This window comes from Brachyhypopomus gauderio, chromosome 13, assembly GCF_052324685.1.
Source record: "Brachyhypopomus gauderio isolate BG-103 chromosome 13, BGAUD_0.2, whole genome shotgun sequence".
NCBI classification, from domain to species: Eukaryota; Metazoa; Chordata; class Actinopteri; order Gymnotiformes; family Hypopomidae; genus Brachyhypopomus; species Brachyhypopomus gauderio.
Genome location: NC_135223.1, coordinates 10,203,266 through 10,333,265, shown reverse-complemented (window position 1 = coordinate 10,333,265; position 130,000 = coordinate 10,203,266). Strand labels below are relative to the sequence as shown.

At 44.9% G+C, this 130,000-nt stretch overlaps 8 protein-coding genes across 21 annotated transcripts in view; 2 read left to right on the top strand and 6 right to left on the bottom strand.

Moving 5' to 3' along the window:
• Positions 1–17,817, bottom strand: part of nbeal2 (neurobeachin-like 2) — a 45,863-nt gene extending 28,046 nt beyond the window's left edge. For 2 of the 5 annotated variants that reach the window (XR_013120606.1, XM_076970778.1), the window contains exons 1-15: positions 17,314–17,804; positions 7,582–7,670; positions 6,573–6,734; positions 6,415–6,496; positions 5,971–6,083; positions 5,503–5,585; positions 4,625–4,710; positions 4,050–4,362; positions 3,107–3,213; positions 2,689–2,769; positions 1,885–1,968; positions 1,237–1,335; positions 461–1,110; positions 139–271; positions 1–2 (exon numbers count right to left, since the gene is read on the bottom strand). The exon at positions 1–2 is cut by the window's left edge and continues 118 nt beyond it. Coding sequence is in view for 3 of the 5 variants with exons in the window: in XM_076970778.1 (XP_076826893.1) it covers positions 1–2; positions 139–271; positions 461–1,110; positions 1,237–1,335; positions 1,885–1,968; positions 2,689–2,769; positions 3,107–3,213; positions 4,050–4,362; positions 4,625–4,710; positions 5,503–5,585; positions 5,971–6,083; positions 6,415–6,496; positions 6,573–6,734; positions 7,582–7,670; positions 17,314–17,364 (2,135 nt within the window). In the remaining 2 variants the exon portion in view is untranslated. Of the gene's footprint in view, positions 3–138; positions 272–460; positions 1,111–1,236; positions 1,336–1,884; positions 1,969–2,688; positions 2,770–3,106; positions 3,214–4,049; positions 4,363–4,624; positions 4,711–5,502; positions 5,586–5,970; positions 6,084–6,414; positions 6,497–6,572; positions 6,735–7,581; positions 7,671–9,404; positions 9,665–17,313 lie in introns of those variants that run through there. The other 3 variants (XR_013120607.1, XM_076970779.1, XM_076970780.1) reach the window with 3 other exon arrangements.
• Positions 17,818–22,409: 4,592 nt separating this feature from the next.
• Positions 22,410–29,296, top strand: ccdc12 (coiled-coil domain containing 12). The gene is made up of 7 exons (XM_076970777.1): positions 22,410–22,565; positions 24,716–24,789; positions 27,744–27,823; positions 28,090–28,151; positions 28,299–28,333; positions 28,425–28,501; positions 28,980–29,296. The coding sequence occupies exons 1-7, from the start codon at positions 22,482–22,484 to the stop codon at positions 29,057–29,059; spliced, it is 492 nt and encodes a 163-aa protein (XP_076826892.1). The 5' UTR covers positions 22,410–22,481; the 3' UTR covers positions 29,060–29,296.
• A 332-nt stretch (positions 29,297–29,628) lies between these two features.
• On the bottom strand, positions 29,629–45,183 carry LOC143473678 (kinesin-like protein KIFC3). Its single transcript, XM_076970776.1, has 20 exons — positions 44,813–45,183; positions 44,394–44,557; positions 43,967–44,063; positions 43,676–43,845; positions 43,276–43,528; positions 37,832–37,986; positions 37,404–37,469; positions 37,082–37,219; positions 36,564–36,761; positions 34,281–34,454; positions 33,941–34,079; positions 33,707–33,837; positions 33,295–33,406; positions 33,007–33,188; positions 32,539–32,643; positions 32,283–32,413; positions 32,035–32,155; positions 31,831–31,960; positions 31,424–31,653; positions 29,629–31,203 (listed from the first exon to the last, which is right to left on the bottom strand). The coding sequence occupies exons 2-20, from the start codon at positions 44,490–44,492 to the stop codon at positions 31,072–31,074; spliced, it is 2,763 nt and encodes a 920-aa protein (XP_076826891.1). The 5' UTR covers positions 44,493–44,557; positions 44,813–45,183; the 3' UTR covers positions 29,629–31,071.
• Positions 45,184–48,324: 3,141 nt separating this feature from the next.
• On the bottom strand, positions 48,325–52,354 carry cyp21a2 (cytochrome P450, family 21, subfamily A, polypeptide 2). Its single transcript, XM_076970572.1, has 12 exons — positions 52,183–52,354; positions 51,248–51,436; positions 51,024–51,113; positions 50,765–50,919; positions 50,581–50,676; positions 50,353–50,463; positions 50,186–50,272; positions 49,994–50,077; positions 49,651–49,764; positions 49,138–49,304; positions 48,940–49,043; positions 48,325–48,837 (listed from the first exon to the last, which is right to left on the bottom strand). The coding sequence occupies exons 1-12, from the start codon at positions 52,310–52,312 to the stop codon at positions 48,593–48,595; spliced, it is 1,572 nt and encodes a 523-aa protein (XP_076826687.1). The 5' UTR covers positions 52,313–52,354; the 3' UTR covers positions 48,325–48,592.
• Positions 52,355–53,126: 772 nt separating this feature from the next.
• On the bottom strand, positions 53,127–62,499 carry tnxba (tenascin XBa). Its single transcript, XM_076971355.1, has 15 exons — positions 62,303–62,499; positions 60,796–61,446; positions 60,468–60,671; positions 58,307–60,379; positions 57,924–58,046; positions 57,669–57,812; positions 57,451–57,570; positions 57,220–57,375; positions 56,231–56,355; positions 55,633–55,765; positions 55,385–55,536; positions 55,152–55,248; positions 54,876–55,037; positions 54,604–54,767; positions 53,127–53,808 (listed from the first exon to the last, which is right to left on the bottom strand). The coding sequence occupies exons 2-15, from the start codon at positions 61,310–61,312 to the stop codon at positions 53,701–53,703; spliced, it is 4,278 nt and encodes a 1,425-aa protein (XP_076827470.1). The 5' UTR covers positions 61,313–61,446; positions 62,303–62,499; the 3' UTR covers positions 53,127–53,700.
• Positions 62,500–64,680: 2,181 nt separating this feature from the next.
• c4b (complement C4B (Chido/Rodgers blood group)) lies at positions 64,681–83,064 on the bottom strand. Its single transcript, XM_076971123.1, has 41 exons — positions 82,922–83,064; positions 82,344–82,533; positions 81,520–81,694; positions 81,354–81,424; positions 81,051–81,139; positions 80,884–80,966; positions 80,314–80,401; positions 79,941–80,043; positions 79,722–79,854; positions 79,049–79,161; positions 78,799–78,960; positions 78,370–78,543; positions 77,644–77,829; positions 77,350–77,511; positions 75,312–75,444; positions 75,133–75,204; positions 74,660–74,869; positions 74,191–74,302; positions 73,676–73,746; positions 73,360–73,499; positions 73,012–73,227; positions 72,858–72,909; positions 72,652–72,741; positions 72,335–72,541; positions 70,717–70,792; positions 70,434–70,608; positions 70,133–70,234; positions 69,735–69,897; positions 69,349–69,563; positions 68,726–68,884; positions 68,224–68,283; positions 68,033–68,123; positions 67,654–67,825; positions 67,435–67,525; positions 67,173–67,247; positions 66,985–67,087; positions 66,729–66,818; positions 66,390–66,482; positions 65,722–65,805; positions 65,481–65,613; positions 64,681–65,076 (listed from the first exon to the last, which is right to left on the bottom strand). Exons 1-41 carry the CDS (start codon positions 82,984–82,986, stop codon positions 64,935–64,937), a joined length of 5,121 nt encoding a protein of 1,706 aa, XP_076827238.1. The 5' UTR covers positions 82,987–83,064; the 3' UTR covers positions 64,681–64,934.
• Positions 83,065–93,125: 10,061 nt separating this feature from the next.
• rxrbb (retinoid x receptor, beta b) lies at positions 93,126–101,070 on the top strand. Of its 5 annotated transcripts, none has more exons than XM_076970772.1 (12): positions 93,145–93,163; positions 94,005–94,055; positions 94,440–94,638; positions 94,898–95,039; positions 95,328–95,507; positions 96,189–96,340; positions 96,722–96,851; positions 96,981–97,113; positions 98,025–98,066; positions 98,352–98,443; positions 98,671–98,776; positions 99,029–101,070. In XM_076970772.1, the coding sequence occupies exons 2-12, from the start codon at positions 94,027–94,029 to the stop codon at positions 99,165–99,167; spliced, it is 1,344 nt and encodes a 447-aa protein (XP_076826887.1). In that variant the 5' UTR covers positions 93,145–93,163; positions 94,005–94,026; the 3' UTR covers positions 99,168–101,070. The 5 variants fall into 5 exon arrangements, with proteins under 5 accessions (XP_076826890.1, XP_076826887.1, XP_076826888.1 ...); XM_076970771.1 differs by lacking the exon at positions 93,145–93,163 and adding an exon at positions 93,308–93,882; XM_076970775.1 differs by lacking the exon at positions 94,005–94,055 and having other exon boundaries at positions 93,126–93,163.
• Positions 100,025–130,000, bottom strand: part of fhod3b (formin homology 2 domain containing 3b) — a 98,872-nt gene continuing 68,896 nt past the window's right edge. Inside the window, exons 6-29 of one of the 6 annotated variants that reach the window (XM_076970765.1) lie at positions 127,834–127,928; positions 125,936–126,047; positions 125,357–125,451; positions 125,083–125,226; positions 124,521–124,762; positions 122,114–122,188; positions 121,559–121,969; positions 119,098–119,169; positions 118,212–118,331; positions 117,909–118,043; positions 117,179–117,229; positions 116,046–116,224; positions 113,650–114,195; positions 112,337–113,235; positions 110,728–110,886; positions 109,405–109,587; positions 109,087–109,206; positions 108,246–108,407; positions 107,214–107,404; positions 106,059–106,251; positions 105,117–105,140; positions 103,843–104,023; positions 103,554–103,715; positions 100,025–103,421 (exon numbers count right to left, since the gene is read on the bottom strand). In XM_076970765.1, the coding sequence (XP_076826880.1) occupies positions 103,339–103,421; positions 103,554–103,715; positions 103,843–104,023; positions 105,117–105,140; positions 106,059–106,251; positions 107,214–107,404; positions 108,246–108,407; positions 109,087–109,206; positions 109,405–109,587; positions 110,728–110,886; positions 112,337–113,235; positions 113,650–114,195; positions 116,046–116,224; positions 117,179–117,229; positions 117,909–118,043; positions 118,212–118,331; positions 119,098–119,169; positions 121,559–121,969; positions 122,114–122,188; positions 124,521–124,762; positions 125,083–125,226; positions 125,357–125,451; positions 125,936–126,047; positions 127,834–127,928 (4,634 nt within the window). In that variant the 3' untranslated portion in view covers positions 100,025–103,338. The remainder of the gene's footprint in view (positions 103,422–103,553; positions 103,716–103,842; positions 104,024–105,116; positions 105,141–106,058; positions 106,252–107,213; positions 107,405–108,245; positions 108,408–109,086; positions 109,207–109,404; positions 109,588–110,727; positions 110,887–112,336; positions 113,236–113,649; positions 114,196–116,045; positions 116,225–117,178; positions 117,230–117,908; positions 118,044–118,211; positions 118,332–119,097; positions 119,170–121,558; positions 121,970–122,113; positions 122,189–124,520; positions 124,763–125,082; positions 125,227–125,356; positions 125,452–125,935; positions 126,048–127,833; positions 127,929–130,000) is intronic. The other 5 variants (XM_076970767.1, XM_076970766.1, XM_076970768.1 and 2 more) reach the window with 5 other exon arrangements.

The window sequence follows — 130,000 nt, the reverse complement described above, 5'->3', positions numbered from 1 at the left end:
TGCTAGAAAGAGAGGGATGAGGGAAAAGGGAGGAGTAAGCAGCCCGCACTCTGGGTTCAGAACTCTGCGACTGCCTCGTTCTATGCGGGTGTGTGTGTGTGTGTGTGTGTGTGTGTGTGTGTGTGTGAGTGCTCTGACCCAGGCGCGGTCACTGAGTGGATTCTCAGGCAGGGAGATAGCCATGTACTCCTTCTTGGTGCACACGGCCACCACCAACACGCCCTGCGTGGTGAAGAAGGCCTCGAAGCCGGTGCCGCTCGCTGTGAAGAAGCTGCAAACACGTCACATTCCAGAAATAAGTCACCCGCCCGTCCCGGTGCGGCTACATCGCAGGCCTGCTGGTGCGGCACGCCGGTGGGAGTTAGCGCGGTGGGAGTTAGCGCGGTGGGAGTTAGCGCGGTGGGTGTTAGCGCGGTGGGTGTTAGCGCGGTGGGTGTTAGCGCGGTCGGTGCCTGCTTGCCTGTACAGCTGTTTGCGGCGCGGGCCCTTGACCAGGCACAGCGTGCTGTCCTGGCCGGCGGGGGCGGTTCCGTGGGTCTCGGAGTGGTGCTGGTGCTGTTGGGGAGGGGGGAACTCCGAGGCGCTGAGGCACAGCCAGGCGTGGAAGGCGAAGGCGCTGCCGGGCCAGCGCTGGATGGCGGGCACCATGATGCCGGCCATGGGCGGCGTGAGGTCGAAGTACTGCAGCGCGCTGCTCCCGCCGTGGCCCCTGGCCGCCATGGCGGAGAGGGCCCGTATGGCCCGGCCGCAGTAGGGATGCGGAGGCCCTCCGGGCTCGGTCCGGAGCAGCCGCAGGAAGCCACGGAGCTCGCGGGGCCGCAGGGACAGAGAGCCCAGGTCCTGTAGCAGGCCCAGGAGGGCGTCGGAGCACTGACGCTCCAGCCGCTCCGGAGGCTCGGCCAGAACGTCCAGCAGGCGGCCCACGAGGCCCGCCTCCACCGCCACGGTGCGGCAGGCCAGCGTGCCCCGGCACACGGTGGCCAGCCACTCGGAGACCAGCAGCTGCAGCGGGCGGGAGCCCAGCTCGGGGAGCCACTGCAGAAGGAGGAGCAGGGGCTGGTCGTTACTGATGCCCAGCTGGAGAGCCTGAGAGTGCTCGCCCTCCACCGCCTGCAGGGAGGGAGAAAACAACGATAAACTGATACAGTGTGAAAGAAGAGATAAGCTAAGGTCACATCACCATGAAGATCACGGTAAGAACTTGTGTCCGGCTGTGACTTCAAGCTCGTCTCTCACCATGTTCATCAGTTCCTGGAGGAGCCTCTTGGTGGGCTGACCTTGACTCTTCAGCACGTCAAAGAGCTGGGAGTAGCCTATGCGCTCCTTAAACACCTCCTGTACAAGACACACCCCAAGAGTGGAGCACGATCACACACTGATTCATCACCCGCTCACAGTTAACACGACTGCTCTGAATAGAGGGTGGCCTGCTCCGACTACCGCAGGGCTTTTACGAAAGCAAACATGAGTGATAGTTCCAGAGTGTAAGATCTATGAAAGCAAACATTAAATCCTATAAACTTTAAGAAAACACTTCATTTGGAATCAACAGGTCCTGCGTTCAGACCACGTGGTTTTGTGCCATTACTTCCAGAGGTGCAGATAAGATAAGGCACTTCCACTCTGTTACACACTTACTGAACTTTCAAGGCGTCTCAAACAGCAGCACATTAGCAGTGATGAATTGGGTCACAATATACATTCAGTTGTACAGAACTTCAAAGGTATGTTTGGATACAGAAAAGCACGGGGTGGGAGGAAGTAGTAAAGTTGTTATAAATACTAAACTTGTGGTGTGTGTGTCTGAGGGTGAGAGAGATAGATAGAGAGAGAGAGAGAGAGAGAGAGAGAGAGAGAGAGAGAGAGAGAGAGAGAGAGAGATACCTTAGCAGATGGTGAGTTACTCATAATGGCCGTGAGGACTCCAATGGCATGTACTGTGATGCAGTCAGAACCTTTTTCCCAGACCTATAGCCACAAACACATGCACACACAATCCATGACTCACTGACACTTACGGCTAGAGTCACTTATACATCAAAATTAGATGTATTAGTCCGCAAACTTCTGGTTTCTGAAAACCTGAGATCAAAATTAGAGTAAGATTTCAGGATAGAACAAGCACACCTTATTTTAATCACAGAGCCCAGCAAACATGCACAACCCACACCAGGACCAAGCACTCTAACCGAGCCTCAGATGAGGAAGGAAACCCACAACCATGACACAGATCAGACGGCACCAAAACCCCCGTACCCGGCGGCCTCACTGAGGACCGGCCCAAACCAGCGCCGGCGACCCGGCCCATGCAGCAGCCCCAGGAGCCGCTCACAGCACCCAGGAGCACATGCCAGACGACACAATCATACATGCATATCCACGGTGCACGGAAGACATTCACACCGAGCATAAACATGTGGACACGAAAACACACAAACACGGTTGAGCCCAACACCAGTCAACAGCAGACTCCCCCTCAGGACGTGAACAAAGGTACGAGATGAGTTGGATTCGGGTTTTTGGGGGTTTTAATTGCAAGTCCGTGTGCATTGCAGGCCTGCATGTACACATGTTCTCTGATGATGAATAATGTGGATCAAATGTGTGTGTGTGTGTGTGTGTGTGTGTGTGTGTGTGTGTGTGTAAAGAGGGGGAGTTTCCTGTGGCTGGGCCTACAGGGGAAAGTACCTGCTCCACTTCAGCCTCTGTGAGCATGGGGAGGTCACACTGAGTCTCGCATTCTGATCTAGCCCTGTTGCTCTGATAGAGCTTCAGTGCGCGCGCGCGCACACACATACACACACACACACACACACACACACACAAATACCCACACACACAAGAGGAGCACAATCAGTCAGAAACAAGCTGGACAGTAAGAATGTGTATTAGTCCTGACTATTAAACACTTTCAGTATCTCGCACACACACACACACACCCCACATGTTTGATCAGCGCCCATGCACAGTTCAAATGAAAAAGAAGCACTAAACGTCTGTGGATCAGTGTTCCCGCACTGCAAGGGCCCACGTTCCGGGCCGCTCTGTGGTGGTCCCGGAACATGAGCTGTGGCTACCGCAGCGTGCGGGTCAGGCCCCGGCTCACCTTGCTGTTCTGGATAAGGCGCAGGATGTGCTCGAAGCAGTTGTTGTTGAGGAAGACGGCCTGCAGAACGGGCCGGTCCTGGCACTGCAGGATCTCCGGGATGGCGTCTGTGGGGGTGGAGGGAAACGCACACGCTCACTTGTGCCATTCCAAACCTTAGCGTGCAAACCTAAACCTCGGTGGGGGGTGTCTCTTTACGACAGGTCATCAGTGCGTGAGCCGCGTAAAGCCACATTTCTTGCTTGGCTTGCATGAAAGTTGTGCCCTTTACCGTAATAAAAGGAGAAAACAGTGAGCAAACGCCAGTGGGGAAGTAATGCAAAGGCAGACAGAATGCCATCTGCTCAAGCAGACTTCTCCATTCGCTGAACGGCACTTCAAGGAACTGCCGTCTATTACCGCAAGCTACTGCTGCAGGTCCTGAGTCAGTAGTTAATGTCTCTACTGGTTTATAGGTCTGGGTAGTTCTGAAGTGACTAACATGGCATGTGAGCGTAAAGGGCAGGTTTGCCATTAGCTTAAAAAAAAAAGATTACACAGGAAAAAAAATGATGCCTGTAACTGGTTTCATTAGATTAGATATGAAAACCACTTACACCTCACTCAGGAGTAAAAGGCCAACCTGACCCAGGCTATTGAAGTACGCTGAACAGAAAAGTCTATTATCGGTCAAAAAACACACATGCATAACTATGTCTTCCAAGACAGGAGCCACCAGTGGCAAAATATGTGGCTGATTTGCCCCAGGAGAGGGAGGTATGACTTACCAGGCGGGTGCAAGTCAACGTTTCATTTTGCATTGTCTGAATTTTTCACATCTCAAACCACTTCTCAGGACAAAGAGTAGATAAATACACACAGACGAAACAGGGCGCAGTAATCAGCAGCAGCCTAAATGCTCCGTAGTTGAGCGCGTGGCCCAGGACGGGACGTAGACCCTTACTGAGCATGTGCGTTTGTAACACGATGATGCTGTCCTCCCAGCCCGGGCTGTCGTCCCGCTCTGCGGCGGGGGGCCGGTTCCAGTTCAGCAGCTCGAAGTAGCTTTTGAGAACGCTCCTGATGCCCAGCTGCCTCTCGGCGGGGCTGCTGCCGTGCAGAAGGTGGACGATGGCCGTCAGGCAGCGCAGGGTCAGCCGCACCAGCCGGGCCTCCTTGGGCTCCTTGGCGGTGGGTGCAGGGTGGAGGCACCAGGTGCGTAGCACGGACATGAGGTCGTCCACGGCGTGGGGTGTGATGGAGAGCAGGCCGTTCTTCTGTTGCGCGCGTGCGCGGACACACACACACACACACACACACACACACACACACACACACACACACGCACACACACACACGCACACACACGTGGAGAGGACATAACGCAACATCTAAATACACACGTGTGGAAAACAAGCACTTGTCCCAGACATGCCCGTGTGGGAAGGGGGATTAATTCCTGTGGTAAAGGAGGGTGTTGTGGAGAGGAGTTACGTGGCGTAACACAAGTGCACCATGGGAAAGGACAGGACAGGTTACCTTGCAGCCGCTGATGACGGCGCCCTGTAGATGCACCAGGCGGAGGAGAAGGGGCTCGGGGATCAGCTCGCTATCCTGCAGGCATTCTGGAGGCAGGGCCAGGCCCACATACAGTAGCAGGTGTCAGAAGAGCAGGAAGCCAAGGGTTCATCTAGGTGTCCTAATGCGCGAAGGCATACTGCAGCACAACCCAGCCATCACACAGATGGATGACTAACCCATTCCATCTTAATACACCAGGATCATTACTGAAGTCACATAAAGTCCTCTTTAACTTGGGGCAGCCTTTTTATTTTGTATTTCATCATACTTCCTTTGTCGACACAGATGGAGCTGGCGAAACTGGTCACAAACCCTTTTTCCACGAGCGCACACTCTCAAGCAGTGTGCAGACTGGAAGGCTGAGTGTCCGTAGACACTATATGCCCTTAATGACAGACTGATGGCTGAACTACTACCATTCTCCATCAGAGGGCAAAGAAAAGGCAGATTAAATTAAGTCTCACAGTAAAGTCAAACCTAGAGACGCGTCACAGAAGCAAGTGTAACGTGCCAGTAATTTTAGTGTGTCAGCAATTCATCTCGAACACACAACATCCTTTTCACTAGCGTGAGGTTTGGGTATTGCTGCAAAGCTTTGGGGAGTGTGCAAACTGCATGGCCAAACTGAGCAAGCACCCTCAGACTGGTTCACTGCAACATCTTTGAGAACGCAGGCAGGTGTTTAAACTAGCAGCTGGCTGTGCCCCCCGCTAATCACAGAGGAGACAGTGGCCCACCATGACAGACCCGACTCCCCTAGATCATGGCGCTGAGTAACAATGCGATGTCATAACATACTGTTTGTGTGTGTGTGTGTGTGTGTGTGTGTGGCGTACCGTGAAAGAAAGCAGGCAGCTCCTCTGGCAGAGTGAGAGGGCAGAACTTGTATTTGCTCCTTTCCAGCATGCTGACCTCCTCGCTGAGACACACACACACACACACACACACACACACACACACACACACACACACACACACACAGATTCAGGAATAATGTCAAATCACATTAGTTACATGCTTGAATGGTTAGGCTCATGGTGCCGTTTCAGACTGCTCATCACTGCAGTGTTCACAGTGTGCTGGAGGCAACATGCACGCACAACCACACACTTGCACACATGTAGCACGCGCATGCACGCGTTATCAGCAGGGGCGGAACCAGAACACGCCACACTCATGGGCCGACTCACCTCCCACACATTCCTGTTGTAGATCGACACCCCACCACCTCCCACACCCACCCACCAAACTCTCCCTCACACACACACACACACACTCGTACGCTCGCACGCTCACTCACTCACCCCGCCTGTCGCCTCCTCCATGTCTGATAAGGGTCAAAGAGGTTTTCACACAGCAGAAGGCCGTGCAGCACCACGGACTGCAGAGTGTTTTGGTCTTCTGGCTTCTTCTTCAGCTGTAACACACCCGGACACACACACACCCACATTCCACACCTTTCACCATCTACATCTACACGGGCTCAGCCATCATCTGTGCCTCTCCTGGCCTTCATAGTGAAACAGTGCAGACACATTCCTGCAGGCTAAACTCACACCTCTCATTCCACCTGTTCACCAGCCCACTGGTGCACTGCATTAGAACTGATACCAACTCAGCTCTAGCCTCTACGTTCATTTAAGGAATCACCTTACAAAACAACAGACAAACTAAAATGAAAAAACATTTTTTTAAATGGGGTTTTTTTTGCCTATCTGGGAAGGACTGATGTAGAAACACTTCCTTACCTGATTCACGCAATAGTTTAACAGCTTGATGGTCTCGAGCATGAAGCCAGGGGTCTTGTCAGGGTCAATGTTCTCCATATTCCTGCAAGGTCATTCACAGGCTTGAAGCTTTAGTCTTTGGTCTGACTATGAGTCTATGAGGCGTGCGGCCTCCTTACCTGCAGATGATGATGAAGAACTTGATGAGGAGGAGCGGGTGGGGGGCGGTGCTGCTCTGGTCCTGGCCCGACAGGTGGAGCACGCTGTGCCAGAGCTTCGTGCCCAGGGAGACGAGCACGTCCCGCGGGAGGCACGGCACCTCCCCGCTCCACTCCTCCAGCCTAGAGAGGAGCAGGGAGACACACCCGCTTCATGCTACCGTGAACTCAGAAGGGCTTCGGTGGGTCAGGTCGCCATACGACGGGATTGGTGTCGTTACGGACATGTTACGGCATTTAGAGAACACTATTAACAAAATACTGGGGCTGGGAGTGTAGAAGCGGTGTGCTAAGCCGAAGGACTGGTTATGAAATTGCATTTCAGTTAAACCAACTGCAAGCAATTGCAATTGCTTGGTGAAAGCAGTCGCCTGGTTTTGGGGTATGTAATTACTTTTACGGCTAGGCTGTAGGGTATAAAAGAACATTCTGAAACTTTTTCAGGGCCTGTAGATACATGCCCTGGCTGTTTTCGGAGTGAACAGAAGAGATACTGGTTGTTTGTCAATGCATGAGGCACATAAACCTCAAGAGTAAACTATTGCTCAGGGGTTCGAACATGAAACTATGCTTTCAAACTACATTTCCCTTCATTGTAAGAACATGTATATAAAATGCAATCCTTACTCACAGCAGACAGCCCTCATTTCATACTACCTCACACACTTATACTTAATACACTTAAGGCTGTATTAACATAAAACCCTTGATGTCAACTTCTTGATTGTCTCAAAACCTCAAAATCAAAATTTTAAATACACACAAAAGGTAAACGTTGGCTGAAACACTGAACACTTGAGGCTAGTGAGTAAGTTCAAACACTGCACTCAGATCTGGCTGCATATCCCCATTGTGGTGTGGACAACAGCGGCTCTGACGAGTTCCTTCTCCGAGGGTGGTGCACGTTCTCTCCAGGGCTGTCTGCACAGAGACGGCGGCATCTGGAGCGGCCAGAGTGGCAGTGACTCACCGACGTGGCTCCAGGGATTGCACATCGATGATCTTTTCAAAGCTGGCCACGAACGTCTCCAGCCACTGCTGCAGGTAAACCACATCTTTCTGCAGAATGGCATAAGGGAGAGGGAAAGAGAGAGGGAGAGAGAGGGAGCGTGAGACAGACAGACAGACAGTCAGTGTTAGTAAGGCAGAGGGGAGGTCAAATTTCAAACAGGATGTACTGATGGTTAGAAGCAGACACAAGCTCAGCAGGAACGCGTAAACGTGCGTACACTGGGAGGGAACAGTCCTGAACCGGGTCTCGGGAGAAGCACGCTGCTCGGCTGAGTTATGGGTTATGAGGCCATGGTGCGCGATGCCTTTTACACAAGTCTATCTCCACAATCAGCACAACAGGAAGTTGCAGTGGGTGCTCCTGTGTGATGTCACAGAGGATATTGCAAGCAAGAGTGCGATGTGATCAACAGGTTCTTTCTGTGCATGTGGTGGTAAAGTGCAAGCCTGGACCAAGTCTTGGTACACAATAACATTCACAATAAACGATACACAATAACGTTCTTGGCCACTGAGCCCCGTTTCAACATCACTGGGTTACATAACTCCAATGTATCTTGTGCAAAAACCTTTAAAAAAAAAGGAAGTGAAGTGTGATTGATGGATGGGAAGAAGATGTGAGGTAGTGAAGAAGTTCAGTAGTATCCTCACCATGTCATTAATGCAAGGAACTCGTAAATTCCTGTTTCAAAAGACCCAATGCTGTGTTCACTAACTCATTGCTCTGTTCACTATCCTTTGTCCACTATTTCTCATTGTACCACTTATCTGGGCTTAAGCACTAGGTAATTAGGAGTACAATTTTTGTCAGCAGTTACCACTCCCATGTCAGATGTGACATCACACATCTGGGGCTAAAGGCTAGACACCAGCAAGTAATCAGACTTGATGTTTCAGTTCAAACTGTGCATGACACAACTGTAACTGACTGCTTAGCTCATGGATAAACCACTTACATACCTGCACTCACCTTTTTCATGGCATGTCATAATCCTAGGTTATCCGAGGGCATTTCAGGTTGCTCAATGCCCTAGTTATGTTATGAATCTGAATGTATGAACTAAAAATTCATTTCTAGGGATCCGTGTTACCATTTTCAATTGTTTGGTTATATTTATACATGTTCTCTCTCTTATCCAAAGCCTTACATACATTTATCAATAGACAGACAGCATGTTCATTCCCTGGGAACTGACCCCTTGACCTTGGTGTTGTTAGCACCTTGCTCTACCTGTTCTAGCTGGAGATGGGTAATGGGATATTGCAGAAATGTCTGGGGCTTTCTGAGCACCAGACTAGGAAACATTGTTGTATATCAAATCGGACTCATAATTCACTGTGACACTGCACAATAACGTGGTGTCCATATAAGCCAGCAAGGTACTAACATCATTGCCTTGCCGTTTCAACTGGCTATTGTCAAACTTCAAAGCGCCGAGGGGGATTATTCATCAGTAGATTTGGTGAGATGTCAGCAGCCTACACAGCTGCTCCCAGACTCACTGCAGACGATGAGGCAAAAGGCACGGATTCAAAAGACCAGCACGTAGGCTGGACGCTCCGCTCCGACCACGACAGAGCCCGACTGGCCGGCACGTCTGCAGAGGAAGTTGATGCATCGCCACACACGAGTCGAACGCTTGAGATACGCGTTTCACTGGCAAAACAACACGAGTAGCAAAACACTCCCACCAGCACTGGCACAACCGCCACACACTTCTGCTACAAAACTCGGCTGTAGCCATTTCACACCCCTGGCAGAAACAGTGTAGTGAACGTTACCAGTTGCCGTTCGGTTGGGGACCAGTCCATGTCTCATGGCAGGGGAGGTCGCGGGGGGAGAACCCCGGTCTCTTCTGAGCCACAGTTGACTCGCTGGGTCTGCCAGTACACGTCCACGTGTGATGCTCTCAACCATTTACAGTCTCTTCCATTATGCACACGCTCTCTTACTTCCTATAAAAAACAGCCTATCTTACTCTTCTATTTGGCGTTCTATTAAACTCTATCTGTTTTGTTTTGTTCTCTCTCTCTCTCTCTCTCTCTCTCGTTCTGCTTCTGTCAAACAACAAGGAAATGCAGAGTCACTTTAAGCCAAGCACATTTCCTCTCATCATCACTACTTCCTTTCCTGCTACGGTCGCTGTCTTATTGGTGGACGTCTAGGGGCTTGTGGCAATCCTCTCCCAACCAGAGAAAAAACTTGAAGAATCAGCACACACAGCAGCACAGCCCACAGACAAACAGCAGAGCAGTGGGAATCTGGTGTAAATGGGCAGGCATGATAGCACCTACCCTCAGACATACTCACTCTTCCAGAATTGCAGGCATAAGCGGAAGAACATTAAAGCCTGACTGGGACGACAGCTGTATGGGTGTCCGTTAGTAATGGCCATTGGTGGATCAATTTCCCTAAGTGACAAAATACCAGAGCGGGGTAAAAGCCAACATTGTAGTCCCACAGGGTGTCCTCTGCCAGCCTCTTATAAGGTCAGCCATTTTAATAATGCTGCTATGAAGCTATGAGCGTGACTACTTGAAACAATCCTATCCATGCACAGATCATACACAGATGTACAGATCATACACTGAGAGATTTCCTATAGCACAATCACTACAAAATGCTTGTTATCATTCACACTGTTATCATTACTTGTTGGAGAGACTTGTAAGAAACACTTGCTTAACTTATGGTCTGATCAACAAATAGTTAACATTTAATTGCTACTGTACTTTACATTTATTTTTAGCAGGCGGGGTTAGTCATACAACACATAGAAGCACAATTCGTATAAAGTAACAGCAACAGCCACTGTGCGGCATTATCAGTTTCAATAATGCTAATTGGAAATAAAATAAGCCATACTGAGAATTCCAAAATGAAATCCAGAATACCGGTGCCTTCCAGTGGTAATATGATCATATACTTAATTATATACGCAGCTCATGTCCTCATATCGATACCTAGGGGAATATAACGGTTTTCCTAAGCTCCACAGTCATCAAAACCTCAAAAATCACAAGGGGCCCATCACTGTTCCGTTTTAAAAGAGCTGTACTATTTGAATTCATATAAACGCAAACATGCCCACATTCAGAAACTTTTGATCTGCTGCCTAAGCCAAATTTCAATTCAGCCTGAGGGAGGCCGCAGCTGGCAGTGGGTGTTTGAGATTCTGGGCGGCTCCGTGCCCAGCAGCAGCTGAGCTGGGACAAAGAGGTTCTCTGGGTTTCCTGGTTCAGTTCTGTGTCAGTAAACATGGACACGGGGCACATGGGAAGGAGTCCTAACCTCAAGAGTACATATACATTAGAGGTTATCATTCACAACAGAGAGACAGAGAGGACTTGAGTTTAGTTTAGGGTCACTTTAAATTTATGTATACGAGTAGAGCTTTGCTTAAATTTGGGGTTCAGTTTTTAATGAGAGATTCGTTGTGGTTAAGATTAAGGGTTAGGTCAAATTAGGACTAGTATTTGATTTATACTGTGACATGAGATTAAAGCGGTTTAGTTACACTAAGCTTTATGCCATCACGAGTAATATAAGTGCACATGTATACATGTCTTTCTGCCTGTAGACTGTAAGTGAGAGTACCAGTCAAAACATGCAGGTAGTACTGAACTGGATCAAACCTCCAGAAGGCTGCAAAGTATTTCCAGGAGGATATGGGTTGAGTAGCTGCAGACAGGGAGCTGCTATACCATTATGCAGATTATCCCAATTAGAGCCAATGATGAGGGTTAATTAGCCCTCCACTGCAGCCCCCCCTCCCACCCACTCACCACTACAACCCTGCTTTCTTTCACCATGACTGTTTCCAAGAAGCACAAACAGCAACGAAATCCACCACACATATAAAAAAATTTCAAAAGATGAACTGCTTGCTTGTTCTGTATAAAACCAAATAAATGAGGGCTAAAAAATGAAGATGTGGGTTTAAATAAGAAGAAAACACAGACTTCCTCTCAATTAGGTCACGGGCATTAATGTAGGCTAAGGATGCTTAAGGGAAAACTGGGGATAATTTCACGAAAATAGAGTTAAGGCTTTAGGGACAGCTGAGCACCCAAGCTCAGCAAACGGACAACAGACAAAACCGAGATCTGCAGAACAGCATTATAAACGCACCAGCTTAACAGTCCTTAAGAAGACTGAGACCAATGAGACTAAATTAGAAAAAAAGCAGGTTAAATATATCCACAAAAGTCTCATGGGAGGCTCTGGAAAGTACTGGAGCTGTTCACCAGCAGCAGGCCTGGACTGGTCTTTCTGAGGTAAATTTAACGGCCCTGAAAGTGCCCCTGGAGAACGGGTGGATTTCCCTGCCATTTCAAAAAAGATCTACAGTGCTAAAAAGCAACGGCCTGTCAGCTTCAGCTACAGTGGTGAACGCAGACAATAAAACCAGTTGGTGTAACGTTAAAGAATGACTTGTAGTCAGGGTGTCCACTTCTTATTGTCCAGAGTGGTCTTGCTTCATGTGGCGTTCGTAAGTGCTTGACATTCGACCCTGAAAGATTTTCAAAGTTGTATCTGGCATTGATAAACTCTTTGGCAGACATGTGTGGACATGTGAGGTGAATGCTACAATGTGTTACACAACTAGGAGCCTGCAGAAACACCTCAAAGCCATGTAATCCAGATGTATTCTTGTCAGGTGGAGGGGAGCTAGCCTGTGCATACTCTATAAACATAAAGCCAGGTTTTGCATTCAAATATAGCACATCACAATCAGAATCCATATTCACCAAGATATCAAAGTCAAACAGTACAGCACATGAAAGTAATGGTTCATTACTTATGTGAGGAGTCGGAAAAAGTCAGTCAGAATCACTGCATGTGTGTGTGTGAGTGTCTGTGTATCCAGACAAGATCACTGCGTGCATGTGTGTATCCAGAGAGGATCACTGCATGTGTGGGTGATGGATCATCTCTCATGAAAGCTGATTAAAAATTAAGACGCAACAATGTCCTTAAAAGCCCCATGAGGCTTTTACAAATCCTAAATGCTAGAAGAGCTAGAAGAATGTCTTTGACCTCATCACGTGATGTGAATTTTTTACCACTGCGAATTTCAAGCCGAGGGGTGTTACTCAGACTGAAAGGACCCCACTCGGCTTTTCAGCAGGGCAAACTGCTCAAATCGCATTTCTCAATGAAATAAAGAAACTCTTTATTGAGTGAGTGAATCTAAATAAAATTCCTTTGGGTTGAATTTACAACAACTGGTTGTTTAATCCGTAGTCTATGATCCTAGCTTTAGAGTATATTGCAGATTAGATATGAATGCCAGTTCTCAAGGAGAAAAAATAAAAAGAAAGAAGGAAAACAGATCTGCACGCCTGTTGAAACACAGTCTTCAATCCAAAGTCTTCAAGGAGTGCCAGGAACAGCTTGACACTAGCCTTGTTCAAGACAGTGTCAAATAATAACAGACTAATGACACTAACATTTAGGCTGTTTATCTATTTCTATACACAACAACACATCTTAACAGCAAAATAGCTTAACCAACAAAATTGTTGTTTTGTTAGTGATTAAAATCTTTGTAATAAGAATATAAAAAACATAAAATGGGACTACAAATAACAAATCAAATCAAATCAAATCAAATATATTTGTATATATTTTCCAGCTGGGTATGATATACCATAAGCCCCTCGCTGTTTTCTTGAAAGTTCTAGGGTTTAGGGTTAGGGTCATTCTTACCACAGTCCTAAACTATCTGACCTCAAAGCTGCACAATTTAAATCAGGCAATGTGTGATCTTTTTAAAAACAAGCAAAATAGTTTGCAAAAAAAAACATTCCTGCAGAAGCAGACTACTAATAAAGATGAAGTACAGATGAAGTGTTTCCTCTTCTGTATTTATGAAGGCAATCTAGTTTAACCTTTGAAATTATTATTTAGACAGGACAGTAAAGAGATTACCATACCATCATAGCCCAGTTAAAGAGTCAATAACTATAGTAACAATTAACTAGAGTCATTAACTATGAGCTCTTGGTATTAATTTACAAAAATGCAGCCTTTTTAGGTAAATACCAATATTTAAATGCTTCGATGGATTTTACCTTTATACATTTTAAAGCAAGTTCAAACTATAATCTGTTAAGGTGCACTTTACTTAATTGTAATTAATGAAAACATATGTTGCCACTAAAACAAAGGGGAACAAAAATAGTTTCATTACATTTTACATTCCAAGCTTCCTCAAATGCTAAGTGCCATTTTTGCCTTCACCTGGTGCAGGTGTAGTTAAGCTTATAACTGGAAAGCCCCCAGAATTTTCTTTTACAAAATTACACAGTCACCAACTTATATACCTTGCTCACCAACATATACCTTGTTGAATGAGTAAGCAGCAAAATAATAATAATAATAATAATAATAATAATAATAATAATAATAATAATGACACCATAACAATAACAATAATAATAAAGGTAATAACTGAAGGAATAAACAAATTAGACATATATTGACAAGGAAGAATTTGAAAATTAGTTGTAATTTTCCAAAATTTCAATACTGAACCAATAATGACAAGTCGAAAACTGTTCTTAGTCAATGAATATTATATGACATGATGCAGCAATATGATATCAATGTGTGGCTGAAAGCTCAGATTGAAATCTAGGACAATTACGCCTGAAAAGTCAGTCAGAACTTTATGAGATAGTTTACGTGGAATGGCACATGTGAGCAAACATCTTGCTCAGAGTGCCAGTAATCCTCAGAACCTGACCTTCTGGTACATGACAAAAGGCCCACAATAAGGCCGCCCACTGAAAACATTTCAGGTGCAATGGAATCCACTGAGGCAGTCAGGTGTATTGTGTGTACTGCCTGCAGAAAATATACAATGTACAAAATCAACTTGGCCAGAGCAGCACACGCTGTAACCTGTGTGGCTATGGTGTGCTGGACACAGCTGACCAAGGTACCCAGAAGATGGTTTTACATTAGCAAAACTGATAAATTCTCTTTTTCACATGAAACCTTTCATTTAATTTACTAAAACAGAAACTTGTTTGGGTGTGATCACTTAGCTGAAATGAAACTAAATCAGTGGAACCCTGCAGCTTACTCACATCCAAACCCAACCACTACACACTCACACACACACACTCACACACACAAAACCTGATGGAAAACTTGTAAAATGATGCTGCGAGAATGGAAGTGAGAACGGAGAGGACTGATGATCATACAAAAACAGGTTGTACTCAGAGGATATCAGTGATAGCAGCCATGACAGGAAGTGGTTTGATCACATCATTGTTGTCCTCCAAGCAACACAGTCAGGAGGAAGTGGGCTAACACAGAGGTGCCTCTAGTCTTAGGTGAATGAGAGCTTGTCACAGAGAGACAGCTTGGCCTATGTAACCATCACCTAGCCATTGCATTTACTTCAATAGTCTGCCATTATCTCAGGAGCCTGCTTTGATTGTAGGTGCATTATGTATGCTAATTAAAGTGTCAGGAGAGTATAAACCATTCCGCATGCTCTCCTCTTCTCTCTACAGCTTAAAAAATCCATGGTCGAAAACCTGATCAAGCAAGTGCCCTGATGCAATCTTTTATTATATATATATAAAAATATATATTAAAGAGAGAGGGGGGCTAGAGATTCTGCTCAGGAAGGGTGTAAGTGCTCCATTCTCCAGTCAAATTGTTAAATTGTGCTTTATGACACTGGGTGAACTAAAGACTCATTCCACGAGTGACTCCTGTTATGGGTGTGGAGGAAGGATGCCTAGCCCAATATGGACCTGAATTATACCAAAGCCAAAGAGTGTAGTGAAAGGTGCTTTGAAGATGAGTTTTCAAATAACAATGCGTGTTTGAAAAAGAATGTGTGGAATGCACTGTGCAGTCAGATGTGCAGTCAAAATAAGCAAATACTAACTCAAGAAATATTCAAATACTAACTCAAGTAAATATTCAAATAATAACTCAAGTAAATATTCAAATACTAACTCAAGTAAATATTCAAAACACACATGTTTGAACAGACAAAGTCATGACATCAAGTAAAATGTGAAAGGTAAGCAACAAATCCTATACTTCCAAAATATTTGTGGACAAAGCATGTAGAAATAAAAGCAGTTAATAGCTAAGTCAACAGAACAGTAGCACAGAGACAAGCTTTACTGTCTTAACTGGTGAAAATGGCAAAACAGGAAAATCAAGATTTTAAAAAATTATTATTATTAGAGTGTCCACTTGTGATGAAACAAGACAGGTCTCACACATAGAGCAACATCGACTGAAGAAAGCTAAACATGAAACTTCCAGTTATAAGAGGAGAATTTCCCAGGGGCAAGAGCAGATTGAAAGACTGATGCATAATTCAAATGATTGGTAATCACACAATCTGCTGCCCACAAAATCATTCCCACTGCACATATGCTGTGTCACTGCTGTTTAATCAGACGTGTGCTAGCACTAGCCTCCGATACTCCTTGCATCTCAGTGGTATGGGGCTAGTATCCTGCACCTGCTGTCTTGGTTTCCATGGTAGCCATTCATCAAGAACAGGCTGCAGGCTACTGGGATGACCCCGATAGCTGACCAGAAGTACATACACAAATGAGATATAACTAAACGAAAACACAAAAAGCTAAATTCAACCCATAATACTGAAAAATACATATGTTTCTAATAGAAATAAATGTTGCTATATTGGTAAATGTGAAGCCTTTTTCACTTGTCGTGTGGACCACTAGAGGGTGTGATATCAAGGAGAGAGAGGCCAGTCTTGTTCTTGTTGCAGAATTCAGTCTCTTTATTCTTTGCGCGTTATTTTTCTACTGATGGGAAAGGTGCTGAAATGGAGCCACGTATCAACTCATAATTAACTATCTCCCTCGAGTGCAGATAAGAAGACAAACACAAAGTTCGTTTTTACCCAGACACAAGACACTTTGGCGGAGATTTAAACCACTAATCGTCTGCTTCTGTGTATCTGTGACACGATGGTCGATGTCTATAGAATCACACATGCCTACACCTCAAAGCCACTGAAAGCTCACAGCTGGACAAATATTGCTAACAAATACGACTATTATTATAGTATTGTTCTTTCACTAGTAATAATACATTTGTTAATGTGTTAAGTTTAAAGATGTGCTCGAAGTTCATGAACACAGTCGTTGCTGTCAATACCACAGCGTATAAACAGAAGCCACAGCGTGACATATGAGGACTGTCGGTTAGTGAAGACAATAGAGAAATAATAAGGAAGTAGCCCAACACAACCTACCTGACTCTCAGGTACTACTAATAACACTTGAGATTTGGGAACTGCCGGTCACATGCACTAAAAATGACTAACCCCAACACAAAAACGCACCCGACATGGCAATATGAATAGTTTTTTATTTTGTCCGTTACATTTGGAGACTGAAGAAATGTTGAGTTTTCACAGTGACAGCTGCACCCCAACGATACTGTGTCCATTTAGCTACACTTCCTGAAACAGTTGTTTTGACCGAGACATGGAAAAGGATGAGGAATGGCAAATATGGTTGCCTGCTTAACTATTTGCATAATGCGACATTATCGCAGTGTACAGATTTGTGTCCTTAACTATATCTGCGGTACTTTAAAACCGAGCGGCAGCTACTGATTCGAGGTGAAGTCCGAGCCAACAGGTGTCGTGTGGGTCGCCGTGTGTCTCACCTTGGTGTAATATAACATCCACAGCTCGTACAGCCGCTCCTTCGAAGCCATTCTCTACCGCCTTGTGCTTCGCTCAAGAGTAGATTAAACCATTTAACTTCACGTCCACACGCGTAAAGTCGTTCGGATATAACTCCACGGAGGCGGTTATGCTGGCGAGGAAATACATGCTCCTCAACAGGTTTCTACCTGATTTCCATGATCTCCCAAAGTTGCATGAAGATGGTTTATCACTAAAATAAATGTGAAAACTCACAGTGAAATATCACGGAATGTAGTGAACAAACGAGTGAAAATAAGCTCTGATGCGGCGGGAGCATGAAGAGACATCCCTGGCTGGAAGATCCTCGCCAACTTCAGAAGCGCACTGTGCACGCGTGATAAAGGTTCACTTTCCGCCCCGCACATCCCAAACGTTTCACGTGTGGCAGTAGAGAGCACACGCAGCTCCAGCCTGACACTCAGGAAGACCCCCGCTCAGTCAAGGAAGCTTTCAAAAGGCACTGCTAACGTACAGCAGACATCCCCTGGAACAGCATTATATGAAAAGTTGAGCCTGTTTACAATATGTGATCGCTTCACTACAAGCACTTTTTGTGCTCTATACGAACGTGTGTTTGTGTGTATTTTCTTACGTACGCGGATGTACACATGCACACAGCTGTTATTGCCGTCATTCTTAAAATAAGCTTTACACAAGACACATGACACGTACTACCTTACAGTGGCGATGAATACCGGATGAATTTAATGACACAAAACATACTAAATAAATCAATCTTATTGGGTGGTTTACAGGATATTTAAAATACACATTTTACTTTCAAAACCTACATCTTTTGTACTATTAGACCCCTTTGGATCATGCAAACAAAATGCAAAAGTGAAGTGGCAGTGTTAAATCTGAATAGACTCACCTGCAAAGCAAAAGTGTTCTCCAATTTTAAACTAGGAAAGATTTTACGAAAACACTTTATTTTTAAGATTTAAGATTTTATCAAAACACTTTATTGGACTTTTTAGATATATGCAAAAGTAGATATACTATGTCATTATTTATAACACATTTGCTCTAAACATTAAAACAACTATTTACCCCAACAGCAAACAATATGTAGAGGATTATTCCTAATATTCCTAAACATTCTTAATGACATTCATAACCGAACATTTAACATTTCCCAAACTAGCAATACATACACACAAGGACTTCAGAGAAACAGGATATTTCAGATAGACGTGCTTCATCAGTTGTGCAAGCAAAGTGGTTCTGAAATGGATACAGTTTACATTATGAAACATTGATGTTTAAATCATGACATTAATTCCATGGGGTTTTAAATTTCCAAAAGTGTAATATTTTAAAGCATCTTCATTGCTTCATTTTGATTGTTCAAAAGGCCTTGTAGTGAAATATATTTTGATTATTTTGCTTTCTTTGTGATTTGAGCTTCTTTTTAAATAGTGAGTAACATGACGTTCTAGTTTGACACTGTGTCATTGGTTAAGACATTGGTCACATGATTGAAAGTGAATAAGACGCCACCCCTTGTAGGAAGCAAATAATGCTGAGGGTTACCTGCAGAGTATCACTCCGTACGAAATGCCATACTTCCCTCCTATAAGGCGTAGTATGTCCGAATAGTATGCATTAAACAGTAAGCGAAAAGTACCCTGGGCCATTTTGAAGTATGCGATTGCAGCACACTAACCCATGATTGAACACAACTATGGTTGTGTGATGTCATATGTAAAATGTTGGATGTAGTATGATTATTGTGATTTTTACTCCAAGAGAAATTAGTACTCCATCTGTGCGGTAAGAACACACATCCACACACACTAATGATCACTAGGGGGCTGTGGTGCACACATGTCCAGAGCAGTGGAACCTGGCACCCAGGGAGCAGTTGGGGTTTAAGGGCCTTGCTCAAGGGCACTTCAGTGCCTGGGACTTGAACCCACAACCCTCCAGTTACAAGACCGGTTCCTTTACTACCAGACCATGACTGTCCCATCATTGTATCATCACTGTGTCATCATTGTCCGTGACTGAGATTAATCTTCCGGACCTCAAGTGATGTTTTAGCCAAGTTAGACACAGTAGAAACAGACCAGTACCAGCCATCCACTTCATAGCTCTAGTCTTCACTAGATTTGATATAGTGTTTCAAGCCTGATTATCACTGTTTACCCTCTGAAGATAGATCCTGTTCAAGAGTACGAGGCTCAGGGCAGATGCCCCATCCAATATATATTGCCTCCAGTCATGAGGATTACGAACCAGAGTGAGCTGGTTATCATCACAGACAATGGCACAAAGAGGAGTAGACAATACAGGAGGGAATGACAACTGGTTGATGCTGCTTGACATCTCCAGTTTGGCCAAATTCCTCATCATAGCGTGTGACTGAAGTGAGACCTATGTGCTAGACAGCATGGAGCTGCTTCTAGCATCCAAAAGAGGCCATCCAAAACTAACTTCTACTGGAGCATCTGGACCAAGTGATGAATGATCTTCAAGCCTTCAAGGCGTACCTAAGCAAATAACAGACATATAGCATTCACAGCAAAGGCATCTACCACACAGCCTATGATGTGTCTCCCCAAAGGAAATGCCATGCCCAGATGACTCTTCTGTACCTACAGTAATAACTAATCCAATTTAGATCATTGTGATCCATCTTTAACAACAGTCAACAGTCCCACAACTCTCAGGCACCCCAAGATTGTAGCCACCTCCTCCCAGTTTGTCAATCAGCAACAACTACTCCATCACAGAGACATCTTACTACCTCGTTCCATATCCCTAGTTTCATAAGCTGAGATACAAGTGAGTTTGCTCCCTTGAAGATCACACTAAAGAACCTTTTAACGGTAGATGGGGTAAAGGTGTCTAAACACCAGATCTTAGTAGAACACCTGAAGCTGAAGAAAGCAAGCTTCAAACTAGGGTCAGAGAAAGAAGTAACTACCTGAACAGAGGTTTATCTAACTTTATCTGCAGCATCTTTTATCTCTCTGGTACCAACTACACCCTGACTGTCCTTACAGTATGGCTAAACTATGAAACCTGGTGCCAAGACTGTGATGGCCAGCAACCAGGTAAGGGGACTATGTAGAGACAGTGAGATAGGCTCGAGATTTGTGTTAGGTCAGATGACCTGCATGGCACCAGCTAAAACTACCCATGCGAAAGGGAAGGTTAAAGTATACTTCCCTTATAATGTAGAGCACCACATCAGGACATAGCTATCACTGACCTTATCACAGAGCAAGTATCAGATTGTATAAAGGCCAACAAGAGATGCTATGCTGGCCAATATGCATGCTCACAGCAGGTGGCACAGTGCAATCTGAAGAATACTTGCAGTCTGTGCCAAGGAAGACATCTAAATAAAAGTAAATGAAAGACCTTTCATGGGATCAGTCACGTCAGCCAGGATGGAGAAGTCCAATGAGAGTTCAGCCGCTGAAGTCTGGAAAGACCAACTGAAGGCAATCGAGTCCTGCTAAAGGTCATATGGTTTCTCCTCCATCATGGTGACCAGGCCCTTGATACCTTCACAGTACTGGATGATGGATCTGACAGTGCTATTGCACAGAATTAAGCTTGGCATTCAAGGCACTTCAGATGGTCTACCACTGTCTGTATCCTTCTCCATCTTCTCTCCTGCAAACCCAAAGGCCAAGTATCGTATCACGGGAGCTTTCACAGATCATACCAACCCCATGGAGCTGCTTCAGAACAAATACAAACATTTGGTCAGCCTGCTAATTCCACCCTTTAAGATATCTAGACTCCTGCTGCTTATTGAGGGAGCCCACCACACCTCATCACCCCTGTGGAACCTGTCTGGTTAGACTCTTCAGCAATCCAGACCAGGTTGGGTTGGATGCTGCAGGGGCCATCGAGTGAAGTTCATCAGATGGTTCATCCACAGCAGTGCCCTGCACTGTCGTTACCACTACAGGTGAGTGAGCTGATGTAACATGTTGAGAATTTATGGCAAGTTGATAATGTCCTATTTAAAAGTGAGAAGGTCGTGACCTATTCAAGACAGGATCATGAAGCCATAAACATTTTCAAGATGGCACATATGTGGACATGGACAGTGTTCTCTGATATGTTACATCGCTCTCTTGATCTTGAACTCTCTTGATGTTGGCTGGGTCTGAACTGCATCAGTGGGCCAGCAACAAGCCAGGTACCATCAGTGGCAATATGTAGATTTGGCCCGAAATCCAGCTTATGACATCATCCAGGAACTCTATAGATTACTGCACAGGATTTGCATAAATGCGACTGAACAGTGTGGCAGCCTTACTGCCGAACACTACTGCAGTGCACAGAGATCGATCTTGCGCAGAGTTCAACTATACAACTTTCCACAGGAAGTGCACCTCCTAAAAGCTGGTAAACCTGTTCTCACGACTAGTCGACCTATGACTTTGTGTCAGGTGGAGCTTATCTGTGTAAAGCTCATCTGTGTAGAATCAACAAAACAATCAGCAAGCCTTTTCTTTGTCTTCATTGTAAAGCTGCTGATATTTTTACAGTAGACAACTCCTACAGTAATGCATGTGGAGTGGGTGATAGTTCATCCTTTTGTGGTACTTATTTTGCAAGGTCAGTACACTTTGTGGATTTGCTGTGTCTGGAATCCAAGCAATGGTCGGAAGATAAACCCAGAAGCAGCTGATTTTACCATGGCAATGCTCTGCTCCACCCCCCCCCCCCACCCCCCCCCCCCCCCCCCCCCCCCGTGCCATACTCTGTAGACACTGCATGGCTGCTAGTCTGAGTTTTTAGCTTTTCACTGTGCTATGTTTGGTCATTTGATAAGCAACTAGCAATTTTAAAAGTTGAGTTTTATCGTATGTGTATAAAGGTCACAAACCAATGGGCTAAGAAAATTGCAATTACTATCTTAGATACACTGCCGCATAAACTATGCTATTGTAGATTGCCAACATTTCATAATGGCATTCCCATCCAAAACGTACTCATTAAGCTGACCTAGTTTTACGACGTCTGCTTTACGTTGCTCACCAGAGGTTTTAAATGAACTAAAAGCGCGTACAAATCGATGTTCTCTGTTCTCTTCTAAGTGACCTTGGCAGCCTTGACTGTCGATGTCAGATGCCTGTGTTGCGTGTATTTCACAATGGAACAGACTGTGGGCTCGTTACAAGAACAAGCTCTGAAAAGGAAAGAAAGACTAAAAGCACTCAGGGGACGTCAGCTTCAAGTGAGTCCCATATTCATTAAAATGAGATTTTTTAATTCACTGTACTCTACATTTTATACGATAGGCTAACTGGCAAACAAGAAGTCTGCAAGGTAACTAGTTAGCTAACTAGCTTAGCTTATTATATAAATGAACCTGTTGCTTTAATATTTGATTAATCGACATTTCAGTCATTCGGCGAGCAGTTATTATTGGTGTGGGCGAGGTGTTTTCAGAAGCGATCTTACCGATAAGTTACGTTTCATCTTGCACTTTACAAGTTGGGTATCAGTGAACTAGGCTAGCTAAGTGGCTATCTCGTTAGCCACTAGTTAAGGTCCTGCATCTCTTGGCTGGTGTAGTTACTTCACACTGGACCCCCAAATAATCCACCAGCACACCTTGAGGCTCCTAAATCGACCAATATAGCTAGTTAGCTGTATTAACATTGTATATATTAAGAGTATATATGTAGCTACTCAATGTTAACGGTCCAACTGTATAAACAGGGTTCATGTCCATTTTATGACATAAACTAACATGAGGCTGAATGGCCAGAAGGATTTAGAGCTAGGATCAACAAGAGGTGGACCTTTATAGCAGGTCACCTGCCAGGAAACACACCCCTCTTAACCCCACTTGGGTCCACCTGGGGTAGGTGCACCTCGGGGTGCTGAATTCAGAACCACACCTGCACCAGGTGTACATTACAGTCAGTTATTTACTCGGTAAACATCTCTTTGATATGTACACACGTAGCTGTCAAACAATAATCTCAAATTTCACTATTGAAAACTGCAGTGACTGCTTACATATATGATTATGGTCAGTGCATCCCTTAAACCACCAGCATGTGTTTGTAAATTAAAAGAGCTTTAATTTAGAATCTTTCAGGGGAATTTTCGAATAGTGTTAAGAAAATGTTGAGAACACAGTGGCTGAAACTGATTGCTGCGCACACTATTTGACAGCGTGATTTAGCCTACCTAAGCAGCCTTAAAATGTTTAAAATATTTAGCATATGCTTATTATGTTAATGGTCTAAGCATTGTAAAAGGCATACAAAACGTTTTGTTTGTACTTTTAAGCTTTTAATAATTTTTATTTAATAATCTGTAACTGTCCCAAAGTGATTCTCCATCTTGAAAATGTTTAGCATCATAAAATGGAATTTTTGCTGTTTATGGATGATCATTGCAAACTCTAGTCCCTTACCACCCATTTGGATAGAAAAGATTATAAATAAAATAATATTAATTAAGGTATTAATATTAATTAATAAAATGAATAAATTAGTTGATGAAGCTAAGGAGAGTTCATGTCCAAATAAGCATATTGAAATTCAAATATGTTTTTATATGATATTAACATGAAGGGGCATTTTGGAACTAGAATGTGATTAAAGATTTAACAGATGGTCTAATAATTTATCCAAGAGCTTCTGTTTCTTATATAATATATTATTTATATTTTCTGTTAATAATTATGTATTTATTTTAAATGTATTGATGCTATAGCCTAATTTGCAGAATGCACCACTGTATATGGTCGATTCACCATCGCAGAACTGTTCTTGCTTTCTGCTGATTTTGAAACTGCAATTGAATTTTACTCCCATTCTAATGGGAGTAAATTTTCTATACTCGATATTATATTTATCAAAAATGAAGGCACAACTTATCAAATCAAATATATTTGTATAGCGCTTTTCACAACACATGTTGTCACAAAGCGCTTTACAAGGTTAACAATACTATGGGTCCAAATCCCTAGTGAGCAAGCCAAAGGCGACAGTGGCAAGGAAAAACTCCCTATGATGGTGGGGAATAGGAAGAAACCTTGGGAGGACCAAGACTCAAAAGGGAACCCATCCTCCATTGGGCGGCCCGTTAACACACAAATTACACAAAAACAAATTATACAGATGAATACACAAGTTACAAACAAATCACACAATCAGACTAAGTATAAGGTAACTAGAATAAAAGTTCTGGGTGTTGATATTGTAATATTTGTTGATATTATAACGGCTGGTGCTTGTTCAAACTATAACCGTTATAACCATGATAATTGCTTCACCATTGAAGTGTTCCATGTGTTTGGTTTCTCTTATTGTTGTGTTATTGGAATGATAATAGCTAAGTGATGATCACATTCATTTTCTTTTATAGGGGAGGGGACCAGCAGATGGAGAGCCTGATAGCAAAAGGGCACTAGATGAGGATGAAGCTGCAGAGAGACACAGGTAAGAAACACACACACACACACACACACACACACACATACACAAACTTCTTCATTCCTTTTTCCAGCTATCTGTTAATGTAAAATAAAACCCGATGTGATCAACATGACCCCAATGTAGGCTTTCGGTTCAAAGTACCACTTCCACCTACGTACTATGCCACAAAAAAAAACAAAACACACGAATGGCCCATTACAAGGCTGTATTGGTTGTTTACGCAAGTTCTGCGAGTGCTGGGGGTGTTTTCTGGGCTCTATTTCAGGCCAAGGCCTCCATCCCCTCCACCGGACATTTTCCATTGTTTACACCCTTTGTTTATACTGGACAGAACCTCGGGACTCCCTACTCTGAGTTAAGGAAGCGTTTGGCATTTCAGATTTCTGACATTACTTGTATATAATGTGGGGTATAATGACCTAAGGCTTTTTGTTTTTGCATGAGAGTGTGCGGTAGTTTGTGTAGGCTGTTGGAGGTTCTAGCTGGAAAGCTCTTCCGAGGCCTCTACATTTGCTGGAGGAAGTACTGTGCGTTTATAGGTGTCGTCTGGGCTGGAAGGTTTAAAGGTTTTAAATTCTCCTGTGACTAAGCACGCATCATTAAAATTGCAGTGGAGCTCAGTTTGCACAACAATGGTGCCACAGACGGGAGAAACAACACCACCCAACCTAGAGGCCTGCTGCCTGGATTCTTCTCTTCTCGCTGTGCCATTATAAACATTGCAGTAGTTGAAAGCAGTCATAAATTGTGGTGTGTAAATTTGTTACCTTTACCTGAGTTGAAAAGGGCGAGGAGTGCCTGTTTACACAGCATTAGATCTACATAATGGACTACAACTGTGAAAAGCAAGAAGATGGTTAAACTGACTGTAGCACTTCTAGTAAGTCATTTGTTCACTGTTCTTGTAAAATTCATAAAAATTGAGAAATTAACATTTAGAAATGTATAGTAATCCTGGGTTTGATGGTGATATAATGTCTTTTGACCATTTGAGGACTTGGACATCTTGTGACCATTGAACATGGTGTGGCAGTAGCCTAGGGTATGTTTACATGAGCTCCTACCATAACAAAGCAGGCATGCATAGGGGAGCGTTATCCCTATTGTACCAACATCATCAACTCTGTGGTTCAGTGAATTTGTTGTTCCACAAAGGTTTTACGTGCCTACACTCTGTGGTATTGGTGTGTCATTGTTTTTTCATGCAGGCCCAGAAAGGCAGGGTGAGGTCAGATGGATGCGTTCGTGCTGAAGGCTACACTGACTCACGGTGCCCTCAGAGATAGTGGCTGTCCTTCGAAGGTGGATCACCCTCACCTTTTACAACTGCCCGCCTCTCATGGCCGTACCTTCACGGTCAAGGTTGGGAATTAGCTGGCTGTAATGTTTTAGAGGATTTTTTTTCCCCCCTCTGTGTTCTGCCCATTGACCAGTTACAGATGAGTCACTTTGCCTCGCAAGACAGTAAACAACAACCAGTGGCGTGAAACTGTGCACTTAAAACTGCATAGTAACAGGCAGCTGATTGGACGCTAGCCCCATTATGTCACTGCTTTCCCCCCCCAAACCTCTTCCTTCTTCATATGGCAGTGTTGTGTCCGGCGCCTTCCTTGCCTCTCTGTGTCCCAGTCTGGTGGGACCCGCGGTATGCCGTCAGCTGACTGGCCTCGAGTCTCGGATGTGGTGTCGAACACGGTGCTTGAAGTGGTCAGCAGACTGTTGACATTTCAGCAGTGTGGGGTTGTTTGCCTGCTGCACTGTACATGAAGAATGGCTCGGAGCTGTATTGTTCCCGCAGGTGGTCAGGAAGTCTCTCCAGGAAAGAGCGGGACGTGCTTCCAGGCCTTCTGTCTCACTTTCTCACTCGAGTATTTTCCCTTCGTGTTCTTGCTTGAGGTCAGCTGTTTCTGGACTCTTTTTGTGGGGGGTGGTTAGGGTCAGAGGTCATTTTGTACTATTTGCTACTTTCACACTTATTGTCATTCAGCTCGCCGTGGTCTCGTCGTCACTTGATGGCAGGACTTTGAGGACGAGGTCTGGTGCTTGTGAAGCGTGAGGAGTAAGGGGCGTGTCTCCACCCCCGCCCTGCAGACCTGTCTCCGCCCCTTCCTGGTGGCCATGGAATCGGCACACGCCTTGCGAGACCCGCCGCTGAGAGATCCATGCTGAAAAAGAACTTTTAATCCCCTACAGACACAGTCGAAACGAACCCCCGTGACTGACGTCTCTCGATCACCCCGCGCGAGGGCTTCTTCGTGGACCCTAGATGATGTACTGAGAGGATGTAATTAGAGAAGGCATTAGCAGAGCGGTGTCTAGAACAGCGGGTGAGGGATGACCTGATTGGGCATGTGTGATCCCCTCCCTGCTGGGTAGCAGGAGTCTCCTGGTGAAACTCATAGAACAGGTGCTACATGCTAATTAGCTGCTGTGAAGAGGATGAAGGCGGCCTTTGTGCCGGCGCCTGGGGAGTATAGTCCCCAGCCCTGTTCTGTCACCCAGGTCACACCAGCTGTGTGGCCTACACACCAAGGCGCATGCCTGCACTGTCACCTGCTGGCCATTGGCTATATTAAAAGTGCTTGTGTATGCTTAAGATGTTTCTAGAGCCAAGATATGTTAAAAAAATAAAATAAAAACTGAGCCTCTTTGGTGCTCATGTATAGGACCTGTCACTAAACTATTTATTTTAAACAATTAATAATATATTACTTCCCACTTACAGATGTATTGTTGCTGCACCACACTGGATATGATGAAATGTAACTTTAACTAAAAGGTTCTTTTTAGGCAATCATTTATTACAACAACTGCTTTGACTGCACTGTAGGGTTCAGTAGTTAAACGTGTACTGTGTGTGTGTGTGTGTGTGTGTGTGTGTGTGTGTGTGTGTGTGTGTGTGTGTGTGTGTGTGTGTGTGTGTGTGTGTGTGTGTGTGTGTGTGTGTGTGTGTGTAGAGATCTGAAGCTGAGAAACTACACTCCAGAAGATGAAGAGCTGAAAGAAAGGCAGGTGCCCAAAGCTAAGCCTGCTTCAGGTGAGCTGTGTGCAGACACCCACAGCACCCTACACACGACAACACCAGTCATTCCTAGTACAATTGGAAATGTAACAGCTACTTAACACTAGCAGTTTTTTAAGCGTTTAAGGGCTTATCCCTCCCCCCGTAATAGAATCTGCTTTCAGACTTTGGTGTGTGTTTCATGCTGAACACGAGCTGTCAGTGTTGGGCGTTTACGATTATGAGGTGCTGACAGGCTGGTATGTGCGTGGCCTAACCTGTCCTGCCTTGTGTCCCTGTAGTGGAGGATAAGGTCAAAGACCAGCTGGAGGCCGCAAACCCAGAACCCGTCATAGAGGAAGTGGTGAGTGGATTTACACTTCGGTTTCTCAGACGTCACACCTCAGCTGTCAATATGACGAGCCTATTTCAAGACAGAGTAGAGCACGAAAAGCTTGTCACTGTATGTAATCGGTAATTATTTTTTATGTTTTTTTTCTCTTTTATTAAGGATCTGGCTAATCTCGCTCCAAGGAAACCAGACTGGTAAAGAACATCAAACTCTTGTGATATTTATTAAGGACCCTTTTATCATGGTGTGATTTGTATTGATTTCTTATCCTTTGTTTACCAAAAGGGACTTGAAGAGGGACGTGGCAAAAAAACTGGAGAAACTCGAAAAACGAACTCAGAAAGCCATAGCAGAACTCATCCGTGAGTATGACCTCAAATCTGCCCATGTAAGCTGGGTTTCACACGAGTTTTAGTGTTTTTTTTTTAAACATCTGATAAAGCAGACGTGCGTTCAGGTGTGACTGCCATAGAGTTCACTAAGCAGTCTGATTATGATCTTCAGTGTTGCATTTGTAACCCACCCTAACCATTACCACTGGAGATAATGAGTAAATAACTGGTATGTTTTGAGGTTAATTGCTGTGTGGTTTCTGAAGGCCCTTGAGATTTGATGGCTCTTGATGACATCATGGATGCAGTTCCCCTCTGTCTGACCCCTGCTGGCCCAGAATAGAACTGTGATATATTCCAGCAGCCCTCCACTTTGGCCATTCAGCTACTCTAGTGGGCCTGCGGGGCACGTACTATCTTCTGCAGTGGGGGTGAGTGCTCCCCGCAGGAGCAGAGTGTGGGGCTAACGGGGTGTTCTTCTGTGGTGTGTCTTCATGTGTCGTTGCAGGTGACAGGCTGAAGGGAAGTGAGGAGGAACTAGCCGCAGCTGTCGGAGCAGTTGCCGTAGAAGAGGCGGATTCAGACTGAGCCTGCTCTGTAGTTACGCTCGCCTTGCAGGAGCTCAGAGACAGTAGCTCACACATTCAGTTTGTCAACTGAATTCTGATGCTGCGCATCAGGTTATGAATCTGGTATGTGTGTGTGTGTGTGTGTCATTGTCACTCTGTCAGAGAGGAACATAATAAAAAGATGTATGCAATCAATGTTCCCTTCTGATGTAGTTTCATACAATTAGATTAAATAAAAAGCTTTTTTATATAGTAAGTGTTCTGTTTTGCTGTTTATTTATCAAGTCTTCTGTTCTCTGAACGTAGATAACCTTGATTATTTCAGAATAGCAGGCGTGACATTTCCTTAAGAATGGTTCAGAAAATCAGACAAGCAGTTCGTGTTTCTTTTACACATATTTATATGTTGGTTTTATGGTGAATTCTTAATTGAACTCCATTTTAGGCAAATATTAGGCCAAGTCTCTGGAAAACGTAAGAGGTTGTTTTAAACGTTTGTCACATACCCACTAATTTTGATTCACATAGCAACAGTTGCAGTTTCCCCAATAACGGGTGTAATAGAAGAGAGTACAGAGTCACGTTTATCTGGTTTTATTTACTGTTGTCACTGATATACAAGCAGACTGGAAAGTTCCAAAGACAAACATTGTTGTGAATCTGCAAATCTGTAAGAATGTCAAGAATACTTGTATCTAAATTAGGAAACTGCATTGTATAGCTGTAGTGGCAATAATACCTTAATAACTTCTAGTTAATAAGTAATAATAACTTGCATTTTCTATTCCTAAACATGGAGTATAGAATAAACTGAATTAAAGATTAATTTCATTCATTTCATTTGTTCCCAACCCAATGCTGTGGTGGAGCAGAATATAATGGCATAATGAGGGCATGTTGTCAGTTTCCATTCAGAATCCCTTATTGGAATCAGGATAAAGAAATACTCATTATCCAAATAAATAAACATTTATAAATATTCATCAACAAGCATTGTCAAAAGAGCACAGGCACAGCTTAGTTCAGAAACACAACACATTTTTGGTTAAAATATTCACTAGTTCTATGAACAAAGCACCTAAAATTGCCTTAAAAGTAAAGTGCATTTCAAATTTCTTATACACTAATAAAAACAATAATACAAAATTCTGGGAGCCCCAAGGCCAAAATCTTAACCTTCCAAAGCCACATTTAACAGCCACAAATAGAATGGACTTTTTAACTATTTTAATTTACCTGATTATATACTATTAATTAGTTTGTGACACTTTCCCTGACAGTACATTAAATTTGTAAGTACAGTAAGTTAGAGTTATGATGTTTGTGGAATGTTTATTTACATCATATGAAGGTCAGTGCTCTTCCTCGGGCCCCTCAGAACTTTCTGGAAACATGTTGCATGTGCTGTGAATCCTAGAGCAGACTTGAGCTTTAGCCAAGCTGACTTGGGTTCAATGGAGCAACAGCTACCTGCAAAAGCTGGGCTGATGCCATTAGTGAAGAAGCTGCTACCTTTTATATCATGTTAGAGGGAAATGGCCACTGGTAAAAGAGAACAACAGACTTAAAAGGACATTTGGTTTTTATGAAAATGTGCAAATGTGTCAATGCTTTCCTAACTGATGTATAAATAATCCCCGGAATGGGAATGCTGTAATCTTCAGGATTTTTTTTTCTTTTGTGAAGTCAGAAGTAATGTGCATTTACTTGAGGTATTCAGGAGTACCCATACAACAAAACCTCCCAACAAAGCAGGAAGTTGAACTTTATCAGGACATTAATATAGTATTGCATCAAGGTAGAGGTAATCTGGCCATGTAAGTGAGTCAGGTGAGGACTCAGACATGCGGGTCAGCCTGTGGACTGCAGTTCATGGGGTCAGCAGACCGGGTCCTTGCTGTTCATCGCTAAAACACAGACGGTACTATTACGGCATTCCAGAACCACAGCCCTTGAAATGGCGAAATCCTTTGTTCTTGCCGTTGAAACGGTCCCGGGCAGTTGCCTCCAGTCGTGCGGGTTGGCCGGACCTTACGAGTAGTGTTCACTGTGGCTGCCACTCTCTAGCCTGCGTGTGGCGGGGCCCAGCTCCACTTTGCACACGCGCTGCGCAAACTTCAGCGAGCACAGAGTCTCTCCAACGTTCCTCTCCAGAGAGGACACCTGAAACGCAGAAGACATGGCGTCAGCAAGGCCAGCAGTGCCTTAAACCGTACACCATAGCTTGAATCAGCAACAGATGCCCTGATGCACATGCTTAATTAAGTAATATCCATTAACAATTGATCATTGTGATAGCCGTGGTCTAATAACGTCCAAAGGCTTTACTTGTCCCAGGCTTCTAGAAGACGTAGAATGCTGAGGCTCATGTGAGCGCACGTACCTGAACTACCATGGCTGTCTTGTTGCCCTTCCCCAGGGAGTCCTGCAGCAGGTAGGTGAGGCGCGAGTTCCTGAAGGGGATGTGAGTCTGACGGCCCCTCAGGGCCTGGATCACGTCTCCCAGTGCCAGCAATGAGCGGTTGATATTCTGGGCCTCCTTCAACCGCTCACCCTCTGCCCCCGACTTCCACACGCGCTCTGAGCCAGCCAGGTCCACCAGGTTCAGCTTACCTGGATCAGGGAGTCAGAGGATCATTAAAGATGACAGATGTGTGGGAACACATCTAAAGACTTGTAGTTTGTATGAGAGGACTAAAGATCTAAGAACCAAGACTAAAGATCTAAGGCCAGGACTAAAGACTTCATTGAAGGACCAGAAGAATAATGTCGTAAGACCATTCTGCTCACCGGAGGATGTGGCACCAGAGGCCAGATCTGTTCCCTGCACCGTCACGCTGAGCAGAGCGTGGGAGCGAGAGCTATGCTGGTTCATCTGCGTCCCAAATGTGATCCTGTTTCTGCGTGCTTTGGCCAAAATCTGCAGAGCCACACAGTCAGTCACCAGCATCGTCCACAGACTTCCGTTTGTCCTTATCAAACTGACAGACTTACTTTCTTGATATGATGGAAGCTCTTGACCTCCACGATCCTGAGTCCAGGGACGTGAAGCTGCCCTGTCCCGTCAGGGTTCATCTTAATGTCCAGCTTCTCCCCGTCTTTACTCAGCAGATCTCTGAGTACAGAAAATAATGACCCTTCAAAAACCTCAGTGAATATTTAACAAATAACTTTAAAGCAACTGGTGTAGAATTTGCATTGTGTGTAGCTTCTGTGTAAACAGTAAAGCTGAAGAGCATCACCTGAGAAGCTCATTGTAGATTTCCACTGAACTCACAGTGACCATGTAGGTCCACATGTCCTTCCGCTCCTCAATCTCATTGAATAGGTGCTTCAGGGCTCGTTGGTTGATGCCTGGATTCTCTACAGTACCCTGTGCAGAGAAAGAAGCTGTAGCATGACAACAGCTGTAGTGGCCAGACTGCCCAGAATAAAGGTTTTCATGAGTTAATGCAGGGTTAATCTCCTGGTCAGAGTTACTCCATTCAGGCATGGTACCTCCATGGTGTAGGTCTTCCCCGAGCCTGTCTGCCCATAAGCAAAGATGCAGACGTGATATCCATCTATGCAGGATGTGATCAGGGGCTCAATTTCCTGAAATACCTGAGAATATAAAAGCATACATTATTATTAATAACAAATGCTACTTACTATATTCATACAATAATATATATTTTTTGCACTCATGCTCCATAGACTAGTCTTGATGGTATGCTCAGAGTTATGACTAGGTCCTAATTTGAAATTTTCTGATGTGTGAAAAATATTCCATTTTATTCTCTGTTATGTCAGCCATTACAGCCATGTATAGGAAGCCTATTACCGCATATCTATACATGCAGTTGAACAAACACATGAACATTTTTAGGTGGAAGTTAATGCCTGATATATCAATAGCAATGCCAAACAGGATATGCCAAATTCAACACTTCCACTGCATTTGTCATTGGCTTTTGAAATATCTACCTCCTCCTGTGTGGCCTGAGGATGAAACACTTTGTCCAGCTCAAATCTCTTTGCTTTTCCCTTATTCAGAACTGAGAGGACAGAGTCATTGTGTACGTCTGTGGTCACGGCGACTGCCTGGCCTTCTTCGTCTTGGTCCTCTTTTAGGACTGGCTTGATGCGGCATAGTACACGAATATTGCCTAATGGAAGAATGCATTATATATGGATAAAAAAGAACTGGTGTTGTGTTCATCTTGTTCCACAAACTGCAGTGGTGTGGAATTATAAAAGCTATGGTCAGTGTACCTTTCAGTTCTACCAACTGCTCGTGGTACTTCCTGCGAAGGGTGACCTCTTTCCTGTATTTCTCCAGAAGGTCCTTGTTGGCCTCTGACATTTCAGTTATTGCTGCAGAAATCTGTGAAATTACATCACAACAAAGAGTTATGTAAATGAGGTACAAATACAATACAAATCTCTGAGGGTCAGGTTTTAGAGATTCGAACAGGCGACCCAAGGAATCTGCTCTTTACGGGTTTCTCCTCTGGGGTTTCTGCCCTTTGGGGTTTCTGGTCTTTGAGAGTTCTGCTCTTTGGGGAAAATTTAAATCTTTACTTCTAGCAAACCTGAGATATTGAGGACTGGATTTGCATTCTGTAATGGATGGTGATAAGACCAAGGATTAAAGGATTAAATTCCATTGGGTTCATGGACTTGCCTGCTTCCTGGCGTCTTTAATGGCTGCTCCATAGAACTCGGAGAAGCAGCGGACTTGACTCCTCAGGCTCGCGTAATCCGTCTTCATAGAGCGCAGGGTGGGAGGGAGAGCATTCAGACGCCTCTGGAAGCCTGGCAATCACACAGACTTTGTGAAAATATAATCCATCATATAGCATACCAGTAGAACCCATGTATATCTTCTTGGTATGGTGTAGCGTTGGACCAGACTCACTTGTGAACTGGTCCTGCAGGTGCTCCTGTGAGCAGCTGGAAGCTGCCCTCACAGCCTCGTCTTTCTTCTCCTCTAGATGGCCAATCTCCTTCAGCAGCTCTGCCTGCAGCGACGCAATCTCTCTCTCGTATGCGGCGATCTGTCAAAACACACCAGCGATCAATTGACCCTCGGCCCGGAGCCAGATAACAAGCAAGGAGAAACAAGTTTCCTCTCATTTGGAGATCACCGCGTTCACAGCAGAACGCTTTGACGCCAAGCCGATTGATCGCTGTGATCGCCGGTGTTCCCACACCGCTGCTCCTTTCCTTTCATTCGGAAGGACAAGCGGTGTGATCACCTTGTGCTGAAGATTACAGCTGACTTCGTCCGAGCGCCGGAGGTTCTCCTCCAGCTGCCTGCAGCGCTCGCTCTGACCGCTCAGCCTCTCGCTCAAGATCTCACTCGTGTGTCTGGCCTCCGTCAGCTGCCTGAGAGTTGACGGCGACTCCACTTCCACTGTCCGCGTGACATACTGCAACGGGACAAAAGAATGTGATGAAGTAACAGCTTTTTAATATTGCAGTATAACAGGTTTAATATTGCAGATTTATTCCATATCTACTTTGACATTCTACATGTATCAAAAGAGGGGAAAAAAGAGTTGTTCAACGTTCCATGTTTACTCTTTCATCATTCTTTTTGTGATGTGATTGTCGTGTTAACACTAGAATGACTAAAGCTACAAATAATTTTGTTAGGCAAACAAAGCAATTAGCTCATATTGTCATATAGTTCATATAATGACACAGGTTGGAAGCACTGATCCCCACATCCACAGAAAACTTCTACAATATTGGAAATACCTCATGATGTGGATGCAAGGAAGTCAAATTCACCTGATAATACATTTCATGCAGCTTCAAGACATACCTCAATAGTTACAAAACTATTATTGTTAGAATACTATTTTATATAAACCACAATTTAGTAGAAATGATAACAATAGAGCGCTATATTTAGAGAGATTGTGAGTTTTTGTGACCTTAATAACAATAACCAGATGACTGAACCACCTCAACTGGCTCCTCTCTACATAGAGGAGCAGCAATTCTATTTTAAGGTTCTCCTAGATGATCGTACTCTGCACCTTATCTCTAAGGGAGAGCCCAGACACCCTGCAAAGAAAACTAATTTCAGCCGCTTGTATTCATGATCTCATTCTTTCATTCACTACCCAGAGGTCGTGACCATAGGTGAGAGTTTTAGGTGAACGTAGATTGACCAGTAATTTGAGAGCTTTGCCTTTTGGCTCAGCTCTTTCTTCACCAAAACAGTCTGATACAAGTTCGCACCAATCTGCCTGTCAATCTCTTGTTCCATCCTTCCCTCACTCGTGAACAAGAACCCGAGATACTTTAACTCCTCCACTTGAGGCAAGGACTCACTCCCGACCAAGTTACCACCCTTGTCTGACAGAGTATCATGGTCTCAGTTTAGAGGTGCTGATTCTCATCCCGGCCACCTCACACTCAGCTGCTCCAGTGAGAGCTGTAGGTCCGGATCCAATTATGCCAACAGGACCACATCATCCACAAAAAGTAGACGAGGAATCCTGAGGCCACCAAACTGAACCCCCTCCGCCACTTGGCTATGCAGAGAAATTGTGTCCATAAAACAGAATTGGTGACAAAGGGCAGCTTTGACTGAGTACAACTCCCACCGGAAACCAGTCTGTATTACTGCTAGGCATGCGAACGACCTCCTGCTCTGTTTGTGCAGGGACTGGATAGCCCGTAGCAATGGACCCAGTACCCTATACTCCCGGAGCACCCCCCAGAGGAATCCCAGAGGGACATGGTCGAATGCCTTCTCCAAAACACATGTGGACTGGTTGAGCAAATTCCCATTCACCCTCTAGGACCCTTGCAAGGGTGAAAAGCTGGTCCAGTGTTCCATGACCAGGATGGAACCCACATTGTTCCTCTTGTAACCAAGGTTTGACTCTTGACCGGACTCTTCTCCAGCACCCCTGCACAGGCCTTACATGGGAGGATGAGGAGTGTGATCCCCAGATAGTTGTCTCACACCCTCCGGTCCCCTTTCTTAAAAAGCGGAACCACCACCCCGGTTTGCCAGTCCAGAAGCACTGCCCCCGATGTACACACGATGTTGCAAAGACGTGTCAACCAAGACAGTCCCACAACATCCAGAGCCTTAAGGAACTCGGGGCAGATCTCATCTACCCCTGAAGCCTTGCTGCCAAGGAGTTTCACAACTACCCTGGTCACCTCGGCCCAAGTGATGGACAAACTTTCGTCCAAAACCTCCAGTTCTGCTTCCTCTATGGGAGGCGTGATGGTGGGATTGAGAAGATCCTCAAAGCATTCCTTCCACCTCCTAATGACATCCCAAGTTGAGGTCAGCAGTTCTCCAGCCTGACTGTATACAGTGTAGGTTGGGAATAATAACTAATAACAATGTGTGATTTAAACATTGCAATAACTATGTAATAATGTTTCAATGCATCTCTGTCATGCATTTACATAATACAAGAAAGCTTTTGGCCTAGCAAGAAGGAGGACAATGTCCTCAGGATGGAGACACTGCAGTCACGCTGGTGTTCCGTGTGCTCAGCTCTCACCTTCACTGCAGGTTCCTTGCTGCGTTCCTTGTCCAGCTCCAATTGAAGCTCGCGCACTCTCTCGTCCCGCTTCCGCAACTCCTCGTCCCGCCGCCACTCGTCCTGTTCGCTCCGGCGTTCCAGCCGCTGGAGCTGCTCCGCCCGCTGCTGCAGGACACCCTCTAGCTGCAACACTCGGCTACGCAGGTTCTCGTTTTCCTGATATACGCAAGCGTGAGCAAAAAAAAAAAATCTCATTCTGACCAGTGGTGTCTTGCTCCGACAAATTTAACTGAACTCCAGTGGGTGCACTGTAACAAAGGAATCACTACATAGTCCTGGACTTCAACCCTCTAGGATCTGAGTTTGTATAATACACACATTATACAGCATGGAACATTAATATAATTTGACTACATATCATACAAGAGTGTAATAACATGAACGAATTTAATCAAAACAGGCCACGAATCATTGCTGAAGATGTCAAGGCCACTCTGGGGAGGAGCCATGCCACTGGGGAGGAGCCAGCGTCTCACCTTGATGAGCACTGAGCTGGACTGCGATGGAATAATGGACAGCTGCTGCAGGAGAGCCTGGGTTGCTGCCAGGCTGTGCTTCAGGCTCTCGTTCTCCGCGGAGAGGCCCAGCACACGCTTCTCGGAGTCCGTCACTCCCTGGGGACAAACCACGACACAAAGTCTAGACTGCCATGGTGAAATGAGAACGTCCACGCAAGAGAGCACTCGGAGCCCCAGATAAAACCTCGGCCATGAACAACGTTAAGAGCTTGTCTGACCTAATTTAAGTGTACTATTATTCTTCAGGTCGAATGGACTGAATAGAGCATAAAGTGCTTACAGATGCGGTGCGGAGCCTGGAGAGCTCCTCCTCTCTCTCCTCAATGCAGCTCTTTAGTTCATCAATCTGTGGTGGAAATGAATAGGTTCTGCCATTACTTTTAGAGCAGCAAGATGGGGATCGATGGATGGATAGATGTGTAAATGGAAAATGATAAATGTGGGTGGATAGATGAGTGGATAATTACATAGAGCGAGAGGCATTGAGATTGAGATTAATGAATGACTACAAAGAAAACCGAAGAGGAGAGATGATCAGATGTGTTGAATACCTGGTCTTTGAAAGTCTAATCTGAAAGAACCAGCAATGAGTGAAGCAGTTCTACAGGAGGGCTTGGGGGCTGGGGCATGGAGTGATGACCCGAAAACAGGATGGGCGAGAAAGAACAGTCAAAGTGATGAGAGAGAGGGTCAGTGGGTCAGTGGTACCTGCTGCTGGAAGGCTTGCACTTTGGAGTGGCGGTCATGCTCCCTCTGCTCCAGCTGGGCATGAAGGAGACGCAGTTCCCCCCGGAGCTGACTCCTCTCCCCCTGCAGGCCACATAGAGACTGCACCAGCTTGTGCAGCCCTGCCGGGGACCCTTCTGTATGCATGCATGTAAAAAAAAAAAACACATTTTTGAATTTCCTATTTGAGAGAGAAACTTGGAGCTTAGACATCAGAGTGAAGATACACTGACTCAAACACATACTTTCTTCGCAACTTTCTTCTTTTTTACAGACAGAATGTCAGTCTAGATTTAAACCCCACCACAGCACTGAAACTGTGCTGACTAAAGTAGTAAACAATATCTCTGATAAAGGACATGTTTCTTTTCTTATACTGTTAGACCTAAATGCTGCTTTTGACACCATTGATAACATTCTACTGGATAGGCTGGAGACACTCAGTGGCATTAGAGATCAAGCACTCTCCTGGTTCAAATCATACCTGACAGATCATTATCAATTTGTACTTGTAAATAATGAATTCTCAGAATGCACAAAAGTAAAATATGGTGTACCACAAGGATCTGTATTGGGTCCCATATTATTCTCATTATATATGCTACCTCTGGGTACAATCATTTGTAGGCATGGTATTAGCTTCCATTGCTATGCAGATGATACTCATTTGTATATATCTTCCAATCCAGATGATGTCAATACTACTCCCAAAATTGAGAACTGCATCAAGAAAATAAAAAACTAAATGGCGTCTACTTTTCTTCTTCTTAATTCAGATAAAACTGAGGTGTTGCTTCCCAAAGCTTCAATAAGCAATTGGTCTAATATTGCTCTTACCCAATATAGTTTTTCAGTAACACCTAAATATATATCTAAAGCTTAGGTATCACTATTGATTCTGATCTTTCATTTGACACACACATGCAATGTCACTAAAGCTGCCTTTTTCCATTTACGTAATATTGCCAAGCTGAGACATTTACTTTCATTATCAGATGCAGAGAAGCTGGTCCACGCTTTTGTCTCGTCAAGATTGAACTATTGTAACTTTTACCAAAAACCAATCTTTTAATTGGATGCTCTGAACTGTCCCTAAAGAAACTCCAACTTGTACAGAATGCTGCAGCCATAGTCCTAACTGGGCTAGAAATTTTGATCACATTAGACCTACTCTCTCTGCATTGCACTGGTTTCTGGTTAAATATCTTATAGATTTTCAAAATCATCTGTTGACCTATAAGGCGTTAAATGGTCTTGCTCCACAATATCTGAGTGAACTCACTACATACTATAACACTTCTCGCCTGCTGCGCTTTCATAATGCAGGACTTCTCTTAGTTCCACAAATTAACACCTCCAGGTCCCTCCCTTTAGTTATGCTGCTATAGATAAGCCTGCCTGGCTTGACAGTGTGCTAATGCCGTGTATGTCATTGCCGCCAGCAGACACATCGATGCCAACTCCTACCTGGGGCTCAACACCTACATTGAGGGACTGTGATTGCTCAGCCTGGAATTAGAACTAGAACTAGAACTATGGAACTATATTAGAACTATAAATATGGACATCTACTACCTGGGCCTCCCAATGGAGGATGAGTTCCCTTTTGAGTCTTGGCCTCCCAAGGTTTCTTCCTAATCCCTGCTTAGGGAGTTTTTCCTTGCCACTGTCACCGCTGGCTTGCTCATTAGGGATCTGAACCCATGAGCTTGTAAAGCTGCTTTGTGAGAACATGTTTTGTAAAAAGCACTATATAAATTAATGTACCTTGATTTTGACTTATAGATCCTCACCTTCCCAGCCTCACTTTTAATAGATGTAATGATGTTCATTACTGAAGTGCTAATTCAGAATTTGTTTTCTTCTAGCATATGCTAATTATTTGAAGCAGGCAGAGTCAGATCTGGACTGTCACCCTTCAGGGAGGATTAGTAGGGTAAGGGCTGGGGGTGGGGCTAAGCAGGAGTCCAGGGGAAAGAGATTGGGGTGGGGGGGGGCTTTCATGTGTTATTCACCTCAGGTGCTGAGTCACAGAAAAAGCTCCCCTCCCCCATGCACACAAACAGCCCGGCATGTCACAAGCCTGCTTAGGGTTTCTCACTCCGCACATGCACAGGTGCACGCACGCGCGCGCGCGCACACACACACACACATACACCTGTATACATCGTACACACAATATAGTCAAGGGTTGTCTAAGAAATCTCGTTCATTTCTGAAAAAGTTCCTAGTAATGCAGATCAATAAAATCTCAGCATTTGATACAAAGTACTGATAATGAATATGAATATGTCCTCTACATATCTGTAAATGTGCATGGAAAATTTTGAATGCGTGCAATTTAGAGTAATCGGTGAGTCACTGCACAGACAGAAGAGCCACAGCCCCACCGATTTCAACCAGGGTTCACCAGTAGAGCCTACACACAGCTACACACATGCTATTTTCAGCAACCTCCCTCTTCCCCCGCCGTTGTCCTGGAGAAGATCTTCGTGCTATCAATAAATATTCTATTTTTGCTTTTTAGCTAGAGCTGCATCTTAAAACTAAACTGGGATTTGATCCTTTTAAAATCATACACAGTGTTCTCCACAAAAATGCAGTGGCGAGTTTCAGAAGGACGTGATGTGTTGCCCTGTGCATCACACTCCATAATGTTTCCAACCATTATCCCTCTTGTGCCAACAAATGCCAGACACCTCCGTCAGCCACATCGAACTGCAGCGAGGGTGTCCGGCTCGAGCACTCAACACACACTGTGTTTGCTCTCACTTCTCCCAAAAGCAAAAAGTTTCGTGGCATTCTCTGATGGATGATGGTGTGCTGTGCTGGGTGTTATCTGATGGATTGTGTGTTGTGTGCACGGTATTCTCTGACGGGTGGTGTCTGTAGTGAAGAATATTCTCCGATGGAGTGTGTCTGTAGTGAAGGATATTCTCTGAAGGATGGTGTCTGTGGTGAAGGATATTCTCTGATGGAGGGTGTCTGTAGTGAAGGATATTCTCTGATGGAGGGTGTCTGTAGTGAAGGATATTCTTTGACAGATGGTGTCTGTAGTGAAGGATATTCTTTGACAGATGGTGTCTGTAGTGAAGGATATTCTATGACGGATGGTGTCTGTAGTGAAGGATATTCCCTGATGAATGGTGTCTGTAGTGAAGGATATTCTCTGACGGATGGTGTCTGTAGTGAAGGATATTCTCTGACGGATGGTGTCTGTAGTGAAGGATATTCCCTGATGAATGGTGTCTGTAGTGAAGGATATTCTCTGACGGATGGTGTCTGTAGTGAAGGATATTCCATGAAGGATGGTGTCAGTAGTGAACGACAATCCCTGATGGATGGTGTCAGTAGTGAAGGATATTCTCTGACGGATGGTGTCTGTAGTGAAGGATATTCTCTGATGGAGGGTGTCTGTAGTGAAGGATATTCTTTGACAGATGGTGTCTGTAGTGAAGGATATTCCATGACAGATGGTGTCTGTAGTGAAGGATATTCCCTGATGGATGGTGTCTGTAGTGAAGGATATTCTCTGACGGATGGTGTCTGTAGTGAAGGATATTCGCTGACGGATGGTGTCTGTAGTGAAGGATATTCTCTGACGGATGGTGTCTGTAGTGAAGGATATTCCCTGACGGATGGTGTCTGTAGTGAAGGATATTCCCTGATGAATGGTGTCTGTAGTGAAGGATATTCCCTGATGGATGGTGTCTGTAGTGAAGGATATTCCCTGATGGATGGTGTCAGTAGTGAAGGTTATTCCATGACGGATGGTGTCTGTAGTGAAGGATATTCCCTGATGAATGGTGTCTGTAGTGAAGGATATTCTCTGACGGATGGTGTCTGTAGTGAAGGATATTCTCTGACGGATGGTGTCTGTAGTGAAAGATATTCCCTGATGAATGGTGTCTGTAGTGAAGGATATTCTCTGACGGATGGTGTCTGTAGTGAAGGATATTCCATGAAGGATGGTGTCAGTAGTGAACGACAATCCCTGATGGATGGTGTCAGTAGTGAAGGATATTCTCTGACGGATGGTGTCTGTAGTGAAGGATATTCTCTGATGGAGGGTGTCTGTAGTGAAGGATATTCTTTGACAGATGGTGTCTGTAGTGAAGGATATTCCATGACGGATGGTGTCTGTAGTGAAGGATATTCCCTGATGAATGGTGTCTGTAGTGAAGGATATTCTCTGATGAATGGTGTCTGTAGTGAAGGATATTCTCTGACGGATGGTGTCTGTAGTGAAGGATATTCCATGACGGATGGTGTCTGTAGTGAAGGATATTCCCTGATGAATGGTGTCTGTAGTGAAGGATATTCTCTGACGGATGGTGTCTGTAGTGAAGGATATTCTCTGACGGATGGTGTCTGTAGTGAAGGATATTCTCTGACGGATGGTGTCTGTAGTGAAGGATATTCCCTGACGGATGGTGTCTGTAGTGAAGGATATTCCCTGATGAATGGTGTCTGTAGTGAAGGATATTCTCTGACGGATGGTGTCTGTAGTGAAAGATATTCCCTGATGAATGGTGTCTGTAGTGAAGGATATTCTCTGACGGATGGTGTCTGTAGTGAAGGATATTCCATGAAGGATGGTGTCAGTAGTGAACGACAATCCCTGATGGATGGTGTCAGTAGTGAAGGATATTCTCTGATGGATGGTGTCTGTAGTGAAGGATATTCTCTGATGGAGGGTGTCTGTAGTGAAGGATATTCTTTGACAGATGGTGTCTGTAGTGAAGGATATTCCATGACGGATGGTGTCTGTAGTGAAGGATATTCCCTGATGAATGGTGTCTGTAGTGAAGGATATTCTCTGACGGATGGTGTCTGTAGTGAAGGATATTCTCTGACGGATGGTGTCTGTAGTGAAGGATATTCTCTGACGGATGGTGTCTGTAGTGAAGGATATTCCCTGATGAATGGTGTCTGTAGAGAAGGATATTCTCTGACGGATGGTGTCTGTAGTGAAGGATATTCCCTGATGGATGGTGTCTGTAGTGAAGGATATTCCCTGATGGATGGTGTCAGTAGTGAAGGTTATTCCATGACGGATGGTGTCAGTAGTGAAGGATATTCTCTCAGGGACCGTGTGTGCATCGCAGCCTTTTTTTTTATTTGAACTCACCATCTGCCCAGACCTTCTCTACTGCTCACAATGCACCAATGGTGGTAGTCCGTGTGCACAAGCAGCAACTCCCCAAAGTTGCCCTCAAGACTCTTATTAGAATTAAGATTAAACTGGACAAAGTAACCAAGAGAGGCGATCACCTAAAACAGGGCTGGCAGCGTCCGCTCGCGAGAGGACCTCACCGCCCTACAGTTTAACGTCCGTCCAGTCCTAATGTGGCTATTGTAGCTGAGCAAGAGCTCGGCAGCTAGCTGACGGGTTTGATCGGGTGTTCCCGGTGAAATGCGCTCACCGTGGCCGTCGGGGGAGGGGCCCTGCTGCAGCGCCACGGCCTCCTCCAGGCTGCCGATCACGCCGGCCTTGTCCCGGAGGCGCTGGCGGTAGGAGGAGCGCAGGGCCTTCATCTTGCGGCGGTGGCGGGCGCGGTGGAGGTGCAGCTGCGCGCGGTAACGGGACGCCTGCTTCTGGAGGTGCTGGAGGTGCGAGTACTGCTCCAGGAAGCTGAGCAGGTGCGACATCACCGCCACCAGTGGAGACTCAGCCACCTGGGGGGGCAACAGTAAGGCTTTAACGGTCAGTGGCCGAGAGACGTTATGACCCCGACCGTCAGTAATCTGCACCTGCAGAGGTTTGGCTTTAAGGCAGGTTCAGTTGTGGGTCATGGAAGATGGTATTAAGTATGTATTGTTCACCTTCTCGCCTGCCTCGTGATGGCCGCCGGAGGCTCTCTTCCTCTCCGTTTCCTGCTTGAAGGAGAGGAATGCCCCCAGTGGGGTCACGGCAGGCATTGCGCGGGCATCATTAACATCATCATCATCCTCGTCGCTGAGAGACGGCCCATCGCTGTCGCTACTGCTGCTGGCTGAGGAAGAGGAGACCCATCATGACTGGGTGATGATGAATTACGTGATTCATTCTAATTCTGATGATAATTGGACACAGCTGTTCGCTCATAGTGAAGTCAGCAGTATTGGAGATCTTACATGTGTCGCTGACTACGTCACACTCCCTCTCCCCCAACCTGGAGGTGTGGCCACCTTCCCGCTCACTCCTTGTTTCCATGGAAACATGGCCAGGCTCCTAGGATATACCATGGGGGTACAGATGTGAAAGAATGTGATGTATGACACTACCATCGTTGCTGTTAACTACAGTCTGCTCAGGACATGCACAGCCTTCAGTAGCTGCTCAAATACAGGAAGCTGTCATTCCTTCTGCTGCCCATCTGAAGAAGAGCTAGCACAGATTAAACTGGTTGGCTTCTGAGCATGACGGAAGCAGTTAATGGATCATCACATGGGAAAATAGCCTTTACACCGAACACGTCTCTCATTCTAGGAGTCACTAATGCAAATCTAAACACAGAAGCAGTAGACGTGTGTGTGTGTGTGTTCTGATATGCAAACACACCTCGGGGGAGACCCCACACGCCTCCTCACGCACAGCCTCCTCCTCCTTCTTGAAGACGGTGTAGAAGATGTAGACCAGCAGCGAGTAGAAGGCGTACATCTCTACGCTCGTGCCCTTTACTCCAGGACAGTCGTGGAATCACACACACCCCTGCTCTGCTCACACTGTTCACACACACACACACACACACACGCGCGCGCACACACAGCCAGAACTAAGTATCCACCATTCCACTGCATCCACATTATTCAAGCTGAATGCTAACAAACCCCTAATCCTGTCCGGCACCACCAGCCTGCTAAGGTCATTCTGGAGTTCCTGCTCCAAAGGTCATTCATCGTTCCTCTTCATCCTTTCATTACAGGGAGAGCCAAGTGAAGGAGACATCTGCAGCCTGCAGGCGTTGCTCGTGGTCTTACCCTTACGGCTGGCTGTGTTTCCCGCCGCACTCCTCTCTCCTACATCCACCAGCGCTGTCGTCCCGCTCTACATGCCGTCGCTTCCCAGAACGCGTCCGGCTTCCGCGGACGGACTGCAGACCGCTCCGCTGGCTGACGCGCCTCCCGCCTCGCTCTGCTCCTCCCTCTCCTGCTCCCTCTCCTTCCGACGGCAGCTGCAGTGAGCGCGCTCCGTGCGCTGCCGCGGGGCTCTGCGGAGGGCTCGGCTGCCTGCTGGTTGGTGCTCCGCTCTCAGCAGGACGGGAGCGCAGAGGATGCATGCACAGCAGCGAGGACTGTGATTGGAGGAAAGGCTTTGAAATGAGTGCAAAAGGACTCACCTCTCCGCACTGTTTTTTTTTTTTTGTACAACAAGCGCTTTTACCACATTAGGGGAGTGTTCTGGCACAATAATGTACAGTGACTTATGACCAGACACAGCTGATGTCATGCTGTCTGTGCTGACATAATCCAGACTCTCATTAGTGTTTAACACGGTCACTCTTCCTCTGATATTCTCCTTTTAGTCTCTTGCTAATATCTCCTGCACAGAAGAAAATGTAACCCATCTGACCCTGTGTATGTCACAGCTGAATTCATAAATGTAATTGAATTCTGGTTCAGAGCATAGTGGATGATCAAAACAACGGCTAACCACCGTAGACGCACAGCTCGGATCCAGACTCCAGCAATCCAATGAAGACGAGCCTGTGTAATTAATCATGTCACCTCCATTGGATGTAAATGAAGCAATTGATTAACTTGAAGCCTTTGCCAGGCAGGACATTAATGAAAGTGTCTGCTGGGGTGATGATGTCAAAGACCTGAGGCTACAGGAGCAGTTGACAGCCCTCACAAGACCTGTACCTCCACACCATCCACTCATCTGTATGCAGAACTTACTTGATGAGAGAAGAAACAGAACCAATGTGTATGTGGGCAGTGACCAGGACAGTGCTGGAAGTCACTCACACTGGCAGCTCAGGCTCAAGAATGAAGAACGTGCACTGAGGAGTGTGATGTGGTGATGAAGGTTTATTGTCACAATGTTACTGGCAAAATGCAAGCCTTCAACAAGACCATTTTACTGGTTAGAATTTCTTATATTTAAACACCTTTTCATCAGCTAAATTTCCAGGTCTGTCAGGCAATAGTAATATTCTAATTAATTTGTTAAAATTAATCATAACAAACAATAATAAACATATTTAAGTTGCTTTCAGTTCCAGATTACAGCTCAAAGTCTAACGAACAAGATCACACAGAACCTGACAGACCCTCTGCACTGTGGTAGTATGATTTTCAGTAGTGACACTACCACGGTAAACCACCAGGAGGCTCCAAATGCAATCTCCCCACCCCACACGCCCCTTCCAAAAAACAAACAAACAAAAAATAAACCCTAAAGTGAATACACGTCACAATTAATGGACACACCATCCATACCAGTTGGATACTGAATTGAACTGCTGCACGTGCCATTTGTACACAGAAGTCACATCACCAGTGGGACGAGGGCAGGCTAACACTTATCCACGTGACACCTATACCAGTCAGTAAGGCACGGAGTGCTTTTGAAACTTTTCACAGTGCTGGGGTTGCGTGTTTGACAAGACACAGATGATGGCATCCAAAGCCTTGGAGGGTCCTTCTCTCTCAGGGCTGATGAGTCCTGGAGGCTATGACCATTATAGTAAAGCAGGATTTATAACCCTTCACGGGATACATCGACTGCCTTGTTTAGTCAGGAAGCATTTGTTGAATTGCATGCTTACATACAGTTTGTATGCTGTATGCACTCAGGTGCTCCCTATATTTCAGCAGTAACTAAACGTACCACACAAAATGCAGGATTTAGTAAACACTTCTAGTACTCTTGGTGGTAAAAAGCCCTTGCTCATGTAGGGTTTGCCCGTTTGAGGTAGACCATGCAGTTTAGTTCCAGCCTTTCAGGTCCTGGAGGAATTTATCAAGAGCCCTCCGTGTCATCCAACACCCGACAGACATGGTGGCCTTCAGGATCCAGTGCAGTATCCTCCCAGTAGCCTGTGTGGATATCACAGAGCCCATGGTGCCTCCTCTGTCCCTGGGGGCCAGAAGGGCAGGTAGGCTGAGGGCCACACTCCCCACCATCCCAGCTGTGTTACCTGCAAACAGGCACACCGTCAACGAACACGAGAGGGCTGACAGTGCCACGCAGCGGCACATGATCACCAGTCCATCCACTGAGAACCAATCGGCAAGCATCGGGATCAGGGTGGAGCCAATCAGAAGTATGTGGGCGGTGGAGAAGTCTTCACTGAGCCACAAGAAGTCGAAGGCGCACAGGACGGGGCACAGGACATCACCCACCCATTCCAGATCTCTCCGAGCTGGGCTGAGAGCCGGGCCGGGGAGGGGTAGGACTGCTAGAGCAGATGAGCAAGCAATGAGGAAGAAACCCACTGATGGAGCTCTGTGGTCCTGCAACAGAGAGGGAGGCGAGATGACCAGCATGACATTATTAAAGCTAATCACTGCAACGGCAAGCAAAACAGGCCCTGTATAACTTGTGTTTATCTTAGAGTAAGAGAAGCTACTACAACTAGAATTGAGTGCATTTTACCTTGAATAGGTGAACAGCAGCGTGCAGAGAAAAGAGTGACTGGAGTACGTTTGCAGACACCGTGACTAATTCTTGCAATATGTCCATCAGTGCCCTAAAAATGAAGTGGCGGTTGTGTCAATGATAAACCAAACACACCGACGTTACACTCGACACTAGATTCACCAATCAGTTTACTTAGGCACATTACTCTTTAATACAGTAAAAAATTCAGCAATTATGTAAGCAGGTTTAAAAGGTTTGATGACTGTGACATCGTATTATTATTATTATTACTTTATCTACAGGTATTTGAAGGATGATTTATTGAAGCGTAACAAAAACAAGTAGAAAGAATGGCAAATGGTCCTCTAACTAGCTAACGCTAACAATAAGCAGGCTAGCCAACTCGTCCTTGATATTAGACTAACGATAGCGGCATTCAAAAAATGCGTTACATTCGCTAAATTAAGATAAACACAAACACTCATATCCACAACAACGAATATTTAGTTAGCTAGCTAACTGTCTAAACTTGTTAACTGATGCACGAGAGTACCAAACAATTCTTACTAACGTGTTAAACTAAGTTTCAATTTTGGCTTGGAGTCTTATTTGACGTTTGCAATTCTTGAAAAAAATGGATTTCTGGATTTATTCCTACATAAATTACTGATATGTTATTGACTTTTAACTTACCATCAGTCTGTAACTACGACTATCATTCTACGCTCTACGTACCGCTAGAATATCAAATCGCGCAGTGCTTAAATGTACATTGACATCTTGTGGCTGGGAGCAGTATCACACGTTTATTTATTTTTTCTTTGTAGCAACTGTCTCGGTATTCTACGTTTATATGACTGAAAAATTAAGAAACATAACAAGAAATAGCGTGCATATTTTTAATATTTTATTTATTTTATACATACAACAAAATTCAACATCATTTCTCCTTTGTGGACACAATAGTAACCCTTTGACACAGTAAAATCTTAATAATTGCAAAACAAACAAACAAACAAACTTTGAAGCTTTGCTAAGTACCAAAACAACAATTTCCTGTAAAAGGAGACAAAGTTCAAGCATGGATATGTGTTCAATAGAGCAAATGCTGTCGTTCATTCTAACCTCTGACCAATACACCCTCTGGCAACATCCTATTGCCACTATTGCCTTCACTTGGCTCTAGGACGGGCTATGACTCTGTAAGGGCGGGCCTTTAACACCACGCTGGCCACCCCACGCAGGTCAGGGAGAGGCTCCTCTTGGCTGGCTGGCATGAACTGGAAGTCTCGTAGCAGGTAGGCTGTGAACAAGAAGATCTCCATTTTGGCCACAGATTCCCCGATACACAGCCGTGCACCCCCTCCAAAAGGCATCAGGGCCCGGAGAGAACCCCCACCTCCCTCCAAAAAGCGCTCTGAAAGAAAGCAGATGCCCCATCAACGATACTGAACACGGGGCAATATCTTTCTCAGGGAATTCCAACTGGCATGGGATGGGCGATTAACCACCTCACTACCTGGTTTGAAGCTGTATGGATCACTCCAAACCTGTGGATCGTGATGGGCTCCAAATAAATTAGGGATAATCACCGCGTTCTTCGGGATGAAATAACCTGCAATGCTGCGAAGAAAGTGACACCTCACATGATCACCATGAGCAATGACTCGCTTGGAAGGCCAAACGTTTCACATCCGTCCGTTCTACCACAGACTACCTGCTGTCCCGCTTGGCCTTGTGCGGCACGGCTAGCGGAGCAACTGGCCTCAACCTCAGCACCTCGTTGATCACGGCACACAGATAGGGCAGCCTGTGTCTGTCACTGTAACGTGGGTCTTGCCCTTGCAACACGGTCCCCAGCTCCTCGTACACCCCAGCCTGGACCTGCAGAGCGGGAGGGGGGGGGGGGGGGGTGGACCAATGAAAACAGAGAGAAAGAGAGGGAAGCAGAAACAAAGGAACCGGGCTGGCAGGAGCAGGATGGAACTTTCAGCGTGCGCTCCGTGCTCGGGCGTTCGTGGATGTTTGTGGTTGGCTGCACTGAAAAGGCTTCTGATTGGCAGGGGGGGGGGGGGGGGGCGTGGTTAGAAGGTTCAAATGGATAGTGGAGTGGCTTTGTTGGCAGAAATTTGAAGCCGGAGCTACTCTGTTAACATTGGATGTGCAGTTGCCCGAGCACAACGTGAGCCTGTAAACGGTCAGCGCAGCTCGAGTGAGTTCCTCTCAGCACCTCTGGCCTGTGCAGGAGGAAGGCGACGGCCCAGCTGAGCCAGGCGGCTGCAGTCTCTGTTCCTCCAATGAGCAGGTCCACCGTAGTCATGTGCATACGGACAGCTGTCGGGGTCTGGCATCCAGAACCAGGAAAGACAGAGCAGATATATCAAAATAAAACCTGTTAAGAATGTATGCCTTTTCCACTACACCAAAACAGTCCATACAAGATCAGTTATTTGTATGTCTGAACAGTATGGTGACTTTACAGGTACAGTCAGATAATCATCAGAGGTTATTGTTGTGACTCAATGGTCTGGCTAGTTAATTGCTGTAGTTTGTTTAATTTTATAGCCACAAACCATCTTCTGTGCTGGTCCTTCTGGCGATTCAAGACACTGTAGAAGTGAAGCTGTGAGGACTCCACCTTCTCTACTGCGTCCTTCCTGTTGGAACGGCAGAGACAGGGCGTCAGGGCTTCATTTCACAGGCTGATAGAACCACCTGCTGGTTGCTTTACCCACAACACCCTCATATATGCACGCAGTTTGCACCTTAAACTCCTCCAGGTGGCTTCTGATGATCTCATCCCGTCTAGCCACCTCTTTCATGAGACGGGAAAAGGGAGGATTTGGCAACCACTGCATGGACAAAGGTGTGGATGAGAGAGTAAAAGCAGATGAGCTAAGGGGGAAGGTTGAGTGATTCAGTGCTTGGTTACCCTGAGCAGGGGGAAAGAGTCGAGGGCCGAGATCCAGGGTGAGCCCCACAGAGCCACGATCTCGTTCAGACAGCCGTGTAGCTCCTGCAGCTCCGCCGAACTCTTGTCATACTAGCAGAGAAAGAGAGAGGCGGGTGGAGAAGTGTAAAACACCGTCACACGGGCCGTCACTCCCTCTGACGTAAAAGTGTCGATCGACATGCAGACGCGCAGACGAGCGCCACTAACGGATTTCCCGAAGGCCAGCGTGGTGATGACGTTGCTAGCCGCTACGGTGAAGTCTTCAGAAAGATCCACTGCTTTCTCATTGTAGTTCAGCAACACCTGTCAGAGACCGAAAAAAAAACAGTTTGGCTGTGTTTATACAGTCAAATCACATTAGTGGGTCCGAATCTGATTTGCGTGTGTTTACCTTCTTGAGATGTAGTGCTTGTTTTTCTATAACAGAATGAAGGGAATCTGCAGTACAGCGCTGCAAAGCACTATGGACCAGGCGCCGATGGGCCTTCCAGTCCTCACTGTAGTCACCTAGAGAGATAGACAGGCCTCCAGCCGACACCTTATCACCTGGTAGGGACAAGTTGGTGGTGTACACAATGGAAGGGAAGAATTCACTTAGCAGTAGTGACAGCATTAGCTGTCCATGTGACCAGTGACAGGAGCAACATTACCAGTGTATGAATGAGGTCTTCCTGCAAAATCTGACCATTTTTTGACCAGGGCTTCACGAATGATCTCACTGCTGCTCAGAATCACCATGGCTGTATGGTAGATAAATATAATGGTGTGTTGTGACTGGAACATTTTTACATTTCAGTTATTGATTCCTATGGTGAGATGCAAGTGTTTAAGGATTAGAATTTGATATGAAGTTGAGAAAATCTGAGGAGTTAACTGGTGTTGCCGCAGTAGAGGCGGTAGATGTTTCCATAGCGGCGTGCCAGTGCCGTCAGGTGCAGAGGGAGGTGATCTCGGGTCAGCTCGAACATGTTCCCCAGGAGGGGGAGAGATGGAGGTCCAGGGAGAGAGGGGGAGACACAGAACGGGAACAGCTGAGAGAGGGAAGGAGGTTTGGGAAGGAGAGCTACACAAATGGGAAGAGAGAAAGCTTATTTCACGGACATAAGAGGCAGTTGTGGTCAGACCTGTACAATTGACAAACTGACGCTAAGTGTGATCTAATGCAGAGCGTCTAAGGCCTGGTGTTTCAGTGTCTTCTGCCTCCTAACACCAACGTCCCTCGTCAGCTAATTAACATGTTTACACGGGGTGTATTAGATAATGAGGAGCAGTTGATCATGGAGGAGGAGCAGGGAGGTTCCTGAAGTGGGGAACAGTGGGTTCATGTACAACTCCCTGTAGCACTGATGGAAAAAATACTAATTAATAAAAAAAAAAAGTCAGAATTTTGGGGAATGACAATAGTCTTTATTTAATAGTCTCTGGATATTGCATTGTATAATTTCAATTTTTATTCATTTGATGAGTGCCTGGAATCATCGGCGCAGATGTAAATTCTGAAGTGAGGGGGACCAAGCTGTACAATATATACGTTTATGCTTGTAGATGCTAGATTTCGGATGGGGTCAATATAAATCTGGAGGGGACATGTCCCCCCCGTCCCCAGTGCCATCTGCGCCCCTGCCTGGAATCATACCACAATCACTAATAAAGAAACCTTGCCTATGTAAAAACTTAGACACAATAAGTTTGGAGACTCTTCACATTCATTACTGTGGGTACCATTATGTTCCTCCCAATAACTGATCCAAGTGGTCAGCAAAATATGAAGTAACGGCCTGCCAAAATTTAACCAAGAGATGTCCTTACCTTTGGATTGGCTGTTTGTCTTGCCGTCCGTACTGGTTTGTCTGTAACATTTCCCCAAAAGATGGATGACGAGCATCCACAGTAATAGTAGCAGTGCTGCTCCCACTACGCACAACACCGCTCCATCCATCGCCTCAGAGGGTGTGGTGTAGCGTCTACACCCTAATCCTGCCCTGCGCTTTTATCGTCTCCCCCTCTGCCTATCTTCCACTCTGTGTTTTCAATCCGTCCCTTCAATGTCACACCGAGGATGGGTAAATATTGATTTGACCTTCATCTCAATGCCAGACAAAACAAGAGGAACGAAGAGCTCACGGTGTTTTGATTGTGGATTGATTCAGAGAATGTAGAATTACTGCTGTACTACTTTAGGCCACAGTAGTAGCCTAAGGCTGTACACTGGGTTACTGTGCACATAATTTAACATTACATAACATAACTTTAATAGCTGAACTTCATCCTGACATATTACCCCTAGATTTGGCCAAAAATAAACTATTCATTTCTAATAATTCAGTGATTTACCATATATAATAAATACGGTAAAACATAGATTTAAGTCTGTAAAGTTAAACAAAGAGATACAGTGTAAATGTCAGTGGAGTCGTTTTCATTGCCAAACCAAAGTACAGACCACTATCCAGAAATGGATTAATTGTTGAACCAGGTCAAACTGGCATGCCCACAAAATTGCTATGGAAAAGCACTTGTTGAGTTACTGAATCTAATACATAGATCTTCTGTGGGAATTACAGCCCTGCCTTCAGTGCTGTTACATGCTGTAATCTTTATATACAGCCATCAACATTTTCAGTATTCTATGTGGAAATCGTGGCTACTATTATACAAGAATATATTGGTAGTAGAATTCTGATAGTAGCCCAGATATTCTAAAACAATGAAGCAAACAAACACCTTGTCATTTCTGGCCTTTATTAGGCATATCTGCAGACGTCACATGTAAAAACGAAACACATTCATAGAGCAACTCTGTCACGGTAAACACAAGAACAGAAGTTTAAAAGAGGCCTTTGGTCTGAAACCTTCACATCCCACAGAATGTAACAGTGCATTCATTTCAGTAGCGCTTAGATTCAGGAACAATTGGACAACAAGCCCTGCGAATGTTTAGCTAGCACAGAGACTTTGCCATACAGTTGAAAACATTTTAAAAGCCTTGAGGGAGACAAGCCCATTCATAAGCAAATATTTAATATTTTTGCAGATGTGATGACTTAAAAAGTGGTACACAGTATATCTTGAATACATAGCTGGTTGGGACAAAAAGATAATGTGAAAATTGAATATAAGAATGATATTTGTTATTCATCGGGGGTATAAATTTTAAGCAAATTTAACCTTGTACAACTGATATCAAATGGGACAGATGCATTGTTTGCCTTAGTCAAATGCTTGATATATGTGGGTGAGCTATGTACAGTGCTGGTGTGGGCGGTGGCTGAGCGTGGGTGTTGTACAGTGTACTGTCAGGGAGCAACCCCCTGCAGGCAGGCTGCTCTAGCCCTGGATTGGCGGCACGGTGGTTCTCAGTGAGGCAGGCCGCACTTTCATCTCAGCGAACGGTAGCGAGTTGTCTTTGCCCTTCCAATCGATCCACACCACCCCCTGACAAACAGAGTATGTAACAGAGATGAGGTCAATAATGTATGCTGAGAACACACACAATAAACAGAGTATGTAACAGAGATGAGGTCAATAATGTATGCTGAGAACACACACACAATAAACAGAGTATGTAACAGAGATGAGGTCAATAATGTATGCTGAGAACACACACAATAAACAGAGTATGTAACAGAGATGAGGTCAATAATGTATGCTGAGAACACACACACAATAAACAGAGTATGTAACAGAGATGAGGTCAATAATGTATGCTGAGAACACACACACAATAAACAGAGTATGTAACAGAGATGAGGTCAATAATGTATGCTGAGAACACACACACAATAAACAGAGTATGTAACAGAGATGAGGTCAATAATGTATGCTGAGAACACACACACAATAAACAGAGTATGTAACAGAGATGAGGTCAATAATGTATGCTGAGAACACACACACAATAAACAGAGTATGTAACAGAGATGAGGTCAATAATGTATGCTGAGAACACACACACAATAAACAGAGTATGTAACAGAGATGAGGTCAATAATGTATGCTGAGAGGACTTCGCGAATTCAGACACCTGCGGCCTTAAGGCCTTTGTCATAGTTTATCATAACTGTAAGGAGGTGATGAGATGTGAGGTTTAAAATGAGCATTGCCCTTTGTGTGTACATGTTTGTCCTTGCGTGTATATTGTTTGTTCAGCATTATATGAAATTAATATGAATGTAGGATAAGATACTCTTCTAAAAGTCACGGATACTGATCTAGTACTGGATCTCATACCTGGTTCTCAGAGAATGTGGCGTAACGGCCGTTGAGATTGGCTTTGTAACAGTTCTTATACCACCAGCCTCCCATATAGGCCTTGGCACAGTGGATACCGAGGGGACTGGGGTCTTTGTCCTTGGTAGAGAACGGACGACCGTTGTGGTACCTCATGGAGTCTCCTGCAAACAGACAGAGACAGATACAGAGAGACAAAGTGTTGTTGTTCATGTAGGGATTACATCGTGTGGCCTCTCTCTGAGGATGGCCATTGTCTGCCCGCTTCTCACCAGCAGTGCCAGAGTATCCCGATAGTTCAATGGCGTAATGATTTGCCTCAGATCCCACAGTGAAGCTGGAGTAGTGAGCGTAGACGGTGTCGTTTCCTGAATGCAGGTCAATGCGCAGGCTCATTGAGGCCAGCCTCGTTAGGGTGTGCAGGAGATCGTTCCCTGTAAGGGGAGGAGTACGGAGAGAAGGAGGAGAGATGATGCTGCGACATGGGCGTGGCACTGGATACCTTCAAAAACCCTGTGCACCTTGGCCGCTACTACAGAAAATCTTACCGAGCCAGAATTCGGCACTCAGTTGACCAAACCCTTTGCTGTAATCTTTCCAACCTCTAAAGAAGTCAGTGGATCCATCCTTTCTTCTCTGAAACACCTAGCAAAAACGCGTGGACATGGGCACGTGTGTGAAAAGGGCAGCCAATCACAGTGAGCTCAGTAAAGAAGACGAGACTATTCTTATGCAGTCTCTGAACTTGCGAAAATCATATTGGACCAAAGGTGGTGCCTACTGTCCAGCCTCCGCCGTCTGTCTCCATGTCACAGTAGACCCACACTGGCTCGCCGTCGGCCCCCTCTGGGTAGATCTCGGCCTCCCCGGATTCTCTCACCCCGTTCAGCCGCACCTGGGAGCAGTCTGTTGGGTGTGGGTATGACAGTCGGGCTAGGGAAAGGGAAGGCATGAACCCGGCTGAGTTAGACGGACCAGACATTCAAAAGTCAACATTCGTGAGAAGGATTGAAAGGATGATCCTCTAACCGGTGGTGAATGTGGTGGACAGCAGGCTGATATACTGCCCTTCACTCTCTCCATCTACTCTCACGGTGTAGTTAGAAAATGGTATCAGCCCGGTCAGCTGATATTGGGTCACGCTTGGATTCAGGATCACTTCCTGTTTATGCAAGAAGGAAGCACTGTAACTTGGTTGATTCCACTTGAGATTGTAAAAGTTCTCTAATTTCTAATAATTTTCTGTGAAGTTCGTAGGAATATAATAAGCACAGCCCAAGAAGTTCTCAGTTATGGCTAGGGGATGTTAAGATGTGCTGACTAGGCAAATTTAATAATTAAGTGTAGTATGTGTGCTGTAGTTAGGTAAGGTATATAAAAAAGAAACTTCACAAATGACATCTGATAACAATGGGTCTTTTGACAGTTCCTAGGGATAATTTGATTTGCATCATTTTGTTTTTGAGAACTATATAAAAATGTTAATTTACCTAGCACAGTGCTTAGCCTATGGTAAAGTCCCTTCAGGAGTATTAAGAATCAGAAAGGCAACAATGCTAACTTTGCCCCCAGTGTGCAAGCTAGGCAATGATAATGCTTCTACATGTAAAATCTATATTATATTCACCTTAATCTCCTCTCCTAGCTGGTATGTAAGCCTGTAGCTTCTGAAAACCAGATGAGGGGCCTTCCATGAAATCACAGCTGAACTGAATGTGACTTCACTGGGTGTCACTGTCTGAAGCGTTACTCCTGAGAAATAAGAAGAAACATGAAAAACTCATGGTACCATAAATGAACTGAAAGCTCCTCTCAGTTAAATCTTTATTCGTGTAACACCAAAACCAGGAATAGGATGTAATTATATTTTATTACAACAACAACAAATAAAAACAAGGAAAACCAGGAAACAGTACAAAAACAGTAAATTCAATAAACAACAGAAGTCCACGGTATGAAACAGAAACGCAGCTCAAGATCTCAGGGAGAACACAGCCCAGAATCGGTGAGGAGAAGCTAAGACCCTGCTGATTGAGAGAATATGAAACAGGTGTGTGGGAGTCTGCACGGAGAAGGTCAGGAAAACCCTGTGTGGATAAGTCCTTCCTGAAGGAGGGGGTATGGCCATGACAGCCCATTTATTTATATAGCTGTTCTCTCTTATGAGTCGGACACCTTAAAGTGCTTCACAAAGAAAAGAATAAAATAAACAGCACTGCTCACACCTTTGTTTGTGATTTGGCTTTGGTGGATATTTTTACATTTGAAGAGATCGAATATGAGTAAAATGTGGACAAAATATAAAATCATACATAATTTTTTTGGGAATGCTAAAAGTATACTATAGAAATATACCTGCAGCGTAGCTTCATTTGCTGCATTTCACTGCCCAACTGGATACTATTGGCAGGGCATTATTCAAAGCCGTGTCACAATACCGATAGATGATATGCAAATTGGCTAACAACATGAACGTCAGGACAAGAAGGTAGCAAAGAAGTGCATCAGATGCTCCATCATGTGACTCTTTAGTGAGTCGATGAGGAGTTTGTCTACATACACTCTTGTGTGCACAGTTAAAGTGGTAATCTATGCTCAGAGCTGCTCATCATTTACCACTCGCTGTCGTGAAGCTTGTGGAGACAGAGCTACTCTGGAGACTGTTGATTTGGCTCCTGATTTTCACGGTGTAGACAGTAGATCTGTGAAGGCCTCTGAGCTGGTGCTCCACTGAACTGCCAGACAGCATCACGGTCACCGTCACATTAGGAGCTACGGGAAAAGGACACGGAGTTAGACGAGGAACGCAAGGGTTAGAGACGAAGAGAGTGCCAATGGACTGCTTACATTTTGAAGACCCGTAAGTGAGAATGTAATGGTCAACTTTAGCTTGCGCAGGCTTCCATAACAGTAGTGCTTTAGTGTCAGTCACATTCACTGCCTGGACATCAGTGGGAGAGAAGGGTACTACAGAAGACAGACGTTGAAAGGTCAAGAGAATTGACTCACTTATATCACATTTAAACTGCTGTACATTGTCTGTTACTTTTTAATGTAACACAAACCTGTAGTAACGGAGGCAGTAATCGGCTCGCTCTCGGTTCTTTCCAGAATAGACCTCACGCTAATGTCATAGGTGGAGCCAGCAGACAGCTTGGAAATGAGAACGTGAGACAGCTGTGAATCAACAGACATGGAGCCAGTCTCTCCTGAAAGAAATACAAAGCAAACGTCATTTCTCTTTGTAATTTAGCAAGGTGACCAGTTAAATTTAGCAGGTAAAACAGGCTATAGATGCAGATCATAGCTCTTTATAGTACCATTTGCAGAGTTGGTGTATGTGACCATAAAGTCTGATACTTTGCTTTTAGGCTTGGTCCATGACACAGAGAGGGAGGTTTGTGTAATATTGCTGAACAGAAGATCTGTGGGTGGCTCAGGACCTGCATGAAGAAACATGAAGAAATACTTATATATCAGTCGAGAGATATGCAGTTATATTTGAGGGTGGTGATTTGAAAATGGTACGCCTTGTTCTAGTTTAAACAAGCAAGCAATCTAAATAAAAGTTTAGATTTCATTATTTTGTTTGTATTCTCTAATTTTGTTTAGACAATGATGCAGTGCTGAGTCAGACAAGAAATATTAACTACCCTGATGTAGGAAGGTTAAAAACAATACTTTAAAGTGAAAGTGTGCATACCTGTGGATACAAAGAGATAGTGAACTTTGGATCTTAAGCCTGGTCCAGAGCTGACCACAGAAACAGAGTATCGTGTCTGAGCTTGAAGGTTCCTGAACTGATAGGAGCGAGTAGAGCCTGCAAGAACCTTGGAGACCTTCTTCGAACTCCTGTCAGTTTTATGGACATTGTCTGAGGTTCTATTTGAACTATGTAACTCAACCTCAATTCCAGCAGTAGTTTCTTCACCATCAGCTTCCTCCACATCAACTTCATCCTTACTTCCCGAAGGAACTTCCCTTATTGTCACTGTGAATGTCTTGAACGCTCCTTGAGGGGCTTCCCATGTTATAACAAATCCAGTGGCAGTTATGTTATGAGCTTCAACTGGTCCGATGCTGATGAATTTTGTGGTTCTGTTGATGTGAGACTGAGTGCTTGTTAATTTTTCCTCACTGTACACATTTTTCTTTATGGACTCTCTCAGGTCGGTTGTCGTATTGCTGTGGACTAGCTTCTTATCTGTTTCAGTAGACACTGTTGTTTCTTTAACTGCATCTGTCGCGTCACCCTGGGCCAGACCTTTGTCTTTTTGTTCAGAAATTGTAATGGCATTTACATGGAGATTTATCTTTCTCTTTCCAGGTGCTTCTTCTTTAAGAACTGTAATGTTGCCCTGATGTGCTTTTTTACCTTTTTCAATTGAAGCAGTTACATTTACATGTTTTTCTACCTTTTTCTTTCCATCTGCTACTTCTTTAAGAAGCGTTGTCTCATCACCTGGTAATAGCTTCTTTTCTTTTGCACTGACAGCTGTTATATTGAGTCTCATGTCAACCTTCTTCTTCCCAGATTCTCCTCCTTTAAGAACCGTGGCTGTGCCATGAGGCAACTTCTTGATCTTTTCGGGAGAGGCAGTTATATTCACATTCTTTCCCACCGTTTTCTTTCCAGACGTGACTTCTTTTTCTTTCACAGACGTTGTCTCGGAGCTTGGCAGTAATGCCTTCTCATTGGAAGTTGTTATATTGTCCTTTCTTTTCCCAGATGTTCCTTCTTTAGGAAGTGTCACAGTTCCCTGTTGTTGTCTCTTTTCTTTTTCAGTGGATGCAGTTACATTTGTTTGTTTGTCTTTCTTCGTTCCAAACGCCACTTCCTTCAGAGCCTTCGTCTCATTGCTGTACAGGCGCTCCTTTGATTTGCTGTAAGACGTTGTAAAATTTGCACGACTCTCTATCTTCTTCTCAACTGCTCCACCTTTAGGTGCTGAGGTCACATTACCATGGAGCAGCTCTTTTTCAACAAGAGTCGTTGCATTTAAATGAAGGTCTACTTTCTTCTTTCTGGTTGATCCGTCTTTAGCCAATGTGATGTTACCCTGGAAATGTTGTTTCTTATCCTTTTCACTGGAAGTTGTAACATTTACGAATTTCTCTGTCTTTTGCTTTCCGGATGCTCCTCCTTTAATTGCTATTGTACCATTAGCTTGGAGCTTTCTCTTGTCGTTTACTGCAGAGGTCACATTGACGTGAGATTGTTTTCCCTTCCCAGTGCTGGTTTGAACAGTTGCATTTGATGATTCTTTGGTGCCCTTTGACAGACTGACTAAAACTTTTGAAGTTGCATTAGATTTTTTACTGGTGCTTTGAGTTACTTTCTGGATCACGGACTCTTGTTTCACAAGTTTTTCCATGGGTTCAGCTTTAGAACTTCCTTTTGACTTGATATGAGTTTGTAATGGTTTCTCTGACCCCAGTGCTTGTGTTGTTTTGCCTCTTGTTACTTGCTCTTGAAGCCCGGCCCCTTCGTGGTTCAGCAGAACTGGGCTCAATGGCGTCTCCTTCTTGGTCCGCGTATCGTTGCTTTGGTCTTTAGTGATGCTGGTTTTAACTGCTGGCTTGCTTGCACTGGGCTTTCCTGCTGTCTTGTCTTTTTTATCTTTCGTTGGCTCTTTCTCATCCACTTTCTTCAGAAATATTGTCTGTTCTGCTTTGGTCTTTTTCCCAGAAGGCATGTCTTGCTTGGCAGTGCTGCTCACAGAAGAGACCTTCACAGGGAGAGTTCCTACAGTCACCTTGGTTTTCTTGTCAGCCTCTGTTTAAAAAATGGGAAAATATATGAAGCATGAGGAATGTATTATGACCTACATGACATAGTCCTGCTAGTCCATTGTGTATCTCACCTTTGCTGCAGTCCAGGCCTGTGAAACCAGTCTGACACACACATTTCCCATTCACACACATTCCTTTCTTGCTGCAGTTAGAGGGACATGATGTTCCACTGCAGTCTGGACCACTGAATCCATGGTGGCACACACACTTTCCCCCCTCACACTTGCCCCGGTTGCTACATTCATTTGGGCAGCGTTCGTCCGAGCAGAGAATGCCTGTGGACATAGGTAGGCAATGTGTGATTTGAATTCTTACCAGTTCAGGCCTTCAGTGCCAGGTGGCTGTCTGCTACTCTTTAACTGTCTGTTAAGATATGTTGGATAATGAACGTGTACTTACATTTCTTCTTCAGGGAGGACACTTCCTTCTCGAGGAGCTCTACTCGCCCCTTCAGTGCGGTCATCTCTGACTCGCAGCCCCCTGTGCAAGCACCGGGCAGCACACTGATGTGGTGCGTCATCACCAGCGGCGAGCCGGGCTTCACGCTCAGCTCCGTCTCCCGCACTCTGGTCGCGTTGACCGGGTCTTTCTTCGGCACCTTCTGGGAGCAGCCCTCACTGATGATGACCGTGATGGGTGAAGCTGAGGGAGGCTCGTCTTTGGAGGCCTTCGTAGCGGTAGCGCTAACGGCAGACTTGGCGGTAGAGGACAGTGTTTGGCTGACATTGCTGACTTTAGAGACGCCTGGAGACTTCTGGGGCTTCGTTTTGACGCTCAGTAGCGAGGTCAGCGGCTTTGGGACGTTGAGGTTGGTAGCATGAGGTGTCGGCTTAGTGGAGTTTTTCCTCTCACTAATGGAGGCTTGAAGAGAAGGAAGAGGGGTGAGCAGGAAGAGGAAGGCCAGGGAGATGAGCATGGCGAGCTGCTTCCAGAAGAGCCCTGACTGATTTCACACGGGAGAGGATTCACTCCAACGTTAAAGATTTAGGCAGACGCAGAGACAAATTTGCCAGTACTGTTTGTAGTCGCTGACGGCAAAACATGGATTTCCTGAAATCGAGAACAAGAATGAACTGGATGAGGTTCCTTAAAACACATGTCAAGGCACACAGCACTTGTGTTGAATGTGTTGACTTGCATGTACTCGTCATCCCATATAGCTGGGATACTATAAGGCAAGACATTCGAGTGCTTGTGTAGTGCTAATGAATTTGAACTTTCAAATTTCAAATCATGTAGAATACACAGACCAAGCTAAGAAAGAAGTCTATCATACCAGACGTGGAATGTGTACAGAAGACAAGAAATCCCCTAAAACTCTATAGCTCTTTATCAGCAGAGGGACTCTACTACACTAACAGAGCTGTACTGTGCACTGAAGCTAGGAAGCACTGTAATGTCTTTGACTTGACTCTTACATAATCTTTGCTTAGCTAAACGACATGCTGCCAAACCAACTTTTAGTTGAAAATACATAACTTCCAAAATTTAAACAAATAAAAGAAAGAGAGAGAGAAAGAGAGAGAGAGAGAGAGAGAGAGAGAGAGGGAGGGAGAGCGAGAGCGCACTGGCAAGCTACAAAAAAATCTACTTGGATAATAACCCCAACTCTCCATGCTGACCACTTAAACTCTTCCCATGAAGGAGGCAGTGTGTGTTTAATGTTTTGGACAGAGAGACTGAATTCTGTAAATGTCTGAAATGAATGACATTTACTCCAACAACTGCACGGATTAATGAATCAATCTGTTAATTCATTCATAAACTTACATTTTAATTTTAATGTATTAAGAAAACAATATTATTTAACAATCCTAGGCGTATGTATTCAACAAAAACTATGACACTTAATGACCTGAAACCTAAAAAGCTTTGTAATGAGAAGAATGTTAAAATGGGGACTTACTTGGACCTGGGCTTGGACCTTGTTCTGTTCTCCACGTCTGTCCGGCTCCCTCCACAGGTTATGAGACCTTCCAGCGGACTGAGAGTGTGAGATGGGGCAGAGGGGCACCTCTAGGGAGGAGGGGGGCAAACCAGGCTACTTGGGCTTAAATGTGGGTCCAGGCTCCCCGCCTCTCTGATTTACAGTAAGCGCATAAATCGTTCTTGACGAACAACTTTAAGGTTTTGTTTTACCTGAAGTGAGGCAGCTGTGTTTAAACACTCCTATTTATGGGCTATGTGTCATGAGTCAAGTCACATATCAAGTCACACGTCTGTTTATTTAACACAACTTTTTTGGAGTGGACTTTTACAAAAAACACGTTTAATAAAAACATGCTTATGGTGAACACGTGTTATATGTCATTCTCAGTGCAAGCATGTCATGCATTCATTACTAAAGCTATAAAGCACATTAAAACACTTCCCTATCCAGCCATTTGTTGATAACATCCCTAATGTAAAGAGGTTAAACTGATTCTCTGGTGTTTTTTATGAGAATATTTTTCACACTTATGAAGTGGGAGAATCATGGGTCAAGCATGCACCAAGCATGCAAACGTACATGCAAATACACCCATAGCCATTTATGCAGGAGATGCACACTCCTGTGTGGACAACAACAGCTATTATTATTTTATTATTATTTACACAAACTACAGCCTTTAAAAATCCAGTCTTATAAAAATGTATTACCAATGAATGTCTCTTGGGGGTAATATGTATGACATATCCAGTAGTTTTCCTCTCCATAGGGATAGAGTATGAACATCCTCTCCCACTGAATATAAAGAAGGCCTGTCACTGGCTACCTATGATGGGTGGTCTGATCTCAGTGCCACTCCCACCTGGGCTTACTTCACAGGACGCTACATCAGGGCCCACACGGCTCCCTGAGACCACCCTCCTGCATCTGACCTGACCTTGGCCTTCTGCAGTTGGGCTCGTGCCAGAATCTGAGCAGACATGGTTGCGTGCAAATCTGGTTGTAGAATGACAGGATTTCTAGATCAATTTCTAGACCAATGTCAGGAAAAAGTCTGAATTTGACTGACGAGACTGGGTCTATTTTACATACAATGCAAAAGTGTATCAGTAAAGCCTTGTAATAATAAGAACTTGACATCTATAGATGACTAGTCATTAATGCCTTATATGGACTCATTCATTCTGAAGCTATTCTGAACCATAAAAGAAGCTTTGAGTCCCAACTACAGTAATGGCTTCATTAACTTCCCTAATTTCCTCTGCTACAAAACAAAACAATTGACAAAAAGGTCCATTGTTTTAAAAATGTTTATTCAGTTTTAGTCATTTTAATTTCTAAAAATACCAAATAGGTTAATAAAAAAATGCAATCAGAAGTGAAATACTTTAATGAAAGTTGTAGAACTAGAGTTCACGTATGACCATCTTCTAACCAGCTACAAACGCAGTGTAGGCACACAGAGTCTGAGATATGCTGATGGTGACATTTTTCAGGGCTCATTTGTAGGATATGGAGCTGTAAAAAAAAAAATCCTCTCTTCTCTGCAAATGAAAATATATGCGTCAAAACATTCATATATATTTGTTCAGCTTCAACCTTTATTGGTGCAAACGTAAGGAGAAGTGTAACAGCGATGGGACGGACAAGGCCGCCATTGACGCGGCCCTGACAGAAGTGACGGCTGGTGCTTACACTGCGGCAGCCTTCGGGGATTAAAATAATATCGGCGTATAAAGCTTGGGCTTGTTCCCGTGCCCTTCTCCTCTCTGCCTCCTCTCTCCACCCCCCGCGACTCCACCCGTGGCCTCCTTCTCCCTGCTCGTCCGGTCCCCGCCACTCCGATCGCCGTCTGGCTCCACGCCGGAGTGAGATGCTCCTCGGAGCTCACCGACGCCATCGGGGCCCCGCGAAGCCACAAGGCCCTTTCAGTTTCGCGCGTGAGCCTACGTGCTGTGTTTGAGGGGCAGCTCGCCCCCCGCCCTGCGTGACTACAGATGTTTCTAAAGCTGTTGGGAGCACAGAGGATGCTCTCATGGTTCATGCTCTCAGAGGGGCGAGAGGGCGGGAGACTTCAATAAAATAAACAGAAGCCCACGCCAGGAAACTGAATCGGCCCACTCTGACCTGCGGAGGCTCAATCACTGGACGGGCATGAAACAGAAGAGCACGCAGAGGTGGAAGGCACCGTCCATCAGTGTGTGGATGTACTCATGCAAGCACAAGACCAGTGAGTGAGTACCTGTGTGTGGTCAGTAGACGTCCTGAGCTGACACTGAATCATATTGGTGAAAAATTCAATGAAATGCTCTTAAAACTTTACTAGAAGGAAATAAAGAATCATTTCAGAGATGTAAGATTATTTTCGTGAGTTTATTTGCATGTTTTGTTTCAAAAAGATTTTAAGGATTAAACATTTAGGTAAATGATTTTACCAAGATGAAAGTTAAATTCCCAGCAACACTGTTTGACTCTTCACTACAAACAGTGCCTCTGTGAGCTGGTCAGGAGCCCCATATCCAATATGTCTTTTTACAATGAATATGTATTTGTAAAGGAAAATTCCACTTATTGTATCAATAACTGTGTTCTGCTGTCAACGTCTAGACTATTGTGAGCAGCCATTAATTTGGTATTCTCTTAGAAAAATTTTCAGTTGCTTGCAAGCATCCTGGTTAACTGATGCTCTGCATACCGTAACATCATATTTCTGCTCAACCCATGTATTTGCATCTAAAAGGTACTGCATTCTGAGAGAAAGAAAGAGAGAGAGAGAGAGAGAGAGAGAGAGAGAGAGAGAGAGAGAGAGAGAGAGAGAGAGAGAACAAGAGAAATTCAAATAAAATATCAATATTGTTTTTATATAATGTTAAGTAATTGTAACATTCCCTATTTAGGAACATTATAAAGTGTTTTAATTTAGTTACAGCATTAGCTAGAATGGTAATCTATCTTAAATAAAATAAAAGTTAACAGTCCTTTTCAAAAATGTTACAACCTTTTGGCTAAACAGACCAACAGACCAACTGTATTACAGTAGTTATAGAGAATTTTCTACGCACCAATTTGTATCCACAAAACATTTCACGCTGACCCCATCTAGCAGACATCTTGTAAAACACAGAATATGACTCTGGTGTCTAATCACACTTACTGTCCTCTGGAGTCAGTGGTGGAGCCATCGTTGCCCATGATAAGGTAGGTTTTCCCAGTCTCCAGGTTACCTTTGCAATGTTTTCTCTTGGCAAACACTCGGATATCCCCCACATCCACCAGCATATCTCCATCTGTGGGGCAGAATCATATGTATAGTCATCATATTTCATACAATCATATTTATCATATTTATATACGGTGCCACAGCGCTTTATTCTAATGTAATCATGAATACTCACTGTGTTTGAGAACCTCAGTCACATTGGTGGAGTACAGCTGAAAGTTACTTGCTTCTTCCACTGAGACCACGTGGACCACGAAGCCTACAATACAACCCCATGACATTAACGTGGAGGACGCAGAACCTTTGCTGACTGGGCTGAAAACTCCAGAGCCTGACTTTATGTCAGTTATGTTAAGATTGTTAAATATGTATGCATGTTAAATATGTTAAATATGTAAACATGTTAACAATGTTAGTGTTAGTGATATACCACGCCCTCAGAAAACTGTTATCATCACAATACTGCTCCAGATTCCTCCCTCCGAGCGTGTCTGCATGTGTATGTTTGTCTGTGTACGTTTACTTCCATGTGTGAGCCTTAGTGTGTGTGTTTGCCGGTGTTATTCTGTCTCTTGTCTCGTCATCATGATGTTTCTGCACTTGTGTTGTTATTATTTGGTGTATTTAGGTGTGCGTTTTGTCTGAACACTTGTCTACCCAGTCCCGTAAGTGTTTATCTTTGCGTCAAGAATGAATAAACGTCGCGCGTTAACCTGTTCTTGCCTCGGCATCCTGCCTCAAACGTCACACATTTATGCTGAAATGCTGAGGTAGAATCTTAACAGATCTCAACAAACCAGGTGTCAGTTTATTGTACTGGCTGATTTTAAATGAAATACACACCGTAATCCACGACAGGATGGTAACAAGCATACTTGAAACGATCATCCTTTGTGATTATCGACTCAAGCGGTTTCTTCTCTTTGAAGCAGGGCCCTGTAATCACAGATGATGTCATGCACACAGAGGAGAAGTGAGGGGAAAGGACATGAAGAACATGACGGAATTCTCCTCTCTATAATTGTGTGTTTGGATTTGTAAAAGGCACTACAGAAGTCAAACATTATTATTATTATGAAATAGATTAAGCTATTGATGTTTAAGAATGATCCATGAGAAGAAAAAGAAGAAGGTGTAGGAGAAAAAGAAAAAAATAAAGAAATGGAGAGTTTCGTGGCCTACTCTCAGCACACTGGCACACGTCTTCAGAGCACAGCACTGATACCATCTTGCTCCTTTTGGGGGCAGCGTAGAACACGGAGCATCTTCTATCTGTCATACAGGACGTTGAAAGTTGGTGAGGCAAGTCACAATTCAATAGAACAAAAATAAAACAAAAACCCTTGTGCTTATGTTTATGGTACAACTGCATCAAAGTTACCAAATTAGGTTCATCATCCAAAAGAGTAGAAAACAGAAGAAGAGTTTGTTTTCTTACCTGGTTCGTAATAGTCATAAAAGGTTGCAGGTGCTGGCTGCACTAACCCTATTGGCACAGTTTGTACAGCTTCAAATGTAATACATTCTCTACCATCAAGGATCTGTAAAGAAATGCCATCATTTTATTAAGCTACAATTCTGGTGTGTGTTTGTTAGTCTGTCTGCCTGCTAACTTGGATGTCTTACCTCATTGAAATATAACAGAAGTCTTCCTTGGGATACCTCAAAGTGAGAGATGTATTTGTCAGACAGGTCCTTTAGCTGTTAAACACAAGACGTGAGGTCATATTAATATTATGTGAACCAACACTAAACTGATGATCTACTCACAGTTAATGGCAGATAGTCATGGCAAGACCAAAATGATAATGAACAATTCAAGAAATGATGCAGAGACACATGAATCCTGATGCATATACAGTGTGCTTCATCATTAGCTTCCACTGACCTTGTCCAGATCCTCTGTCCTGGGTTCAAAGCCACTGAGCATGGTGATATCGGCTATAGCCATGCCTGAGATGTTCCTCTCTAGAGAGTGACTGCGTTCAAGAATAAATGATGTCAGTGTGAATCCAAACATTCACCCCCCCCCCCCCCCCCCCCCCCCCCCTTCCCCAACATCCTTTGCAGAATCGGGTCATATTGGGAAGAACAGTGTAAAACTGACCCGACACACACTTCGTACACCACTGCGTTCCCAGCACTCTGTTGCGTGTCCCGCTTGCGTCTGCTGCGGGCGTCAAACCACTCGATGGCGGAGCGTGGGAAGCCCTCCTCTTCCGTCTCCGCGTTTTCCCCGTCACCGTAATCGTAGTAGTTGTAGCTCGCCATTACTTGAGCTGGGTGAAGGACCGCACATTTGATGTGGCGTTAAAAAACACAGAGGCATGCATACAAGCACAGGTTTTTTGTAGCTAATTTGTTGTCTTCAGACACAATGTACAATGATATATGATGTAAGCCTTCAGCCTTAAGACGTAACAGTCACAAAAATATCTGTTATTTATTTTCAGGAGACTTGTTGAGTGTTTTTGTTGTTTCCTCACCTGTGTAACCCACTTTGCCCTTCACTGTCACATCGATGGACATGTGGTCACAAGATTCGTAAGGGTCCAGGGCATAGTAAGCTTTTACCACCTATCAACAGAGATCAGGAGATTGCCCATGGAAAATCACTTCAGATGTGACACCTGTCAGACTGTGATAGAGGTGTGTGCTAACGTCTTGGCTCTTTTACCTTTAATTTGGCTTCCCCTTTCCCTGAACATTTTACAGTGATGTCACCACCCAGTAGTCTCTGTAAACAAACAAATCAGCAAACCAAAAAATGCTTTGTTTGCTAGTTTCATTAACACTGCACCAGATCTGTCAGGGACAGGAGAATATAAAAAAAAACAATAATTATTTTATTTTTCATCTCAAAACACCAGTGCGGTTCATATTGACTGAGTAATTTACACCACATCTATGTGCACCTGATAATGATCTGCATGAAGAGTCAGCAGACCAAACACTACAACTCAATAACTGACTCCACAGCATCTTGCTGTAATGCAGTCTTGTGATATGAGCGATAACAGTGCCTATAGTGACCTCTAGAGGAAATATGACAAATTACTCACTCAGATTGCCTTTACTTTCAGCCTGTACTTTTCATATGAACATTTCACATTACTCATTACAGATAAAGAAACCATTCTCACAACCACTTTAACCACTGTAAGGAAAACTGAATTTACCTTTAACTCTGCCTCCACTTTTTCGTCTTTTTTGTCCAATACAACCTTCTCCATGGTATTCCTCACTGGACTGCTGAATTGCACGCTGAGACGACTGAAGGGAGACGCGGATTTATGCGCTGCATACGCTGAGAGAGCCTCCAGAGCTATAATCGTATCCTAGAACCACGTAATTGAACAAGTATGATGGCAGCGATAGTCTGAACTGTTGAGCGTCAGTGCTGTGGTTCACGCTAAAAGAATTTCATGCAGTAGCGCAGGCTGACGCTTCAAAAAGGCATCCAAACTTAAGAACACCGCATGCATGTCAGTGAAGGATGAGAATCGATCGATTAATTAATCCTTGTAAGTCAAAACTGAGGTAAAACTATACAGCAATCATAATTCATTGAAATATAAGCATCTTTTAAGCATCTTTCTGATAATGGAAGTGCCTACAATACATTTGAACTGTGGTCTGGGTACAAGCTGGAATCTGTCCCCCAAACATGCTCTGGACACTGAGGTGACTATGTGGTAATTTCCCTCTGTTCATTCTAACATGTGAAGATGGCTTTCAAACTGGAATATTTAAGCAGCATTCCCTCAATTCAGCGAAAAAGGTATTGAGCTAGCTGGCTCACCTGGGTGGATTTGAACCCGCCTTCGTAGTTCTCCTGGGTGGAAAGGAAGCAGGTAGCAGCTCCGGCCTCTGCGAGGTCTCCCTGTGCCACTGCGGTGAGGAGAGCGTATGCCGTCGTCTCTACGGTCAGGGCCACGCTCGTGGGCACCCGATGGACATTCCTCTCCTCTACAAGGCGGCTCTCCTCTATGTCCCTCCACACCTTACACTCACCCTCTGAACCAGCGAGGAAGAGGAGTAGAACGAAGAACAGCGCTCAGATCTAAAGTGCTCTTCGTGACAGCTTTATGACAGCTTCATAACAAGTCAGTGTTTCACTTGTACATCAGTCAGTGTGATCTGCGCGAGTGTGTATGCTTAATGTTTTGGTAGCATGTGGTTCGTTACCTTGTACTGCAAGATGCTTAAGTTTCATCCAAGCCGACAGAGCCAGTGCACGGTTTTTAAGGCAGGTAGATAAACAGTAGGCGGTGATGGCCACAGCGTAAGGCCTCTTTAGGTCACCAACACGGGAGAGGAGATAAGCTGTGGCACGAGAGATGCTGCTCTCCTGAACATTAAGATCAAAACGTATTTGTACGTATAATTACTGTACATTATTAATTATTTATCAATTCTGTCTATCTTAGGGGGAATAAATGGTCTGGAAACCAATGCCAGCAGTCATGTCAAAAACGTTATGTGAAATTTTATGCATATGGATACATTTTTTTGTCCTCTTAGTCAAACGAGGATCTAGGAGTAATGCAATGCTGTATGTGAATTGCTTGCAATCTGGGGTTTACCACAGCCTGAGTTTCCAGGCCTAAGAAAGGGAGGGAGTGGTTCAGGGCGATGGTGATGAAGGCAGTGAGAGAGGCGTCCTGCTCAATCCCCCCGATTCCTCCCTGCGACAGGAACAGTGCGACGACATGATAAGGTTCAGAACACATGGGGCAGCAGCGTCAGACCGACATGCAGCGGGCAAGTTAAGACAGCTCGTGACGTTACAAGAATGAACTTGACAAAGCCTGCATGATTCTCTTTAATGCAGACTGTATCTTTGCTCTGTATCTTTGCGTCACCGAAGGCAGAAAAGGTCCTGACCTGCATTTCTCTGTGAATGACTGGATTAGGGTCGTGAAAAGACCCGTCTTCGCGTTGCTGCTTGATTAGATGCATCACTGCGTCCTTGATGTCTAGTTGGGAGATGATGTTTTGATGTCCAGTAGTTACCAAGTCAGACACAAGGGATAACACCTTCACCACCAGTGCAGTCAGCCTAGAGGAACAGGAGCAGGAAGCAGCCTCAGTGTTTGGGAATTAAAGCCTAGTCTGAAGACCAACACCAGTACCCTGGACACCAGTCAGAGGAGGGAGAGGGAGTTACCAGTTACTGGTGGGATGTCCTTGCCAGGCTCCGTATGATCCATTAGGTTTTTTGAATGTCAGTATTCTGTCATAGCCTAAAATAAATAAATAAAAAACAAACAAAAATGGTGGTAGGTCACAACAAGTGAAACTAAAGGTAAAACAGTCATAGCTGAAGCTGAAAACATGGCCATAGCACAAAACCAAATTCACCTAATCAGTTGGCTGATCCATGAAATCCATCAAATCAAATCGATCATTTGAAACCGATGCCTTTTCAATATTTCTGCACTGAACTTTCAGGATACATTTTCTTTCTAGAATGAGCATTTTAGAGGACTGCAGCTTAAAAACTATATTTTGCATATTTTCTTTGACTCTGTGGATGTTCTTTGCTTCAGTAGGTTGACAGACACTGCAGGGTGGCTTCTTTGCATTTGCATTTTCATATGGGAGACATCATATTACATGTTTTATATTATGTAATATTTAGTGCAATTCTGCCTTGGAGTAATGCAATCTGTGCCAGATTCTGGACTGCAATAAACAGTGTGGGGCATTAAGAGTGACTGCATTAAACAGTGTGGGGCATTAAGAGTGACTGCATTAAACAGTGTGGGGCATTAAGAGTGACTGCATTAAACAGTGTGGGGCATTAAGAGTGTCTGCATTAAACAGTGTGGGGCATTAAGAGTGTCTGCAATAAACAGTGTGGGGCATTAAGAGTGACTGCATTAAACAGTGTGGGGCATTAAGAGTGTCTGCATTAAACAGTGTGGGGCATTAAGAGTGTCTGCATTAAACAGTGTGGGGCATTAAGAGTGACTGCATTAAACAGTGTGGGGCATTAAGAGTGACTGCATTAAACAGTGTGGGGCATTAAGAGTGACTGCATTAAACAGTGTGGGGCATTAAGAGTGTCTGCATTAAACAGTGTGGGGCATTAAGAGTGTCTGCATTAAACAGTGTGGGGCATTAAGAGTGACTGCATTAAACAGTGTGGGGCATTAAGAGTGTCTGAATTAAACAGTGTGGGGCATTAAGAATGTCTGCATTAAACAGTGTGGGGCATTAAGAGTGACTGCATTAAACAGTGTGGGGCATTAAGAGTGACTGCATTAAACAGTGTGGGGCATTAAGAGTGTCTGCATTAAACAGTGTGGGGCATTAAGAGTGTCTGCATTAAACAGTATGGGGCATTAAGAGTGTCTGAATGCATAAAATCAAAGCTGTGGGGTATCATCAGGTGTCTGCACATCTCATTCATTTTCCCATGTCACCTTCTCTGTGGGATTCTGCCCCTGTGAGCGTCTGACTCTAAACATTTCTTATTGAGTGGGACATAATAATTGTGCCCATGGATTAAGTCACAGTCCTCTCACTCATGCCCATTCAGCCAGGCAGCAGCCAGATGTCATCCAGTTTGAAGATGACTGGTGCTGATCAGGAGGAAGGCGGCTATTGTTTTATTCTGGAAGCTTTATAGTCTCATGAGAAAAAAGGCACTGACATCCATGACTAACATCGATTAAAGTCTCTGCAGGAATTCTCAAATAAATACACAGAGAGATTTCCATAAACACACAGATAGCTAATTTTTGCATTCATCAAACCCAGAAGCAAAATAGGAAGCAAACCCTTCTGTATCCGGTCCAGGGCTGTGTCTCTGGTCCCAGCTGCCAGCTCTAGCCAGCGGTTGCTGGTGTCCAGGTAGCGGATGGAGAGCGCGGTGGGAGACATCATGATCATGGTTTGCTCTGCACAGCCAAATGGAGCCCTGATCAGCTTCTCCACGGAGGACGGAGAGAGCAGCGGCAGAGCCGACGACAAGCCGAACGATTCACCTGGTCCGTGCAGTGGAAAGGGAGGTCACAGGAAAGAAACAGCTGTCCACTTGTTATCATGAGCCTCTGTTCTCGGCCGGGTACGTAAACTGGGACTATACCATCCGCACCTTCTACTTTGACAAATATGTTGGTAGCCGTTTCAGGAACTGTGTTGTTCGGAAACAGTCCATCGATACGAATGGACTTGTCACTTCTGCCTGTTCATGCATAATTCAAGACAAATTTTATGATTCTGTGCATACGTATATGTGCCATGTTACGTTAAACAATTATGGACCAGAACACACAAACACAAAACAGCAACATGACTCACCTTCCAAATTGATCATATAACTTTTCTCCTCTCGCATCTGCACCCCTTCAGTCTGCAAAGTGAATACCAAACCACGTGAAATGTATCTCATGTATCTCACGTGATCGTCACATTGGTTGTTCAATCAGTATCAACCAGTTCCACTTCCACTTACCTTGACGAGCAGTGTTTTCTGAATGGCATCCACACCCATCTCATGTTCTCTGTCATAAAGCACTATAGTGATTGGGATTTCATCGTCGATCAAAGGAACCGCTGAGAAGGTCACTGTTTCAGAAGACTGAGGGCCCAAGGTCACGTTGGTATAGGAGACAGTTGATGAAGACCCAGGTGAACATAGTCCATCTACTTGCTTCATATGAACAGCTAGCTGTACATGAGGAAACGACAACACAATAATCAAAGCTGGAAGGTTTCTCTTATAGATCTGAATTGTTCAACCAAAAATGTCTTCTTAATGTTCCACTCCATACATACATGCCCTAGTGTCACTATCACTCACCTCTCTCTCATCTTTTCCATAATTGTAGATGACCACAACCAGGGCTAGTTGTTCATTCCGTTTGACAGAGTAGGGAAGTCTCAAAGACACAAAAAGCTCCTTAAACACACGTATGTCGACAGGCTTGGCCACACAAAAACCTGGAAGTAAACGTTAATGTAACACGTGTAAAACGTTAATATTTTAAAAAATGTTAAACATCGAAAGAGCTTTCAAGTAAAAGTCAAGCGTTTATGTAGAATATCTGAATGTACCCATAGCATATTCTACTGGCTCAGATTATGTGTATGATGGTGGGACCACGGAGGATTCCTACCATGGGAGGAAGATAAACTGGCAGCCTGGACTTCCCAGGTAGTGATAGAGTCAGGGACAAAGAGAGTATGTCTGAAACAAGCACCAAAACACAGATTCAGCCAAACTACTGTGCAGGAAAACAGACTAATCTAAACACTAACCAGACTATATACAATAACTTTTAAAGGTTCATTAAAACATAAACAGTACAATAATATTTTAAACAGAGTGCAATAATAATGTGCAATACCGCTTCTGCTGGATACTTTGGCTTTGTGCATTTTGTATTGTTTCTTATTATTTATTATTAGCTTTTTAAATCTCCTTAAACTGTATATATCCATTCTTTTACTGTAATGATGCTGCTAGAATCTTAATTTCCCTGAGGGAAGCCACCCAAAGGAATCAATAAAGATCTATCTATCCATCCATCCATCCATCCATCCATCCATCCATAAAAGCACTGTGTCCTGCAGAGGTAGAGATTAGTAGTGGGAGATGAATGAGAGGGGGGTTAGGTGACTCTGTGCTTACGTGGTTTTGCCGTGGACCTGGAGCTCCTTAAACCCAAAGCTGGGTGGAAAACTATGGCGAATGGATTGCATCTCATTCGCAAAGAAGTCCTCGATGGCACTGAAGCTAGCAGCTGTGGAGGTGCAAACACTAATGTTAAATGATCTTCTAATCAACAGGTATGCCTATGACCCAACTACTGCTGTATCCAGGGGAAATACTAATGCTTGCATTAATTGTGTGGTGTTTTCAAGGCTTGGGAACCTTTAAGACAGAGCCATGATATTTATTTTAAATACACACATGCCATATCTCATGCATCAGCGTAAAGGATCGGTATAGTTGGAATGAGATTACACAGTGGACGAGTCCAAAAGGTATTTTTGAGTGAATTGATGATGACCCTTCGTAATGAATTACGAAGTGGATGGCTGGTCTGGACAACACCGTTCAGCACTAACTGGACGTCAGACGTCTCCGTAACACTCACTTCTGCCGTGACTACTACGCATTTCCTCCTGCCTTTTCTTTGCCCTCAGCTGGTTGGCAAAGTCGCAGCATTTCATGAAGGCTTCCACGCACGCCTCACTTTCCGTTCTGAATATCCGTTTCTTGCGCTGCTGGCATGTCAGCTGCATGGGGATGAGCGTGAGCCCATGGCGACAGCACTTCTGCAGCGTCGTGTTCTTATACGTAGATTCTTCGGGACACAAAGCAAAAAAGCGAGCAGGGAAGACAACGGATACAACCAGTTTGGTCAAAGGTGTTGACTGACGGACTTTCTTAATCAATGGATACTGACAGCTAAACATTCGAAAGATGCTAAAAAAAAAAAAAAAAAACAAACCTGACAGAGTATATTTATAAAGGAATTAGAGACAGAATTGGGGGTTCATCAAAGTGAATCGTCTACCCACGTGGAAGGATTTGAACCGTGACCAGGTGTTCTGGACAATGCTTTACCTTTTTCTGCCATCTGCTTCTGGAGATCTATAGAGCGTCTTTGCCGCCTGAAACCTGTTTCGCAGCCAAATCCTAGAGACAAAATGGAGAAATAAACCTCTCAAACTACTAAGTTTCTAAAACTACAAGTTTCTAAAATCAAACTTGTCTTTTTAATGTAGCTCTGCTCCTTCGTATACCTATTCTCATCTGCGATTTGACTGTCTGAGAGTGAGAAATGAATGCCAGGCCGGCATCATTAAACACGGCAGCTGTATTCACTCCTCCTCCATATGAACACCCCAGATCATAGGACTGCATAGCGGAGAAGACCTGTGAAAGAAAATGTGGTTTAGCCCTGCATGCTAGAAACTTCATATATACCGCATCCACACAGCAATCAGAAAATTAGTCATTACATTTGAATGGATGGAAATGATGATGATGATTAACACCCAATTCCCTGGCTTCTTTCTCCACTCTCTCCTCAGGCAAAATAAACTTCTGACATCCAGCAATCTCGTTACATGGCCGCCGTATCCAATTCCTTCCACTCTGATCTCCAGAAAATGTTAATAGATCTTTTTCCATCATCATTCCATCTTGACCATCATCAACAGCTCTTTAGTTTCAGGACATGTACCTACTGTGTTCAAGACTGCCAGGGTGGTACCAATCTTGAAGAAAACAACTCTCGACAACTCCAACATAAGCAACTACAGATCCGTATCACTTCTGTCTATTCAATCAAAAACTCTGGAACAATCAATCTATGATCAATTATCTCTTTTCCACATCCAAAACCAGCTCCATGATTCCAATCAATGTAGCTTCAAAGAGGCACACACAACAGACACAGCCCTCAAAGCAGTGACTGAGAAGCTCCATGTTGCGAAGGCTATAATCTGTGTCATTTTTCTAGATCTTTCTGCAGCCTTTGACACAGTCAACCATAACTGCCAGTCCTGTCAGGTAACATGCAGAGGATCTACATCCAATCCATGTAAACTCTCTACCAGTGTCCCCCAAGGCTCAGTCTTAGGCTCTCTTTTCTTTGTATACTCGCTCCCTTGGTGACATTATTTCTTGTGGATTCTACTATCATTGCTATGCTGATGACACTATTACTATCCTGCCCACCTTCTGACACTCAGGTTTCTGGGCATATTTTAGCGTGCTTGGCAGATATTGTTTCATGGATGACAGCTCACCACACCTGAAGTTCAACCATAGCTAACCCAAGTTTCTATAGATTCAAGGAACCCCCAATCCATAAAAGGACCTCACCATTTCTTTCAAGAATACCCTATTATCACCATCTGAAACTACTCGAAACCTGGGCGTAACTGGGACAAGTTGTCATCTCCCTCTTGTTTCAAACCTGACCAGATCCTGCAACACTTTCTTTGACAGGACGCTACCCAGGTGCTTGTGCAGTCTCTCATCATCTCAAAACTAGACTACCTGTCATCAGACCTCTACAGCTGATCCAGAATGCAACAGCATAATTGGTCTTCAAGTTCACATATCACTTCACTGCTGCATTGTCTTCACTGGCTTCTATTAGCTGCCGTCATCAGATATAAAACTTTTTTACTTGCCTACAAAGCCAAAAATGGGCCAGGCCCTTCCGACATGATGAGCATGGTCAAAGCCTGATCTGTACCCGGAGTACTTTGAACCTCAAGTATGGCTCAGCTTGAAATGCCATGCTTAAAGTCTCACAAAAGCCAACCTTCAAGACTATTTTCTGTCCTGGATCCGCAATGGTGGAATGATCTTCCACTGGCTGTCTGAATAGTGTAGACTAATGACTCATCTGTTTGTAAAGTACTTAAATGATCATTATTTGAGATAAATGATCAAATCATTGCTTTTTTGTTGTGTAATATTGAGCCAATGTTTATTTGCACTTCTAGATATTGGCATTGATTTCTGCAGTTTAATAATATTCTGGTTCAATGGTATCTACTGTACTATTTAGAATGCATTCTGTGAGCAGATGGCAAAGGACTTTGTAAGTCACTCTGGACTCTCAATGTACATTTTAGACCATTTATCATTAAACAATAGACATGATAATGAAGACAGTTCAAGTAATTGTTCAGGAAAACAAAATACACAAACACAGTGAATTTTAGACTATTTCCACAAATATATAGTTCAAAGCGTAGATAATTTCATATCTATGTCTGCTCAGACACCAGAGTGTTCATTAACTCTCAGTGTCCTGCTTACCTGTTGCAAGGTGAGTTTGTTCTGGATGTTTAGGGCATAAATGGCTTTGTCTACAGCTACTAAGGCCACTGTTGCACTTTTTTGCTTTCCCACATTGATGTTAAGCTCAATATTGCTTCCCGGACTGTAGTAATTTCTTCGTTCATTTTCTGTTACTTCAACCTAGAACAAAGATGTGAAAAAAAAAGCTTTTGCAAAAAAAGCATTTGCAGAACTAAAGAAATTTCTAACTAAAGGTTTGTTAGAGAATAATAAATCTAAAGATTAGGCATTTAGGCCAAATCTTTACTTTACCTTTTCCTCACACATATCCTTGACATCTACCCAAACAGAGTCAGCTATGATCTCACCATTTGTGTCATAATAATATCCAATAAGACGGAAGGATGGTGTTAGGTGAGGGTCGACAGTAAAACTTATTTTGGGCAAAACTGTTGCTTTCACAGAGCTTGATTTTCTGATTATTCCTTTATTGAGAACCTTAGGAGAACACACACATTTGGTATTCACAGAAATGCAATACTTATCAAAGTTAAAGGTCAATGTTTTCATGAAACATCATTATGAGCTACCGTAAATTGTAAGGCCATGCTTTTTTCAGTGTTTACAGAGCATGTATTGTTGTTTAGAGGGATATTTGCTTATATATTGATTTCTGAAATGAAACACCCAAAATAACCTTACTATAAGCATCATATTAATTTACTAGGTAAAATTAAATCATCATGCTGCAACTAATACCAAAGTAAAATAAACAGCACATTGTTTGTACTAATTAAAACACATGATTTTCACTGATTCAAACAATATTTTAAGTGCTTGAAATAGTTTCCGAACACATAATGCATTTTGGAATGGCTGCATCAAATGTATGTATTCAAAAGGTTTATAATCATTACTGGGAGCTTCCCATAGTCTGCAATTTACCCAAGTATGTGTGTTACCATTGGTGGGGTGTATATTTATACTGAAATATATATTGGGGCATTTTCACCGTATGACACAATGCATCATTCATACCATGTAGTAAATGCGACCATCTTCTGGTTTGCCATTGAGAATTTCGAAAGTCACACTCAGAGTACCTCCAGGTAATATGACATTATTGTTGAGCAAACTTATATACAAGAAGCTGTTTCTGGGGGATGTGAGAAGGGACACTTCTTTAGTTAACTTAAATCCATCGACTGTTACCTGCCGGGTATGAGGACACAAAAAGATTTTCATCAGCATACAGAAGAGAAAGGCAATTCAGGAACAGCTATACTGTACAAATCTATCTGATTTATGCTCAGAAAAATTATTTAAATGATAGTACAAATGTAAGAGACATGAAGCTAATATATATTAATATATATTTAAAAAGTTCTCAATTCAACAAAGGAAATCAGATCAGGGGAGATGGTCATAGTGCTGGGACACAGGGTCTAGTCCTAGTCCTAGTCTAACCTCAACAGATATCCTTGGAGGCGATGTTTCTAGATTGGCGTTGAACATGGCAACTCCTTCCTCATTTGTGTCTTGGATTATAGATTTGACTGCGGCGACTGGTACAGCAATGGTCACAGGGACGTTTGCAGCTGGAAGACCATTGGGAGTACTCACCACTACCTAATAAAGAAGGTAAACAGAGGACTCAACTTCATTATTGAAAGTAAACCAACTAATAAAGTTGGGGGATCAGCCAGAGGGGATTTACCTCCACATGAAAAGGCACACTAGGGGTGTAGTGTGGTCTTGTCCGGGACAGGTCTACTCTGTAACGCTGAGATACGATGGGAAGCAATATTTCTGACTCCTGTACCTCACCACCTAGCAAGCACAGTACGTAATTACAGACAGTTCACTGTATTGCAATGATTAATTAATGATTTGCCATTCATGATTAACCATTCATGGTTTGAAAACATTATACCATACTATTTATATAAACGAGTTAAACAATATTTAAATGAACTACTTATATAAACGAGTTAAAAAATACTTTTTTGAACAAGCTACCATCCTCCATCTGCTCACTGGTCAGATTCTTCTGGATTTCATGACAATGTTTACATTTATTGTGTCCAATAGTAAATAGGCTATGTTTTGCTAGGTATATAGATTCAGTGTCACATTTTGTGAAATCTCTCAGCTCAAACTGAAAGATGGACACTTTTGAAACAAGAACATTCCGACTTGACTTAACAGTGTTTTTAACTGTGCAAAGAACAGTGTTCTTTTTTCACTTCACTGGACAATATTCTTTGTATCATGTTTGTTATGGACCAACACTGCAATGATACCGAAGAATCAGTGCTATCAGACATGCTGCACAGAACAGAGGAAGCTTTTGAGATGAGATGCTGCGAACATCATCCATGTGTGTTTACTTGTTGTGTCAGTGACAGTAGCAGCAGCATAGAACCAAGCTCCATCTTGGGCAAAGCTCTCCAGCTCCACAGGCAGGAGTTTGTGCTTGAGGTCTGAGATTTGAATGGTGATCTCAGCTCTTCCATTTCTTATCTGAAGTACAGAAATAGGTCACTGGGGAATATTCCCTGCTACTACAAGATAATTTGACATGTTATCACATGTATATTTACACTTACAGGTCCAGTAATCTCTAATCCCTTTATGAAATTGATGTTGTTCTCATCTTTCACCCCAAATCGGCAGTGGAATCCACCACTGATTGTCTTTCCATAGGAATATCTTCATTGATGTCAGTTCATGTAAAATGTATGTAACATTTGCATCTTAGTTATTAGTACACATTAAGCATTGTTTTTGTTTATGCATATTACATTGCCAATTGAGAATCTCCATTTGTAAGGTATTATGGTTTTATAGATAGTTTTAGGCTTAAAAGTATATGGAATGTGTTTGTTTTACAACAGTACACTGAATGTAATATTTTGTGATCCACTGAAGAATATGCAAATGTTAAACACAAATTCACAGTCTGAAAGGCTGAGAACTTACAAAGCACCAATAGTGAATTTGAAGCTTTCTGTGCTCACAAGAAGATAGCCAGCTTGTGGCTCAATGGACACGATGAAGCTGGGAAGGACTGGTAAAATAGGTTAGCTGAGAATCTTGGTTTATTTGAGCAAATATTTGAGTTAGAAAAACCTTAAATTAAATGTATTATGTGGTCTCTACAGAAAACATGATCTAAATTCTTTGAAATCCTAAAATGTTAATTTGGCTATAATAATTGTTTCTATGGCACAATTTCGGTCATGAAGTCATAACAATGTTTCAAAGTGTTTTTCTTCATGAAGCAAGAGTGCTTTATTTAAAATTATAACAATTTTACACAATATTTTTTGACCACAGAAAGAAATTCATGCTCCCAACAAATTCACATTTTAACACTTCTAGGGTTGGTTACATATGCAAAGAGAGCTGCCCGGACATTTACATCATGGCTAATAAAATCCAAATGAGTTTGTTATAGCAAACTCCTATAGAAGTAACATTGTGAACATTTTTCTTATACAAACAATTGTAATTTCAGGAAAGTAAATCAGCAAATATAAATTTGCTTACCAAACTTCTGAACCTTGAATTCCCGGATGGTGGCATTTTTGTCATCGCCTGCGATGTGAGCTTTGATCTTCCATACACCCGGTCTAAAGAGAGGGATTCATTGCTTGAATCCTGAAGCTTCTTAATCAAGAGAAGCAGTATGAAGTAATAGGTGGTAAGAACCATACTGTGAAACGTCAGGAATATGGAAATTCCGAGAGAAAATGCCATCATTGACGTGGTAAAAGGTCTTCTTGAGGATGCTACCCTCTGCATTCTAGTAAGGATGCCATGGTCAAGAAAGAGACAAGGCAGAGGACACTTTAGTTTTTTTTTTTTTGGTGATTATAATATAGTCATACATTGTAGATTGAAATGCCTAGAAAACAAGAAGTGGAATATGAATATTTATAAAGTAGCAATCCCTCCTTGTATGTCACTAGGATGCAGAACACGGGTGGAATGTGAGACTCTTGGAAGAAGAAACTTACTATAATATACACATATATATCATCTGATTTAGGTCGCATGGCATGGTCCAGTGTGAATATTCTGTACTGAACTGAAATTGAAATCAATGGAGCATCAGTGGAGCAGTGTGTATATATATTGTATATATTCTCAGAAGGATTAAGGCAAAGGAAGAGTTCTCTTTACCTTTCTGAGTGGGATTATACACTGGCTGGTCTGTCTGAATGAAGATGTAGCCTCTGTGTTGGGAGATCAGAACTCGAGTTTGTTGTCTCTTACTCTCACCAATATTACAAACCAGATTCAGATAAGGTGGCTCCCCATTGGCCGAGATCAAGTCTGCAACTTTGTCTGCATACACCTGTCATAGGAGTTGAATTAACACAATCTGATGAACATGAGCAAATTTGGTGCCTCCTGTTTGGTTGTATTTATGTTAAAGTATTTGAACATTTTTAAATTTGGTGGTTTAAAAATTTATAACGAATTTTATGAAGAACATTTTGATAGAACAGTGGTGGAAAGGGTACTAAAATCATTTAATAGATGTAACATCCGGTGTAGCTCTGTTAAGCAATGTGTTTAATTTTAAGATACCCATTATTTCCTTTGCTCAGTGATTGTAATAATGTAATAATAGTAATAGTAATAGTAATCAGTAATACACATTCACTGATTTTATCTTCTTGCTTTTTGTGAAACCAGTAATGCTGTACTTCTGGAATTATAACAATATATAGAATATGCGTTATGTATTTTGGACATTCAAATGTAAATAGAACTGTAACTGAACTCAGTTTAAAGAGAAATAACAAATTTAAGAACTATACACAATTTAACTTGTTATTTAACTAACGTTAAGTAAACACAAATGCACTATTATTTAAAACACATAGAACATGACAAATCAGGGAAGAACACAATCAAATAAAACATGTGTAATCAACTAATTTGCAGCATATATTAATGAACCTTTATATGTTTAATAATGCTAATTGAACTTCATTTACCTCAATCTCTAATATTCCGACTTGTTCTTCATGAGTGACGCTTATAGTCTCACGATTTGACATGGGAGTGCTTCCCACTTCCTGCTCGAGGAAACAGGTCACAGGCCCGTTCAGCAGAGCCGCACCAACCTGGACTGACACCTGCTCCTTCACTCCGACATGAAACACGCTGGGAGCCGTCACCAGGAACCTAACATAGCCATGGATGCCAGACTGGAGCCCCTCAAATGCATTTAAATTATTGCCACCCCAAAAAGGAAATGAAGGCTCAACAGAGCTTGGCTTGCACATTACCTCTGCAAGCAACCAAGCATCTTTCAAAAAGGTAAAGGTAACCACACTATTCCTTATGACCAAATACAGAATATGACCAAATACAGCATGTAAATGCCAACATTGAATAAAGTCCATATTGTAACCCATTCTACTTTAATCTCAGCATGGTGTTTGCATTGCTGTCGCATGTCACCATTTGGACGATTGAACCTCGGCAGGATAGTTGACTGCAGTTCAAAGCTTCCACACAGAAAACAAATCCCCGGGCTAGTGGAACCAGGCAGTGTGTGCTGCGTACTTACCTCTGTGCACTGACCAGCTCTGCAAAACAACCAAAACACAGGAGCAAACACACTAGAAATCCCATGCTCAGCTCTGAGGTGTGAAGGAAGGACTGAAAGACCTGGTGGGCTTTTTGCCTCTTCTGTGGAGGGTTTGCTTGTCAGATGAAAGTTCTGGTGTTCCCATTGCACAAGATGTCTGTGTTCCTATTGGATAGGCAATTCATGTATTTTACCTAAAGTCATGTGATTTCACAGAAATGGTTCAACAAGTATTGCCAAATGACTTGATCTGTCTAGTTTTTCTCAGCATAAATGCATTTGCAGTGTAGGAGGAACGTACTATTTGTTACAAAATTCTTATCTCACCTCTCTCCCTCATTTTCTATCCTGCCTGTCAAATTCAATACAAATTACTTCTCATAGCCTTCAGGCTTTCATGTTCTCACCCCACAAAATCCAGCCGAGTGCCTCCATCTACACAACTCTGCCTATATGGTCAGGAGGGTGTGATTTAGATTGCACAACTGACTAGAACAATAGAAAACTTTGCTTTGTTCCAATCAAATCAGATATGCACATGCAGAACTGACATGGAGAAATGAAGAAAAAACACAATTTTGTACTATAATCTGTTTTATTAATTACGAGAAAAGCATTTACATTCTAAAGAGCACTGAAATATAAAGAGGAAGAGAATGGGCAAAAATATATTTTCTTACTTCAGTCAGTCCTGGCATGAGCTGGATTATTGATTGTGTGTGTGTGTGTGTGTGTGTGTGTGTGTGTGTGTGTGTGTGTGTGTGTGTGTGTGTGTGTGTGTGTGTGTGTGTGTGTGTGTGTGTTGAGTAACTGATATTAGTTTGGTTATTTCGCCTGCTGTACTTTGTCCTGTGCTATTACTCTTCTTTATTTATCTCCAATGGCAAATCCCCCCCCCCCCCCCCCCCCCACACACACACACTACTGGCTTAAATTGCTCTCTCAAAATAAATATTACTTTCATTTATAATACATTATTATTTTCCAGGTTCCATATCCGAGATACCAAACTTTCATAAATGTTTTACAAATATCACTCATCCTCTAAAACGTTCCTTGGAAAACTTTTCTGTCCCTCATGTTCTTTGCTGATTTGTTCTGATTTGCTGCTGAAGGTAGTGGCAAGCCAGAAGTATGATGTCCATCCACAACTCCTGCTCTGGGATCAGGTGGATGCAAGAATTGCGTTTGGACAATCAACCCCTGACAGGCAAGCAGAAGAGACAGGGACCTCCGGTTCCCACACACGCCCAGAAGCTCCCTCCTCAGCTGGACGCACGATGAAGACATGCTGATATGTGCTGATGGTGACAACAGACAGATGCAACCTCACAATGATTACATACACCAAGGCGTTAACAACTTTCTGTTACATGAACAGTACACCTGTGTTGCATGTTACATGATGCAGGCCAAATTTTGTGACTATTCGTATGTTTCAGTTTGAATTCATCTCATATGGGCAAAACTCAGTAGCTTACAATCCAGTTTGAAATACTTAGAAGTGATCTTCCCCCAGTGTTTAGTCATAGCTCAGTAATTCAATAATCCCTCCTGCGGTTTGTATGCTGAATGGTTCTTCTTGGCACCTTTATGTCAGAAGCATGAGGAATGTAAGAACAAATGGTGTCCTAATGCACATCAAACTACATTTTTAATCAAAATCATTTCATTTGAACTCTCATCAACACCCAATCGATTTTCAAACTTCCCATGTAGCTGTATGGCTACTTGCTAAACAGGACAATTTTACAGGTTTATATTTGGACGTTTATTTTAAAATTACACCAACAAACTACAAGCATCTCTCAACATACTCAATTACCTTTACGGTTGTTCCTCAGCTTTGGTTCCTGTAAACTTGCACTGTTGCAAATAATTCCATGGCAGAGTTTTCAGGTCTGTGACCGACCATGTCCTGCTCCATCGCTCTCTGTCGGTATCTTTGTGTGCGACACTACATCTCTCTCTCTCTCCCTCTCATTCCATCCATCTCATTACATGCAGCACTGGGGTTACCTAAGAGACTGGGCCTCAAAAGAGAAAATCTCCCCAGCCACAATAAATGGTGAAAGTGACAGAGGGCAGGGGGTGGAAGGAGAGGGGGGAGAGAGAGAGAGAAAGAGAGAGAGCTAGAAAGGGAGAGAAACAGAGAGAGCTAGAGAGGGAGAGAAAGAGAGAGAGTTGCCAGATGACAGGTGGATAGAGAAGAAGTGTGGTCTGTATGACTATGCTTCGTCTCAAACGGATGAGCCGGTCTGACAAAAGTGTTTTTGCAGGATGTAGAAAGCAAACATGATTTCCTCAAACCCATCTAGCAGTTTCTGACTGTTGCTTGCTAAAACCAATACACAGAAGAACTAATCTAATTATCAAACACAATGTGACCTTTGACACTACATATGGAAAATATTAACATATTCCAATATTTCTTTCTTAATGTATTTCTTAAGGTAAGCAGCACATTGAACAAGTTTGTCAGATTATGATGATGATTATATAATGAAGGCTTCCAGAGAACCACAGAAAAGGTCCTTCGTCAAGTTTGCAAGAAAAGTGCAGGAAAAGCAGGTGAGTTAAATAAATACATTTCCAGGTTCAATTAGAATCTGTATTTAAATTCCTCCTCATGCTGTTCACATTTGGACATCATGAGACCAAGACAATTAATCCACAACACCAACACCATCGCGAGGCTTCAAACAGGATGTTCTCAGATAGAAGTGGCCACTGGGCTTAGAGTGTCACAGAGTGTCACCAGCAGGTTGCAACAGAGATACAGAGAGACTGGAAGAGTCACAGAAAAGCATAGATGTGGACGTCCTTTGGCCACATCCCACACTTCATTGTGAACAGTACCCCGAAGAACCGGATGATGAATGCCACACGACTCCAGGCACATTTAAAGTGAGAGGCAAGTGTCATGTCAGACCAGTCGAAACATCAAAGTGGTCTGCATGCTAGACAACCTGCAAGGGTTCCTGACCACACCAGCAGGAACAGGCATCATCGTCTAGAATGGGCCAGGAAACATTTACACTGGAGGTGGGACCAGTGAACCTCAGTGCTGTTCACTGATGAAACATTCATGCTGAGCAAAAATGATGGGTGCCTATGCAGCACTATGCATCAGCCATTGTTGGCACCTTTGGTGGTGGTGGAGTTGGTGTTACAATGTGGGCAGGTGTGTCTAGTCAATACAGAACTGCACAACACTTTGTGACCAGCCCTTATAATAACATTAATAACATCATTAATCCAGTCATTGTACCTCTGCATGAACAACACGGGCCTGGACTAGATGGGCCACGATGCTCCAGCTTATCCAGGTCGCATCGTTAGGAAACGGTTGTGAGACTGGGGAACCTCAAATGGAGCCACCTGCACTCTCCAGACCAGAGTCCCATAGGAACGCTATGGGATCACCTCAATGACCTGAGGGTCGCCACTCAAGAAGAGCAGGACGCCATGCATGAGACGTCGTTGTTTAAATTTTCTATTGGGGTAAACCCACCACTGCTGTTGACTTCTGTTTCAATAAATTGGTTGAGATGAGGAAATCACCACTGTATGCTTCTACTTAAATGCCCTACTTTCATGATCTAATATCACAGTGGTGTGAACTTTTTACATTTTCCAATATATATGTGAATTTTTATTTATATGTGAATTTTTATTAATTTATATATATATATATATATATATATATATATATATATATATATATATATATATATATATATATATATACACACACACACACACACACACACACACACACACCCAAGCACAACATATGTCCCCTCTATGCTGGCTTTTCTTTTGCTGGTCTGTGTGGCCACAGCAGCTTGGCGGCAGAATAAATTAGATGACTTCCTTTATGCCATTTCCTAAGAGAGCATATATTACCACTGACCACTGTGTTGCCATGGCGAGGTCCACACAAAAGGGCGTGGCGTGGGAAAGGCTCCTCGGGGTCAGGAGTGAGGGTCAGAAGGGCAAGGGTCGCCAGCAGCTGGACAGTGCACAAGAGGAGCGGAGGCTGAGAAAGGAGGCGTTCGTGGTGGGGGGTGGGGGCGAGGTGTTTAGGACAGACACTGAGTTAGTGCCCTCCACAGGACTTTAACATTGAACTGCACAGGACAAAGACTATTGATGAGTGCCCTCCTACAGCCCACTGATCAGGGCCTTTAGCTGACAAGCTCAGATCCCTTGAAGACCTGCTAGTGTCTAATGGTCCATGCAGAAGGACATGAGAGATAGAGCTATTCTTACTATTCTTCCCAAATGGCACTATACATACCCACGTTGCATATCAAGGACAAATTGTGTATTTAACATTGATCCAGGACTATTGATACAATCAATGCTATGTAATAACTGTCAAACGTCATAAAAGGTAGATGTGGTAAAATTGTATATCAAGCAGGAAAAGTCTCAGTGTTTTCAGTGTTCAAGTGGGTTTGTTCAAGTGGGCAAAAAAAAAAAAGCCCCAAAAATCCCACTCCACCATAAAGTGCAGTTTCTCAGCCTTTGAACGTTTTCTCAGTTTGAGATATTCTTTTGAGATTGATGTTTTGCCTGAGATTTGCTGGAGATTCCATCATTTTGAGTATGTGAGTGGTGGGTGGTCCCACAAAATACACACTGATCTTTCTTTGTTAAATGGAAGTACTAGTATGTCCATAATCCGTGGGTAAAAGGGTGGGGTATCCCATCTGGGTGTCCTGAAGTACTTAAATGCTAAGACAATTTCAACGATCTACCAAAAAATTATCGTTGATGCATCTCAGATGATGATGTTGGCAACAAAAGGTTATTATATCGTTTTTTTTACATTTGTCATCACTTTTTCAAGGATGCAAAAATACTTTGATAAAGAGCTTCACACAGGCAAAACAATGATGCAATGTGTACTAGTCCATCTGAGTCTATAAGTCCATTGTTTACGGGTTGTGTATGTTGGGACCCCTATGTTGACGATATGGTAGCAGAAGGGTACTTAAAATGATTCTAGCTGACTCTCGTCACCGTTTGTTGTCACGGCTATGAGAATCAATGAGGCTGATAATAGAACAAGAATTAAACACTCACAACCAACTCAAAATTAAACTTTCCTATACATACAAAAGTCTGTGTTACTGTGACTCTGCCCGTTCTGAACAGGGACGCTACAGGCAAGCGTCTCACGCTCACGGAGAAGTAGCGGTGATCTCCGGCAGCATGGGGATGGGTGCCTGGTGTGTGGACGACTCCCAGGAGGTCAAGGGGGAGACAAGAGAGCAAACGGGTGGAGGGGCGGGTTGGAAATGGGGGGGGCACAATGTCAATATGCAAATGATGTTAGAGCAACAGCCCATTTGGCAGCTAATTTACATTCCCATATGTCTCCCATGAGTGCCTGCATTGTCCAACAGCAATCACATTTCTATAAGAATGTCCATATGCACTCTTGACCATGTGGTTCAGCTAGAGTGATTTTAAAAGACTGAAGAAACACCTGTAGCTATCAGTTGGCATCGTGAGTGGTCTGGTCATCTTTGTTTCACAATCAGCACAAACCACAAATTAACATTTCTTTTGAATACTCAAGTTCATTCATTTTATTTTTAACAGCAGACAAACTGAAACCCCATCCTCTCACATCCCCATATAGATACACAATCCTCTTCTCACATCCCCAAACTGAAACACCAACCTCTCACATTCCTAAACTGAAACACCAACCTCTCACATCCCTAAACTGAAACACCAACCTCTCACATCCCTAAACTGAAACACCAACCTCTCACATCCCCAAACTGAAACACCAACCTCTCACATTCCTAAACTGAAACACCAACCACTCACATCCTTAAACTGAAACAACAACCTCTCACATTCCTAAACTGAAACACCAACCTCTCACATTCCTAAACTGAAACACCAACCTCTCACATCCCCAAACTAAAACACCAACCTCTCACATCCCCAAACTGAAACACCATCCTCTTCTCACATCCCCAAACTGAAACACCAACCTCTCACATCCCAACTGCTTAGTGGAGGACATTGATGCCATCTTTTATTAACAAAGCTCCTTCACAGTGATATCTACAACAATACAATTGTGTAAAATATATATCGAATAAGTGATAAATATCTTAGTAAAATGACATGAAGGTTTTTGGAGAAAACCAATTCCGTTACCAATACATTGTGACAGATGGATGATTTTAGGTCAATTAAATTAGGTTTCCATAGCATGGGCAAAACCAGGCAGGAATAAGATAAATTCTACCTTATTAGAATTCTGACTTTTTTCAACTGGATGAAATTTTCTGATCCCTGATAACAGCACATGATCCGAGTGGCAAGTAAACCTGAACCTGTCACTCTGGTCTTCTACCTCCCTGGTGCCTCCGGGCAGACCGCAGAGCTCCCACAAGGCCTGCCACTCAGTTGTTCCGTGACCTGGGCCCGGTTCTGCTATTACCTAAGGCCACACAGAATTATTAAAAAGTCAGGCGATACACATACTGACTTTGGGTAAGCCATACACAAAGTTTCTGGCAAAATGACATTTCGAACAAAAGTCCTTCATCAGCTATGCAAGAGGGAGTTTACGCTGCCATTGTTTGAAAGGTGACAAACACACGGTGCACTATGCCGCATTTTCCTCGCCTGTGTATTCACACAGGGCGGTTTTTGAAGGCTGGGTCTTGGTTCCCAACCTAGTGTTAGACCACCATACTTTTACGCTCTAATATTACCCTACAGAATGTATCAAAATGATGAACCAAATCTGACTTACCACATGTCACACTAATACAACTCTGTCTTATAGTTTTTTTGTTTTTTTTTTATCTAGTTCAGGATAATCAATCATGATGACCCACTTCTACCTACACGTTTAATGGTCACTGAATGACCTTCCCATCCATTTGACAGTCCCATGCCCATATCCCCAAACACAACACAAGCTACTCGGTCATTTCAAGTTGACCCCGTTTTTACATTTAGGACTCAGGGAGTGCTGGCAGGTACAGCACGTGCGGCATGCAAAACCCATTGTTACCATTGAATGCAATTAGAAAATGGCACCTCAGTTGGTAAAAATCCTGCCAAAGTTTGTCCGAAGCAGTTGGAAGTGATTGATATTCACATTTCAAGACTTTCAAAGCATTACATTTATGACATTCCTTCCAAAGATTTCTGGAGTTCAACGTTGATTATTTCTGCTTAGATTTTCCTTGCTTCATGGATACCTTAGCAACAACAGTGTTAATGATGTTATTAGAAGAGGCTGTGGTAATAAATGAGTATATGTCTTGGTTTCATGGAACAGTATCCAGTGTTATTCATTGCCTTGTTATTTGGGTTGCATTGTTGAAGTCTGCAGTGTTTTTGTTACGTCTTGGAAATATTAGTGAAGATTTCCTAAAGATGGAAAGCATGTTCACAGAGGAATTCTGGCTTAGGCATGTGTTATTAGTAGTGTGTTATTAGTAGTGTGTTATTAGTCATGTGTTATTAGTAGTGTGTTATTAGTCATGTGTTATTAGTAGTGTGTTATTAGTAGTGTGTTATTAGTAGTGTGTTATTAGTCGTGTGTTATTAGCAGTGTGTTATTAGTCATGTGTTATTAGTAGTGTGTTATTAGTCGTGTGTTATTAGTAGTGTGTTATTAGTCATGTGTTATTAGTAGTGTGTTATTAGTAGTGTGTTAGTAGTGTGTTATTAGTCATGTGTTATTAGTAGTGTGTTATTAGTCATGTGTTATTAGTAGTGTGTTATTAGTAGTGTGTTATTAGTCATGTGTTATTAGTAGTGTTATTCGTCATGTTATTAGTAGTGTGTTATTAGTAGTGTGTTATTAGTAGTGTGTTATTAGTAGTGTGTTATTAGTAGTGTGTTATTAGTCATGTGTTATTAGTAGTGTGTTATTAGTAGTGTGTTATTAGTAGTGTGTTATTAGTAGTGTGTTATTAGTAGTGTGTTATTAGTAGTGTGTTATTAGTAGTGTGTTATTAGTAGTGTGTTATTAGTCATGTGTTATTAGTAGTGTGTTATTAGTAGTGTGTTATTAGTCATGTGTTATTGATATAGAGCAGCCCTTCTCTAAAAAGCGGCAACAGGTCAGGAAGTTTGTGAACTACTTAATTGTGAAAACTCAAAAGTACATGAAATGATATGCACCTCCCTACCCAAAATAGGCAGGCATATTCAGAAAAGTTGGGAAACATATCCAAAAACTACTATGCAAACTGGTAATGAATACTGAAAAACTTGCAAGCAATATATGTATGCAAAATCACTAAGCATGCAAAAAATATGAATGCATTTAGTACAAAATTAGTATGTACCCTCAGTATTTAAATGAAAAAGTAGTATAAAACTAAGAAAGCACACTCAAAGCAAAATAGGTAGGTTAGTATATTAGTTTACTTAACATAACCATACAAAACAGTTTCTATGAAAAACATCATCCCCCCATCATGAGTAGGGTATGATTGCAATGGTTTTCAAATAAACTCAAAGAGTTTTATTAAAGAAAGTCAGGGAGGATTCAGAAGTGGAGACATGGTAGGGGACAGATACAGTGTGGGAAAAGAGATTAAACCATCACAGATGGTAAATCAGAAAGATGAAACTTTGCTTATAATGACCAAACATCAAACTGGAAAGGCCTTCGTGAGCTCAGAGACAAAAGTAAGACCACCCAGAAATGACCCAACAACCCGAATAGGTTCTGCTCACATTTGAAAGAGCAAAGAACATGTCCAGCTTATCTTTTGACCTTTGGGATGGTTTTTCTAAGGTACTACTCAGTGCCTGGTTTCCTTCATACACACTACTGGGTATTGTGGCCAAACAGTTCAAACTTTGTTTGATCTGGCCAGAGGTTATTGCTTCTCATAATCCGAGAGCTGTTTTGGTACATTTGAACAATCTCTAGCGTGCGTTTGAGGTAGGAATGGCTTCCATCTGGCCACCACAAAGACCTCATTGGTGGAGTTCTACAGCAATGCTTGCCTTTCTTCCATCTCCATAAAGGAACTGTGGATTTCATTTAGTCACCATTTGATGACCAAGGGCCTTGTTCCCTGATTGCTCAGTTTGCCTCAGCAGCCAGATCTAGAAAGACAATTGGTAAGCCCAGATTTCTTCCATTTAAGAATGATGGAGGCTAGCTCTTATGCACTATCAATGCTACAAACCTTTCTTGTATCCCTTCCCTTCCCAGAGCAGATAATCCTTACAGACCTTGGCATAGTTCTCTCAATCTAATGACTTGGCATTCACTCCAACATAATCGATCAACTACAAGAAATTATAGACATGTGGGTGTCTTTCTCCGTTATGCTCAATCAATTCAATAAGGCACGTGCAGACAACATTTAAGGTGTAGAAGCATTTCAAAGCCTGTTGATAGTATAATGCGCCATAGCTAAATTGTATCACAATAAAGAATCTGAAATCTTATCTACATGTGATATTAGTGTCAATGTTAATTGTTTAATTATTTTTGCTTTGTCATTGTGGAGTATCACTGTAGACTGATAAAAAAATGTAAGATTTTTTGAAGAAAAAAATGTGAAATTTGAAGATGAGTGAAATATATTTAAATTTGTTTCAGTGCTGACGGGACTCAATCATAATCAATTTTAATGCATACAGAATGTTTTCAGATATATTTCAATTTTTCACATTTTGGCAATAAAACCTGAAAAGTGAATGATTCTGACCACAATGTGGCAAACCTAATGGTTTTACAACAAACACATTTACAACTGAACTTGAGTCACAACTCAAAGTTTAAGAAACATGATTTAATTCTGCAGATGTTTGTTCGTGGAGATTTGGCTTTGGTTTTTTTACAATGTGGTATGTGAAGAATTTGGTCCAAGAGGACAAAAGCATTGAACATTAATTAGAAACTAAATAAATAATATTAGCATGGGTGAAACCTACCCCAAAATCATTGAAACAGGTAAACAAAATCTACGTTTGTGGGGAATAAAACACCTTTATAAAGCATGTAGCCATATTTTCATAATCACAGCAGTGACACTGAAAAGGAAACAGAAGAGGACTGGAAGGGTGCTGTTGCTTTTCTGCGGAGCAATTTCAGCAAATCCATCCATCCACTTATTTATTTACAGCGTGAACATGCGCACACTCTCCACTAGGAGGCGGACTAACAAGGTATTTGGCTGGATGCAAAACATGCACTTCAAAGTGCGTGTTTGGTAAAATATATATGAAAATTACTTGCAGATTTCTTAACATTTATCGCGAATCGGTCGCAGTTAGTTCTAATATTCCTGTCTACTTTGTAGCTGCGAGTGTGCCCTTGCGAGCTGAATAGGTAAAAATAATAGTTGTGCTACTTGGGGAGCTAGCTAGCTGGCTAATCATGTCGGGTAGCTAACTTGTTTATATGCATAGCTCAGTTGGGTTTTTAACTTGTTGCTAGGGAGAGTTGAGCCTATCGATGGTTTCTCTCGTCTAGCCATAGGCAGGAATCGTGAGTTTCGTGTTTTGTTTTGTGTATTTTTTTTAATCGTACGCAAGTTTGGTTTGAGACCGCAGCTATCTGCGCGGTTGGTCCTCGGATGGAGGCGCGTTCCGTTGTAGGTTGTGTGGCGAGCGCGTCTCGCGACTGCGGGCTCGCGACAAGCGGGGCTCGCGCTGCTGCTGCTAACGGCTGAGCCGCGTTCGTTCTGAGCTGCGTTAGCCGACGCTAGCCGGTTGTCCCGACCGCGCAGCTAGCCAAACGGCGCACGTTAGCTAACCCAACTCGCTTCGTTTCTGTTCAGTGGTCGTAGTCGGCGATGAATTTCTTCATCTCGTAGTGTTTTTTGTGAAGTATGGCCGGGCCTGCGGCGCCTGAAGGACTGCTGATGTTCAGATAGGCTGCTAGCTCCGCCACATTCCTCACAGGCCTTTCTTGTTTGGTAGCTATACGTTTGTTTTTTATCACTCTAACGCAAGTTGGTTATATTATAAACTATAAACGCTAGCTATAATGAATATGTTTCGTCAAACAATAATTAAGACGTTTTTTCTCCCAACACAGAGCCTGCTAGGTAGACAAGCATATGTGTGAATACCTGACCACAGCGTTGAGGTAATGAAGTAACTGTTAGCTTGGTCGTTTAGCTGTTCTCTTTAGCCAGAAACACTTCATACAAGAGTTTATCATGAGAAATGTCTCCGTTCTTCTTGTATGGCTAAAGAGGTGTAGCCAAGTGTGTGTGTGTGTTTCGTGGTGATATAACGTGCTCCAACCACCTCGACCAGAGATTATTACCTCAAACGCGGGCTGTAAGGTGTGTGACCGTAGACGCAGGTAGCTGCGTTAGCTGTGGAGCTAACCACGCTACAAGGACGTGATCCCAGCCTAAAGTTCAGTTTAGCGGACAAATTAGCGCAGGTGTTTATAACCCGGTCTGACATGAGGTGATTTGTTTCTCAAGTGCAGTCATCATTCTTTTCTTTATCTCTTCCCAAGTTGTGCGTCAAAGACCAATAGACTCTTGAGTTGGCCACTCTGGTTCGCATCTATGAACTCCATCCCGCCTACCACGTCGGCCGTCAGTAGCCCCGCTAGCTCGCTGGACTCACCCTTGTCCGTCATCAGCTCGTCCGTGGGCTCTCCCGGCGGACCCGTGACTCCGTCCGTGGGCTATGGACCCGTCAGCAACTCACAGGTTTGTATAGTCGTAATACGTGAGCAACATGCCCGTGTTGACTTCATTTTTTAATGCTTTGCTGAAACTGAGGAGATAACGGTGCTCGCCACGGAACCGAGAATGAATTCAGCGCTTGGGATCGTCATGAGTCAGCACTGGAGTTGTGAAGTGCTGTTTAATTCTCCCTTACTTTATGGGTGTCGTGTTCCCATCCTCTCTGCATAAGCCCAATTTTTTTCTCTCTGTTCTGCTATTTTTGTCTTCTTGCCACTGTTAGATTAATTCCTCGATGTCTGGGCTGCACGCCGTGAGCAGTTCTGACGATGTGAAGCCATCCTTTTGCCTGAAGTCTGCAGGCGGCACCGGGCCGATGCTGTCCCAGAAACGCTTGTGTGCCATCTGTGGAGACCGCTCCTCAGGTGAGTGCTACCTTGCCCTGTTAGGGGGAACCTCACATAGTCTTGATTCAACTGTGGGGCTTTCAAACTTCAAGTGAAATTCAGGCAGATGCTTTGTACTGCACAACCACCAGCTTGCTCCCCCATTATGATGTTATGCCTTTTCATTAAGCACCTCAACTTTCCATTGCTAAACCGGCACCAGGCTACCACAGCCCACACTGACCTCAATCATTACATGTTAAAGCTTCAGAACCGGTCCTGAGCATTCCCTGCCTGCCTAACTACCCCCCTTGTCTCTGGGTCTAGGCAAGCACTACGGCGTGTACAGCTGCGAGGGCTGCAAGGGCTTTTTCAAGCGCACGGTACGCAAGGACCTGAGCTACACGTGCCGGGACAGCAGGGAGTGCCCCGTGGACAAGCGCCAGCGCAACCGCTGCCAACACTGCCGCTACCAGAAGTGCCTGGCCATGGGCATGAAGAGAGAGGGTGTGTATGTCCGCCCCGCTCCCTTCAGCCAGAACCGGGGAGGTCCGTAGGGGCCTCCCGAGCTGAACGGGGGTGTTTGTAGCGCGGCCCAGAGGCTGGCGCGCGCGGGGAACCGGCGTGTGCTTTCGGAGCCGTGTTTGTTCGGAAGTGTCGCCGAGGCTTCGTCGCGGTTGGCACGTGAGTCTGGATTCATCGGCGCTGGCCCGGTGTGCGCGCGGTGTTTGGTTATGAGAGGGAGCCATTCTGTATTATGCGGTCGTGCTGTGTTAAATATGACGGACAGATAAAGAACTCTGGGGTGAAGGCACCGGTTGTGGTCTCTGTTATCGTGCTGAAACAGACGAGTGTGGAATAGCGGAAGTCCTGCCCTATGTGGCTGTGGGAGGAACCTGATTCAAGCACAGTGATTGGTGACATGATAAAGTTTTCAAAAATTAAGCAGAATCTCCGTTTATAATGAAATATAGCAGTGCGTGGGCTTGTTTGGCCGTAATTAGAAATGCTCTTCAGTTAAGTAATATTTTTGGACACCTTTTACTGTAGGCACCACTGTAAAGCAGCTTCCCAGGAATCCAGACCTGAAACCCTCATGAGAAAGAGGAGGGGGTTGTGCTCTTTTGTACACACCGAGCGTGCTTCAGGTCTGACTTGTGAAAATCCCGTCTCCCCACTCTCCCCCAGCGGTCCAGGACGAGCGTCAGAGGAATAAGGAGCGGGACGGTGATTACGAGTTCAGCACCTCTGCCAACGAGGAGATGCCTGTGGAGAAGATTCTGGAAGCTGAGAGCGCTGTGGAACACAAGATGGAGCTGCGCTCTGAGGGGACTGGCTCTGTAAGTGAGGGCTCGCTGTGCTATCAACCTCCAGTCCAGACTTGGCTGACCAGACCGTTACATTTACATTTTGGGCATTTAGCAGACGCTCTTATCCAGAGAGACTTCCAAAGTGCTTTGCCATCTGTTCGCAGAATGCATCCGAGATAGTACTGTAGATAGATCAGAATTCAAGATGGCTGGTCGAACCAGACTGCTACTAAACTACAGGAATTCATGCCATTACCTGCAAATAAACATGTACATAAATAAGCATACAATGTAAAGTGCAAGGACAACGAGCTATCTGCGTCCCTGAGAAAGGGCTCCGCAGTGTGACGACGTGATAACCCCGCCCCCCTGATGTGATAACCCCACCGCACTCTGTGTGTCGCCCTCCAGCCCGGCGACCCGGTGACTAACATCTGCCAGGCAGCCGACAAGCAGCTGTACAGCCTGGTGGAGTGGGCCAAACGCATCCCGCACTTCTCCCAGCTGCCCCTGGACGACCAGGTCATTCTGCTCCGAGCAGGTAGCGGCCTTCGTCATTGACCACAACCTACGGTGTAGATCTAAGCACAACGTTTGAGCCTTGTCGGTTGTTTAAAGACGTTTTGCAGCACGAGCTGCATCATGGTGCGTTTGTCCCGCTGTGTGCCAGGCTGGAACGAGCTCCTTATCGCCTCCTTCTCTCACCGCTCGATCGGGGTGGAGGACAGTCTCCTGCTGGCCACGGGCCTGCACGTCCCCAGAGACAGTGTCCATGACCACGGAGTGGAGACAGTCTTCGACAGGTAACGCCTTACTTACAAATGTGATTGTTTTTGGTTTCAGTGACCGTATTGCATTATGTAGGGACTTGGACATTTTTTTCAAAATTACTTAATCACATTTAACATAGTTTGAATAGATGCAGCACAATATAACAAAAAAAAAGATGCCTCAATTGTCAAATTTGATCAAGCCAGTCCAAAGATAAAATATTTAATCGGCCCTATTTTTTTAATGCAATTAACCTAAATCTTGTGATCAAGAAATGTGCGCTAGTTTTAGCATGTGGCTAGTCCGTGCCCGCCGTTATCATGGTTCATCGGACCAACACTTTGTCTTGGGAGCCTTAAAAAACTACCTTAAACTGTACAGACTGAGATAAAACTTAAGGAAACAATAAACAAGAATATAATGTAACGGTCCACGTATCTATTAATATCTTTTGAACAGTCCCACAATGTTTTTGAACGGTCCAAACACGAAGTTAAAATTCAACCAGGCTCAAAAAGAAACAGGAGCGCGAAATGCGAATTCTTCTAACGGGATGAGAGAAAGCGAACATTCAATTATGTCATATTACGAAAACTCTGGGAAGAAACCTCCTACAAACTAATGAAAACAGCGATTATTTTTTTACTGCACGCTTGCGATGACTGATTTCGCTTAGACAGCGCGACCGGAGAAAAATGGCCACGGCTCAATCATTATCATGCGGAAATATCCAAGTCCCTGCATTATGGTCATCTTTCGTACAAGGACACCAGTTGTAATTAGGGATGTGAGTGTTAACCATTTAACAGAGGTTAGGAGATGTTTACTTAAACAGAGTGAAATGGGTGTGGAATGGCCTGATGGTTTAGGGCAATAGTCTGTGTAAATATTTCATACCGTACCTTTTATTCCTGTTTACCATTCTGTGTTCATACCTCCACAGAGAAAGTTCACACAGTGCTGAGGTGGGCGCCATATTTGACAGGTAAACCCAACGCTCCCCAATATGCACTACAGTTCATTTGTGAATTTATAGTACTAGAGTTCTGACCTGTCGATCTTCCAGCGTATGTCACCCACGCTGACGTACGACTAGGGGTATGTTGTGTATCATCTCCATTCCTTTATCTTCCTCAGAGCCTGAAACTAACTTCGGAGATCTGGTCTTTTAAAATCAATGAATTCTTTAAACTTGACACACCCCTTAAAACCCGGTGAAATTGAGACCCGTGTGAATAGACCCTGTTCTCCTCCCCACTGTCCCCTGTAGGGTGCTCACCGAGTTGGTCAATAAGATGCGAGACATGCAAATGGACAAGACCGAGCTTGGCTGTCTGCGAGCCATCGTCCTCTTCAACCCAGGTGTGTGTGTGTGTGTGTGTGCGCGCGTGCGGTGGGAGGGCCCTGCTCTCAAGCCTTTTCTCCTACCTGCACAAGCTAATAAAAGACTACTGTACATGTCAGCATCTTTTTGTGTACTGTAGCCGTCTAGTTTTTAGTGCTGCGGTTGTATCTAAACGGATGGAAGTGCTGGTAGCGTGATGCCCAGTGTCTGCCTGCTTCACCGTAAACCCTCTGTGTCTGCCTAGATGCCAAAGGTCTAAGTAAAAGCGGCGAGGTGGAGCTGTTGCGTGAGCGAGTGTACGCGTCCCTGGAGTCCTACTGCAGACAGAAATACCCCGAACAGCAGGGCAGGTACCACAACCAGCTCTCATGCCATTATATTGATGCCACCCATCATATTATTCTGCCACATGTAAGCAGTAAGATCTCAAAAGGAAAACGCCGATCAAACACCAGTGTGTGTGCGTCTGGGTCATCGTAGTGAACTGGAACATGCACGATTTGAAACTTCACTCTGCAGAGGCGTTACATGTTGGTGTTCCAGCAGCTTGATCAGCACGTCTTGTGCTCGGTTTGCTCACGTGCTTCTGCCCCCCCCCCCAGGTTTGCCAAGCTCCTCCTGAGGCTGCCTGCATTGCGCTCCATCGGCCTCAAGTGTCTGGAGCACCTGTTCTTTTTTAAGCTGATCGGAGACACGCCCCTTGACACGTTCCTGATGGAGATGCTGGAGGCTCGCCACTAGCTGACTCACGGTCAGCCTGGGAGGCGGGGCCCCAGGGAGGCGGGGCCCCAGGGAGGCGGGGAGCCGGGGCGCCTGCCGCCCCACATCACTGTGACTGCACTTTTCGATCTCAGGGGAACTTGAGCATATTGGCCAGCCTCCAGTCTGGGGTACACGTTTTGTTATGGGTTTCTCTTTTCTAAGTGCACCACAGTGTCTACAGACCCAACACTTGCCATGAACTTAGAATGAGGTGGTGCTATGTTTTAGTTTGTAAGTCTTGAATTCTTGAGGATATTTTGTTAAATTGTTTTAAAGATTGGAACCTTCAAGTTCCCTTACTAGCTTACGTAAGTGGGGTTTACATTTTGATAGATCGATCTAAAGCTTTTAAACACATGAATGATGGCTTTAATTGTTGGTATGAGTGCATGTGCATATACCCCCCCCCTCCCCATCCCACCCCAGGACCTAATTTATTGAGCCCAGACCTTAAAGGACTGGTAAACAATCCAATGAACAGTTTTTAACAAGCTGTTTTAAATCTTTTTTTAAACTGGCATCATTCTCCCACTTTAGGTAGTTTGGCCAAACATATATGCAATGAAACTTAATCATGCACAAAATTATGGAAAATAGCTCTCATGTCCATAAGTATGTACAATACAATGTGTGATTTGCAGAGTGTTCGAACTGTATATTGGGATATATTCCAGGGAAGTGAGATCTTACCATGTAATCATGTAGAGTGAGTGCCTGACTGATCCATTACATGCTTGATACATTGTACTGTGTTTGTTTTTGTTTTGTTGTTGTTTGTCTTTTTATGTTTTTTTTCTTTCTTTTTTTTTTTTTCTTTTTTTTTTTTTTTTTAAACATTGTTTGGTGAAAAATGGAAAATAACCAGGATGATTAGTTCATTACATTAGCCATGCATTGCATTTGACTGCAGTGTTACAGGCTGAAAGACCGACCTGTGACACTGCTGTTTGTCTCCAGTTATTCAGTTTGTAATGCACGCTTGTTTTATAACATATCAGATAACCTATAACTTGAGTTATGATTCCTTACGTAAATTGCACTATATAAATTCAAATGTCATCAAATGTTTGACCAAAAAAAAGGGTCATATTTTTATATACTTTGGTGCTTTGAAAGTAGATGTTTAATGTTACATCCCTGAAAACTGCACATGTAAACAAGAAAACGCATCTTTTAACAAAGCTAAATCTGAGCAATACTAAATTAGACCTGAAAATGTGTGCAAGCCCTTTTTAGAGGGCCCTGATGAATTGACTGTTGTCTGTATTTGGAGAAACTTCCAACATGTAATTTATATAAGTAACTTCTAGAGCTGTGCAAACCTTATCGTTCAGGGACATTGGAAACCAATTGCTTAGTTAAAAATAGGACATAAATATATATTCGCATGCTTTTTTCTTTTGCTTTTAGCTTTTAGTTAATGTGTACATCTAAAAGTAAAAGGGCCTTGGTTTGCACTGGATTCCCTATGAATCCCAGTCTCCTCTCTTTTGCTCTTCTGTGTGATAATGGTTATAACTTTCTCAGATTTCATTCGTCATCCTAATGGTTTTTTGTAAATTCTTTGCTTTACATTTTTCTGTCCTTACCAACAGCTTTAGGGGGACAAAGACCACAGACATTTAAAATGTAAATTCCCTTTTGGCGGACGTCTGTTTACCAAACTTTAAGGTTATTTCTTAATGGTCCTGTGCAACCATCATCTTTTCTGCATTAGACATGTTTGTGTCTGTCATTGCACTAAAATTGTCATACAATAATGATTGTAATGATCCTCCATCAGGTTCTCCATTGGTATAGCTCATTTTTTGAAGGAGCTTGATGGCACTGCAAGAGACCCGTTTGGTGTACACGACCCTAAATAAAAGCTGGTGACACGTCACCTCGTCTGCCGCGCCGTTTCTCCTTGAAGTTAGGACAGGGCTTCAGACGCGTCGTGGTGGAGTTATTTTCCAGCGGCTGGAGTTTCACATCATTGCGCGCTCGCCCCTGATTCAGCAGGTTCGCTCTGCTAAAACGGCTTGTCGAGCCTTTCGGTTTGAGTCATCCTTTAGCCACACTGCAGCACCCCAGCCTCCCAGCACAACGGCTTCTGTGCACCAGGCTTGCGTTACACTTCAGTCTTCATTTCAAGGAATACCACAAGATCAAGTCTATCTAGTCCGCGCTATGCTGCCAGCACAGACCCTTTCACCCAGTACGTGTGAAGGACGTTAAGGCATACTTTTACATTTTAACACGCATTGTTACTTGCCAGAAGTTTTCCAGTAAATGTCTCATTAACACGTGGTATGCATTTCTCTGGATGCTTCCTAAAAGCTTTTTATTGCAAGGTTTTACAGTATATACTTTTTTGCTGTGGGTATTAAGATAAATTCACATTCTAGGTACTCATTCAATACCCACATTTTATGGCACTTGCAGCAATGGGTTGAAGTCTGTTCATTTTTGTGGACTTTAAGTGCAATGAATTTGAAGGCTTCTGAGCAGATGTGGAGGGTGGGTGAACTGTGTTGACCAAACACGCTTCAAGTTTGTACAGCGTAAAAACAAACAAAAAGATGAAAGCAAAATTCACTGAGCACTGAATCTGATATCACAGAGCCTCCCTTTATGTCACACGCCTACCGAAAGTTATCATCGAACCATGCATGGCTTGCTTAATTTTCTCTTAAATTACAATTTTCACAGAATAACACTGCTTCTGATCTATAATACACTAACCTATACAAAATACAAATGAAACAAAGACAAAAATAAAAACTAAAGTGTCATTTACACAATTTTACAGCATTTGTTTTCTTGCGTTGCCTCTAGTTTCTGTTTCTCGTTCATTTTCATATTACAGTACTCAGATATCTGAGAAGGCGTCAGATGAAAACAATGCATACTTTTTGTTAATACTCAAAATTCCTCTGCATGTCCACATTACACACATTAAGGTGCAGGGAGATACCACTGGCCTGTTTAGTGGACACGTCGAGTGGTACCACTGTGTGGATTGTCGGAATAAGCCTGCTGTGTTGCGTTTTTATGATGCTCTGGATTCGTTAGGAATGGCTGACGTGATCTCTCTTGAGTTACCCCCTCCCCTCACCAAGCTTCCCAATCCAGTGTGTTGTTTTGCTGCAGGGCCCATCCCCTCTGACGCAGACAAGCACACTGCACTAACCAACCATCACTGAACTCCACTTCACTCTTACAACTGTCAGGCATCATAGAATATTAGATGAAAGTGTAGTTATGAATGATTAATATTTAGGCAGGGTTGAAAGTTAAAATTCTCAAAACCAAGGCAGCTGTTCAAGAAATCTGTTGCATCTTGCTTTGGGAGTGCGTCGAGCTGTCGTTGTGGATCCTGTATTAAGAAGTCTTATTTTAGGACTGCTGAAGCTGCGTGTGGAAATGTCGCCAGGAACACGACCGAACCGCCCTCACCAAGCTGCACAGCACAAATGGCAGAAGGACCTGCAGCCCTGAGCTACACTAAGCCAGTGTAGACTCCACTTTTGTGGACTCCTTCCTGTTTATCAAATTTAAAAACATGCATGACAAGTAATAGAAAACAAACAAACAAACAAAACAAAACATTTTTACCACAGCAGTGCAGAGAGGAGAATCATGAATCATGTCTTGATATCTACCTCAGTGGTTTATCATTATCTGTGCTCCACATTTTCCATTGGACGTGAATGCTGAAGGTGCTACTGACCGCTGCGGTTTGGATTTGACCATGGTCATGGTAGAGGGTGAGAGTCCCCCCCCAGTCTGAAGCACAGTCTTTGGGCTCACTCTCAAGGCCACAGTGGTAAGAAAACACTAGTTTGTCTCTTAGAGGAGAACTAAGTCCTTCAGTTATAGGGCTAGGAGAGTGTGAGTATGTGTGTGTGTGTGTGTGTGTGTGTGTGTGTGCGTGTGCGCGCTAAACAGCAACAAACCCCCACTGTGCTTGTCTTCTACAAATGAAGTAAAAGTGGTAAAAGTGTTAGGAAAAGTCAAGTTTAAAATTTGTATATTAATTCAGTCAGCGGTCGCTGTAGGGTCCAGGTTGGGGTTTTGTGTGTGGTGGGGAAGGTGATCTTCCGTCCTCTCTCAGGGGGCGAGTGTTGGTGTGTAGGGGGACGCCAAGCTGCTCCAGTCTCATCACATTTCACACTTGCATCTCAGAGCCGTTGGCCAGACCCAGCGCCTGGGCCTCGTCTGGGGTTAACCCGTTCTTCAGTGTTCTTCTTACTGCGGTATCAGAAAGACAGGCGTCCGTCATGTATTTACACGAGTCCATATTGTAGTGTTCATACGGACTAGCCTCAATGTAGCCGTGTTAGCTGCGATAGGCTGAGCCTGGTCTGCTGGGGTGGGACTCACGAGACTTGCGGTTGGCCCGGGAGCGTCTCCTCTCACGAGGCTGGCTGCGCTGGCTGGGCCCCTGCGTCGCTGACTTCACTATGCGCTCCATGATCTCGTCAGCCGTGTCCTCTATGCAGTTAGATGCGTCTTCGCTGACGGAGGACCACAGCCCCAGACGACCTGGAGGAACGAAGAAACGTTTGGTTTTATGTTTAAGGTTTTAACCGTTTAATCCAGGTCAAGTGTGTTTTATGTGCAATAGAAGAATAGAAATCGGGATCGTTTGGCAAGCCCGAAGTGACGGCACCTCGGTTGGCTCTGGTCCGCGTACGCAGGCCAGGCAGGAGGGAGCTGGTGCTGTCGCCGCCCTGCAGGCTGTTGCGCAGTACTGCCGTCATCTGCTCGTGCTCTGCTATGTCCTCGGCGTAACCCAGCCCCTGGGGCGGAGACTCACGGCCCTCCGCTGACGTGCACGCAAACTTTCCACTCTGTGGAGCAGAGACGGCACCTTAAAGCCCATCAGCCCGTTCCCCTGGAGGGACTTCAGAAACACAGCCCCGCCCTCCAGACACTCTGAAACAGCAGGTTAGTTTTCAGCTGGAAGTTGTTTGGTCAGTCACATAGAAAAAAACTTCATGCAGGAACTTGTCAACGACCATTCAGTTCCCAGCATGCACTGTGAATCGCCAAACTGCACAGGAAGCTTTGTTAGACACATAATCATTAGTGACGACATGAAATTTCATCAGATCTTTCAGTGAATGTACAATGTGTAATGAATTCACAGGGAGTTAAAAAATGGTCCCTTTAGACATTTAACAAAGACTTATATATGGTTCCTGTTTTCTGCCATCATTTAATTGTATAATTACAATAAACATATTCAATACCATTCTCTGTAATTTAATTAATATAATTCCATCCATCCATCCATCCATCCATCCAAGTTTTGGACTGAAGGTGACTACATGCTATTATTATTAGTCTACTGTTTGTGCACTTTGACCTACAGTACACTAATAACTTGGTGTGTTTTTAATGACCATCCCACCGATAATATCAACAGCAATATCCGCTTTTGCTTCGTAACTTATAGCTTCCACATGGCCATCCTGCTGTGAACCACGACTGTGGACGAGGGAAGAATAACAACCGGCTTTTGAGACAAAGAAGCTCATCTCTCCTCTCTCAGCTCACAGAAGGGGATTACAAACACCTGGATCTGCCCACACATCCCCTCTGATCTGATGAAGGTGTGTGTGTGTGTGTGGGTGAACGGGCGTGAGGTATGTTTGTGATCGGGACCCTCTTAGGACTGCCGAAGTCCTTGAGCGCCTCCATTACGGTCAGTGCGGCGTTAGCTCCCTAGTGAGGGGCGTGTCTCTAGACGACTATTAAAGGGGCGGGCCGGATCGCGTGACAAAGGCCAGCCGCGTTTATGGAGTGTGCAAACAAGGGACGGAGACGAACGTCCACATGCGCAAAGGGTGCAGGGACAAAAATGCGTAGACGGACGCAGATGGACGTAGTCGGACAGAGGCGCACGTGGACGGCAGGAGACGCACGCAGACGCACGCATACCTCGCCTTCTTCTTCATCCTCACTCTACGGAGAAGAAATGGAGACATGAAATATGACAGAAGACAAAAAACGCCGGGTGAGCTGCAGACATCCACAGAGGACAAACGAGGAACTAAAGCATGAAAAACGGTTACAAAGTACATGTGAACTATGCAGAAAAGAGGTTCCGAAGGACCTCTAGGGTGAACGCTGTCCTAACGGAGATCCAGTCGATCATACTTTTACAACAGCTGCGTGTGACGTGCTGGTTTGCACTGAGCGTGCACTGTAAGGCGACGCGGCTCTCCGATCTCCCCTCTAATCACGGCTCCGCGCCGGTTCCTCCGGGGACGTGCAGGGGTTTGGGTTTTCACACCGAGATTGAATTAGGGCCCCTCTTACATGCAGGAGTCCCCTGCCAAGCCAAACAGAGCATGGAGCTCCTTCCTGACCCTTCACTCTCCCAAGGAGAGAGACTTCAGCGGGCCTGCTTGACGAGTCTGTCGGAGAGGGGGATCAGCTCCGGCAGTAGGCTTATGACTTACACAGGCCTCCGTAGTATGTTCTGCTGCTGACAGCAGTGAGCCATTCTTTCACATTGAAGAATAGATCAGATATACTGAGTTTTGCTGGGAATCAAAGATTCACTGCTGATGGTTATTATTGAGGAAACACAGGGGGCTCACTGTTACCATAAACCGTGATATGCAGAACACTCGTGAGTCTGAAGTTATGCATGTCTGTTTGACACAAACGCAACCATATGTCTTAGATGGTGCCACGCTCATATCCTGTAAAGAAGATGAATTCACAGTGGGGTTTATAAGTGACTAACTGATCCACCTAGTGGTAGAGTCGTAGAACTTCAACCAGGACACTGCATGGGACACGCACACAAGGGCATCTCACTGTCGGCCAATGAAAGCAAAGTGAACAGGGCCAACCAGCAGAGGGCGCACTCACATCAGTGATCATTTTGCCCCGGGTTTTGTTCCTCTCCCGGTGGTTGGCTCTCTTCTGTTTCTGCTGCAGTACTCTCTCGCGGGTGGTGCGGTACTCCAGTGCGAACTCGCTGACGATCTTGCAGAAACGGTGGATGCTCACTTCCCGCACGGCGTAAGGAGGGTGACCCAGGAACAGCAGGAATGCATGGAACCTGCAGGCCAAGAGGATCTCTCAGAGAAGGACCTCACCCCCCCACATACACACACCTCACCCCCCCCCACATACACACACACCTTACCCCCCCCCACATACACACACCTCACCCCCCCACATACACACACACACCTCACCCCCCCACATACACACACACACACCTCACCCCCCCACATACACACACACACACACACCTCACCCCCCCCACATACACACACACACACCTCACCCCCCCACATACACACACACACACCTCACCCCCCCACATACACACACACACACACACCTCACGCCCCCCACATACACACACACACACACACACCTCACGCCCCCCACATACACACACACACCTCACCCCCCCACATACACACACACACACACACACCTCACCCCCCCACATACACACACCTCACCCTCCTCCACATACACCCCCCCCCCCCACATACACACACCTCACCCCCCCACATACACACACCTCACCCCCCCCACATACACACACACCTTACCCCCCCCCCCACATACACACACACCTCACCCCCCCACATACACACACACACCTCACCCCCCCACATACACATACACACACACACACACACACCTCACCCCCCCACATACACACACCTCACCCCCCCACATACACACACCTCACCCCCCTCCACATACACCCCCCCACATACACACACACCTCACCCCCCCACATACACACACACCTCACCCCCTCCACATACACACACACCTCACCCCCTCCTCATACACACACCTCACCCCCTCCACATACACACACCTCACCCCCTCCTCATACACCCCCCCCCCCCCCACACATACACACACCTCACCCCCCCCCCCCCCCACATACACACACACCCAGAACAGCATCGGAGCTGCTGCACACGGCTTCCTTAGGACCTGTGTGTGAGGGATGGGGCTGGGGGCGGGGAAATGAGGATGGGGGCGGGGCACCTGTTGATGATGCGCCTGTGGACGACCTTCAGGATGATGATCCTCTCGGCACAGTCCTTCAGGAAGTCGGACATGCGCTGCTTCAGGGCCGGCTTCATCTCGTGCTTGGCGATGACCTTCAGGTGGTCCCACGAGGCCCTGCAACGTCGCTCCATCTGACACAGGTTGTCCTGCAGCTGGTCGAAGTCCACCTGAGGGGCAGCAGGCCAGGAGCATGATACATACTATACCTACAAACAACTGCATATTGTACCTACAAACACAACTACATACTGTACCTACAAACACAACTGCATACTACATACTATACCTACAAACAACTGCATATTGTACCTACAAACACAACTACATACTGTACCTACAAACACAACTGCATACTACATACTATACCTACAAACAACTGCATATTGTACCTACAAACACAACTACATACTGTACCTACAAACACAACTGCATACTACATACTATACCTACAAACACAACTGCATACTGTACCTACAAACACAATTACATACTGTACCTACAAACACAGCTGCATACTGTACCTACAAACACAGCTGCATACTGTACCTACAAACAACTGCACACTGTACCTACAAACACAATTACATACTGTACCTACAAACACAACTGCATACTGTACCTACAAACACAATTACATACTACATACTGTACCTACAAACACAACTGCATACTACATACTGTACCTACAAACACAACTGCACACTATACCTACAAACACAACTGCACACTATACCTACAAACCCAACTGCATGTCACCACTTGGTACGAGTTTTAAAAACTTGGGTTTTGTTCAGGCCAGTTCTTGACGCCCCAGGTTGCCTTGGTTAATTGAGCCTTTTACACCTAAATCACTTTTAGCCCACTAACAGTGCTTGAAAGTACTACTGTTGTTCCAGCTATAGCATTTTGCGACACATAAAATTCATATATTCTGTAGAGCTCTGACTCATAGTCTCTAATTTCATAATTTCCTTTTAAAATATAGAATTCTGAATATCTGTGCAGTACCTTGGCAGAGCGGGTAATGGCTCCGATCTCTGAGTAGAGGTCTGAACTCTCTGGAAACTTCTCCACTACGATAGAGCAGACATGGTGCAGTAGAGACTGCTTATGGACAGTGTCCTTAACTTCTGGAACTTTCTCCAGGTAACTCAGCTCAAAGCCCTTAGCCTGGACACATATACACACACACACACACACACACACACACACACACACACACACACACACACACACATCAGTGAAACATTTTTGTAAAAAGTAAAGGATGGTGAAAAATACATCCACCTTGGACAACTGAATCATGCTGGACTTCATCCATCAGGCCATTTCTATAAAAGGGGATTCTAATGAAAGGCCATTTCAGCTATTTACGGGCACTATTCTGATACAGCTCAACAGATTACCATCAGCTCCATTAAGCAATAATACAGAGCGCTTTGAAATATAATAGAGTCGGTAGACTTCTCCCATGCTGATTCAGACGGATGCTTCATTAGCCTGCAATTAGCAGAGCCTCAATCAAGTGTGGTGGAGTACAGTAAGACGCTGGACGGCACCCAGCCCTGCCTTGTACCCTCAGTGTGGGGAATGGGACGAATCCCAAATGACATGACAAGACTTGAACGTTCTTTGTTCTCTTGCCCGTGCTTGATGGCTGACCGTAACCAACCGATTTCACGCGTCCGTCGCTTTTTTCTTTAGCCTTGCTTGTTCCTTTTTTTTTGCTTTGTGATATTTTCACAAAGCCGGCGAGAAAGACGGGGAAGAGAAGGTGGGCTTGAGCGAGGGGGCCGGCTGAGCCGTGCCCAGGGCCGCCAACATGGCCGCCAACATGGCCGACACTCACGTTGGAGCCGTTGAGGAAATTGCCGATGGCCAGCAGTGTGGACAGGATGAAACGCAGGGTCTTGTTGGTCTCCAGCTGGTTCATGCCCTCCTTAAGGTCCTGTAGAGGCTCCGCCACTTCCTGAAAGAGAAAGAAAGATGGAGAGAGAAAGAGAAAGAGAGAGAGAGGGAGAATCAGCCCACACCCTTCAGTGTCAGCTTCAGACATGGGCTGCAGGTGTCCTGACCACTGTCCTCCTCCATCTGTGCTTTTCACGAGCTAATAGCTGAGCTGTGGGAGGGTCATGAAGGAGACAAAAGCCATGTAGGCTGGCCTGACCTTCTCCACGGTATCGTAGTCCATCTTGAAGGCCCAAAGCTGCAGGCGGGCGGACAGTTCGCTGATGGAGGAGAGCGTGAGGAGGAACTGCTCGGCACTGCCCAGAGGAGTGTCCGGGGTGGCCAGTTGCGCCTCCTGGATCTTCTGCTTCTCCTCCTCCGTAGGAATCATCGTCAGGATTTTCTAGAGGGAAGATATATATGTATATGTATGAGAGAGAGTCACCCTGCATGACGGAGTGGTCCTAAGGGGAGTGTTTGAATTATGATCCTATGTCATGGCATACGCTGATCCAGTTACAGAAGGAGTTCATCAGCACTTTACTAAATCTCCGATGATAAATGACGACATCTGGGGAAGTCCATCAATACATTAAAGCTAATCACATCTCCAATGAAAAACAACAATTGTGTCCATCCCACAGCTGTCAGGCTTTTGCATAATACAATTATTATGAAAAATGTCACAAATGTGTCCATATGAAAGTTGAAAGATCATTATGGATCTTGGTGGGAATCTAAAGCTCTTCACAAACACAGAGTGAACAATACGGTCGTGTGCACGTTCCTCGTGGATGAGAAATAGCAGCTCTTGTGAGACTTTCATTATTCATGTACAAACATAATGATTTTCATCAGATTCATTTTTTGGTCTGAAACGATTTTATACTATGCACATGTTTCTAACCTTTATTCTTACTGATTAATAATATAGGTCAATATTGCACTAGTTCTGGTGGGAAAGTGCAGTTATCTATAGCCAAGCCCTGCTCAATAAATGTTATTTTGGAGGATAAATTCACTTTGTTTTGTGGAAAACCAGAGGAAGGGTGTATGTTTTCTTGGCATGAGTGACAGGTCATTTCTGAGTAAATGTCTTTCACTGCCAACCCGTATTGCGAGTCACAGAGAGCCGTGGACCTGGGGGAAACCCAGAACTGCACTTTTATGAAGCCGTCTGCACATGCTCATAAATCAGTGAATGATTGATATAATGATAGTGGGGAGAAAGAAGGAGAGTTTGGCTCGTTTGAGAAAAAACACGAGTCAGTGTTTGGAAAAACGTAATATTGAGCGCAGATGTTTTTTCTGCTTGATTTTTGCATTTTCAGCCTTACAAACTAATAAACCAGTAACCCAACACTGAGGTTTTGTTTTTAAACATAAGGCACATGTCCAGTGTTACCATACTATATTACTGCAGCATGTCCAGTGTTACCATACTATATTACTGCAGCATGTCCAGTGTTACCATACTATATTACTGCAGCATGTCCAACGGAGAGTGCAAAGTGTCACGATGTGGAAGTGATCCTGGGGTTACCTCGATGCCCTCCTTGTTAAGGGCGTACTCGTCGAAGTTGAGGATGGCTGTCTTGATGGTGCGGGGTGGGGGGAGCACCGTGAGGCCGATGTTGATGGCGTTGCTCCTTTTAGAGTCGAGAACTATGACCTCCTGCCGTTTACCATCTGCTGCCGTTTTCTGAGGTGAGTGAAACGTACAGTGTGGATCGGTGCACTTTACAAGACCTGCGTTCAGTTGACCTCAGACCTTCAGGCCTGGATTACACGTGACATCTCTAGACGTGACATTAGACGACTGTCCCTCATTTCATGTTCCATGCCCTGCTCGTGTCTACAGTCCAAGTGTGCAAGATGCGGCTTCGATTGGGTTCATTTATATTACACTCCTGACCATCGTCTTCATCCAAACCTTACGTCAGGCACCACTCACACTCACGCTCAATACTTGGTTCCCATAACGAGTTTGCACGCCCGTTCTGTCCGCTGCTCGGGTTTTCAGCTAACTGGTGTGATATTCATCTAAAGTCCCACACCCAAGATTATAAAAAGGTTCCAGTTGGTCCTCACCAACATAAAATGAACAGGAATGGAATTTCTTTAATGTGGGTAATTAGTAAGAAGTGGCTTCCTGAGATAATAGCAAATCGAGCTACTCTCAGAGCGGCACGCTTAAAACGCATGCACCCGCACCTGAGGGCTATTTTTGGGACTTTGATGGGGAATATTCCTGGAGCGAGAGAGAGAGAGAGAGGCACGACGGTACTCTTTCATTGCCAAACAGAGGGAGGAGAGGGGGGGGGGGGAGGGGAGCTCGGAATGGCCCGAAAATCAGAAGCAGCTGCAGAGGCTGGTTCTGAGCAGTCGAGAGAACCTCTGACCAGGCCACCGCGCACACATCTCTAACGTGCCGAGAGGAGCATACATCATCGGCCAATCCTCTAAAATACACCAGAGAACACTGGCCATGTTTTCCCGCACCTCCTCCCGATATCGCTATTTCAATATATCTTCTAACAAAGGGAGCACTCGACGCCTTCGTATGTCATCCGGGCGTTCATCACGGCGTGCCAAAGGTCTGTTCCGACAAGAATCACGTGAGCACTCGGGAAAGGGGGCGGGGCTTATGGCCTGCGACGGAGCGCACACACTGCCCAGAAGGGCTGGCACAAAGGGTGGCGAGGTGGACCGCAGGGTAGCTCCGGGGAGCACGAGGGAGTGGCGGCTGGGGGGGTGAGGGCCGGGGTTGGGGCCCAGGTTTGGGTGGGGGCGGGGTTGGGGGATTTATGCGATCCAGACCAACCCTCTGATGGGCCTTTTAGATAATGTGGGAGAGTCCATCAGAGACGATCAGGTGCCGCACACTAGGCTGACCTAGATTCCGGCCTGCTTTGAATCTGGCGTGCTCATGGGACGGGGAAAGGAGTGCGCTGACACAACCAAGGCAAAAGACACGCGGTAATCTACACCACGTGTCTCACTGAGGAGTCCTAAAAGCTAACCTGACATGTGTCTTAGCTAGAAAAGATAAGATGTTTGTGCAAGTCTGGGACAAGATCTTAAATCTTAATCGACATCAACAAAGCAAAACATTACTGAGTGTACACTGAGAGTTACATGACCTTGCTTACCTTTGTAACAAGAAGCTCCTTCGACTTGATTTCAAAGAGGTGCTCTAGCTTGGCTGTGTCTACTTTGACCGGGTCCAGTTTGGACCACAGCGACTCCTTGCAGTGCTTCTGGCTTCCGTACTGCCAGTCTGTGGGCCTCACCTCACTCCAGAACAGCCGGATGGTCTTCCTCTTCTTCTGGAAGAGTGGCGGCTCACCCCGGCCATGCTGAAGGGAGCTGACGTGCGATGGCGAGACCGAGGCCACCGAGGGTGGGGGAGGGGGAATCATCACGCCCGGGATGGGGGGAGGCGGCGGGCAGCCAAACAGGGGAGGAGGGGGAGGGAGGTGGGGTATGCAAGGTGGCGGGGGTGGGGGTGCCGTGTGGTCCACAGTGCCGCCCACATCGCCCGTGTCCAAAATGTCCGCGTCGTCCTCCTCCTTCAGGTCCGTGAAGTCCAGCTCTTTGATGCGGAGCTCGCGGGGCACGGCCATCAGCTGCTCCCAGATGTGGTCCGACTCCTTCTTGGGGGGCGCGGGGTCAGGGAGCGGCTTCTCCTGGGGCTGCCTCTCCTTCCCCGCGTGCTCCGCCTCCTGGGGAGGGACCAGGCCCTTCACCAAGTCCCCAAACTTCTCAGCTACGGAGCGCACGTTGCCCTGGTTGTCCAGGTGTTGCGCCTCCATCTTCTTGGCGGTCTCCTCACCCGCCTGCCGTCGCGCCTCCAGTGTGGTGATGCGGCAGGCTAGGCTGCCCACCTGCGAGTCCTGGGCCGAGCCCTCTCGCCCTTCCTCCTCCTCCTCCTCGGCGGCGGGCTTCTTGTTCTGGGCATACAGCATGTCCAGCATGAAGCGCTTGCTGTGGAGGACTTTGCCGCATTGCTCGTTGACGTCCGCCACCTTGACGCACTTCGCCCACTGGCCTGATGGGAGGAGAGAGGCCAACCATGAGTCATGCAAATGGAGCTTCTAAACGTGATGAGCTTGAAAATCGAGCAACTCGAGTGATTAAGAAGACATAACAATAGCATTTCCAGGGCTCCTGCCCATTCCTTGTGAAGAAAGTCCAGACCTTTTGCAATCCTGACTATCTATGTTTTATTGCTATTTGTAAGGCCATTAACTGTACTGTATTATGGAAAAAGAAAAACGTGAAATATAATGTGCATTTAGAGGACCTTGAAACTATATTTCTTTGACCACATAACGCCCAGAATACCACATTTTCCAAAACACTTTCTGAACCTCTATTATTTTCCAAGCTTGCAATTAAATGCTTTAAATTGCATCGTTTTGCAGACATTCCCGAGCCTTCCAAGGGTGCAGCTGTCACTTACCTGAGTCGTTGTCACTCGAGTGCTTCTCCTCTCGCTCCTCACGTTCCAGAGTACTGCTGGCTGAGGAGATGCTGGACGCCGAGCAGTTGTCCTTTTCGTTCAGCTCCTCGTTCTTCCTCTCCTTCTCGCTAAGGGCCTCCTCATCCCTCTCCCTCTCCTCTACCTCCCTCTCCGACATCTGCTCTTTCTCACGCTCCTCCTCCGCCCCGGCCTCCTCCGCCGTCTCCGTGTCTGTGGGTTCCTCCGTCTCGTCTTCGTCCCCCTTGTCCCCTTTCCTCCTCACTCCTTCATGTCTGCCCGCGTCCTGCACCTCTCCCTTCTGCTCCTCCTCCTCTCCTCCTCTCCGCCTCCCTCTTCTGCCCAATCTGTCCGTCTCTGCCCGTCTTGCAGGCTCTGTGCGGGGGACGGACTGAGGGACGTCCCTCTCCTCCACGGGCCTGGACTCCTCCGCCAGCTCCAGGCTCCGCTGTGGCCCAGACGCACCAGGAGATGCAGGGAGAAGCAGAGCAGCTGTCTGCCCGGACCGGCCCGGCTCTGGCTTTGCTTCTGAGGAAAAGAAAAAAGGATGGAAAGGATGTAAGGTTAGCACCCTTTACTGAGGCTCCGGCCAAGTCCCATGGAACGGCTTTCAGACACGAGGAACATTTGCAATCACCCCGACAGCCAAAATAAATATTTAAATAATCATGGCTTTGAAGCCGTGTAAACCCAGGGAGTAATATCCTGATTGTCTATATCAATATTCAGCAAAAATAAATGAATTAAATGCATATAGCAACAATAAATAAATAAAAGGAAATAAAAGGGGATGTTTGGGGGTTGATCTCAGTATCCAGGACAATCAAACTTGGCCTTTATTATGAATCCTATAAGGTGCTTGAGTGCCTGTGTGCCTGCTCTGTGGCTGGTCTGCGTGTCTGCGTGACTGCTCTGTGTGACTGCTCTGCGTGACTGCTACATGGAACTACTCTGTAGGGCTCCTCTCTGCATTCATTTGTCCTTGCTAACCGCGCAGGCCTGAGCGCCCTGCCCCCACACGGTCACGGCCAGCTCCCTCTTACCGTAAACCGCGCTGCACCTTCTGCTCCATATTTGGAAACATAAACAAACGAAGGAAATGCAAACCTGCCGGAGCATGGGGGATGACAAAGCAAACCAACTGACAGAGCGCCTAAGAAACTTCACACTGCGTCTGGGGTCATGGAGCCTGTCGCTCTAGTTGCAATCGAGGCGCATTGTGCATGATTCATCGCACGGTTGAACCAGCGCAGGTCAACATCCATGGGCTTCCCAGCACCGCTGACCAGCGCTGAACAAATGCCTTGCTTCCGTGCTCTTAGACATTTGCATAAGAGCTGCATGGGAACTCGGACTTTGAGGGCACTCATTTCCTCTGCGGGTTGGATGCCTCCCGAAAACAGCCACATATCTGTTTGTAAGGAAGCTTCTGTCCATCATGCTTATTTGGAAACTATATATTAAGAGCTAGGCCATATTTTTAGACGATATTTTAGTCATCCAACTATGTTTCTAATTGGAAACCAAGCAGGGTAAGAGGGTTTACATTTTACAAATACAGGATATGAAATTAAGCCATGGTTGGCTGAATACAGCCAGGCCTTGTGAAATTTACAACCGAATGAGTTGATTCAGTTGATCTCTTGAAAAACGTACTGACCCCATTTACTCTAGATGCAGTTTAGAACAAACACCAGCTTATTCAGCTAGTTCCCAGCAGTCCTGGCCGCCCAAGCCTCTCGTGCTGAACCGAGATGGAGCAGTGGCTTCGGTATAAGGAGACGACCATTCTCTTTAACTGCAGCACGGACCACACCACTATCCCATTACACATGCCTGACCAGAAGCTCTTCCCCAAGGCTCCGTGGGCTGTAAATGAAGCAGCCTCAGGTCAGAGCCCTCATCTCCGCCATCATTAAAATAAACGCCATGGATTTCGTCCCTCGTTCTTCTCATGGTGCAATACCAGTCCACCCCCCCCCCCCCCCCCCCCCCCTCCCAAATCTACCTTCTCATCCAGTCTGGCAGAGGGAGCCCGCCAGACCCGGTCCAGCCGATTCTTATCTCAAACGTGTGAAACTAAATCCCAGCGCTAACAGCGTGGCGGCCATATGGTCACAGATGTAGTCGAGATGGCTGCCAGCACTGCAGCCTCTAGTCGTTGTTGATCATCTCGAGAGCAGATGTGGTAGAGCATCAACACACTCAAAGATGCTCAGTGTCTGTTGACCGCTCCGACGCATGCTTGGGACTGACCTCCACTACACTTTGGTCTTGCTGAACGTTTCTGGAGGGATTCTTTAGCTGAAGGCCAACTACATGCATGTTAGGTCACATTTCAGAGTGTACAGGGGCTAACGGGTCTAGCAGGAACTCACTCTGTGAGGGGTGCGTCCGCGTGTCCTCCTGAGACCCCGCGGCGGAGAGAGTGAGACAGCGGGAGCCACTGGAGGTGCGTGTCTTCAGGCTGAGTGTGATCTCCGTGCGTCCCCGCGGCAACGACGTCGCTCGCTCCCGCTCGCACTCCTGCCCCGCCAGCCTCTCCACCTGCTTACACCTCGAAACAGAGACACGCCCGTCCATGAGCCGCCCGGATCTGATCCACAGACCCTCCGCTCATGCCAGACCAGCCTGTCCTGGTCTTTAAGCAAACGGCGTCTACTTGTTAGGCCTGTTTGGACTTTGGACAAGATTTCCACTAACCTAAAACATCCACTGGTACCCACGGTCTACACTGGATGGCCGTGTTCACTAAGCGTGCACCAAAATGGATGATGAACAGCATAATGAAGTTCTGACTTCAAATGAAAGAATGGGAGTTTTAATGTTTTACATTTACAATCATTTGGGTTTCACTATGCGTCTATGTATGACTTGCATACTTCTTTATTAAAGGTGCCAAAACAGATTCAAAACATTACTCCTTGCTTCTTATCAAGAAGCAAAAGCCAAGAGCAACATTAGCTATACCGCTAATAAAACCCACATGTCTTTTTTCCACTATATAATATTTCCTTCCTATCAGCTGAAGTTGGCTTAAGCATTGTAGAACAGTGTGATCATTAGATTATCTACTGTTCACATAGGAGTTTAAGATAAAAACATACATGCGATAATATCACGCTGGATAAGATCTATCACAAATACAAGAACACTCGGAGTCCAGATGCCACTGCCAGAGTCTGCTTTAGAGCGCGGGAGCCCATGTCTACAGGAATTACACAGCTCACCTTGTTTCTTTGTACACGTCTGAATCAGCAGCCAAGCACGCGGCTCTGGGCGCCAGGTTTCACCTGCGGTGGCCTTCTCATTGGCTGCTGGTTTCAGCGTGCCTCTCCTATGTTTCAGCACCGTTACACTACTAACTGCTTAGAGATGTGGCTTAGAACCCTGTGATGCAACCACTCTGGACTGCAAAATGTTGGCCAGTCGGTGGGATTCGTGTGAGGAGCGTGACAGGCCTGGATGTGGCGTGCTGTGTGATGTCAGGGTCTGTGGAGGAGTTCAGTACCTCTCTTCACGAGCATGTCTGATCTCTTCTCTCTTGTTTTCATAGTCACGACTGAAACGAGGAAACATAAATAAGAAAGAAATTATGTTCAAATACATTTATCATATGTGTGGATGCATTGTACATATACACATACACATACACAAAGCTATCAAACAGCAGACACACTGGCTGCCCAAATGGACCTAGAAAGTACTTTCCATGGCCTTCATGATCAGCCAATGATCAGCACACCAAACCACCATTCAGGGTCTCAATGTGTTGCATTCTCAGACAGGCTTAGCAAAGGCCATAATAAGAAAAGACAACTCAGCAGAGTTTGGAAAACAACACCACTGGTGTCAGATAAAAAGCTGGAAGCTGTTGTCAGACCTCCGCTCCTCCCCCAATAGAGAGACACCTCAGACCAGCGTAGGTCTCAGCTCAGCTTTGCCCAGTCTGGTGGAACCCTTTGTACAGTTACGCTACCCATACCCTTCCATACAGTTACCCTACCCACACCCTCCCATACAGATAGCCTACCCATACCCTCCCATACAGATAGCCTACCCACACCCTCCCATACAGTTACGCTACCCATATCCTACCCATACAGATACCCTGCCCATACAGATACCCTATCCAAACCCTCCCATACAGATACCCTACCCATACCCTGCCCATACAGTTACCCTACCCATACCCTCCCATAATCCTCAAATCTGTTAATGAAGGGAGGAAAGGCACTGACTTGAAACGGCTCCTCTCCTCGCATTCTATTCTGTGCAACCTCTCCTCCCTCTCCAGACGTCTCCGCTCCCGCTCCGCTGCCAGAGACTCCTGGTGCTGCCTGTGGGATGAAGTCAGCAGACCTCCCAGAGCAGGCCTAGGGAGACAGGGGTGCATGTCAGGCAGGACACCAGGAGCCTGACAAAGCTGCACAAACCTGCTAGAACCCCCGGACAACAAGCATGCCGCGCATTCAAAGGCCGTGAAGTGTCAAATGTGAGGCGTCACCTAACCGAGCCCATATGTAGATTAAAATGTAAGTAACCTGTCGGGTCTGATGTCCGTGGCTGGGCCTCCCGTAGAGATGCAGCGGTTATAGGGAGTAGAGGCGGCGTTAGACACACCAGACGTCCTGCCCGGGAATGTGCCTGCATAACCATTTTGCCTGAAAATTAGGAAATTAAAGTCAATCAGAATTGCTTCATGCCAATATCAAAATGACAGGCCACCCCAACGTAGGGCACAACAGTCAAATGCAGGATGCAATGGCGGACGCACAAGAAGCGTTTTCAAAGCACATTCAGGACTGATTCATTTGCCAACATTGCCATCACAAAAATGAAGTTGCAACACAGACCTGGGCATAGGCAACATCACTTCCAGTTGCAGCACAGCACAGCACTGGCCCATGGGAAGAGCCTTCTATCTGACCAATAGCACAAGCAGGTGTCTGGCTAAGTCCAGCTTTGCTGTGTGGGAGGGACAAAAGACAATCTTCTCAGCTAGGAATTCAGCTGCTCAGGCCAAAGTTTGGCCAGGGCCATCTACATCAGTCCAGACGAGAGCCGCCAGTACTGCTCAACACAGCACCTCGTAAATCACATGCAACAGCAACATTGGTTTGGTCTCGCTTGATCAGAAGAGCAGAAGACCATCACACTGGAAGGACCTGTGACAGTTGCCACCTGGGTGATAAAGATTGTCTTTTTTAACGGCTAAGGAAAGCGTGTTGAAATCACTCGATTTCAGACAGTGGTGATTTGCAAGCAATGTTGAGCGACCTTCAGTGGAGTGACAGTAGAAACTTTGCTATCATGCTCACGCCTCATCCAGTTTAGCGCAACTCCATTGCAGCAACACCATGCTGATGACAGATACATCCACAACCAACCTAACCCCACTGTACTGGAGCTCACTGCTGGAGCCCTTACCTGCTGACACTAGGAGAGACTCTGGAAGCGCGTGTAGAACACGGTATGTTTAAGTATCTAACATCTGAAAAACTGTGCAGAGAAGATTATAAGAACAGGTTAGGTTCAATTATCTGCAATGAAGTGAGATTACTCAAAGGCTTACCAGTACATAAAACCAGAGGAGAAAACAGTGGGGTGCAGGACAAACATGGCTAGGCATAAAAGCATATTCTGAGAAAGGCAGGTCAGATCGTGGAAGTGAATCAAAGCAGTGTTGAATCTGAATAAAAAATGTCCTTTGAAAAAATCTAAATCTAATCCTTTTAACTACCAAGATACACTCACCGGCCAATTTATTAGGTACACCTGTCCAACTGCTCATTAATGCAAATGTTGAATCAGCCAATCACATGGCAGCTACTCAATGCATTTAGACATGTAGACATGGCCAAGAAGATCTGCTCCAGTTCACACCGAGCATCAGAATGGGGAAGAAAGGTGATTTAAGTGACTGAACGTGGCATGGTTGTTGGTGCCAGACGGGCTGGTCTGAGTATTTCAGAAACTGCTGATCTACTGGGATTTTTACGCACAACCATCTCTAGGGTTTACAGAGAATGGTCCAAAAAAGAGAAAATATCTAGTGCGTGGCAGTTCTGTGGGCGCAAATGTCTTGTTGATGTCAGAGGTCAGAGGAGAATGGCCAAACTGGTTTGAGCTGATAGAGGCTACAATTCACACAGGCTCACCAAAATTGGACAATAGAAGATTGGAAAAACATTGCCTGGTCCGATGAGTCTCGATTTCTGCTGTGATATTCAGATGGTAGGGTCAGAATTTGGCATCAACAACATGAAAGCATGGATCCATCTTGCCTTGTATCAACGGGTCAGGCTGGAGGTGGAGCAATGGTTTGGGGGATATTTTCCTGCTATACTTTGGGCCCATTAGTACCAACTCTGCATCGTGTCAACACCACAGCCTACCTGAGTATTGTTGCTGACCATGTCCGTACCTTTATGACCACAGTGTACTCATCTTCTGATGGCTACACCCAGCAGGATAACGCACCATGTCATAAAGCGTGAATCATCTCAGACTGGTTTCTAGAACACGACAATGACTTAACTGTACTCGAATGGCCTCCACAGTCACCAGATCTCAATCCAATAGAGCACCTTTGGGATGTGGTGGAACGGGAGATTTGCATCATGGATGTGCAGACGACAAATCTGAAGCAACTGCGTGATGCCATCATGTCAATATGGACCAGACTCTCTGAGGAATGTTTCCAGTAGCTTGTTGAATCTGTGCTACAAAGGATTAAGGCAGTTCTGATGGCTAAAGGGGGTCCAACCTAGTTCTTGCAAGGTGTTCCTAATAAAGTGGCCAGTTAGTGTATATTGTAAGGCAGTTGAAACAAATATTGTTACCTTGCAATTCACTGAACAAAAGAAATGTCACACTACCATCATGGAATGTCCAAGAATACCAAACGAACTAAATGACCCTCACTACTTAGTGATCAATCATGACTTCCTCGATAATGATGGTGAATCTGAGTAAATATCTGTAGAAGAACAACACAGTAATTGACCCTGCAGATGCCTCCATTAGCATCCAGAGTAGCTACTGTAACCTTGATTCACTTTGTTTGGAGCTGTGGATATAAAGCGTGAAACATGCCTAACCCATCCCACAAAGCACTCTCATCTTCAGATGGTCCTTTGAGCGAAGGATCTTGTAGGCGCCATCCAATACATTTGCCCCTTTTACTTGGTTGGATTTATGGCCTTGTCTCCACTTTGGAGTGGTACAATGCAATAGTAAAAGGCAGATGAGTTATAAATGTCAGTTAAAGTTAACATCCTTCTGGGACCTTTTGCTGCTTCGGAGCAGCTGCAGTGAGGAAAGGGGAGATTTGTGCTCCAAACCTTCTGCCGTGGTGCATTCCATCAAACACAGCGGAAGCAACATGTGGCACGCAGAACGTCACGATTTACTGGGGCCACATCCATGCTGGTATCAGCATCTCTCTTTAAGCCACAGCACGGCCCGCTGCTGAAGGCCCATGCGTGCTGGTATGGTGTTTCTCAAGGATGCACACGGATGCTCTACATGTTTTCAAAGCAGGTTTGATGAAAGAGGCAGGACAGAAAGCGTCGCCTTTCACAAGCAAGCCACAGATCTGGCAAGTCCAAGCTGCTCTGGAACAGCCGAACATCACCAGTATGTGGCCCTAGTTGCCAAAGCTTGAGAGCTAGCAATTTTTTTGTGCTTTGTTTCAGAATAATGCATGTCTGAACTACATAATGTACCCGAGTGCAAAATTTGGAAGGCACGTCCTCACCCGTATCAGTTTCATTCACAGTAAGTTATCAGTTCCTGATCCAAATATGTGGTTCCGTCATATAGGCAAGACTGTGAGGGGGCGTAATCGGTGAGTGGTGAGGGGCATTTTTACAGCTATCTGCTCTACCTGGAGCGCTTTTCTGCATCTTGGCCCTTCTGGCCTTGCGGGGTCCCCACAGGCACCTCATCCAAGTCTGATGGGCAAGAGGAGAGAAGGGAGGAAGAGGAGAGAGCAGGGGGGGAGAGTGGTTCTTCACTGGGGGAGGTGGAGGCAGAGGAGGTGACAGAGGAACCCCTGGAGGGGAGGGCCCCCAGAGACCTGACGGAGGCCCAAGAAGACAGATTGCAGGGCCCGACGTCAGGGGTTATGAGAGGGGCAGACTCTGGGGCTCTGTGGATGACCTTGGTCTCGGAGCAGATGCGGATGCTTTCCTGGACCTCTGAATCGTCAGCTCTGGGGATGAGGTTGACCATGCATTTAAAGGGCAAACACAAGCTAGAAGCCTCTTCTCTGATCGCTACAGTGGGCGCCATCCAGCTATAAAATGACAGAACAGCTCAGCAGAGGGTCGAGTAAGAAATATGTTAGAGCAATCACTGATGTTAGTGAGTTATGGGAAGAAACAGCATTTCTAGAAAGCATTTCTAAAACACGACACTCTGAGAACCCGTTCCGGAGTACCTGCCAGGTCCCTGTCTAGAGAGCTGAGTGTTTTGAAGCTCCCGATCTTCCTCCTCCTCCTCCCCCTCGTCCTCTCTGTAGTGGAAAGGAGGGATCGAGGTTTGGATGGAGGTATGGAAGAGGGGAACGAAAGAGAGCGGAGAAGAGGAAAACAGGACAGAGAGTGCACATAGACAACAAGATGGCTGATGTCACGGCATGCGTCGACGACAGACAGAACGAAGAACACTCCAACACAAACGAGAGAGAGAGACAACATCCAGTCAGTTGGGGAGAACGCACACATCAGCCTTTTGACTTTCCTGCAAATATTCTCAATACCACTTAACATACCATAAACAAAGTACTTTAGTGCACAGAAAACTCCTAGTGAAGACATTTCAGCTTGCTTACATACATCAGACTTTCAATGATGGAGGTTATACAGGTTTCAATGATGCCATTGGGAATTCATTTTAGCTTTGTGAAAATTCTCAAAAGATCATAAATATTTCACAAACTTGACTAACCAATCAAAAACAGTCAATCAAATGCAAAAATGCGTAAAAAAATGTATAAGCACTCTCTTTCACTGATACCTCACTATAAACCTCAATATTCTACCTGCTGTATCCTCAGTTGTAGCTGATTGGAAGCAACTGGTGAAACAGAAGACCCATCCATTACTCAACTACTGACGACCTGCCCTCAGTACTCGGGCTTTACCAGAGCGGAGAGCATCTCATGGGAGAGTCCAGGGACATACCACTGTAAGGTTCCCTTTCCCTCTCACTGGGCTGGTATTTATTACTAATATGGAAAACACAGGACTTCAAAGGTCTACCGAATTTCCTGTGGTGGGCCAGTTAACAGGCTTCAGGATCAGATGACTAACTGAGATGAATTCAACTATCTGCCAGATGGGCCGCGCAGGAGAAAGAGATGCCTGCAAGCCCCTCCCCTCAGAACGGAGGCCTGTGATCAGTAATCGAGTTAACATCGACAGACTCGCTTGACGCTGGGCACACAATGAAGCGGGGGTGGATATAGAAGCGAGAGGAGAAAAGAGAGTGAGGTGAGAAGAAAATTAGAAGAGAGAAAAGCACCCATGGGCTCAGGGAGTCACTAAGACACACCCCTGCTTCACAGAGCTACCCAGCACTGCAGACAGTTGAGATCAGAACGTCCTTTAGAAACTACATTTATTACACGCCACAAGTGTCTCAGAGATCAAAACAACACCACTGTACTGCTGCTGATGTGTTATGGATCGATCAGTTTCAGGCTCAAGGCCAAGTCCGTACCTCAGCCGACTGCAATTAAAGGCTCCTTTTCACCTGGAGAAAGTTGTCTTTGAACCTGCGATGGTTTCATTAATTAACTAGTACCGAACGTTTCTGTTTCGAAGGCGCCGTGCCTCAGTATCACCTCTGGTCCGATCCGCTCACAGACACCAACCGCACCAGCACACACTACGCCTCCCTCCACCACCACCCCCGCATTCCGCGGCGCTGGAGGAGCTGAGCTGTACCTGGAGTGGACCGCTGCCTCGTGTGACCTTGCTGTGGGGAGAACGTGGCTCCCCACAGACTCAATGGAGGCTTTTATTACTGTTAAAAATGATATATCGCTCTGGTACATGGTCTGGGGACTTGTCTAGGTAGCCCGTCATTGTGCCTTATAAAAACAGAAAATGGATACAGTTGAAGTAATTAAACGATATAATGACTGGATGAATAACCAATAAAAGTGCCCTAGCTGTGAGATATGGCACAGTAATGCAGCCTGCGGCGTGATACGACGCTGAAAAGCACACACGGCACATATCTTCCCGTCTCAGGCTTCCTGCTGGCTCCTGGGGCCCTGCCTCTCTGCTTCCTGCCAGTTCCTGAACGTGGGTGTGATTAATCTCAACGTCACTCCGCCGTAGCACAAGCACTCTGTCTTTTCCCTTTGCGTCTTAATTAAATTCTCCATCTCCATCCGGAACTCGCAAACTTTCTTGTCAGAGGTAACGTGATAGAACATCCAATATAAACCCGTTTCCTTTCCGCAAAAAGTCAACACATCCAAAAAGAGTTTTAGGAAATGCAACTAAAATTCAGCACAAAGATGATTTTAGAAATTAAAACTGCAACCAATGTTAAGAAGAATTAGTATACTATTGCTTATTGGCAGCAGGTATACGATGTACATAATAAAATGTCACCACTTTCCATAAGCTAATGTTCAGAGTTAGATGATACGTTATATATACTCTTATGCTATATTCCTATTCTTAAGTTGCTAATGTGTAGAGTTCAGCTGTCTGTGAATGGTATTTGCGTTTATGCACCTTTAAAATAGTACACCTGCAGGAGACCACCTGGACGTATGGTCTAAACATATAATTTTCCCATACACATTCTCACTCTCACGGTTCCCTCACCTCTCTGTGACGTCCTCTATCCTCTGGCCGCTAAAAGGCAGGAAGTTGGGGGTGTGGCTGTGACAGGGAGAGGCTGGCGCGGAGGCGTGTCCCTTGCCGTTCTGCAGGGAGTGTCTTCGGCTGCGTCTGCGTTCCAGGCCACGCCTCTCAGGGGTGCCCCCCACGCTTGCACGCCGCCTGTCTTTGCGGCCCACTGGAGGCGGAGGCGTTTCATCATCACCATCCTCGTGACGAAGAGTCATCTGATAGACACAGGCCTAATTAATACATTTTCATAGCAAGGAAATAGCACACGTATTACATATGGATAATATGTAATACGCATATGTATATTACATATAAAAATATGTAATATGTCTATACATATGAATGTAACATATGGGTAAGAACTGACAGTTTTGGCCAATCATCCAGTCATCACATCACAGAAGATGATAAGCAGTATATAGCTTCATCCAACCATTCAGTTAAAACCCAGTTTATTGAAAGTGGCGTTCAGCATCTTTGAGGAGTGATTGGATGACATCCTGTTTCTCTGGTGTCTGATTGGGTGGATTCTGACCTCGTAGATGTTGAACTGCTCCAGCAGATCCAGGTCCGTGCCCTTTCGGCTCAGGTGCCTCTGTGTGATGGCCTCGATGCCCTGCTCCTCCAGACAGTCCACCACGTCATAGAACGAGTCCTGGTCCGGTAAACCCGCAAGCGTCTGGGAGGGGCGCGGAGAGAGGGTTTGGGGGTGGGGTTTTTACTGCAGACACACCCACTGGGGGGCGGAGCCACCGAGCCTTTGGGCCCACTCTTACTGTTCTTGGTTGGGTGGAGCTTCAGCCACTGACCTTGTTGATGAGAGTCATGACATACACCAGCAGCTCTGTGTCCACGCCGTCCTTCTCATCCAGGATCTCCATGGCATTGGACCACAGCCTATGACCTGTAGGCAGGTTTGAAATGAAGAGTCCTCAAAACAGGTGTAATCATTACCCTCTCGTTTACTTATGTTCCCTCCACGTTTTGCTAGCCCTTCTGATCCTGCAGGTAACCCAAGCCCACAGTGGGAGTCTTTATCAATAAAGACGCAGCAGTCTGGAGAAGCTAGCCCCCGAGGCGCACCTTGGCCTGCCACTACGCTCAGGCAGCAGCAGTGGAGAGCAGTGGAAAGTCCGCCTCGTGGGCCGTTGTAAAACGACGATAAAGTTCTTAAATGTTCTTAGGTTTCCCAGCTTTTACACGTGTGCTGCACAACATTTACAACGACACGCTTAAGACGGTGACACAAAGGAGTGGAATTTGGAACGGCACCCGCTTTAGTGCAGGGAGCAACTACGGCTCAGTCACGCAGAAAAAGCCTAGAAATCCCAAAAAAACAAGTAATAATCCTCCAATAATCCTGGAGAACATGTGCGTGCGGGTTTTACCTCGCTTACTGTCTGCAGCACCGACAGCCTGGACGAGAAGAGCAGCATTTGGTTCTGTGTATTCCACAAACACCAGCAGCAGCTTCAGAGCAGTCTTAACCACCAGACGGAACTACACACACAGAGGAAACACTGTCACTGTAATCATACTGCACGCATGCACACTTTGAGCACTGTGATCCACAGTGTCATCTCCTGACGTAAGGAGGTAGGGTTTGAGGAGCACACCACGTCTCTTCTCCCCTCACACTTGTCTAAAACGCCCCCGGCACGAAAACGCTCAGAGGCCCGGCAAAACGCTCAGATGGTCCTGTGCCACCACAGAAGGGCCAGACGCCCGAACTGGTGTGGGAAGGTTCCGGCGCACAGCTCCTGTTTAGATGCCCCCAAGATGGACTCCCCGTGATTGCTGTTCCAGAAGCTTCCACGGTGGCTTTCGTGAGCTGCAGGGGAACGCTACTGTCAGTGGGATGCTCTCTCCCAGTGCTGCGTAATGGAGAAGCCAGAGGAAGGAGCAGTGGCTAATTTATAAAGCTGTCAGCTTCGGAGCCCCATAAAAAACACACGGGGGAGGCTTCCGTCCAAAAACAATATACAAGTATTCTCAGGAGTAACGAGAGAGAGGACAGTGGAGAGGGAAGGTGGGCGGGGCAAGGGTGAGAGAGCTATCAAAGGGATTCCAGAGGACAGGACAAAGTGAAAAAGATTGGACCGTGTGTGTGTGTGTGTGTGTGTGTGTGTGTGTGTGTGTGAGTGGCAGAGTGACAGTCACAGGGACATGGGGGAGGAGGGATCAGTTTTGATGAGAATCAATGTGACTAGATGGATGTGTGGTCCTGCACAGGGAGAGCCTTAGGATCCGGGAAGCCACACACACACACACACACACACACACACACACAACCACACACACACACACACACAACCACACACACACACACACACACACACACACACACACACACACACACACACACACACACACACACAGCATGCCCTGCGCAGCCTTTCCCCAGAGAAGAAATAGAGGACAGTTTATCAAGCAGGGAGGCTAAATATTGAGTGTTTCATAACTGACTGCGGCCGTGTTAGGGTGGTGCTGGTGTACCATCGGTACGGTGTACGTTTCAGGAGCACCAGAGAGGTCAGCCAGGCTTTACCAAAATGATGTAGGGCACAGGGCTTCATAATGGATTGAAGAATACGGCATGATCCAGGACTTTCAGTGTCAGCGTTGTTCACGACACGATTGTCTACATTTGTAGATGGGCTGTTTATGGGGATGTCAACGACATCGATGTGTCAAAACGCCCAGGTCAGTACAAATACATGTAAAAGTGTGAACTGAATTAATTCCCAGTAAGCTAAATGGAAACCTAAGCAATCTGGCCCCTTAACCTGGCAAACACGAACATTTGGGATAAAAGGTTATTTGTATCACACGGTAATGGATTGCGAGTGCTGGCTTCAGTAATGTACAGTTCACCATTTACCTGTATCTAGGGACTGGGACCTATATTAGGTTACAAGTGCTACTGTAGCATAGTAAGTGCATATAAAAAATGTTTTTACAAACCGTCTGTTTCTTGGGGGACGTGAACAGTTTATTTAAACAGAGCCATGACAACTTGAGATGAATGATCTAAGTCAAGCCTCTGGAGGTTAGTGTCTGTTCAGAACTTCGTTCAGACGACCACGTGCACCTGCTGAGTGAGGACTGGCGTGGGGGAGCTGACTAACCAAAGTAAAACAGGTTGCTCGGTATGTTAATTTTGTGGGAACTTGCCACTTTAAATTACTTCAAATTTACATATTTTAAAGGCTACTTCCTGTGTCAGACTTCCTGGTGCCAGAAAGCCAAAGAGGCGTTCAAGTTATTGTATATCTTCATCTGGTACCTTAGAGCCCACCAGCGCGTACAGCCACTGCACCACTTCATTGTGTCCAATCAGGCCGTTCATCCCATCCACGTACAGCATGATCTGCCCAAGAGCTGAGAGAAACAGGGAGAGAGAGAAGGGGGGAGAGAGGGAGAGAGGGAGGGAGGAGGGAGGAGGGATAGGGAGAGGGGAGAAAGAGTTAATATGGATATATGGTTTCTATAGTTGACCGCGAGCACAGTTCCAGAGAGGGATGAGAGATTCCTTGTGTGTGTGTGTGTGTGTGTGTGTGTGTGTGTGTGTGTGTGTGTGTGTGTGTGTGTGTGTGTGTGTGTGTGTGTGAAGCCTTCGGCATGAGCATACGTGTGAATGAGTAATTGGTGGCATGTGGGCTATACCTCTGTGACTCAGACTGTACAGTGTGCTGTTGATACCTAAGTGAGGTCATGACGGTCGTGAACTTTACGGCACATCCCAACCGCTCCTTCTCCCACAGTGCGTGCACACACACACACACACACACACACACACACACACACACACACACACACACACACACCACACACACACACACAATGAAGCATGCATACACGTACACATGTATACTGCAGAAACTACAGAAGAATGTTTTTTGGAAAGACAAATGAATCAAAAGCTACTACTGTTAACAATTACAGTCTATGGAATTGTACCACCGTCTATAAAAATTACAATGCATGAAAGCACAATGACGCAGGACAGGAAAGCCTTGCTTGGGCTTTGATCCTCATGAGACTGTTGCCATGGCGCGCACACACACACACACACACACACACACACACACACACACACACACTGCTGTCATGTATTCCATATATCTCTGTAGCGTTTATGGGTTATTTCTATTCACTTGTGTATTACTTCAGCTAAATAACATACACAGCCTTAACCTTAACGTACAATGTGATTCTTTTAGTTTAGCAGATAAAAGCTGCAGTGTTTATTTTTTGTTAAATAAAACACAAGCACACACATCCAGTGAACCGCTAATCGTGGAGCCTGTGCTGTCGGGCCGGCCGGACGGCGGGGAGCAGGGCGCATAAAGAGGGTCGTAAGTGGACCGGGCCAGCGGGGGGGGGGGCTCAGAAACACGGGGCTTCCGCCCGCCAGCAGCAGAGGACAGATAAAACTCAGCACGCTCACACAGGCTGGGGGGGGGGGGGGGGGGGGGTTGTTGCAAGTCAGTGTGACATTGACGAGGCGGGGGCAGGGAAACAAGGCTCTCGGTCCTCTCGTGTCGAGCATGTATGCGATATGTGTGATGCGCCAGTGCCGATGTCACGTCCAGCATTTTAAAACCCCAAAACGTTGCCCGGGGCCGAGCGTTTCTTTCTCCAGCAGGGGGCGTGCTCTCCTAGGCGGCGGCCGGCCGAGAGGAGGAAGACACGTGGAGCCTGGTGCTCAGGCGGGGACGGAGTCTGACCGGGACAGACGGGTCTGATGGGAGGGCCCGCTCGAGGACCCGCGCCACTTGGGGAAGCGCCCGCACTCTGGTGTGTGTGTGTGTGTGTGTGTGTGTGTGTGTGAGTGTGTGTGTGTGTGTGTGTGTGTGGAGGGGCAGGGCTACACTTGGCAGCTCCCCACCACACACACGGACCAGAACCATCTCTTTTTACTGCTCCCGCATTCTCTTCCTCTGCTGTTTTTATGACGCCAGCAGAACTTTTTTCATAGTGACTTAAACATTTTGTTTTTGTGTTTTTCACCTTCATAGTAATCAGCAAAGACGATTAAAATATGACAAATACATTGATAAATCAAGTGTATGTATATGTAAATATGGAGACATATTTACATGATGCATTTCAGAAGTCATAAAAACAGTGCAGGACATCTGTGAACTCAACTGCACCAGAAACTGCAGTCCAGCCACCTGAGTTATTAATAGCTGTTTTGACAGAGCCTGGAGGATAAGTGGAAGTCTCCTGACCCAGCGGTGACACTCAAGCCCATTGAGTGAGGCTGTGAGCCCGCGGTGCTGTGGCCATACGGCTCGCCTGTCACCCACTGTCACTCGCAGCCACGAGACTCCCCCCTTTACCTGAAACAATCCCTCTAATCTGGAGACGGGCCTGCTGCACCACTGAGTGCCAGGTTCCCATACAGGACAGAGGCATGGAAAGAAGAGAGAGAGAGGGGGAGAGAG

Excerpts from the sequence above, each read along its gene's own strand:
- ccdc12 (XM_076970777.1), top strand. The coding sequence starts at position 22,482 with ATGGAACAGACTGTGGGCTCGTTACAAGAACAAGCTCTGAAAAGGAAA. Across the intron at positions 24,790-27,743 it reads GAAGCTGCAGAGAGACACAG|AGATCTGAAGCTGAGAAACT; the intron begins GTAAGAAACACA and ends GTGTGTGTGTAG. Across the intron at positions 28,334-28,424 it reads GCTCCAAGGAAACCAGACTG|GGACTTGAAGAGGGACGTGG; the intron begins GTAAAGAACATC and ends GTTTACCAAAAG.
- LOC143473678 (XM_076970776.1), bottom strand. The coding sequence starts at position 44,492 with ATGTACGCCTTCTACTCGCTGCTGGTCTACATCTTCTACACCGTCTTC. Across the intron at positions 43,529-43,675 it reads ATCACGAGGCAGGCGAGAAG|GTGGCTGAGTCTCCACTGGT; the intron begins GTGAACAATACA and ends TTGCCCCCCCAG. Across the intron at positions 34,080-34,280 it reads GCTGTAATCTTCAGCACAAG|ATCGCCGCATACGAGAGAGA; the intron begins GTGATCACACCG and ends GTGTTTTGACAG.
- cyp21a2 (XM_076970572.1), bottom strand. The coding sequence starts at position 52,312 with ATGGATGGAGCGGTGTTGTGCGTAGTGGGAGCAGCACTGCTACTATTA. Across the intron at positions 51,114-51,247 it reads CCTCTACTGCGGCAACACCA|CCATGGTGATTCTGAGCAGC; the intron begins GTTAACTCCTCA and ends TCTACCATACAG. Across the intron at positions 49,305-49,650 it reads TCCTCCTGCACAGGCCAGAG|GTCCAGGCTGGGGTGTACGA; the intron begins GTGCTGAGAGGA and ends CCCGCTCTGCAG.
- tnxba (XM_076971355.1), bottom strand. The coding sequence starts at position 61,312 with ATGCTCATCTCCCTGGCCTTCCTCTTCCTGCTCACCCCTCTTCCTTCT. Across the intron at positions 55,537-55,632 it reads GTCCACCACATTCACCACCG|CCCGACTGTCATACCCACAC; the intron begins GTTAGAGGATCA and ends CCCTTTCCCTAG. Across the intron at positions 54,768-54,875 it reads GGGATACTCTGGCACTGCTG|GAGACTCCATGAGGTACCAC; the intron begins GTGAGAAGCGGG and ends GTCTGTTTGCAG.
- c4b (XM_076971123.1), bottom strand. The coding sequence starts at position 82,986 with ATGGGATTTCTAGTGTGTTTGCTCCTGTGTTTTGGTTGTTTTGCAGAG. Across the intron at positions 68,124-68,223 it reads AAGGGGAAGCCAAATTAAAG|GTGGTAAAAGCTTACTATGC; the intron begins GTAAAAGAGCCA and ends CTCTGTTGATAG. Across the intron at positions 65,614-65,721 it reads GACTGAGGTTCTCAAACACA|ATGGAGATATGCTGGTGGAT; the intron begins GTGAGTATTCAT and ends TCTGCCCCACAG.
- rxrbb (XM_076970772.1), top strand. The coding sequence starts at position 94,027 with ATGTGTGAATACCTGACCACAGCGTTGAG. Across the intron at positions 95,508-96,188 it reads CATGGGCATGAAGAGAGAGG|CGGTCCAGGACGAGCGTCAG; the intron begins GTGTGTATGTCC and ends ACTCTCCCCCAG. Across the intron at positions 98,444-98,670 it reads CATCGTCCTCTTCAACCCAG|ATGCCAAAGGTCTAAGTAAA; the intron begins GTGTGTGTGTGT and ends GTGTCTGCCTAG.